General features: G+C 46.2%; 4 protein-coding genes across 4 annotated transcripts; 3 read left to right on the forward strand and 1 right to left on the reverse strand.

The window, feature by feature from the left end:
• Positions 1-42,987: 42,987 nt before the first annotated feature.
• On the forward strand, positions 42,988-73,554 carry LOC116858869 (ectonucleotide pyrophosphatase/phosphodiesterase family member 7-like). Its single transcript, XM_032843804.1, has 6 exons — positions 42,988-43,237; positions 57,952-58,097; positions 65,501-66,127; positions 67,991-68,228; positions 73,231-73,454; positions 73,549-73,554. The coding sequence occupies exons 1-6, from the start codon at positions 42,988-42,990 to the stop codon at positions 73,552-73,554; spliced, it is 1,491 nt and encodes a 496-aa protein (XP_032699695.1).
• A 161-nt stretch (positions 73,555-73,715) lies between these two features.
• Positions 73,716-88,151, forward strand: EEF2KMT (eukaryotic elongation factor 2 lysine methyltransferase). The gene is made up of 8 exons (XM_032843807.1): positions 73,716-73,821; positions 76,054-76,116; positions 78,216-78,296; positions 79,648-79,749; positions 83,614-83,747; positions 83,829-84,124; positions 85,504-85,653; positions 87,885-88,151. The coding sequence occupies exons 1-8, from the start codon at positions 73,726-73,728 to the stop codon at positions 87,983-87,985; spliced, it is 1,023 nt and encodes a 340-aa protein (XP_032699698.1). The 5' UTR covers positions 73,716-73,725; the 3' UTR covers positions 87,986-88,151.
• ALG1 (ALG1 chitobiosyldiphosphodolichol beta-mannosyltransferase) lies at positions 88,030-100,434 on the reverse strand. Its single transcript, XM_032843806.1, has 13 exons — positions 100,224-100,434; positions 99,256-99,333; positions 99,036-99,139; positions 96,957-97,105; positions 95,054-95,143; positions 94,612-94,722; positions 94,043-94,164; positions 93,837-93,875; positions 93,241-93,300; positions 92,321-92,431; positions 90,967-91,081; positions 89,968-90,043; positions 88,030-88,860 (listed from the first exon to the last, which is right to left on the reverse strand). The coding sequence occupies exons 1-13, from the start codon at positions 100,429-100,431 to the stop codon at positions 88,729-88,731; spliced, it is 1,395 nt and encodes a 464-aa protein (XP_032699697.1). The 5' UTR covers positions 100,432-100,434; the 3' UTR covers positions 88,030-88,728.
• Positions 100,435-105,658: 5,224 nt separating this feature from the next.
• Positions 105,659-119,128, forward strand: CUNH16orf89 (chromosome unknown C16orf89 homolog). Its single transcript, XM_032843772.1, has 8 exons — positions 105,659-105,899; positions 110,156-110,305; positions 111,631-111,781; positions 112,796-112,913; positions 114,596-114,731; positions 115,338-115,442; positions 116,521-116,607; positions 118,955-119,128. Exons 1-8 carry the CDS (start codon positions 105,689-105,691, stop codon positions 119,116-119,118), a joined length of 1,122 nt encoding a protein of 373 aa, XP_032699663.1. The 5' UTR covers positions 105,659-105,688; the 3' UTR covers positions 119,119-119,128.
• The last annotated feature ends 2,768 nt before the right edge of the window (positions 119,129-121,896 follow it).

A 121,896-nucleotide genomic window follows, 5' to 3' on the forward strand; every position in this document is an offset into this window, starting at 1 on the left:
CTAAATGTCATTTCCCCAAGAAAGCAATAATAATTTGGTCATCATATGTTGACTTTATTTAACATCCATGTGCCCCACTAGACTATAAGCTCCAGAAGGGAGGAACCAGGGCTATTTTTCTCACGGCTCTCTCCCAGTCCCTATCATGCCCTGGCATATAATACCAAAAATATTTGTGAAGGAATTCACATTCATGGGATAGAATCTCCTATTCAAGTTGTTGTTGTTGTTGAAATTTAACCTTCCTGACATGCACGAAGTAGATGCTGTCATCATCCCTATTTAATAGGTGAGAAATCTGAGAAACAAGGAGAATAAGGAATTTGCTGTAAGTCACCAAGAGGATATAGGATAAAAAGGGGATTCGAACCCAGGCATTTTGACTCCAGAGTCCTCTTAATTGCCTGAGCAGGGACCTCATGCAAAGTAGATGTTCTGATTATCTCTTGTTGCATAACAAACCACCCCAAAATTTAACGGCTTAAAAAAAATACATCATTTGTTCTGCTAACAAATCTGTGATTTGTACAGGGCTCTACAGGAAAGGCTCATTTCTACTCTTCATGCTGTCAGCTGGGGTTTCTTGAGTGAGGTTAGAGGGACGACTCTCAAATAGCTCACTCCATGGCTGGAGAGTTGATGACAGTGTCCTCTAAGAGCTCAACCAGGGCTGTGGGCATGAAGTATCAGTTCCTCCACGTGGGCCTTGCCATGGGCTCCCTGGGCTTTCTTGCAGCATGGTGGCTGGCTTCCAGGAGTGAGCATGTGAACAGAACCAGGAGGAAGCTAGAGAGCCTTTTTTTAACTCAACCAAAGTCAGAGAGGCACTGCCACCACAACCTATTTGTGGAAACAGATTCAAAGAGAGGGGAATTGTACTCCCCTCTGTGGGGATAAGACAAGTTTCTAGAAGAATCCATAATATGGGAGAGAATCATGGCCATCTTCAGAGAATACAATCTGCCACAGCAAACAGCATATTGCATGATTTCACCAGGCTGTCCTAACTTACAAATGTTAAAATAACCCCCTACCCCCAACAACCCACCGCAGGGGACCCTAACTAAGAGTTCAGAAAATGACTACACTCAGAAAAGAAGCTAGAAAAAGTAAAAACTACTCATGGGGCAGGCATGAGGAAGGGAGGCTTCCCCCACAATATTTACATATTTTCACTTCATTTCCTTACAATGCCTGAAGCTCTACTAATTAGAAACTCATTTGAGATAACTAGTAACCAATTTAAAAATGCAAACACCTCAAGGGCTAGCTAGAGTCCTCCAAACAGTCCTGTAAATTGGTTTCATCAAGGATTTCCTCCTACCCACTGCTGAGAGGCCTTTTTGGAAGGAGAGACTGGGGGTAGTGGGTAATTCTGCTGCTTAAAGCAGAGACTGGGGGTAGTGGGTAATTCTGCTGCTTAAAGCACTTCTGGATAGAGAGATGGGGTAAAGAGACAAATGGAATTCACCAGAGGAGTCTGAACAAGAGCCCTGGTTCGGGGCTCTGCAAATATAGCCCCAATCAGGCTACAAGATGTGGCAGCAACATTTACACTCAGTCACTCCTAGCAGGCCCAGCCACTTTTCAAAACACCCTTGCACAGCCACCGTGCAGAGTGGCCGGCTCCATTGGCAGCCGGCAGAGCCATAACTCACGCTGTCACCACTCCCCTCAAACCTCTTCTGTAAGCACTTTTAATCAATGTAACAGGAATAAACATTTGCTGCAGAGTGGCAATATGCAGTGAGGAACATGGTTCTGCTTAGCTCAGAAAGCAAAACCTTCCAGCTGTTTGCACCTATGAGAGCCCACGGGAAAAGCCCCCCATCCCAGTGCTGCTGCTAGACTGGGCATTTTCCCCAGGGAGGTGAGCTTCTCTTTCAGTTAATTTGTGCTCTGAGGTGCCATCTGTCAATGACATTGTTACCCAGTTGACTTTCAAAGCGGCACTTCTCTCTAGATGGTCACCAGCCCCACCCCACAAGCCTCCAGATAATGTTAAACTTCAGTGAGAAAGAAGGTTTCAGGGTGGATTTCCATTGAGCATCCTAGAGTCTCTGCTTGGAGACTCCGCTTTTTTCCCAAACTGTGTGCTAAACCATTGTTTATAATCTGCTTTGGTTGTTGGAAACTTAGAAACTGATTTTGCATGGAATCAGCAAGAGTGATGCTGTGGACTTGGGTCTAGCAATGAGGTTTATGATTAACATTACCTAAGGTTGAAATCTAAGCTGAGCACTAGTTCATTTCATCCTCCTGGGAGCCCCACAAGGGCTCCTTTGCAAGGTGGATACCCCTGCAATGCCCACTTTATAGAAGCAGAAACAGATCTCAGAAAGGTAGAGTAACTAATCCAAAGTCACATAGCTAGTGAGCCAGGATTAGAACCATTCTTCTGAAGCCTCTGTTTGAAACCATTCTGCTCGTGGATACACACAGAAGTCACCCCCTCCGTGTTGGTGGGGGGTTAGGAAAGAAATAGAAGTTGATGGCCTTAAAGGAGAAATAAAGCAGGTGAGAACATAAAAACAGGTGAAGGGGTTGGGAGAGTCATAGCCTGTCCCTGAGAAGCAGCATGGCCTTTCCTCCAAAGACAAACCATGTGTACAGAAACCCAAGGATTCAGATAAAAAGGCAACTTGAGGGAGCAACAGCATAAAAGCAAAAGGGATTCGTGGTATGCCTAAGCTGGCAGTCTTGTTCTCAGGGCACCTGTAAGGCAGTTGGGGGTGGGGGGAGGTGGAGCCCATGATGAGGTACTCAGACTATTTGCATAAGAATCCCTAGGATGGGGATGCCTGGGTGGCTCAGTCGGTTAAGCGGCTGCCTTCTGCTCAGGTCATGATCTCAGGGTCCTGGGATTGAGTCCCACATCAGGCTCCTTGCTCTGCAGGGAGCCTGCTTCTCCCTCTGCCTCTGCCTGCCACTCTGCCTGCCTGTACTCTCTCTACCTCTCTGACAAATAAATAAATAAAATCTTTAAAAAAAAAAAAAAAGAAGAATCCCTAGGAGGGAGGCTTTTTAAAAATGCAGGTTCCAGAGTGCCTGGGTGGCTCAGTGGGTTAATGTCTGCCTTAGGCTCAGGTCATGATCCCAGAGGCCTGGGATCCAGGCTGGTTGCAGGCTCCCTGCTCAGTGGAGAGTCTGTTTTTCCCTCTGCCCCTCCCACTGCTCGCAATCCCTCTCCCTCTCTCTCACCTTCAAATAAATAAATAAAATCTTTTTTAAAAAATGAAGATTCATATATATGGATGAACCTTAAAAACATTTTGCGAAGTGAAAGAAAGCAACAAAAGAGGACACATATTATATGACTCCATCAATACGAAATGTCCAGAACAGGCAAATCCATAGGAACAAAAAGCAGATTAGTGGATGCCAGGTGGTGAATGCCAAGAAATGAGTGTGGGGTTCCTTTTTAGGGGAATGGAAAAGCTCTGAAACCAGATAGTGGTGATGGCTGCACAACATTATGAATGTATCAAATACCACTGAACTCTACACTTTCAAATGGTTATAAAGGTAAATTTTATGTTATGTGCATTTTACCACAATTAAAAATGCAGCTTTCTGAGTTTCATCTTTCATTTAACAAATACTAACAGTAGCTTACTACATGCCAAGCACTGTTCTGGGTGCTGAAGATACAGCAATGACCAAAAAAAGACAAAAATTCTGCTTTCATAGTGTTGACATTCTAGTGGGAGGAAAGGAAAGTAAGTAAGATAAATGCTTTAAATGTTTATGAATTAGAGATGAAAGTGAAGGGGAAACAAAGTAGGGAGGAGGATAGGGATTATTGGAGGAAGTATGGGTATCACGATTTTAGACAGGGAGACCAGGAAAAGCTCCCTGAAAGGTGACATGTGAATAGAGAGCTGAAGGGAGAGATGGAGTGAGTCATGTGGATGTCTGGGAAACAGAAATCCATGCAGAGCACAGCAAGTACAAAGGCTCTGAGGGAGGAGCAGGCCCAGGATAATCGTGGAACAGAGAAGAGGGCCCTGTTGCTGGAGCAGAGAGAGTGATGGTAAGAGTGGTAGCAGATGAGAATGGAGAGGAAGCAATTAGGGGCCAAGTCATACAGGGCCGTGTAGGTCATAGCCAGGACTACAGCTTCAACCCTGAGTGAGATGGGAGGCGCCAGAGGGTTTGAAACAGAGGACTAATATGACCTGACTCCTGTTTTAAAAGAATCATTCCAGCTACTCTGTGGAGAACAGACTCTGGGAGAGCAAAGGCAGAAGCAGGGAGACCAGCAAGGAAATAGAGCTGCGATCCAGGTGGGAATCAGTGATGGCTCAGTTCAGACTGGTCCTGAAGAGGGGGCTGGATCCCCAATATATTTTGAAGATGAAGCAACTCATTGACTCTTTAAAAGACGGCCCCAGGAGTCAACATTTGTAACAAGCTTCCTAGGGGATTCTAATTCAGCCTGAATTTGAAGAACTTCAAGTTTAAGCTAACTTTCCCTTCCATATTTTGGGAAGAACTTTCTGGATTTTCTCCAAGTCAACTCAGAACAGGTTCTAGGACACTCCACAACATCTGAACTTCTGTGCACTACCCTAGAGCAGACTTTATGGCATGTGAGAAAAAACACAAGCTTTTAGTACAATGTCAGGTGCTGGGAGTACAAAGTGAACGACCATGGGTCCTTTCCTCCATGAGCCTTGCTTATGAAGAGGGAAATAAACAATAAAAAAAAATAAATCATTTGCAACTCAGAGTATAAAACGATATGGTAAGAATTCACATGGCAGGAGGCGCCTGGGTGGCTCAGGGGGTTAAAGCCTCTGCCTTCGGTTCAGGTCATGATCCCAGGGTCCTGGGATCAAGCCCCGCGTCGGGCTCTCTGCTCAGCGGGGAGCCTGCTTCCCCCCCCCCTCTCTGCCTGCCTCTGCCTACTGTGATCTCTGTCTGTCAAATAAATAAATAAAATCTTAAAAAAAAAAAAAAAAAAGAATTCACATGGCGGAGGGGCGGCGGTGTGCCTGAGTGGATCAGCGGGTTAAGCCTCTGCCTTCGGCCCAGGTCATGATCCCAGGGTCCTGGGATCAAGCCCTACATCAGGCTCTATGCTCAGCAGGCAGCCTGCTTCCCCCACTCTCTCTGCCTGCCTCTCTGCCTACTTGTGATCTCTCTCTCTCTCTGTGTGTGTGTCAATAAGTAAAATTTTAAAATTAAAAAAAAAAGAATTCACATGGGGAAGTGGGAGCACATGGAAGGGGCACCTAATCTAGTATCAGGTGGTCAGAAATATTTTTCCCATCAGACGATGCTAAGTTGAAGACGAGAAGGTAGTAAGAGTTGTCCAAGTGAATAAGAAGGACAGTGGAAGATTGTTCCAAGCATAGGGACAAACACAGGCAAAGACTGAGAAGTGAAAGAAGTTCATATAATTTTGAGAGTAAAAGCTAAGAATATAGAAGCTGGAGCCAAATCATAACAGCTCTTGCCAGTCGTGTTTATCCTGTGGGCAAAGGGAGCCAAGAGATGTACTTAAGCAGAGGATAACGATCCTTTGTGCTATGAAAAAAGAAGCCTGGATGGAAGATGGATGGGAGGAAAGGAGATCAGGTGAGAGGCTACAAGAACCAAGTAAGACAAGGTGTTGGCTGGGCCAAGCCTGTGGTGATATAGTTGGAGAGGAGAGGATGGATTCACTTGATAGAGGAGTGGGGAAAAATGCAAGATGGCATCTAAGTTTTTGTGGAAGCTTCATGGATGGTGGAGTGAGTTGGAGCAGTGGAACCCAGGCAAAAGAGGAAGTTAGGGTAAGAGAGATAAACTGAGGTCAGTGTAAGAGGGACATCCAAGTGGAGAAGAATACCCAGTGCACAGCCGGATATGCCAGAGCAGAGCCAAGCATAGAATTCTGGACCGTAAATAAAGACTGAAGGGACTTTAGAGTAGGTGATCCCTCCGAAGAAGGTGAAGAGGAGTAAGCATAGAACCTACGGGACAGATGAAGGGGAGAGACTCATGATTAAAGCCAAGAGGGGCGCCTGGGTGGCTCAGTGGGTTAAAGCCTCTGCCTTCAGCTCAGGTCATGATCCCAGGGTCCTGGGATCGAGCCCCGCATCGGGCTCTCTGCTTGGCAGGGAGCCTGCTTCTTCCTCTCTCTCTCTGCCTGCCTCTCTGCCTACTTGTGATCTCTGTCTGTCAAATAAATAAATAAAATCTTTAAAAAAAAACAAACAAACAAACAGAGGCATCTGGCTGGCTCAGTCTTGATCTTGGGTTTGAGTCTGAGCCCCATATTGGGTGTAGAAATTACTTAAAAAATAAAAAACTTGAAGGGGCACCTGGGTGGCTCAGTGGGTTAAAGCCTCTGCCTTCGACTAAGGTCATAATCTCAGAGTCCTGGGATTGAGCCCCGCATTGGGCTCTCTGCTCGGCGGGGAGCCTGCTTCCCCCTCTCTCTCTGCCTACTTGTGATCTCTGTCTCTCTCTCTCTGTGTGTGTGTGTCAAATAAATAAATAAGTAAAAATCTTTAAAAAAAACTTTTTAATAAAAAAAAAACTTGAAAATTTTTTTTTAAAAATCAGACATCTTTCCAGAAAACACAGATTGAGGGTTTCCTCACTATGAGTTATTCAGGACCATATTTAAGATCATATTCAAAATAACTGCTGGAAAGTTCTCAAAACATATAATGCTGCTTAAAAACATTTTTTAAATAAATAAAAAAAAGCAGGAGTTCAGCTATTGCACAGACCTTGAAGCAATTTTCCAGCTAGTGTCTACCAAACAAGAATCTGATCTGACTCAAGAGGGTGTCACATCAAGTGTAAGAATCCAATTCCATTGTCTGTACAAGCCTTTCTGCCAGGTACAAGACCCTAATCCAGCTGAAGTGATTTTCTATTGATTAACAGGCTGGGAATACACAGGTTGTTGGTTTTTGAGATTCCCTTCCCTCAGTCTTGATGCCAGCGGTGAATAATTTTCCCAGAGTCGAAAAGCTCCTGACCATCAAAATAAAAATGACACTCAATCACGAAGGAGGCAGAGTATAGGTCAATCACCTTGATTATTTTTTAACTGTGAGGTGCCATTAATGTTACTGAATAAGCAAATCTGTTTGCATAACCAGATTTTTATAGGCTACTGGGAATAAAGGTTTCCTAAGTGGATGATTTGTACAACGATAGCCTTTGGGTATCTGATGGAACAGCTCTGATGAGGAAATGTTCCTTTAATTATGTGGAAGGCCAATTACCACGTTATAGCCACATTGTTTTGCAGATTGCACATAATTTCGCCATTTCCATAGCTTCAGCACTATAATTCTGGAGAAAACGCAGGCACCAAGAAGACACTTGAGGCACATTATGCTAGAGATGAAGATGTTTTAGCGAATTCAATTTAAGCTACAACATTAAAGTTATTTTGTTGAATAAAACATAACGCAATAATGAGCTTGTGTATGTCAACTCTATAGTGGAGGTAATAATAGCTAGAGAGAGAGCGTCCCCTCTCCCCTTTCTCATGCTCATTAGAGTAATAGATAATGCTATGGAGAGAACCTTTCTCTAATATGTACTTCATCTCAAGTTAAGTGTGTTTCCTGCAACTGTGCTTCATAGGAAAAAAAAAAAAAAAGTAAAGGGACTAATTTGGGAACCATTCACAGAAGTGCTACTACTTGATGTTTTTTATCCACTGAGATTTCTTGTTCCCAATGCCAGCCAGGAAAGGACTATTTGAGAAGCACAAATTAATCACTGTCTTTATGAACTTAACAATGGGAGGTTCGTAGGGGGAAACTGAAGAAATCAGTAGAGCGAGGACAGAAGGAAAACAACATGATGGCAGAAAGCAAAACTATCGCAGTGTTGGTCTCAATTCTTCCACTAATTAGTGAGATGAATGACTTCCCTCTCCAGAACTCAGCTGTTCTTATCTGCAAAATGGAGGAGTAGGAGGGTCTTCAAGCCCCCCCAAAAGTGCTACCATTCCATGACCCCATCTCTCTATAAAATACTTTCCATTCACACTAGTAGGGATCTTGACTACTTTGCCAAGAAGATCCAATAATCATCCAGCTGCAAACACCAAACAACATAGCCTGGAACTACCTAAGCAAAACCTGTGAAAGTTATATGGGAAGACAGACAAATCCCCAGAAAAGAAAGAACTGTTGGGGCACCTGGGTTGCTCAGTTGGTTAAGCGGTTGCCTTTGGCACAGGTCATGATCTAAGGGTCATGAGATCGAGCCCCATACCAGGATCCCTGCTCACAGGGAAGTATCCTTCTCCCTCTCCCTCTGCTGCTCCCCCGGCCTATGTTCTTTCACTTCTGCACATGTGCTCTCTCTCTCTCTCGAGTACATAAATAAAATCTTTTTTTAATATGTTTACCACACTTTCTGTGTGCCAGACACAAAAGTGTGTCCACCATACTGTTCCTCTGACATTTCCCAGTCTCCCTTGTGGTTATGTTTGGGACCATGTGACTGCATTTCCACCAATAGGAATGTGAGAAACCACATGTCACTTCTGGTCCCAGATAATGAAAGGCAAGTGTGGGTTCTCCATGCTTCCTCCCTTTACACATGGCTCTAAGTAGAAAAACTCTGAGATGGCAGAATTACAAAATAGAAACCTCCAAGATCTCTGAAACACTGACTTGCACTGGACTGTGACATGGGTGACAAATAAATGATTGTTGTGTGAAAGCTCTGAGATTTCAGGGCTTATTTGCCAACAACATTGTCCAATGTTACCCTGACTGACATATAAGGTTCTGAGAGATCTAGCAGACAAAGAAAGAAAGGAGACTTCAATTACACTGCTGACCTTGATTATGTATTCAAAAATTAAAACTCTAAGGGCTCCTAGGTGGCTCAGCCGTTAAGCATCTGCCTTCAGCTCAGGTCATGATCCCAGGGTTCTGGGATCCTGGCTCAGCGGGAAACCTGCTTTTCCCCCTCCCACTCCCCCTGCTTGTGTTCCCTCTCTCGCTGTGTCTCTCCCTGTCAAATAAATAAATAAAATCTTTTTTAAAAAAATTAAAATAATAAATAATAAATTAAAATTAAAACTCTCTCCTAAAAAGACAGAATATTCACATGCCTTTGAAGTACACATGACTTATTTGTGAGAAGTTGACCACACATGAGGCCTTAAGAGAAGCCGCAAGAGGGCGCCAGGGTGGCTCAGACATTAAGCGTCTGGCTTGGGCTCAGGTCATGATCCCAGAGTTCTGGGATCAAGTTCCACCTCTGGCTCCCTGCTCAGCGGGGAGCCTGCTTCTCCCTTTCCCCCTGCCGGCCACTCTGCCTACTTCTGATCTTGTTCTCGTGTCAAATAAATAAAATCTTTAAAAAAAAAAAAAAGTCACAACAAAATCCACTACATAACTGATTTACAGGCCACGTTTTCTGACCATAATGCAGCAAAATTAAAAACTGACAGCAAAAGGATAGCTAAACATAAACACACACTTGGAAAATTAAAAATATCCCTATGTATAATCCATGAGTTAAAGGGAAAATCACAATAGAAATTTATATACATACCTCTTTTCTTGTGAATTTGTTCAGCTACCTGACTTTTGCTTTCATCATGTTATTCTAGGGGCAATGGTTGCTCATTACACACCTACTTTTATTGGAACCTGTAATTGATAAGAACATACCTCTTCCAGAGAGCTAAACACTGAGCTGAATTTGCTGCCGTAGCACAACCATGAAAGGAACAACCATGTGTTGTTGGCGGTTAGGGGAGACGAGACGGGATACATGTATACAAACTTGCAAACTTGTACAATGACAGAGACAAACAGTTGCTGGGGCAGCTCTTTTGCTACGCCAAGTATCCAGACAGACACTAAAAGTCAATCCTGAGCCATCTCAATACTTCCATTTTATGGTAACTTTTGGCAGGAGGTTGCAATCAAGAGGAAGAAAATGCACTGAGGAGAGCGGAAGGTAATGTACACACATGTGTAAAAGAAACTAGTGAGACCAGACTGTGTATTTCTCTCTCTTTAGCTCCTCAGGCCATTTGTCTTAGAATACACCAAGGGGCACAAGTACAACTTGCTCCTGCATCTATCCCTTGGTCCTTGCTCATGTGTCCCAAACAGACAAGGCCCTTTCTAGGAGCCACCATGCAGGTCAATCCTATGCGACAAATATGTGCTTGGGAAAGCATGTGCAGGAAAGAACTCTGGAAGGTGGTTTCCTCTGGGAAGGAGGGAAATGAGATGGGGTGGGGTGGTTTAGCTATATCTGTGATGTCATTTCTTAAGAAACAAACATCTAAAGAAAATACTGCAAATTTATGTTGTTAGTGGGGGTCTGTTGTATTATATTTCCTTATCTTTTCTGTATGTTTGAAATATTACATAATTTAAAAGGAAATCAATAAATTACAAGAAAAATGAACTTAGAGAAATACCTAAAGGTCTTTTGGGACAACATCCGAACTGACTTTGAAGCAGACCCAGCTGGGAATGGGACTGAGAATTCGTTTGAAAGCAACTTCAAGGAGGGGCTCCCAAGAAGACACCTTATGTGGCCCTATTCACCCTGCAGCAGGTACACCCAGCGCCCAGAAGTCCTACAACTGGCCAAGAGTTTAATTCTACAATGAAGTTTAATTCTAGAGTATCTGGTTTGAAGTATATTTGTGAACTCCATGGCTGATGTTACAACCACAGATTTTAACAGTGGATAGGAGGGAGATAGAACATGGCTCTGGAAGGAGCAGGTCAGCAGCCTGCTTGCCCTGTTGAGGGCTGCCGGTATGCACCCATGTGCCCTTGAATGCTAGCATCCCAAGGCCCTTTACACTCCTTGACCTACTCCTGCCCCGTCCTGATTTGGGGAGAGCGTGCCATAGCCCCTACCTTGTAGCAAATCTTTCAGCACTCTGGGAATGAGCCTGGAACATTTCTGGATTCATCTTGGGCACCAGAAAGGCCCAGGTGGTAGAGCACTCTCCCTTCCCACATATGAAACACCAAACTTCATCACAAATTTCAACCTGAATTAGAATATTTCTATGCAGGTTTTATAATTCTCGCTTAAAACTGATCATTCACTCCCTCACACTTTTTTTCTTTCTATCTTTTTAGAGCCAGTTGAATTTCTGACGGAGCTTCCTTGCAGTCATGGTGCCCAGTTCAGGGCCAGGCGGGAGGTAGCCAAAGCCTCCCCATGCTGCCTAAGGCTGAAGGGGTGGGAGTAAAAAGTTTAAGGCTGAGGCTGCTGACAGTGCCTTGGATATAACAACCAGGAAAATCATGTTAATCAAGGAAACAAAATTCCCTCTAAACTATGTGATACTACTACTCTGTAATAACTCTTTTTTAAAAGAATCAGATGAACAAAAATAAGTTACCTAAGCTACTGCTCTCAGGGTAAGTGTTGGCCTTGTCCACTCCAATATGTAGGTGCTGTAATCAAAGCTCCTTCATGCAGTTATCACTCAAAAAATTGTTACTGAGAACCTTCTATGCACCAGCTATCCACCTCAGGCACTGAGGATAGAGCAGTGAGCAAGAGAGACAAAATTCATGGGTTTCAAAGGACCTATAGTCTAGTTAAGACAGATAGACAGTAAACAAGTTAATACAGTAACATGTTAACTCACCATGGATGGAATGTATTACTATACAGTCATAGCTAATTAATACATAGGAATATAATAAAAATATAATAAAAATACGGTAATATAATAAAAATTAAAAAATTAAAAATAGGTAATATCATAAAAATATAATAAAAACGTGTAACTATATATTGATATTATATGTGTAGTATATACATTATATACAGTTAGTTTTAAGTGCTAAAGAGGAAAGTAAAGCAAGAAAAGGAATAAAAAGTGTCAGGGGTACATTGCAGCCTCAGCTGTACAGCCAGGGAAAGCTTCCACGAAGTTAAGGATGACCCTGAAGACCGGGGTCAAACCCTGCAGTTCTCCTATGGGAAGAGTACCCCAAGTGGAAGAATAGCAAACTGAGTGTGCTGAAGCTTTGTTTGTTGCACGAATCACTAGGGACAGGGAAGGGAGGGTAGAGCAGCAGGAGGTGGGAGACTTTGCCTTTGGCCCAATGAGATGGAGTCACTGGAGGTCTTGTGAGCACAGGAGTGACACATCCTAGCTGCTGAAGATGAGGGAGGGTGGAAGCAGAAGGCCCAGTCAGAAGTTGCTATAATAACTTGGAGGAGGGATGAAGGAGGCCTAGAGCAGGGTCGTAGCTGTGGAGGTAGGGAGAAGCCCTCGGGAATTGCTGGTTCACTGGTAGGACGGGCAGGGTGACATAAATCTAAGGAGAGACTTTTTTTCTATGTCCTTTCAGATTTCTGTGCCTTCTTTTTCTCTATCTTGAAATTGGGCACAATATCACCTTGCCTGCTCCTTTGGGGTGTTCCATTAGAGTCAGCGACCTAAAAGGCTGCCAAAACTCAGGAGCTGGCTCTCATGATGCTGAAGGGAGGATCACTCACCACCCTGGTCACAATGTCATAAACACCATGCCCTCGGATTTGCTAAGAAAGAGTTTGTCTTCTGTCAAGATATCAGTGGTGGAGAAAACCACCCCTTCCCCACAGAAAGCCAGTCTCCCCAAAACCCTATCCCGGCTTGGATCCTTTTTTATTATTCTTGGGAAAAGTGGTACGAAAATTTGATGAAGCAAGATATCAAAGTTCTGGTATTGTTACAGAAAAGGCTCTCACTTGCTGATAATGTGCAGATATGGCGGGTCAAAAAGTACTTTTTTATAGCTCCAGGGCGCTTGCTCAGTATAAGTTCCAAAGCAGCTATAGCTGAGTGAGCTCATTCCCAGCCACTCAACCTTCCAGAACATCATCTGCACAAATCTGCAGTGCAAAGCTGATTTCTGAGATCATCCTCTGGGTGAAACCAAACCATCTCAGAGGGTGCGGTGGGTCAGCCACTATCTCCACAACGAAAGCGATAATGGTGGCAATTGGCAGACGGATGTCTCCCAGGTGGAGGAGGGTCACTCTCCCAGGAACACAAGTGTTCTGAATGTAACATCTGGGAAGGACTCTCCTCTTGGTTCCATCCTGCCACAACAATCTCATTAACACATCCTACTGTGTTTCAAACTTTTACATCTTTTTTTCAGAGTATGTGATGTCTGGATTTTACTTCTAAGTAACCAAGGCACTGGGGGGAGGAAGCATATGGGAGACAGAGATCAAACAAGATTGGCCATGAGTTCATAATTGTTATTGTTGAAATGGATGATAGTTACACAGTAGGCACTAACTATTCTACTTTTATATATTCAAAATTTTCTATAATGAATTTTTAACCACCCTTAGAGCAATTTGGCAATACCTAATAAAATTAGAGAGGTTCACATCTTTAACTCAGCAATTCCACTTCTTGAAATTCATCAGATATACTAGCAAAGACTCCAGACAGAGTGTTATTCCTTATAGCATGGGTCAGAACAACAAGAGGCTGGAAACAAGCTAAGTGTTCATCAAGAGTGAATTTATCGGGGCGCCTGGGTGGCTCAGTGGGTTAAAGCCTCTGCCTTCGGCTCAGGTCATGATCCCAGTGTCCTGGGATCAAGCCCCACATCAGGCTCTCTGCTCCGCGGGGAGCCTGCTTCCTCCTCTCTCTCTCTGCCTGCCTCTCTCTGCCTACTTGTCATCTCTGTCTGTCAAATGAATAAATAAAATCTTTAAAAAAAAAAAAAAGAGTGAATTGATCAAGAAAATCATGGCATATCCAAACAATGGAAAAGTATCTGTGAGGCTGATACAAGGGAAAGAACACTCTATGCCCTAACATGGGACAATCTCCAAGATCTATTCTGATGGGTGGAATAATGGTCCCCAAAGAAGTACACATTCTTATCCCAGAACCTAAGAATATGTTACCTTACATGGCAAAAAGGGTTTTACAGATGTGATTAAGATAAGGAATCTGAGGTAGGTACACTATTCTGGATTATCCAGATGAGTCCAGTGCAATCACAGGAGTCCTTACAATACAGAAGAAGGAGGATCCGAGTCAGAGAGGGATTTGAAGATATTATGCTGCTGGCTTCAAAGATGGAAGAAGGGGCCATGAGCCAAGGAATGCAGGCAGGCTTTAGAAGCTTTTAAAAAAAAAAAAAAGGCAAGGAAACAACTTTATTTTAGCCCATTGAGACCCATTTGGAATTTCTGGCCTCCAAACTATGCAAAAATAAATTTGTGTTGTTTTAAGCACTAAATTTGTGGCAACTTGTTATAGCAACAATAGGAAACCAACACATAATTTAAAGGGAAAAAGGTGCAAAATAGCATTTACAGCAAGCTATCATTTATAGAAGATGAGTAGGTATAGGTATAGGTATAGATGTAGATGATATAGATTAATGTGGAAGGAAACCAGAAACTGATAACACTGGTTACCTATGGCGGGGGGAGAACCGGTAGCAGGGACAGAGGCATGGAAGGCTGAATTTCAATGCCTTAGTCCATTCAGGCTGCTATAACAAAATACCATAGACTGTGGTGGCTTATAAACAATAAAATTTATTTCTCACAGTTCAGTCAGCTGGGAAGTCCAAGATCAAGGTGCCGGCAGATTCAGTGTCTCTTGGTTCATAAATGGCCATCTTCTCTCTGTGTCCATGGCAGAAAGGGTAAGGGAGCTTTCTGGGGTCTCTTTCAGAAAAGCACTAATCCCATTCATAAGGGCTCCACCCTCATAAACTAATCACCTCCCAAAGGCAACCACCTCCTAATACCATCACATTAGGGGTTAGGATTCAACATGTGAATGCGGGGGAGGGACACAAATATTCAGCCTACAGCAACCCCTTTGTACTTTTTGAATTTTGTACCATTTGAATTTATTGGCTAGTGAAACAATAAAATTTTAATTAAAGTAAACCTCTCTCCATTACCATGAAATACAGATTTTCAAGGTTCAGATTTAAAACATACAAATTCAAGAAGCATGGAAACAAAGTGATCACTACCCAGTGGTTGGGGCTCCTGGGAGACCGGAGTACCTGAGAAGGAGAGATAAAAATGAAAGGAAAATCTTAACCAGATTTCATTAGCTATATGGCATTCTGGCATTCACCAACTCACAAGGAGTTAGCCAGTGGCCCCTTTCAAGACTGATTTAAAGAAATAACTTCTTTTTTTTTTAAGATTTTATTTATTTATTTGACAGACAGAGATCACAAGTAGACAGAGAGGCAGGCAGAGAGAGAGAGGGAAGCAGGCTCCCTCCTAAGCAGAGAGCCCGATGCGGAACTCGATCCCAGGACCCTGAGATCATGACCTGAGCCGAAGGCAGCAGCTTAACCCACTGAGCCACCCAGGCGCCCTAAAGAAATAACTTCTAACCAAATAATACATAAGCCCCTATTATAGACCTTCTCTGGTCTCCTCTGGATGCTGCCTCTCCTACAACGTGCCCTAAAATGTCAGGAAAAACAAGTTCTGATGCCACTTATCCTGGAGCTTGGTCTGTCCTTCCAGGCTCCAAGTAAGTCACAGCTAGACTCTTCAACATCCCTTACTCTACCTAAAAAATCCTCAATTCCTCTGATTTTATATGTCAGCTAGGGAAACAACGGAAGACTATAACAGCCGCAGGCAAAAATGCTTCCAGACCTAAAGTGATTAGCTTTATGGAAGCCATTATGCAAATTTATGGCCATTTCAAAGCTATTCAGCCTTGAGGAGACCTAGCAGAGAATGGGAAGTAGAATTCAAAAGTTTTTGATTATACACATTCACTCAAATTCTAATATGAATATTAAAGTTTCTATGATTACTATGTGGCCCCTGTACCATCAGATAATTTTAAGCTGTACAGATATCACGCTCAAAATCAGGGCTGTAGAGAATTGAAAATAGTAATGACTCAAAGAACAAAGGTTGGTCTGGTATCATCAGTTCCTGGAGGTTTTCTCTCCTCTCACCTTTGTACCTGGACCATATATCATCAGCTGGATCTTAACCACTTAACTCTTGGACAACCAGGATGAGGCAGCTACAGACAGGCCCAAGCAAAGACTTTGAGCTAAGGTCCAGATCAAGGTCCCCAACAACTCAGAAAGAGACAGGAGAAATTTATTGAGCACTTGTTAACAACCACACATACTTCAAAAGGGATCACTTGTATGAATTCATGGACTCCTCCCAGCAACCCTATGAGATCCATACTGGTACTACCAACCACATTTGACAAATGAGGAAACTGAGACACCTGATGAGTGGCAGAGAAGAGATTCCATTCACCAGTCTAATCACTCTGCCCTACTGTCTCCTGTAATAATGTGTTTCCCCCTCTAAAGTAAATAAAACCAGTAATCTGGGATTTCTTGGTATGACATGGACATCCATGGAAATGGAGGGATAAGGATCTGGACAGGATGAGAACCAGGCTTGGGCCTGGAAATAGAAGACCTGAGTTCAACCTCGGCCCTGACAATTCTCCTTGTGCCATCGCGGATGAAGGTCTCTCTTGTTCTTGTTGTTGTTACTAAGATATGACTGATACATCTTAGAGTGCACAGCTCAGTAATCTTCAGTATATTCATAAAATTATGCAACCAGCACTATTATTAGCATTATTAGCATTATTCACCCCAAACAGAAACACTATACCTATTAGTACTCACTCCCCAGTCCCCTTTCCTGCAAGCAACTGCTAATCTACTTTCTATCTCTATGGACTTGCCTATTCTGGACATTTCATATGAATAAAATCATACAACATGTGGCCTTTTGTTCCTGGCTTCTTCCACTTAACATCACATTTTTGAGATTCATGCATATTATAGCATGTGTCCTTTTTCTTTTTTCCCAGTCACCCCAGCATGTGTCTTTTTTACAGCAGAATAATATTCCTTTGTATGAATGGACCACATTTTATTTATCTGATCATCAGTTGATGGACATTTTGGGGTGTTTCTACTTTCTGGCTACTATGAACAAATTTGTTATGAACATTTGTGTATAAGTTTTTGTGTGGCCAATTCTCTTAGGTATATAACTAGAAATGGAATTGCTGGGTCATATAGTAACTCTATGTAAACATTTCGAGAACCTGCCAGTCTGTTTTCCATAGCAGCTGCACTGTTTTACTTTCCCACCAGCAATGCATGAGTGTTCCAATTTCTCCACATCCTCGCCAACACCTGGTATTATATGTCTTTTTTATGATAGCCATCCTCATGGGTGTAAAGTAGCATTCCATTGAGATATAATTCACATATCATGAATTTGCCCTTTTAAAGTGTACAGTTCAGCATTTTGGAGAATATTCACAAAGTTGTGCAACTATCACCACAATAGTTCTGGAATTCCAGAACATTTGCTTCGCCCCCAAAAGAAACCCCATAGAAGTCACTCTCCATTTCCCTCTCCTGAAACTACTGGTCTACCTTCGAAGGGATAAATCTCTTAACCTCACCATCCATACAGGAAGGCAGATAATACCACATGCTTTTTGGACAGTAGTAAGGATAAGATGAGGTCACGTGTATGCATAGAAACCTATAGTACAGAGACTGGGATGTGTATGCTTTCAGATCTAATCTAGATACTGGGCTGATAGACTTCCCTTGTCTCTACTCACCATCCTTAGGGCTGTGTCAAGAGAGAGTCCAGCTCCAAAAAGACAAAACTCAGCAATGCAGGATACTGGTCGGCACTTTTGAATGAATGATCCTCACAATGAATGATCCTCCTGAGAAAAATTTTGTGGAGGTATACAAACCCTGCTTGATGAGTTCTAGACCACACACCCAGCAAAGCACTGGGATATGATCATTTCAAACTGGCCTGATCACAGTATTCCCTTTCTCAAGAACTTTCACTGTCTCCCCATTGCCCAAAGGTGAAAATGCATGAGTGACTCTCTGTAATCTGGCCTCAAACTATCTCCTACAATGATTGCTAATTGTTGAAGAGATTCCAGTTACTCTGGAGAAGTTCCTTTGAACTCAGGCGCATCCAGTTCCTCCTCTTGCTGGCTGCAACCTTGAAAAATGACTACCGCTCTGAGCCTAAAGATCCTCATCTTTAAAGTAGGGGCAATAATGGCTCTCTTGCAGGGTCACTGTAATTACAGAACAGAAATATAACTAAAGAGCACTTAGGACCAACTTCCAGCATACACTAGACCAGGGATCCCCTATTTTTTTTTAAAGGGCCAAATAGTAAATACTTTATGTTTTGGGGGCCATATGGCCTCTGTCATGATTACTCAAGGCTGCAGTCATAATGCCAAAGCAACCATACATCATATATAAAAGAATGGGATTACACTGTTGGTGGGAATGCAAGCTGCTGCAGCCAATTTGGAAAACTGAGTGGAGATTCCTCAAAAAATGAAAAACACAGCTACCCTATGACTCTGCAATTGCACTACTGGGTGTTTACCCCAAAGATACAGATGCAGTGAAAAAAAGAGCCATATGTACGCCAATATTCATAGCAGCCATGTCCACAATAGCCAAACTGTGGAAAGAGCAGAGAGACCCTTCAACAAACGAATGGATAAAGATTATGTGGTCCATATATACAATGGAATATTACTCAGCCATCAGAAAGGATGATTACCCAACTTTTGTATCAACATGGACAGGACTGGAGATTATGCTGAGTGAACTAAGTCAACCAGAGAAAGTTAGTTATATGGTTTCACTTACTTGTGGAACATAAGGAATAACATGGAGGACATTAGGAGAAGGAAAGGAATAGTGAATTGGATCCGAGGGGGAGATGAACCATCTGAGGGGGAGATGAACCAGAGAGACAGTGGACTCTGAGAAATAAACTGAGGGTTTTAGAGGGGAGGGGAGTGAGGGGATGGGTAAGCCTCCTGGTGGGTATTCAGGAGGGCATGGATTGCATGGAGCACTGGGTGTCGTACATAAACAGTGAATTCTGGAACACTGAAAAAATAAAATAATAAATAAATAAATAAATAGAATGGGAGTGGCTGTGTTCCATAAAACTTTATATACAAAAGCAGGTGGTGGGCAAGTTTTGGCCCAAAGGCTATAGTTTACCAATCCCTACACTAGTCAATAAAGATCTCTCAGTTGTCTGTGATGTCTTATTCCTGAGCCACACCAGACTCTTCACAGATCTCTGCACAAATCCCTGCACCCCCCTCCATGCCTCCACTCAAACGAGGCTACCACCCCAAAATGTGCAGTATGAACTTTACCACTTTTATGGAGACTGTCCTGGATTCCCTGTGCTCTGCCCTGCTGGCTCCCAAAGTCCAAACCCTTATCAACACATGTCCACATCATCTCATGGTGTGTAATTTACAATTCTTTCTTCCAAACTGGACAGAGAGCCCCTGTAGTCCTCATAGCCTCAGAGCCTACCACAACACATCACAGGCGATGAGTAAACATTTATGGAAAAAAAATCAGCAGTAATCATCACACACAACACAATGAAGAAATCTCACAGATATGATGCTGAGTGAAAGATGCCGGACACAGAAGAGCTCCTACTGCACGATTTCAGTGACACAAAGTTCAAGAATAGGCAAAACATACCAATGCTGATAGAAATCAGAGCAGATGGTAAGCTCAGGTGGAGAAAGAGGTTATAATCTGGGAAGGGGCCCAAGGGAAACTTCTGGGTGCTCAATAGGTTCTGTATCCACATCTCGGTGGTGATCACATGGGTATATTCGTTTGCTACGCTTCCATAACAAAGGACCAGGAAGTGGGGGGCCTAATATGATAGAAATTTGTTGTTTCACAGTTCTGGAGGCCAGAAGTCTGAGATATGGATGTGTCAGCATGGCCATGCTCTCTGATGGCTCTAGAAGAAAAATCCTTCCCGGCATCTCCCAGTTTCTGGTGGCTGGTAGCAATCCTTGCCTTCCTCGGTTCATAGAGGCATCATTTCAGTCTGTGCCTTCACCTTCACGTGGCCTTCTCACTATGTGTGTGTCTGTGTCCGAAGTTCCCTCTTCTTATAAAGACACCTGTGAGGAGTGCCAGGGTGGCTCAGTTCGTTGTGTCTGCCTTCGGCTCAGGTCCTGATCCCAGGGTTCTGAGATTGAGCCCCACATCGGACTCCCTGCTTGGTGGGGAGTCTGTTTCTCTCTCTACCCCTGCTAATGTGCATGCCTCTCAAATAGATTTTTAAATTTTTTAATTAAAAAAAAAAAGACATATTGGACCAAAAAAAAAAGACTGTCATATTGGACTAAGAGCCCACCCCAATCCAGCATGATCTCATTCTAACTAATTACATCTGCAACAACCCTGTTTCCAAATCAAGTCACATTCTGTGGTCCTGGGGATTAAGACCTTCCACATATCTTTTGTGAGGACACAACTAAACCACAACAAAGTGTGTATAGGTATGTAAAAAATCATCAAATTGCAAATTTAAGATGAGCATGATCTCATTTTAACTAATTACATGTGCAACAACCCTGTTTCCAAATCAAGTCACATTCTGAGGTCCTGGGGATTAAGACCTTCCAGATATCTTTTGTGAGGACACAACTGAACCACAACAAAGGGTGTATAGGTGTGTAAAAAATCATCAAATTGCAAATTTAAGATGAGTACATTTTTATGTATAAATATTGTGTCTCAATAAAACAAAATGGAAGGAAAACAACAAATAAGCAATAACCAACAAACCCCACCTCTCTGTCAGCATCTGAAGCATAAAGCTGGTAATGATACCCCCACTTCTGGAGAAGATGTTTTACTTTTTCCTCTCACTTGTGGCATTAGATATGCTCTCTCCCCCATCAAATCTGCTCAGGCCCCTGGGATCTGCCTCTTCCAGAGGTCAGAGAGAGACTGATGGTGAAGCAACTATCATTTTCAGTGTAAAGCCTCCTCAAAATTAGCAGGACCAGCCAGCTGCTCACTTTCCACCCTCACGTGCCGCCCTTGGCAGACAAGAAGGAATTTTTAAAGACTGATTACACATTCTTTTTTATTGGTGCCATGTTTGTAGTATTTGCTGTCCCCAGCTGGTGCCACAGTAGGTGATATAAAAAGATGTATGAATAATGTATACAACAGCTCCAGAGTCATCAGAGAACCTCACTGCCAAAACAGGCAAGGGACATCGGGTCGAGAAAATGAATTTGAAGAGGAAGAAAAAGAAATGCATATTCCTGCTCAGCTGTCCCTGAAAACTGTGGGCTATGATCGGCTTGAAGATAAGCAAACAAGATCCACATCCAGGCCTGAAGAAAGCTTCCAACAGGATCATACAGGGTATTTGAACACAGCAACCTCACACCCCAAAATACAATCATGGATGTACAAATATTTATGGACAAGCATGTTTGTTTCAGCATTGTCCTATGTGTGAGGAAAATAACTAAAGCTACTGATTTGAGAGTGTTGTCTGTCCATAGGTAGAGATCCCTCCACAGTTCTTTCTTTCTCTCTTGCCTCTGTCTATGGAGGTCAAACAAGAGATGCTTGCTTTCCCACCCTCCCTTGCGGCTAGGGTGGCCATGTGACCCAGTCTTGACCAAGGAGATGTAAAAGGAAGATCTCCTAGGAAAAACATCTCCTCCTTCATAAGAATACCTGTTTCTCTCCCCCCATCACACACACACATACACACACCCCCCACACACACACACACACACGTAACCCTGGCCATCCCCAGCACTCTCTCCCTCACATATATTTCACACCTTCGGATGGAGCTATGTAAAGATTTCCTGCTTGGCTCACAGAAGCCATCTTGTAACCAAGAGAGAAAACCCAAGAGAATTGCAGAAAACCAGCCCAGAGCCCTGATATCACGAAGCTGCTGAACCATGCCCAGAAAGACCAACCTCCGGGCTCCTTGTGGACCTTCTCATTCACCTGCTGAGACTTGCTTGCTGATGAATACCTCCCTAACTGCTCCATACCTCACCTGTGAGTGCCTGGCTGCCACAGTAACACCCGTTCAGCCTCAGAAAAGCCCCAGCCTTTTGCCTAGGGCAACTGCAAGTATACCAGGACACTCCCTGTAGTGAGTTAAATACTATCCCTCTCTCTACCCCCAAATCCTGTCTATGCCAAGCCTTAGAATATGACCATATTTGGAAATAGGGTCTTTGCAAATATAATTAAGGTAAGACGAGGTCATTAGTGCAGGTCCTAATCTGATGAGAGTGTCCCTATAAGAGACAGAAAAAGACACACGGATATTCAGGAGAGAAGGCCATGGGAAGACAGAGGCAGAGGCTGGGGAGAATGCAGCCACAAACCAAAGAACACCAGGAGCCACAAGAAGCTGGAAGAGGCAAGGAAGAATCCTCCCCTTGAGCCTTAGCAGGAAATGTGACACTGCCAGCACCTTGATAGCAGACTTCTGGCTGCCAGAACCGTGAAAGAAGTTTCTGTTGTTCTAAGTCACCAAGGTTGAGGGGATTTGTTGTGGAAAACTTAGGAAACTACAGCATTCGCTTGAGTCTGTTCTGTGTTCTCCTGAGACCCACTGGTGAAACCACTGTGTCTCTCTGACCAGATGGCCTGACTTACACTCCTTGTGGGGCCTCTCAGGCGGTGAGGATGACCACCCCATCCCCACCCCATGGCCAGCAAACTAAACTCCTTACTGCCTGGCTCAGAGACCCCTTTCTACCTCCCCATTAGGTATGGAAGTAGCAGGAGGCAGCCATGAAGCGTACTTTTGTTTTACTCAAGTCTGGGGGGGGGGGTTCATTTAATTCCACAGTTACAACTAGAAAATGTGTCTTTACCTAGATTAAACATAGCTGAAATGCCCATCAATAGAAGATGGGATAAATACACTATGGAGTATTTATCAATGGAATATTATACAGTGGCTAAAAAGGATTGTAGTCTACTGAGAAATTTATAAATGCAGGGATAATAATGTTCGGGATTTTCTTCAAAATAATGTGGGCAGGGGAGGAATTGGATGGGGTCAATCAGATGAAATATGTTTGACTAGAAGTTGATCATTATTAAGGCTGGGTGAAGGGGATTCATTTTATTATTCTCACAACTTTTGTGCATGTTTGAAAGTTTCTTTTTTTTTTTTTAAGATTTTATTTATTTGAGAGAGAGAGAGCTCAAGTGAGTCCACAAGTAGGCAGAATGGCAGGCAGAGGGAGAGGGAGAAGCAGGCTCCTGCCGAGCCGGGAGCCCGATGCGGGGCTCAATCCCAGGACCCTGGGATCACTACCCGAGCTAAAGGCAGACGCCTAGCCGACTGAGCCACCCAGGCGCCCCCATGTTTGAAAGTTTCTATCAATCAACTTTTAAATGAGTCAGTCTTCAACAATTTTAATCTCACATTGTGTGTCAATTATACTTTGATAAGAAATTTTTTTAAATGAAGCAGCCCTTATGTACACTCTTGGAAAGGGGTCCATGATATATTCTAAAGTAAAAAAACAGCTAGCTGGTGAATAATCCCACTTATGATATGAAGTAAGTATGGAGAATAATCTATAATTTTTACTATAAATAATAATTATAAGATCTATAATGTTTTTTTTAACTTTTTTTTTTTAAAGATTTTATTTATTTATTTGACAGACAGAGATCACAAGTAGACAGAGAGGCAGGCAGAGAGAGAGAGGGAAGCAGGCTCCCCGCTGAGCAGAGAGCCCGATGTGGGACTCGATCCCAGGACCCTGAGATCATGACCTGAGCCGAAGGCAGTGGCTTAACCCACTGAGCCACCCAGGCGCCCCCAGATCTATAATGTTTTAATTATAAAATCTACAAATCCTTTAATAATCAATACAACAAACCCAATAATGGTTTTAAAATTTGGCCCACTGTTATTTTCTCTCATATCACTATTTCTTTTCCATAATAAACTTCCTCGTGTTTGTCATTACACATTCACAGGCCTCCATGCATTAATCATTCCATGGATATTTGTTGGGTGAGTGTTTGACTTCACTTCCTCACACCTGTGGAGCCTGAGAATTCAATGAATTCACCAAAAGAACAAGTAAGATACTGGACCTAAGGAGGCTCTGGAAGTTATTACTATTCCAGAGCAGCTTATTATTTATTCTTTTAAAAATAGAAATTCTACTCTTGTCAGAATAGCCTGTAGGCTTCAAGTGCAAAATTATAACATGAAGGCAGACCTTGGGAACAACCCGGGCAGCTGCAAACAAGATCATAGGCTTGAAATTGATCAACACAAAAACCCTGGAAGGGTTTCCCACCAGGAAAAGTCTGTTTTGAAAGAAGCATTTCATCGGGACCCAGGGGTCGGCTCATGGGGGGAGGTGGGGGGCGCTCTACTTAGGCCAGGGGTGGCGAGGATTGGGGAGCGCTCCACAAGAAAGGATCTGTCTTGGCTGAAGTTCACTCTGCCAAGTTCAGTTCAAGTCCCTATCAAAAGGCTAGTACACAAGTTAGCCAGGCCTGAGGTGGGCGCACTGGCTCAACAAGGAGTACGGCAGCCACACCTGAGGTCAGGTTCTCACCTTCTCAACCCATACTGTAAATTTAAAGAGAAGTGCCATGATCCCCCTCTCAGCTAGGAGTGGGAAGCATGGCAAGAACAGATCGAAGCCCAATCCAACACGTGCCACACACTACCCACCAGTTACCCACAAGCTCCACAGTACAAAGTGCAGACTCAGAACCAAACACTGGTGCCAGCAGACCTGGGCTCCAGTCTTGGCTGGAGTGGAGCTCCACTCCTAAGCTTGGCCAAGTGGCTTCCATTCTCCAAGCCTCATTTTCTTCACCTGTAAAATGTGGCTGATCATGGTTCCTACCAAGCAAGGATGGGGCAAAGATTAAATAAGATAATATGCTTAAGGCAGTCTAAGCACATGATGTCCCAGAAGCAGACCCATTGAGATAAGGGTCTGGTTACAAATAGTTGATTTGGGAGGTGATCCTAAAAGAAGCCCTGATAGGGGAGTGGGGACATAAGATGCTGACAGGAAGATGCTGACAGAAGCAGGCCCTGCTGTGGGCAAGTGGGGCTCAGTTGCACTGGGCAATTCAAGGAAACTATATACGGCATGTCTCTGAACCCTGTCTCCTGAAGGGGAAGGAAGCTGGAAGGCTGACAATGCACCCCTGCTTGTGGCTGGCTGAGGACTGCTCCTGGCACGGTAACTTCCAGGTAATCGGCTCTACCCCATGCACTGGCTGAGCAAGCAGAACATGGGTGCAGAAAGAACCTCTGCATACAAAGGGATGTGAGTGCTGAACAAGTAGGCAGGGCCCCCAGCAGTGTCTGTGACACATGCCACAGTGAATAAGACCGCAGACTTTGAAGGCAGGCTGCCTGGGCTTGCATCCCGACAACACTACCTAGCAGCTGTAGGACCTGAGGAGAGTAGAGGAGGCAAGAGTCCCCAGAGGATAACCAGGGCTGTTGATAGAACATGAAGAAATGAAGGTGAGCAGCGAATGTCACAACACTGGGCCACAGTGATCATTTAAAAACTCAGACCAATAATCCCTGAGAAACACAAATACTTTGTAATATAAAATATATCACAAAGCAAGACAACCACCCAAAGATAAGGGGAAAGACCCAGCTGACATGCAGAAAGAACCTTCTAAGTCTCATCTTTGGCAACGATTCTCCATATTCTTGTGCATCATGGTCACTGGGGTAGGTTGATAAAAAGGTAGATTCCTGGGCTCCAGTGCCAGGGAGTCTAATACAGCAGGTCTCTGGTAGGACCCAGGATTCTACATATTAGTGAGCTCTTCAGGTGATTTGACAAAGACGAGCAAAGGACCACATTTTGAGGAACATGGTGCTCACAGAACCCAGGGCACTGGTTTTTCAGATCTCCTGGCAATACCAGGTGGATGAGAGACACCTCCAGGAAGAAGTCACTATTCAGCATTTCAAATGGGTTAGCCCAGTGATGGGTATTGCAATGAACACTGAGTGTTAATATGCAAACAATGAATCATGGAACACTACATCAAAACCAATGAAGTACTGTGTGGTGACTAACATAATATAAACAAATAAACAAACAAATAAATAAATACATTTTTAAATGAGTGCAGGCACATCAACACTCACACAATACACATGTATGCATACATCAACAATACCAACAAATAGGGCTTGGAATGCCAACTATATTTACTCAACAAAATAAAGGACTCTGCTCCCCCAACATATTTCAGGAATTATCAACGAATAATTCATAAGCTCTGTGACCATCAGCACCCCCACCCTCCACCCCCAAAGCCTCTTGAGAACGAGCCAAGGTTAATGAGGCTGGTGGTTATCTGCTGAGTAAGTGCTGGCCATGCAAGTTAAACTGCCTGAAGGTGGATTCAATCTATGGGTCCAATTCTTCCAAGAGTACAAAGAAAAATGTTTGCATGGGAAGAGAGGCCAGATGTTCCAGGCCTGGGTGAGACAGAGACAACAGGGTTCCAACAGGCCAAACTTGGAATTTGGTCCAGGGAAGGCAGCTGGCTCTCCAAATTCCTTTGCTTCCTCACTTTCAGACCTGCTCTTTTACCACTCCATCCACTGAGCCAAAGGCAGCACGAGGAACCTCCCCAAAACCTTTTTTTCTGGCACCTTGAGCAATGTTCCCTACTCCCTGCTTCCAAAAGGTGAAGGTACCCGTGGTTCCCACCTCTCCCACTTAGGTCCCCATCCATCCCCAGATAGTGGGGAGATAGGCTAGGGGCAGTGAGTGTCACAGCTGGGGAACTTCTCTTCTGATGTGCACAGTGGTAGCACAGGTCCTTGAAAACTTCATTGCTCCAAGTGAGGTTCTCAAACCAGTCAGCATTGACATTGACACCAACTCAGTAGTTCGTCAGAAATGCCCAACCTCAGCCCCCCTCCCCAGATCTGCTGAATCAGAATCAGCATTTTATTAAGATCCCTAGGGGCACCTAGATGGCTTAGTTGGTTAGGCGTCCAGCTCTTGGTTTTGACTCAGGTCATGATCTCACAGGTTGTGGGATCCATGCTCAGTGCGGAGTCTGCTTAAAGATTCTCTCTCTGCCCCTCCCCCCCTCAAATAAATAAATAAATAAATCTTTAAAAAGGAAAAAGATCCCTATGTGACTTGTATGTACACATTAAAGTCTAAAGTCCCCAGTGTCTTCTGAATAGGGCCTCAAGTCCTCTCTATGTGTAGGGACATGGACCTCAGAAAGTTTGGGAGAAGGACAATTACAAACCTCAGCTGTCTCTGAGACGGTCATTCTAGGTCTCCTTAGACAACACTCAGAGTCTTTCTTCAGTGTATTTTTTCAATATTAATGGGAAATTGGTCATTTTTATACTGTCCCTAAAAAAAAATAATTGTGTGTGACTACGTAGATGATTTCTCATATTTTAAACTGTCCAGATCAGGGCTGTAGACCTGTTTGGGTTTGTCTGCACAGCATTTTAAAATTTTTATTGATTAGTTGCCAATATTCAAAAGTGAGGACTTTCTGCATTTTTTTTTAATCTCCTTTCTAGGGGCACCTGAGTTATATAGTTGGTTAAGCATCCACTTTTGGGTTCAGTTCAGGTAGTGATCTCAGTGTTACGAGATTAAGCCCCACATCAGGCTCTGTGCTCAGGGTCTACTTGAGATTCTCTCCTTCTGCCTCTGGTCCTCCCCCACCCCAACATTCTCAATCTCTCTTTCTCTCTCTCTCTCTCTCTCTCTCTCTCTAAAATAAATAAAATAAATCTTTAAAAGGTAGTTTCAAGGAATGGGGTACCATTTGGGAAAAAATAAGGGCCTTTTATGGGTGGTCAGGGGGCGGGGTAAGGCTTGGGTTGAGATTGAAAGAAGAGTAGGAATGGGGCAGGGCCAGGAGGAAGAATGCTGAAAAAGCATCCGGCAGGGGTGCCTGGGTGGCTCAGTCTGTTGAGCCTCTGCCTTCAGCTCAGGTCATGATCCCAGGGTCCTGGGATCAAGCACTGCATCAGGCTCCCTAGGAGCCTGCTTCATCCTCTCCCTCTACCTGCCACTCCCCCTGCTTGTGCTCTCTCTCTCTCTCTCTGTCAAATAAATAAATTCTTTAAAAAAAAAAAAAGCATCAGGCAATGGCATGTGGGGCAGAGTGGAATTTCCAAGGGTAGCGTGTAGGAAGTTGGAATGGGAAGGGATTAGAAGGGGAGCTAGAAGTGAGTGGAGTTAACCGTGTAGTGTTCCCTTAAAAAGATACACCCCAGCCCCAGCCCCATCCCCCACTCCCCCATCCTATCCCCCCACCCTCAGCTGTGAATGTGACCTTATTTGGAAATGGGATCTTCCTAGATGCCATTAGGTTAAGATTAGGTCATACTGGATTGGGTGGGGGGAGAGCTAATCCAATGACTTGTGTCTTCACAAGAAAAAGAAGAGGAAGATTCAGACACAGAGACATGAAGGAGGCATGGGAGAAGACCATGTGTGATGGAGGCAGCTGGAGGGGTGCAGCTATAAGCTGAGGGGGACACCAGAAGCTGGGAGAGAGGCAGGAAGGAGGCTTCTCTAGTGCCTTCCAAAGGAGCAGTGCCCTGCCGACACCTTCATTTTGGACTTCTGTCTCCAGAACTATTGAGAGAATAAATTTCTGTGGTCTTAAGCCACCTGGTTTGTGGTACTTTGTTACAGCAGCCATGGTGGAAAGCAAACACAGAAAGGTAGAAAATGTGGGAGGAGCATACCTGCTCCTTCAATATCCAACCCCCCCAGGAGGAAAGCTACATAAACACTAGAACTACCGTGACAACTAGGGTTGTTGAATCAGTTGCCTAAGGGACTAGATGGGGACAAGGGCAAACTGAGTCCCCATATAGAGAACAGCCAGCCCTCAGCTTTGGCTGACTGTGCCACATATTCTGAGCTTTCAGTAGAAGTTAGAAATCAGAATTTTTTTTTTTTTAAAGATTTTACTTATTTATTTGAGAGAGAGAGAGAGAGTGAGAGAGAGCATGAGAGAGTGAGGGAGAGGTCAGAGGGAGAAGCAGACGCCCCGTGGAGCTAGTAGCCTCATGTGGGACTCAATCCCAGGACTCTAGGATCATGATCTGAGCCAAAGACAGTCGCCCAACCAACTGAGCCACCCAGGCGCCCAAAAATCAGAATTTTTTTAAGATTTATTTATTTATTTTAGAGAGAGACAGAGAAGGAGGGGAAGGGCAGAGGGACAGGAAGAGAGAGAATCCTCAAGCAGACTCCTCTCACAACATAAAGTCCAACACAGGGCTCCATCTCCCATCCCTGAAATCATGACCAGAGCCAAAATGAGCTTAACCAACTAAGCCACCCAGCCACCGCCCGCCTTGGAACTGCCTTTTAAAGCATCCCTCTTACCACTGTAGGTAAACTCCAAGGGAAACAACTCTATTTGCCCACCTTTGTAACTCTAGTACCTGGTGCTGTGTGGATATGTGGTAGGGACTCAAATACTTGTTGAATGAATGAATGAGCAACAACGAATGAAACAGAAAGAGTAGGGAAGAAGGGAAGGAGACAACAGCATATATCACACCCCAGATTTACAAGGATGTATGCTATGGCAAGAGATACTTTAAACAAAATGCAGTCATTGACATGCAGATTGTCAAGAACCACTCGGTGCATTTTATTTCCTCTCTTAATCAATACTGACCAATCTCAGTTCTTGCTCCTGTCTCATTAACATTTATCAACAATGCTCAATGATATGTGGTCTTTTGCAATTGTTTTTCAACTCTGAATTTTAGTTCATCTTACAGGCAGCCCATTTAGCATCAGGCGAGGACAAAGGCTTCTTCTAATCTGTATCCCACTGAGCACCACCAGCTTTATCAATGTCATTCCAAACCCAGGCTGGCTGAGGCTCCCCTTCCCCCTTTGGAATTATATCAATTCTAAGAATCCTTCATAATCCAAACTGACACTCCATCTTACTCTATCATGCCACCTTTTTTGTTGACAGAGGAGGGTCCTTCTCCATCTTGCTTGGCAGTGATGTACAAGCAAGCAATTTCCATCCGTTTTGTAGGGCAGATGGTGACAAGTACTAAGAGCAGTTTCAAAGTGCAGACAGAGCTGGATTTGCAGAGGAAGTGAAGGGGCTCTCGGGCCAGCTCAACACTTCCCTGGGTATTCATTTGCTCCCCTGCAGTCTCATTAGGGAAACTGTGGGCCTCTGTCACAGGCCTTCTGAAAGAGGTCTCAGAATGACCCTTTCAGCTCACTCCCAGGGCGTGACCCTGCCATGCTCAAGGCTTTGCCAGGGAACTTAAAGACCTCAGGGTTAGTGGCTTTTTGTTTCTAGCTGACCTTGACTTGTATTTTGCTTGTTATCAAGTGTGCCCCATGGCCCCATGAGCAAAAAGAGACTATTTTCCTGCACAGGTGGCTGGCAGTTTGGTTCTCAGCACATCACATCAGCTCCTGTAGGCCTCCTTCTGCAGAACTGAGACAGCATTTGTTTTATTTCAAAGAGCCTCTGACATCTGGCAGATTTTGAAAAAACATCACCACTTAAAATTCGTTTTCTCTCTGAGGTTTTTTTTTTTTTTTTCCACTTGAGGTTTGTTTTCCTTTGCCTTCAGTCTGCAAAGCCACTGGGAAGACGTCCTGTGGGAATTTCTCTGTCCTGACTCCACCTATTGCTCACCTACATCTCTGATCATGGCACCTGGTGATTCTACCTCATAGCTGAAGGGTCTCAGGTTGGGAGCAGGAGATCTGGGAGAGTACAGGCCATGCGTGGGGAGGAAGGAAGAAAAATCTAAACAACCTGGTCTTAATCTTGGTCTTGGCTTAGGAAGGCACAGCCTCAACAGAAGCAAAAATGGACAAAGTTTTACATACTTCCTCCTGGCCTCCTCCATCTGAACCCAACATCAGGCTTTCTAGACCTCTGGATGTGCTCATCTGTGATAATTCCCCCTCCAACACCTGTTCTTCTTAGAGGAAGGTAAGTGTGGTAGGCAAAACCCTAAGATGGTCCCAAGATCCCCATTCCTTGGTGTCCATGTGCTCTATAACCCCCCATCCTTGAGTGTGATCAGTGTTTGAGTTACATGTGATTACATGTAACATAAGTTACATGACTGTGATTGAGTTACACGGGAAAGGCAAAAAAGGCAAAGAGATCTTCAAATGTGATTAAGGTCCTTAATCAGTTGACCTGGAGTTACTCAAAAGGGAGATCATTCTGGGTGGGCCTAACCTAATCATGTGAGCCCTTTAAAGAGGTGAAGTTTCAGTGAGATTCATTTTTTGGCCTTCAAGAAGAAGCAGACAACCATGCTATGAGTTGTCTGTGGAGAGGGGCAGCACCCAGGAGCTGAGGTCCTCAGCCCAACACCCCCAAGAAACTGAATTCAGTCAACAAACTGGATAAGCTTGGATGAAGACCCCAAGCCTCTGATGAGACTCCAACCCCATTTGACTCCTTGGTTGCAGCCTTGCGAGACCCTGACCAGACTCATGACCCATGGAAAACATGGAATAATAAACTGGTGGTGTTTTAAGCCAGTAATAACTTGTTATAAAGCAATAGAAAGTTAATATAGAAGTAAGCCACCACTTTTGATCACTGAGGGAAGTTTCCATTCTCTCTTACATAATAATCTTTATCACAGTCTGAAAATTTGATGCTATTAATTCCATTTGCTACAGATGAGGTTGAGACCCACAGAAACGATAGAATTTAGTGAAGTCAGTGAACAGAAATGATAGAACTTAGCAAAGGTGCACAAGCTAGAACTCAGCCCCAGGTGCATACAACTGAAGTCCACAATCTAAAACACCCATTAAATTTTGCCCCCTCCCCCAGCCTTGCTCTTCAGAAATCACTTCCTTCAATGATGGATCTCAACCAAATATTCAAAGTTATTGAACTCCTGGTTTTGAGAAAATTTAGTAACTACCTACCAAAATTAATAATAATAAATACTATTTTTGAACCCATATGTTTGAAATACTGAGCTATCTCTATAGGGATAGATTATACAGATATTTTTAATAAAAATATATAAATATATTTAATTAAAAATATATTTAAAATATTTATATAATATATTTTTAAATATATTTAATAAAAATATATAATAATAATATCATAATTATTTTCATTATTTTCTCCATTTTATTCATGAGGAAGCAGAAGCACGAAAAAGTAAAAAAAGTTGCCAGGGATCACACAGCCAAGAAGCAGTAGAAACAGCACCTGATAAATAAGTAAAACCTTAAAAAAGAGAGAGAGAAGAGAAGAAAAGAAATGGCACCTGATCGTATGCAAACTAGCATCAGACGCCTGCATTTAACCATCACACCATACGGTCCTCTAACAAAAGTCTTAAGTCTGACATTCTGAAACCAAACAGTACCGAAGAATAGCTTGGAAATGCACATATCTTCTGAAGGCTAATGGATTTCAATTTCAGGGGAATCACCTTAATAAGGTCTTCTGTGTAAGTGATGGGAGTAGTCAACAAGGCTGTTCACAATTATTTGGTTCATGTTTCAGGCACACGGAAGTTAGGCATGACGATGTGATCTATTTTGTCTAGTGAAACATGAGAAGAAGTAACTTATGTCACCACCAGGTGGAAGAATTAAGAGACTCTGATTCACACATTCCCTTCCCCCTACAATGGATGTTCAGCAGACATATACAGATGGATACAGATCCTCGGCCTAGATCCCTAAGCGACTAGAACAGAGAGACCACCCCACAGTGCCCAGACACACAATGGACATGTACGTGACCAAGAATAAACCTTGTTGCCCCGCACAGCTGAGATTTAGGGATTGTTGTTACAACAGCATAACCCAAACCATCCTGACTAATACACTTCCCTAAATAGGGCTTTTTACTGAAAGCAAAAGCATTTTTTAAGTTAACGACATTATAAATAAAAGATCAAATACCAACATAATCTGCACTTTGTCAGGCAAACAGAACCAAAAAAGCCAACAGCCGTAAGGTAAAAGAAACAAATCATTAGGTTGAAAACAGAACTGTCAAAAGAGGCACAACTAATTTAGTGATTGGTGATGAACATCAGGCAAGACACAGATGTTGTCCCATCATCATTTATTGTATGCCTAATTGCACACAAAATGTCTGACTAAGAAAAGAACAAAGTGTTCAAGCTTATTATGTGTAGTTCAAAGAAGTAACTCTCTGTTTACTTAACTTTTCAAAATGGATTTATTTATTGAGCAGCCCTCATGTGTTGGGACTGTGCTGGGTGTTGGCATCCAATGATGAAGAAGTTAGGCATGGCCCTGCCCTTGAGGAACTCATGGGCTAGTGAAGAGACATCATCATCATCATCATCATCATCATCATAAATATATAAAATGAAAAAACATAAAAATCCATAAAGGGAGAAGCAAGAGGCTGAGGTGGGAGAGTAACAGGAAGTCCACTTCGTAAAGGGGGCCAGAAAAGACCTCTCTGTGAAGACAACATTTAAGCTAAGACATAAAGGACAAGAGGTTAGTTTGGGGAGAAGCTGAGGGAAATCATTCCCAGAGAAGAACAGGTCCTAAGATGGGAAGGGGCTTGCTGGGTTCAAAGACTGAAAGGAGGCTAGGGTGACGGGAGAAGAGGAAGTAAAGGGGAGGAAGGCAGGAAGGAGGTACAGAAGTGGGCAGGAGCCCACTGACTGACTCAATTGACTCAAGGACTCAATTGTATTCTCCACCCAATGAGAAGCCAAAGCAGGAGTCCAAAGATCACTTTAGCTCCTGCCAGGTGGGAAATGGATTGGTGAAGGCTGTAGCAAGAGCAGGAAGACCAGTTAGGAGCTGCCATAACCCAGCTGAGATTTGGTGCTGTCCTGAGCTAAGATAGGAACCGTAAAGATGGAGAGAATAGACAACCTGAGATAAAGTTTAGAATCACAGAACTTAATGATGGGGGTAAAGGGCAAAAGAGGATAATGCCTAGCTTACTGCTTTGAACAGCTGGGTAGGGGCACCTGGGTGGCTCAGTGGGTTGGGCCTCTGTCTCAGGTCATGATCTCGGGGTCCTGGGATCAAGCCCCACAGCAGGCTCTCTGCTCAGCAGGGAGCCTGGTCCCCCCACCCACCCTGCATCTCTGCCTACTTGTGATCTGTCTGTCAAATAAATAAATGAAATATTTTTTTAAAAATCTTTAAAAAAAAATAAACAGCTGGGTAGATGGTGGTTCCACTTAAAGAATGAGAGAGGCTTGGGTTGGGGACAAGGAGGGAAGAGGATGAAAAGCAAGAGTTTGGCTTTGGTGGCTTTGAATGTGTTAAATGTGACATGTCAATTTTGTTGACAAGTGTAAAAAACAAGAAAAAGCACTGGATGTATATAAGTCTGGTGTTCCAAAGAGAAGTCTGAGCCTGAGGTAGACCTTCGGGAGTCATCAGCCCATAAATGTCAGCTAAAGCTATGGGGATAGATGGGCTCACCTAGCGAGCAAGTCTAGAGAGAGCAGAGAAGTGTGTCAGGACTAGGTTATGAGAACAGCCAACATTTAAAAAGTGATATTGCTGGACAAGTGAAGACCTGATTGAATGACATCCCCCACTTCCCAATCCTTCCATTATGCTAAAAGGGGGTTCAGCTTCTGTGTACCTCCAAGGAACACCTATGTGTCTCTCTTTCTTCTGAGACTTTTTCCAAAATCCTCCATCCATATTTAGTGAAAGGGGACTTGCTGCTTCTTCTCCCATCCAGCTTAAGCAAAAACTTTTGACTATAAAAGGGATAAAGAAGCCTTTAGTATCTGTTCTACACTGCTAATTCCATCAAAGATTTCTCATTATTCATGCCTGGCAGTCTAATTTTCTTCTTTCGCCTCTCCCAACACGGTCATAGCCTTAATTATTGACCTTTTCACTCTCCTAACACCACCTCTTCTCCTCCTCTCAGTTCTCAAGGAGTTCTGCTCACAAGATTATCTTCTGGATCCTCATTTGGGCATAGAAGGTATTTTATGTGGACAAGTCTCCCCTTTAAATCTCTATCAGAAAAGTCAGAGATCTCTGTGCATCAAATGTTAAATTCAAGCTGGATAGATCATGCTTCCAGTTTCTCTCCTTTCACCTTATGGATTAACAGTTTTACAACCTTCACTGAGAAGGTCACCATATGTTCACGAGGTTGGAGTTCCCAAGTTCTCTTTGTCCTGCTCAGAATGAGGCATGAGAGAGAATTACATTATAGCTTTTGCAGAATGCTGCATCTTGTTCTAGGGGCCAAATTTTAAGAGACATGGACAAACTAACAGGCATTTAGGAAACAGTTACTACAATAGGGAAGAAAATCAAAGCCACACCAAGTAAGCAATGGTGAAAAGATTTAGAGATGTTCAGGTCAAAGAGAATGGTGCAGGGCTCAGGGAACTATGGCTCGTGGGCAAAATCCAACTTGATGTGTGTTTTTATAAATAAAGTTTTATTGGAACTCAGCCACATCCATTTATTTATGTACTGTCTGGCTGTTTTTCATGTTTTTTATGCTAGTGGCAGAGTTAAGTAGTTGTGACAGCGATTGTCAGGCCTGCAAGGTCTAAAATACTTATTCTCTGGCTCATTACAGAAAAAGTATGCCAACCCAGGTCTGGAAAACGAAGGGAGTGATCGAGGGAGGGAGAAAGAGAGAAAAGAGAATAAGTGGAAATATGGCCACATTCAAACACCTGCTGCAAGAAATAGGAATTCAACTCACTCAATGTGGCCCACAGTGTCAAACAAGAGGCAGGAGATTGAAGGTACAGAATAAGGGACTGACTGAGTATAAGAACAGATTCTCCAACAGGCATAGAATTCACACCAGAATACCTGCCTGGAGTAGTGAAGATGATGTTGGAGGATGTCCATATGTGCTAAGTGGACAGTGCCCCCCAGGGGTATGCAGGTTTAGATGGAGATTTTGTTAAAGGAAGCATGCAAGCTGAAGGTGTTTTGAAAGGCAGAATGAGGTTGGGGAAAGGGCTGTGGCTAGAGACAGTGGAGAGGAGAAATTATGGGGAGGAAGGAGAAAGTGATGTGGCCATATAGCAAGGAGCTTTACAAAAGTTCGGTTCTTCAGTACAATCTTCAATTAAAGTAGTATTTCATCAATGCTTCTGGGATTGTGTTTGTGGAGATTTATAGGAGATTTATGGAGATTCATAGGATTTACAGGAGGTGGCATTGTCTTAAAGAAATAGTACATAAGCCCCCAGAGACGAGGGTCCACTCTAGTTGAACCAACCCTTCCAGGTATGTCACAGATGCTAGGAGGCCATTCTGAAACCTGCTAATCCCGAGACCATGTGAGTCTTTAAGAACATGATCTAGAATAACACTAGCACTTATTTCAACACCTGATGTGAATCTTGCTGAAGTGAAGCCACAAGAATATGCTTGTAAAATTTTTCTTTTATGTCAGAGCCTTCTTAGGAATTCATAAATCTCAACCACATGGGAAGGGGCAAAATAATTTCTGAGCTTTGAGATTTCCCTGAGATGGTCCAAATCTGTGAAAATTTCATGGAAGTTGTCTAAACCCACAGAATGTACAACACCAAGAGTGACCTATAATATAAACTATGAACTTTGGGTGACTATGAGGTGTCCATCAGTTGTAACAAATATCCCACTCTGGTGGGGGATGTTGATGGGGGGGGAGGCGGTGTATGTGTAGGGGCAGGGAATGTATGGGAAATCTCTATACCTTCCTCTCAATTTTGCTGTGAATCTGAAACTGCTCTAAAAATTTAAGTCTCTAAAAATTTTTCATAGAAGTTTCAAACAAGAGGACATTAAGGAAATAAGTCAGCTCTGGACTGAATTCTGTGAACTTACGGATCTTCAGCAGATGGGAAATGCAGAACCCACATGCTCACACCCCCATGGGCTAGTCCTAATGCACCTAAAACTAAGTAGCTTTAAACCACATCAATTTATTATTTCTCATGAATCTATGAGTTGGCTGGTCATTACCTCTGCTGGTTTTACCTGGGCTCACTGTCATGGCTGCCTGCAGCTGGAGGCCCAGCTGCACTAGAAGGTTGAAAATGGCCTCACACACATGCCTGGCAGATGATGCTGGCTATTGGTTAGGGAACTTAGTTTTCCTCTACATGGCCTCTTATCCTCCAGAGGCCCTCTCCACACAGCCTCTTGAGCAGAAGAGCCAGGGCTTCCAAGAGAGCAAAAATAAGGGAAGCTACAGGGACTTTCAAGGCCTAGAACCAAAAGTCAGAGACGATCCCCTCAGCCACATTCTACTGGTCAAAGCAAGTCACAGGCCAGCCCAGGTTCAAGAGGAAGGAAATGACTCCACTTCTTAATGGAATGGCTCCCAATCACACTGCAAAAGAGCATTTGTGGGATGTTGCATTCATATTTGGAAACCACCTACCACACACACACATACACACACCCCTTTTTATGCAACCCTCCTTTGAGGTGCATAACTGCCAGCCAGACCTAAGCAATGGAAGAAAGAAATTAGAATTCCTACATGCCAATTCTCTTCTTACTTAACTTCGGTCCATCATAAGCAGTCCCTACTAGAGTCTACATCACTTGAGAATTCATTGATCTTTGGATCCATCAATAAGGATTTGAATCTATAACAACAACCTGTGCACAGGAAGTGATCAGTTCATCTATGTTTTTCCTTTCTGCTGAATCAACCTGAAAGAACTAAAAGGAAACTTTATATTTAAAAAGTTTCTTTAAGTCCCAATAATTACTAGGTTTAACAGGATGCATTCTAGATCCTTACATCACAGACGTCTGTTGTTTTCTCAACCTACCACCCTTCCCTTCTACTGACTCTTGTACCTCTTCCTACTCCAGCCATGTGGCTCTAGTGAAGGCTTCCATGACTTCTATGACCCTGCCCTCTGGTCACAGTTGATTGGTCCAGAGATCTAAACAGGCCAATCAGAGTTCTTTCCCTGGATTAATTTTCCTAACTGGAACCGGAAAATATAGTCATTCTTTGTGATGACAGGAACTCTGGAATGAGGAAAAACAGGAGCTTTTGTGGTCACGTTCCTCACCTTATGGAGAAAACCAGTCCTGAATGAAAGAAAATTAAGGTGATATGCAAACAAAGGCAGACACAGAAATAGAGAGATCTGGTGGTATGTGAGTCCCTGCTTGTGGAACCCGGCTGCATCCCTGCCTTTCTGCAGAATGATTTCAGTGACATGGGAAATCATGCCCCAAAAAACCTGTAGCAGAGCCATGCCCATAGCCCATAGTACTCATCATTCTAGCACTCCATACACTCAAGACTGAAACATCCGTGTTGGCCTCCTTCCCTTCCTTGAATCACTTCCCCACCCCCCTATTAGTGCTCCCTGGGATCACCTCCCAACAAACTACCTGACCTCCATCCTTGTTTCAGGGTCTGCTTCACGGCAAAACCAGTCTAAAACATGGTCCCTCTTCTTACCCAGACTAATAAGAAATGGTTTTTTTGTCACTAGCAACCAAGAGTTCTACCTATTACCTCATTCTGGGATGATTTGCAAAATCTATTTGTAATTCTTCGTCTCCACTCCAGTGACTATGTCTTAAATATACAGATTTCTCTAAAAAGTTTAATGGTATTCTTTCCTTTTTTTTTTTTAAGAGAGGGAGGAGGAAGGGACAGAGGAAGAGGAAGAGAATCTTAAGCAAGCTCCACACCCAGCAGGGAGCTCAACATGGGGCTCCATCTCACAACTGCGAGACCATGACCTTAGCCAAAATCAAGAGTCAGATGATTAACTAATGGAGCCACCCAGGCACCCCAAAAAGTTTAACGGCATTCTTGAAAATTAACAAAGTTTAATGATATCTTTAAGTTTGACACAACACACTGCAATTCTATAACAGTTTCCATGACTAATATATGAACCACACAAAAGAAGGTAAGAACCACAGATGGGTGGGGGAACCTGGGTGGCTCAGTTGGTTAAACGACTGCCCTCAGGTCAGGTCATGATCCTGGAGTTTCAGGATCGAGTCCTGCATCAGGCTCCCTGCTCATCGGGGAGCCTGCTTCTCCCTCTGACCTTTACCCTCTCATGCGCTCTCTCTCACTCTCTCTCTCTCTCAAATAAATAAATAAAATCTTTAGGAACCAGAGATGGCTGCACTTGCAAGAAAAAATGACAGTCAGGATGGTATGGCTGGAAGATGCTTGTGGAACTGAGACACTCAAGCCTCATGTCCCACAGCTGAGTACTAGACAGCTTAAAAACATAGTGACCGAAAGAGATTTACTCTCTCCTCCATATTTCATCCTCCACTCCATCCACAGTGCTCAATAAATATTTGATAAACAAATGATGGATTTATGCTTTCCAAACCAAAACTTACCAAAAAGAAACCAGGCACACTACAATGCTGTGACCATAAGCACCACAGTGACCATAATGAGAATTTTCTGTAGCCAATCACCTCCACCAAATTCTGCTGATTACACCAAATGTGGCACTTCAGGGATGTTTCAGTGGATGTGGCAGACTGTTGCATGACTGCTAACTATTTTTTTCTGTGTTTCCAAAATATAGAGATATATATAGATTGTCCCAAAAAGGGCCTACCTGATTACAATTACACAATTGTATATAATTCCCAAAGGGCCAAATCACTTAGTACAAGTATTCCAGTCACCTTGGAGAATCTACACACCAGGGACTCAAGATTCTCTCCTTGGACAGTCCCAGTTCTGGGATCAAGAGCAACTCTGCTCCAGGTTTGGCCTTCTCAAGAGTAGTATACATTGTTCATAGCCACCAAGGGTATGCAAGGACACAAACTACAGATAACAATGCTTTATTGCCCCTCAATTATCTGTCCCTCCCATATGGTGGAATGCCAAGGAATACCAAGTCAAATTTGTCCAAGTACAAAATAGTATCATTGGCATCATCAGATCAAATAACAAAACTTTCAGGGGCAATTTATCATCACACTACAAGCAATCAACAACTGTTAAGCACTTATACTGCTAGGGACCAACGTAAATGCTTTACCTGCTGCTTTAGCCAGGATAGACTGGGTTATCCCACAGTAACAAATGAACCCCAAAATCCAAATGGCTCAGCAACAAAGGTTGATTTCCAACACTCCATTCTACCATGGATTGGCTAGAGACTATGCTTCTTGTGGCCAATCAGAGACCCAGAATGATGGAAAGCCTATCATCTTTTTTTTTTCAAGATTTTATTTATTTATTTGACAGAGATCACAAGTAGGCAGAGAGGCAGGCAGAGAGAGAGAGGAGGAAGCAGGCTCTCTGTGGAACAGAGAGCCCGATGTGGGGCTCGATCCCAGGACCCTGAGATCATGACCTGAGCTGAAGGCAGAGGCCTTAACCCCCTGAGCCACCCAGGCGCCCCGGAAAGCCTATCATCTTAACACAAGACTTCCAGTTAATGGGGTGGCAGGGGATGACAGACTGAAATGGTTAGGTACCATCCCTAGACAAATGTAGACTGGAAGTAATGCATGTGGCTTCCACTCACAGCACATAGGCTGTAATTACAAAGGGGCTGGGAAATTAGGGGGAGAACATGGATATCCCATTAGCAGTTAACATTCCTACCAATCAATGTACAATATCTCATCAAAGTTTTACAACCTTCAGAAATATATCATTATTCCTTTTTACAGCAGAGAAAACAGAGACTTAGAGGTTAAGGGACTTACGCCAAGGTGTCATAGATAGTAAGTGGCAGAATCAAGATGTGAACCCAAGCTTCAAAACATGCTCAACCTGGAAAGCTTCAAAACACACTCAACCACAATGATGCATACTCATCACAAAATTCTACGCAAATCACTCAAATAGCAAAACATATGCTAATTAATAGGAGAAGCCAAGGTATACAGATAAAAAATAGAGCTCCCCTGACATACCACTTCTTCACCCCGAAGATTCAACCTAAGCAAAAACCTGAAACAGAACTCCAGGCAATTGCAGCAAGGGGGAAATAGGTTATCCACCTGGGTCTGATATCCAGCCTTCAGTACACCTACGTCAAGACAAAAATCTTCCAAAAACTTCCCCTGAATACCTAAGCAGACCTTCAACTCCTGTCCATTGATGACGTCTTTATACAAGGCACAGATCTTTCTAAAAGTGCAAAGGTAAATGTCACCCATGTATCTGCAGGAAGAGGCCAGAGGCAGATGTTGTCATGTCCAGATCAGTGGCTGAGTGACAGTGCTTCCGAAAGGTTAATTCCTCCCAGCCTACAAAACTCGAGTCTAGCACCACCTCCTCCAAAAAACCCTCCCCTATACCCAGCTTCTCCAGGTTGGGACCCTCTACCTCTGCTCCCACATCACTTCTCACGCACATCCCTAGCAGGTCCCTTCTATTGCATGTAAGACTTTACTTGTCTGCCTGTCCCCTGGACTCTGAGCCACCCAAAGGTAACCTCTTCATTTATATTTCTGTGTCTCTTACACCTAGGACTCAAAAAATGTGGGGTGAATGGGCAGATGCTTAAGAGTATTCAAAGCAGGGGCGCCTGGGTGGCTCAGTGGGTTAGGCCGCTGCCTTCGGCTCAGGTGATGATCTCAGGGTCCCGGGATGGAGCCCCGCATGGGGCTCTCTGCTCAGCAGGGAGTCTGCTTCCCCCTCTCTCTCTGCCTGCCTCTCTGTCTACTTGTGATCTCTCTCTGTCAAATAAATAAATAAAATCTTTTAAAAATAATAATAATAATAATAATAATAACAAATAAATAACTACAGTTCCAGCCTCACATCTGTTCTGCGAACTTGAAGTGGTTCCATAGCCTCTCTGAGCTGTTTACTTAGCTACTAAGTAAACACCACCTCATAGATATGTTGCAAAGATTAAGTGGAAAGCAGAGGGTATTCAAACAAATATTCATAGCAGCACTATTCACAACAGGCAAAAGATGGGAAAAACATATATTGATCAGCTGATGAATGAATATATGAAATGCGGCATATCCACACAGTAGAATATTAACAAGCCATGAAAAGGATGAAATGTCGACACATACCACACAGATAAACCTTGAAAACATTATGCTCGGTGAAAGAGGCCGAACACACAAGACTACATACTTTATGATTCCATGCATATGAAATGTCCAGAGGAGGTAAATCCAAGCAAACAAAACATATTAGTGGTTACCAGAGACTAGGTAAGGGAGGGATGAGGAAGGACTGTTAATGGTCATAGGGCTTCCTTTTGATGGGATGAAAAAGTTCCGGAACTAGATAGAGGTAATAACTGCACAACATTGCAATGCACTAAATGTCACTGAATTTGTTCACATCTGAAAGGTTAAAATGGTAATCTTATCTGCATCTAACCACAGTAACTATTTAAAATTCTTATGGAAAATTTCCAACCAATAACCTACCTTAGATTTTTTTTTTTTAATTAAATGGAATTGAGGCACCTGGGTGGCTCAGAGGGTTAAAGCCTCTGCCTTCGGCTCAGGTCATGATCCTTGGGTCCTGGAATCGAGCCCCGCATCGGGCTCTCTGCTCAGCAGGGAGCCTGCTTTCTCTCTCTCTCTCTGCCTGCCTCTCTGCCTACTTGTGATCTCTGTCAAATAAATAAATAAAATCTTTAAAAAAAAGTAAATGGAATAGATAATGTGTATATAGTTCCTGGCCCTCTCAGGTCCTCAATCCATGGTGGCTGCTTTCAGAGTCAAAATGAAAACAATAATTTGTTCTCCCCACAAAAACAGAATATACTGAGCAAAGGAAAACACCAGTCTTTTTCCTCAAATCTTCACAAGAGTGGAATTGACATAAAAGTCCAAAGTATTTCACATGGTTTGATTTCTATTACCATGGTGAAATATGCACAACATAAAATTTACCATTTTTACCATTTTACAGTGTACAGTTCAGGGGCATTAAACGCATTCACAATGTTGTGCATCCATCACCACCATCCGTTTCCAGAACTTTTCATCACGTAAAACATGACATCTTGTTACACTCCAGGTGTTTTAATCCACAACAGAGCTCAGGCACAATTATCAATTTGGACTTTGTTCAACCACAGATAAAAAAGGGAGAAAATGGGAGCATGCCCATGAACTCTGTGATGTGTGGTGCTCGCGGCATGACAGGGCTTGGGGTCCTCACACTGCTGCTGTCTGTCCTGCTGGGCTGGGCCAGCTGCCACCCTGTCCCTGGGAGGAAGAACTTCAACAAGCTTCTGCTGATCTCCTTCGATGGCTTCCGTTGGAACTATGACCAGGATGTGGACACCCCCAACATGGACCGTCTGGCCCGGGAGGGCGTGAAGGCCAAGTACCTCACGCCACCCTTTGTGACAATGACCTCCCCATCCCACTTCACCACCATCTCTGGTAAGTTTCAATCTGTAGCCAGTCCACCAATGCTGGTGGAAGCCCCAGTATCTGTCATTCCCTGAAACAGAGCCCAATCTCAGTCAGCCCTTGGGACACTGAGGCAATTCATGCAACTGGAAGAAGCACTAGCTTAGAATATTATGGTTTCTAAAACCCTGCTGGCTACAGGGCACCAGCCTGCAGAGAGAATCAGGACCATAGCTGCAGCCTCTCCAGGCCCCCTTCCCTGCTCCCCAGGCCCACCCACCCTCCATCCACAGTGGCTAATGTTCCTTCCCAAAACTAAATCATTAAAAGAACTTTATAAAAATAATAAAAAATTAACTTTAGAGAACTAGATTAGATTAGATGACTCCCTGACTTATTATTGAAGAGTTGGAGCAACACCAGTGTTCTATGGGCCTTTTCTGGGGATTTTTTTGTTTGTTTTTGGTTTTTTTTTTTAAAGATTTTATTTATTTATTTATTTGACAGACAGAGATCACAAGTAGGCAGAGAGGCAGGCAAAGACAGAGAGAGGGGGAAGCAGGCTCCCCGCTAAGCAGAGAGCCCGTCGTGGGGCTCAATCCCAGGATGCTGGGATCATGACCTGAGCTGAAGGCAGAGGCTTTAACCCACTGAGCCACCCAGGCATCCCTTTGTTTTTGTTTTTAAAGATTGTATTTCTTTATTTGAGAGAGAGGGAAAGCATGCATGGGGTGGAGGGGCAGAGAGAAAAGGAGAAGCAGACTCCCTGCTCAGCAGGGAGCCTGACATGGGACTTGATCTTAGGACCCCAGGATCATGACCTGAGCTAAAGGTAGACACAACCAACTGAGCCACCCAGGTGCCCCATCAATGTGATCTTTGAAGAGAATTCAAAATTATCTTTCTGTGGCCCAGAAAGTCCCATGACCTGGCCCCTGACACACTCTCCTTTGGCCGCTCTCATCTCTCTTCCCTTCACTTGGTTCTCTCCAGATCACAAAGGTAATTTGCTTATGTCTCCACCCAGCCCCCAACTGCCTCAGGGCCTCTGCCCTCACCAGTCTCCACAGATCACCTGAAGCATGTAGTCCAAATGGGGGAGCTAGACATTAGACAAGAAGATACACTAACAGATCTCATTGCAACTAGGAGAGGCATTGAGAAGGAAGAGGAGAGTTTCTTCAGAAGACAACAAGGGAAACTGACTTGAAATTGGAGGCAGCAAAGTGCTGAGAAGGAACAGTTGAACTGAGAACTGAAAGAGACCTCAGGAGACAAAGAGAAAGGAAAAGTATTCCAGGCAGAGGGAAGGGCATGTTCAAGGTCTCTGTGAGAGGAAGGATTGTGGTCATTCCAGAATCTCAGTTGCCAAAATGCAATGGATTTCACTAAAGTAAGAATAAGAATAGTTTCTGTTCCTCCAACATGGGCCTGAAGCTGGGCATGTGCTAGGTGCTTTGGCTTCTGTATCTCCAGTACAAAAGTACTGCAAAGCAAGTGTTGTCCCCATTCCACAGATGAGAAAACTAAAGCTCAGGCTGAAAAACTCATCAGTCACTTGGCCAAGAAGTGGGCAAGAGGGAAGCCAGGTCTGGAACGAGTGTGTCCCTAGCCACCCAGAACTAAGTTCTGCCCAGCTATGAGCCTGGGATCCACATGGATACTACCTCTCATGGGGTAGGGAATGGTGCCTGGCAGCGTGAGCCTCACTCCTACCCAGAGAACCACTCCCGTGGGGTCCACCGCATCTCCAGGAGCCTCTGAAATGAGACAAAACTGCTGGTATGTTTTTCAGAAGAGGGTTTTATCACTTCCATCAGACTCTCAAAGGGGCCCTTGAATCAGAAACTTAAAAAATAAAGCTGAACAACCACTCAGAGGAATATTTGCTGAGAGAGATTTTCCTATATGTAAACTCTTTGAGAGGCAAGTCATTTGGGAACTATTAGTGCCAGGAAACAGGAACTAAATAGCCCTTTTCTGGAGAAAGTGAGTGCTACTTCCCAGTGGCATTAACTTCATAATACTTAAAAGATCTCCCATGGGCAGATTCTGGGTCCCTGAACACTGAGAATATGATGGGCACAAAATATTATAAGGCATGCCCACCTTTTATTTATTCCCAAAAGGTTTTCAATGAGAAGATATAAACAGTAGAAGCAAATTTTAAAAATTATAAAATCACTATAACTCCTCTCCTACACTCATTGCCAGTGGGGAATAGAAATGGGTACAGTTGCAATGCAGGGTAATTTGGCAACAACTAATACAATCAGGAACATACAAATTTTCTTATTTGGCAATTTCACTTGTAGGACTTTATCCTACAGATATATATCTGCTGGATAAAAAAATATGTACAGTATGTATACGAAGTTATTCATTGCATTGGCATTCGTAACCACAGCAAAAATAGAAACAAGCTAACTAGCCACCCATAAGCAAATGGCTAAATAAAATACCAGACATCCATGGAATGGCAAAATCTGTTACCTTTAAAAGGGAAAATGAGGTAGTTCTTTGTGCCCTGATAGGAAGCTATCTCCAAAATGGATTAAGTGACAAAAGCAGGAGGCAAAGAATGTGTGTGTTTATATGTGTTCATATAATATAAATGTATACATATGTGCATACAATTACTTATAGATGTATAGGACCTCTGGATAAATAAACAAGAAACTAGATATACTGGTTCCTCCAGGAAGGGCATGGGGTGGGAAACTTTGAACTGTAACCCCTGTGTACTCTTTAGATCTTGGACCATGTGAAATGTATTACCTACAAATAACAAAATGCTATACACCAAACAACCTTTTTAATTTGCCCACTGTGGAAAGAACATGTTCTTTTGAACCCTCTATTTATAAGCAGACTTACCATTTATTGAGCAGGTGAACATTCACTCTGCTTCAACTTCAGAAAAGGTTTTTCAACCCCAGCACTATTGACATTTGGGACCAGATTTTTCTCTCATGGGGTAGGGGGAGTATCATGTGCACTGTGGAATGCCAACCTCATCCCTGGCCTGTAAACCCACTAGAGAGATGACCGGAGCACCCCCCTCTTCCCAATGTGACAACCAAAAATGTCTCTAGATACCGCCCAATGTCTGCTCAGGGAGCAAACTGGCCTCCAGCTGAAAACCCCTGCCTTGAATGGTGGAACCTAATACCTGGGTTATGAAAATGCTGAGCAGGTACCATCATCATCAAATCCTTCAATTCTGATAATCGTGATTTGAAGTCAGGACAGTTACACTCTTTACAGGTGAGATATCTGGGTTCAAAGACATACAAATCTTTTCTGGGACAGAGGTAAGATTCTTACCAACCTCTGGATGGTTACAGATGCTGATTTCTCAATCCCTGCCCTCCAGCATGACTATGACCCACCAGTGTCTTTGATTCTAATTATGTAATCATTCCAAACCCCTCTGAATATTGCCCATCCTCATATCTTCTAGGAAAACAAGTATATATCTTGAGTATGTTGTTAATGAAACAAGAGGCCACCCCAGGCCCAATAAAATCCCCAGCATTTGTCTTCAGGAGCTGGGCTCAAACAGACCTTTGTATGACTCCAGTGTGGGAAAGAATCATCCATAATAGAAAAAATAATGGATAAAATTCATGCTGCCAGCACCCAAAGACCTCATCAGATTCTGTGGTATAGGCCCAACACAAAATATGATAAAGGGGGCTCTCTCAGCTCAACAACTAATTAATTGGTATTCTTGCGAACACCTCCCGGCAGTTTAACAGGAAAGAGAGGTGATGAGGAGGAACCTGTCACACGGCTTCACGTCTCAGCTGCAATACGACACACAGCTCCAGCACAGACTCAGGTCCGAGAAGCCATGTGGCCACTCCTCTGAGCTTCCTAGACAGAGATCAAGGGGCAAGGGCCAGGTGGTCTCAGGCAAGGATCAAGGCCAGGAAAAGCCACGTCCCAGGCACAGGGACCCATGAGCATGCCTCCCTAAGACAACTGACTTAGCTGCCCAGGGTCAGGACTGTGGACCTCCTACAGCATCTGCTGCCTTCATCTGGCAGCCAGACCTCCTCATGGCTGGGTGCTGTCAGGTGTGTGGATATCTCAGCTCCCACCCCACAGCCAAGGTCACATGGCCCTCATCAGTTTTCCCTGAGGCTGGTAAAGAAAGTCTTCCTGGAGAGTTTTTTTAAAGGGTTTCCAACATATTCATTCCTTCATTCAACAATTATTATTTGAGCACCCCCTTTGGGACTGTAAGCTGGTACAGTGGCCAACTACACTAAAGTGTTTCCAAGGTCTTGCCACTTAACAGGGCTTGGCCCACGACACAGGCTCACATCCCCTATGTTCCCAGATCCAACAGATCCCACGGATCTTTTGGCGGGGTGGGGGGGTTTGTTTCCTTTTCTCTGTCGCTCTGCAAGGGAGAAAGATGAAGAGCCCTTTCTTGTGGATCCTTCTGCCTTTTTGTTTCCTTTCTCTGACAGTTCAGGGAATCTGACAGGCAAATGTGTTCTCACTCAGCTGTGTCCCCCCAAAACCTTTTTCTGCACCCCAGCTCCTCTATGGGACAGAGCTTAGGAGAAATACCCACAGTCCATGCTTTCTTCCATGGCTTTCTCTCCTTTAAGCAGAGAGGACAAAAGTCCTCAGCAAAAAACTGAGGGAGGGAGGATTTCTTAAATGTCCTACCTTATCAACTCTCCATGTGGGACAATCTGCATCCTTACAAAGAATGTGCATTTTTCCTCCAATTTCTGCAAGAGGTGGAAGGAAGAAAATTTTTCCTCCATTTTCCTCCAATTCCTGCAAGAGGTGGAAGTGGGGCACCTATCTAGGATCAAAGCTCCCAAGTGCAAAGCAAGCCCTGGCTCTGGGAGAAACATTTTCCCTCCAGCTCCCCAACACTGGGCACTGGGCAGGTCTGCATGTTAATCAACTTTGCTCCCTCCCCCAAGAAATGAGTCATTATAAGATAAGATGTTTTTTTCTTCCCATCTGGCTTCATCACCCCCACCCCCAACACACACACACACACACACACACACACACACACACACAGGGGCTTGGCCACAGCTCCTGGAAGTTTCTTGAAATAGAATGACGTATTAGTTTTCTATGGTTGCAGAACCAATTACCACAAACATAATGGCTTAGAACAACACCCATGTATTATCCCTCAGTTTCCTCAGCCTGATGGGGCTTTTGATGAGGGTGTGCAGTCCAGCAGTCCAGTACTCAGTCCGAACAAATCACACCTTCACCCGTGGGGTGGTTCATAGGGCATGGGCTCCCTGTGGATTCAGTAACCACATGTGCAAACAGCCACCTCCCAGCATGCCCCCCCTCTCTCCCTGAACTGTCCCAATTCCCTTCAGATCTCACCAAAATGAAAAGCCATTCTCTGAGGGTTAGCGGTTCATTCTGCTAGTTTAAATCACCAGATTCCTTCTCCCTCTCCAGAAGCCTGTACTTACTGCTCCATCACTGGTAATGACAGCGAACATTTCTGCAATCTCAGTTTTTATTGCAAAGTGATTGAGGACCAGTGAGAATAACTTATGCTGCTGAAACTAAGGAAATCCCACCAAGCAAGTGGTGGGTGGATAGGAAGTCTTATGGTGGCAGCATATATTTTTCTCCCCCAAGGAACCTAATGACAATAAGAAACTATCACCACCATCATTCAGACAAAGGCTATGGAAAATGTAAGCTGTGATATTATAATTTGACAATCTTAAATCTAGTCAAATAGATATAGATCAGAGGTGAAAAGGGGACTCTGGTAATTGGAGGGTGGTTGAGAATAATAAAAGTGAGGTCCTCTCTGCTCAACATTTTCACCTTTCTTGAAAGGGTACTCAGTGATAGGATCATTTTCCCTACCGGGCAGAAATTAAGTCTCTCCTAATTCCAGAACCCCACTAGGGCAGCCCCAAAACCAGAGCCATCATTTTGTAACTCTATAGACTGTGTACAGCACAATTCTAGGGAAGTTATTTTCATGAATGCTATGTGGGTAGTATCACCTAGAGGTGCACAAGGCACAGTTTACACAAATGATAAGTTGCTTACATTCTATCCCAAAATCAATTTGTAAGAGGTAAAAATTCCTCATAGATGTTAAAACCCATCATGAATCCGTGACTCTCCTTCCACCTGAGACAGGAGCAAAGGAAGCATGGCCAAATGTACTTAGATGATCTTTAAGACTAGGGTCGGGTTCTCAAAGTCTCACCACTGACATTTTGGGCCAAATCATTCTTTGTCTTATGGGGGCTGTCCTATGCTTTATAGAGTGTTTAGCAGCATTCTTGGCCTCTGCTCACTAGATGCCAGCAGCATCCCTTCCTCGGTTGTGACAACCAAGTGTCTCCAGACATAGCCACATGTTCCTTGGGGGGGCAAAATCACCCCCTAGTTGAGAAACCTTGGACTAGATGTATAATATACAAATCACATGTTGTAATCAGAGAGCCAAAGGTCACCCACGTGACTCTAACCAGTAAAAAACACAGAGTTTGAAAGAGGTAAAAGAGATAGGTAAAGGAAATTAAATTCCTGCCGCTGGTAACAATACAAGCCCAGTAGATATTGTTGGAAACCTAGTTAGAAGATGCTATAAACCTTAATCAGCTCCCATCCTGCTTCCCCAGAAATAACTCTCCACTGAAAAATTCCTATAAGTCCCAAAACAGTTCCCCCCAAAACACAGATGAACAAAGCAAAGAAACTCACAGATGGAGACAGAAAAGATGTGCTTCCAACATCAGTCATTTCCACAAGAAGGGAAAAATGGAAATAATAGAAAAAAAAGGAAGGCTGGAAAACTAGGATTATTTCCTAACTTGTCATGATGCTAATTTCCAACACGTAGAATGTAGATGTAGATGTTTCAGGACTATGGATTACAAAGGAGAAAGTGTCAGCTCAAACACCACAGCAACTGAGAAAAAAATCGCGACTGCTCCAAATCCCAAGGCCTTAAGTAAGAGAAGTTGGAAACACCTGAAACTGACAGCATGGGTATATTAGTTTCCCATTGCTGCTGTAACAAAAGTACAATAATCTGGGTGGCTTAAAACAACAGAAAGTCTAGAGGCTAGAAGGCCAAAATCAAGGTATCAGTGGGCCATGCTCCCTCCACAGGTTCTAGGGGAGAATCTTTCCTTGCCTCTTCAGCCTCTGGTAGCTGCCAGCATTCCAATTTGTGGCTGCACCATTCCAGTATCTGCCTCCATGGTCACACTGCTTTCTCCTTTTCTCTCTGTGTCCTCTCCTCTTCTGCCTCTTATAAAGGGGTTTAGAGCCAACATGGATAATCTCTTCATGTAATGATTTTCAGGATGATCTCTTCATGTCAAGATCCTTAACTATATCCATGAAGACCTAGTTTCCAAATAAAGCAACATTCACAGGTTCTGGGAATAAGAATATGGACATATAATTTGGTGGGGCAGGGGGTATCATTCAGCCCACTATAGTGGTAAGAGGAGAAAATGAAGTGAGGAAAAAAATGCAGGGGACAGATTCCATTTCTGTGACAGTGGTCAGTAAGGCAGGACAAGAGTAGAACTGTGTGTTAAAAGAGTTCCCAGGTGGAACTTAAGCGCTGCCCACGGATTCCAGCTACTCAAAGAGATAAAGTTTCTGTTTTTGACAGCAGATTAAAGGAAGAGGTGGAAAGTATGAAAGCCCACTCTCTGTTGGCCTAGTTCCTACAGAATCATGCCTCTGCCTTAGGGCCATTCTCAAGTCTTGTTCAAGGATAAAATGATTTATGGATAGCCATAATTAAAAAGCAATGTCAAAAAGAAGCAACAACAGCATTTTTTATTTGCACTTACACACGAGCAAGAGCAGTTTAGTAAAATGGGCATGCTAGGGTTTAATATTCTCTGTCCAAACAAGGGCTGCCATCATGAGTGCTAGTGTTGGAGACAAGCCAATTCTACAGCAGGAATTGATAAGGTTTTAAATTTTGATTGGCTCACCTGTCCTCATTTCAAGTACTTTTGTTATCAAATGGGTGGCACTCTGGGTGTGTAAACTTGAGTAAGTGTGGTTTTGAGCATCAGTGGGGGCTGTTTCCCATTAGTGTCTTGGCTGTGGTTCTCAATGGGCTTGTCAGCTCAAGAACGAAACATTGGGTTGATTTAAGGTGGTTGGTTGACTTGATTTGGCAACTGTTCTTCCTCACTGATTTCATACTAGCTGGTTAACAAGCTATTTTCTTCTTTGGTTTTGGGAATGTGAAATTAATGAATCACAAATCAGAAGGAAAATGAAGATATGCTTATAGTTTATACGGTAGGTTAATTTAAAGGAATTAGTGAATAACACATAGCAGTTCCTCAAATTATTGTTAAATAAATAGATGCGTTAAAGTATATCTACACCCAAGTGGACAACCTGTAAATATACACTGTTACATCTGAAAATTAGGAACAGAGCAAATGTTTGGAAGAGAGGGGGGGGAATGCCCTTATTAAGTTATTGAGTTATGGCATGGTTTCTTTTAATCCCACTAAAATATCTTTTTTCCCAAAAATGACTTCAGACTAAATCAGGCTCTATCTCCTACTTTCTCAGATCATACCTGAACTGGGGCAGAGGTAAGAGGAAGTTTGTTCAATTAAATTCAACAAACATTGTTGAATGTCTAATAAGGGTAAATCCCTATGCTTTGTGCCAGGGAGATACCAGAATAAATGAGCCATAACCTTACTCTTAGGAAGCTTGTAAACTAATGGAAAAAACATATTTGTAGGCAATCATCTGAAATTCAAGAGGAAATGAGATGGATGCTAAGTGGAAAGTATAAGCAGGATGGAATGGCATGAGTGCCATGTGTGCCCAATTCCAATGACACTCCCTGACAGCCCACATCAATGCTGCACAGGCACCCATTTCTCATATGATCTGAATGCCCATGAAGGTTTGCATCTAGACAGGTCTGATCTAGGTCTACAGTCTAAGTCAGGTCAGTCCTGACCTTAGGATAAGGGAATAAAAGGAGTGGTTTTCATCTATCACAAGCCAGGGAATGACCCAGAACAGTGGCAAAAACTGAAAACTTTGCAAGTTCTAGAGCAGGGCTTCTGGGCCAAGAATCCAGGACGGAGATGATGAGAAAAAGCAAGTCATGCACCATCTCAGCCATTTTTTTCATCATCATAATCAAAAAAGGAAAGACCTTCAGCAGTCTTACTGGGTAGATGTCAAACCCTATTTTTAGTGCAAACTTTGGAACTATCTCTCAAGCCATCTAACAATGGCCAAACTGGTCATTTGTCCACAGCAACATAACTGAACAATATTGTTCACTTATTTCCAAGTGCATATCATGGGAGAAGTTTAGGTCATTAACAAAAAAAGCACTAAGCAATCTCAGGCTACATAATCCTTTCAGCGGCATAACTGACAATGGATACAACTGGGGCAGGTAATTATAAAACAACCTCTATCTACTTCTACCCAAGCAATGAACTGCTTAGTTTTAATAGTTAAAAATCATGGCAGATACAGGTGACATTTGAACAATATGGGGGTTAGTGGTGGTAACACAGTCGAATCCATGTATAACTTTTGACTCCCCAAAATTTAACTACTGATAGCCTATCATTGACCAGAAGCCTTACCGATAACACGGATGATTAACACATATTTTATATATTATATTCTATATTCTTACAATAAAGTAAGCTAGACAAAAGAAAATGTTATTAAGAAAATCATAAGTAAGAGAAAATACACTAACAGTACTATAGTGTATTTATCAAAAACAATCTGTTGTATAAGTGCACCCACACAATTCAAGCCCATGTTGTTCAAGGTTGGACTACATTTGCACTTGCCTTCTAGGAGGCTCCAGTGTCACCTCCTCTGTGAAGCCTTCCCTGATCCCTTCTTTTCTGTGTTCTCACTGCACTTTATTCAGCATTTGAGCACTCATCACCAGCTATGTCAGGGAATAACAACCATAAAACACAGAAATCTTTTCACACTAGCTCAAGGGAAAGGACTGCCTGTAAGGCTCTACCAGGCAAAGTCAAGCAAGGGAACCAAACGAGAGACAATGACAAATGGAGTTAGAGTTACAGAGTTAGAGAAACCAGACCTTATGTTTCTGGCTCTCAGAAGCCCAGTATCTTCCAGTCAGCCCCAGGAACTCTCCTTTCTCTGTTTCACTCGCTCACCACCAGCTTTCTCTTTCTGCTCATGGCCCATCATGGTAGGCTTCTCAGAGCCCACCACCAGATGACTAGTCACTTCAGCTCTTGGTTTAAGTCTTGAGAGAGAGAACTGGGTTTCTCACCAACCAAATGAATGTGGGGAGAAGATGCCACATGGTACAAATATGGTGCCTAGACCTGCCTCTCAGCAAGGCCTACAAGTAGGGGAATCCTAAGAGAAGGTGCCTGCTAGCATTGCAGGTACTCCAGAACATGCTCTCTCTTTTTTTAACTCTCTCTCCCCTCTCCCCTAGGCTGTAAATGCCCTGGGACATCAAGGATAATACTTGGCTTAAACGTTTGAGAAAGAGGATTTGGATCCAACACTAGACTTGATGGTTTCCTAAATTCACCCTGCAAGTATCTGGGAAATAAATAAATGTCAGCCTCTGAGAATCAAGAAAAGGGAGTCAAATCTAGCTGGGTTGGTTCCCACACCTGAAAGGCTCAGTTGGGTGAATTTACCCACACTTTGCCATAAATGGCATGGTGTGTGAGTAGGCATTGTACCCTGATTAAAGCATAATTAGCAAGCAGCAGGAATCACGTTCTCTAGGAGAGCTTATCCTACTTCCTTTTTAACTTCCACATCACAGACATTGAAATGACATGGATGACAGACTCTCTCAGAATGGATAAAGCCGGAAAGGACCTTGGAAATCATTAACTCTCTCATTTTATAGGGAGAAAACTAAGTCCCAGGGAGAGAGCAAGTGCTTACAAGAGCCAAAACCAAACCCGGATGTCCCACCTCTGAGAGCAGTCCCCCTTCTGTAGCACTGTACTGTAGTAAGGACTATGTCATCTGACCCAAGTGAAACCAGTTCCTTTGCAGCTACTGGAACCCCAGTCATGGTCAACAGTGTTGCCTTCACGCAGCTTTCCAGCCTGGTAACTGATTGTCTTCAGGGTTGAAAATGCAGTTTTAGTAAAACTGATTGCCACTCCCTGCAGCTGTTCATTTCTTAGCTTTTCCCCTCTTCTGTCTTATTCTACCCACATTCTAGAACTGGTCCTTAACCAGGATAAACAGCTAGAGCAACAGGAAGATGGAACCAAAGGGGCAGTGGAAATTTCTGCTGGGTCATTAGTGGTCCCCAGCTGCTGGCTGGATTTCGAACATGCCTTTAAGTGTCAGGGTGAAAATAACCCAAACACTATGGAGAGTTTCCTTTGTGCAATTACTGGGACTAACCATGCCACAGAATAGAAGGGTCATGCTCCCTGAACTCGTTTTAGGTTAGGTATTTGAAACCTGGGTAATATCTCTTTGAGTGGAAAATGGATTCTGTGATTGGTTTCCAAGCTAGTCTACTTGACTGATATTATAACTGACATCTGGATCCCAGAACCTGGAAGCCAGAATCATTAAGGTCCAGGAGGGGGGAGTTTCTGTGTCCATGGCATCCTCTGCTTCCTCCAATCCCCCCTCGAAATCCTCCTAGTGGCTTTGCTTCCCCAAGATACTGGAGTACTCCAGGTTTTGACAGCTGCCTCTCCCCACTTTGGTCCCTCAGGCGAACTACTGTCAACCCAGATTTTGGAGTAATGGGCAATCTGCTAGAACTAACCCACATGTATGTGTGAATGACTAACAGTTCCTAAAACGATGGTTCTGACATGTCAGTGGGGTATGTCAGGGGCACTAGAACCACCTGGAGAGCTTATGAAATGTAGGCTCCCAGACCTCAGTCAAGAGGTGTGAATTCAGCAAGGGCTAGAGTGGAGACCAGGGAATTTGTGAGGGTTTGTTTGGTTGCTTTTTGTTTTGTTTTGTTTTTGAGAGAGAGGGAGAGGGAGACCAAGTGCAGGCACGAACAGAGGGGAAGGGCAGAGGGAGAAGCAGACTCCCTGCTGAGCAAGGAGCCCCACTCGACTTAGGACTCAATCCTAGGACTCTGAGATCATGACCTGAGCTGAAGGCAGACACCTAACCAACTGAGCCACTCAGGTTCCCCAGGAATTTGTGTTTTTTAACAAGCAGTTCAGTTGATTCTAATGTTGGTGATATAAAATACCATGGATAAACACTAGAAAAGGTGAAGTGCCAGATGTTTGTAAATTCCAGGGTGATTTGCTCTTTACTAGGCAGGAAGAGTCACAAAGAACAGAATCCAGGATTTGCAGGCAACAAAACAAAACAAAACCAAGGCAAAAGCAAGCTACGCCTAGGTGAATTGTCTCCGTGCTTCCATTTTACCTACTATGATATGGCATGGATCAGCCACGAGAAAGCTCCCGCACTATAACAAGGAAATATGCCACAACATGGAGGAACCTGGAAAACATAAAGCTAAGTGAAAGAAACCAGACACAAAAGGTCACATATTGTGAGATTTCATTTCTATGAAATGTCCAGAACAGGTAAAACTATAGAGACAGAAAGAAGATTAGAGGCTAGTAGGAGACAGGGGAGTGACTGCTTGGGTACAGTCTCCTTTTGGGGTGAAGAACGTGCCCTGGAACTAGAAAGAGATGATCACTGCACAACATTGTGACCATACTAAATGCTACTGAATTGTATACTTTAACATGTTAATGGTGGGGCGCCTGGCTGGCTCAGTGGGTTAAAGCCTCTGCCTTCGGCTCAGGTCATGATCCCGGGGTCTTGGGATCGAGCCCTGTGTCCGGCTCTCTGCTCCGCAGGGAGCCTGCTTCCTCTTCTCTCTCTCTGCCTGCCTCTCTACCTACTTGTGATCTCTGTCTGTCAAATAAATAAAACAAATCTTTAAAAAATAAATAAATAAATAAATAAATAAATAAAATGTTAATAGTGAATTTTATGCTCGGTGAAGTTCACCTATTAAAAAAAAAAAAAAAAAAAAAAAGCATGGGCTGTAACCAAGCCTCCTGGGTTCAAAGGCCAGTTCTGCTACATGATCTTGAGCAAACTCTGTGCCTGTTTCCTTAAACGGGGAAATCTCTAAAAGAGGGGCTATAATAGTAGCCACCTCACAGAGTTGTTGGGAGCATTAGATGAGTTAATCCCCCTATAAATTTAGGAAATGTATTGGTTTATGACATGACAGTAAATATGTGCCATGCTTTCATCACACAAACCCTACCTGCTATTATTCAGGCAACCAAGGCCAGGCAGGTTAGGGGCTTATTTAAGTTCACACAGCATGTTCAAAAGCCAAGCTACGGTTGGCACCCAGCTCTCTCGGGCTCTAAGTCCATGCTCTTCCCCTGCTGACCATCCAATTTGATCCCTGACCAGGAATCTTGACCCCAAAGCCCCAATCCCTGACAGCAGCACAACTTCTTTTCAGTGCCCCTAGCATGATCTACCTACAAGACAGAAACACTAAAGCGACAACTGTTTTTGCTTCTTCCCACCTGAAAGCCGTGGCCATCCTAGAGGGACTTTACCCACCATCAGCCTGGCAATGAGTCTGAGCTAGTGGAGAACTTTCCCTTCTTGGTTCCCGTGACCATCAAGTTCTAGTCACAGAATGTCCTGCATTGATTTAACTTGGAAATAGGAGAAATCGTCACTATCTTATTATAATCAGCAGGGTCACCCAGAGGATTCTGTCCCAGCAGGTAAGGAAGTGTACTCAGCTGTCCCCTTGGATCTTTTGGTTCACTCTTTAGAGTGTCCCCCAACACACACTCCTCTTTTCCCTGGTACAATTTAAGACCACAGGTTTTTTTCTATATTGGTTCAATTCTTATGCTTTCAAGAATAATCTAGCTTAGGGTGCCTGGGTGGCTCAGTGGGTTAAGCCACTGCCTTCGGCCCGGGTCATGATCTCAGGGTCCTGGGATTGAGCCCCGCATCGGGCTCTCTGCTCAGCTGGGAGCCTGCTTCCCCCTCTCTCTCTGTCTGCTGCTCTGCCTACCTGTGATCTCTCTCTCTCTCTCTCTCTCTCTGTCAAATAAATAAATAAATAAATCTTAAAAAAAAAAAGAATAATCTAGCTTAATCACATTCTCCAACATCTGCTTTCCGTAAGTAGAGAGAAGTAAGACTATCGCCATTTATGTCTAGAAATCCTTCCTGATTCCGTTGTTTTCCTCAAACAGTATGGGAGTCCTAGGGAAAACCCTGGGATGTTTGCCAAGAATTAGGTCCACTGGATATTTAATACTGAATCAGATCATCACAAGCAGAAGATAAGGAAAATCATCCCACAGGAAATACCCAAATTCTAGGCTCTTACCTTCTAGACACAGAACAACCCAAGTAACCTGACCTCCCCTTGCCCTGCCTTCCCTCCCATATCAGGTTCCACAGCCAATCCCAGCTTCCTCCAGGACTGTGAGGTCTGTTCCAGGAACAGATCCAATCTGGCAGTTGTGAGATACAATTAGCCCTTCCTTTATGCCTACCAACATTTGCACCTCCAGACAACCAAGTCAGAAGCCCCAGGGTAGCCACCCCGAGCAAAAATCCCCCAGAAGAAGTAGGCCGACCAGAAGGGTATTGAGAGAGGTCTTAAGATCACTTTGATAGCCCTGGCAGTATCCATTCACAGAACTTCTCAGTACCTTCCCTCTTTCATTCCCAAGGTCGCTGGATTGAAGATCACGGAGTCATTCACAACATGATGTTTAATACAGAGACACAATGGAAGTACTCCTTCAAAACTACCCAGAACAAGACTGAGTGGTGGGACAATGGTGTTCTCCCCCTCTGGATCACAGCCCAGAGACAGGTACTATCAGAAACCCTGGGTTGGCTTCCAGGGATATCGCCTCTCATGCCTAAGCATATGGGATGAGGGTTGGAAGCTGTGACCTTGAGAAAGTGACTTAACTTCTCTAAACATGTTTCCCTAAATGTGTAATGGGAATAATGATGACGCGCTTATGTAATAGATTTGATGTAAGTATGAAATGAAATATGCATTTAACCATTATCGATGGATGAGTCTCCATGAGGGCAGAGTCTGGCTGAATCGTGATTGTAGCTCCAAGGTTCACCATAGGGTCTGAACTCAGCAGTCCTTTCGTAAATATCTGTTTATACACTTGCCTCAGACGTAAGCATAAAAGCCCTTAAGAATGAAGCTGACCATTTAATGAAGCTTTAGACCATGAAAAGCTCTGAGAACATTCACTTGAAAGGATCCCAGTGGCCATTTACTATTGCTTCAAAAAGGCAGAAATCAGAGCTGCATGTTTAAGTCCCAGCCCCAAAACTGCTGTCAGCTTTGCATTTTCTTAAACAGCTTCCACAGTCATCGCTTCAGAGTAGAATCTTCTCTCCCCAAGACACCAGCCTTTGCTCCAAAGATCCCCTTGCAGTGGAGCTTCATCTCTGTGCTCCAGCATACGGAGTGTGTCCTGCTGCAAGGTGGTGCGCTGTTGCCACTCAGAAGGCAGGCTGTGGACTTGGACTCCTGGAGAAGGATCTGGCCAGCTCTACCTTTCTCCAGCTGCCTGTCCTTGGGCAAAACCCTCCTCCCTGTGCTTGATTTGCCCCACCCATAAAATGCCCATTACGAGGGTTAACTGAGATAATGCATGTAACGTGCTGAAAACTAAATGTTCAAAAACTATTAGTCATTAAAGGAGGCTGAATCATTTTAGCACTTCAGCTGGTCACTACAGCTCTAAGCCAGAACTATCCAATGGAACTTTCTTTGATGATAGACATGTTCAACTGTGCACTGTCGAACATGGAAGCCACTAGCCACACGTGGTTATTGAGCCCTTGAAATGGGACTAGTGAGACTGAGGAACCAAATTTTTAATTGCATTTAATTTTTATTAATTTCAATTTAAATCTAAATAGCACATGTGGTTAAGGACTACCGTACTGGACAGCATAGCTCTAAATGAATCAAAGGGGGTTGTCAGTGACTCTATCTCAGCTTCATTTTTCCCTTAACTGTTATGCTCTAGATTCCTTCCTCTTCTGTCACATTTTTTCACTTTAAGGCAGAAACCATGCAAATAAATTCTGCCCCCTCAAGAAAATAACACTAATAACACCTTCTATGTGCCTAGTACTGATTTAAGTGCTTTACATTTAATAATTTATAACAGTTCTTAAGTAGGTGTTAGGATCATGCCCACTTAACAGGTGAGCAAACTTTTTTGTAACTTCTAAAGTTACAAAGCTAGCAAGAGGCAAAGCTATGATTTTAACTCACTCAGGGTTCAGCAACTCTTAACTATAACATAGTATTACTTCCTTGGCTGAAACATTCAGCCATGGGTTTTTGTTTTTGTTTTTTAAGATTTTATTTATTTATTTGACAGACAGAGATTACAAGTAGGCAGAGAGGCAGGCAGAGAGAGAGGAGGAAGCAGGATCCCTGCTGAGCAGAGAGCCCAATGTGGGGCTCGATCCCAGGACTCTGAGATCATGACCCGAGCCGAAGGCAGAGGCTTTAACCCACTGAGCCACCCAGGCGCCCCCAGCCATGGGTTTTACAGTGAATCACCTATTTGTCCTGCTCCTAGGGAGGTCTGGGCGGTCTTCATTAATTTAGTGTTCAAAACCCAGGGCCTTTCTAGTCTCCTGCTACACTATTTGTTCATTGGCACGAGGTTTCTGATAGCATTCTTTCCTGTAGTTTTTCTTATTCATGGTTCTTGTCTCATTGCCATTTATTTTCAGGACTCTGTTTCCTTCTGCTCAATTCATAATCAGAGTGTTCTTTCTCTTTGCTGAATTCATAAGTGGTTGTGCAAAAACAGGATCTGGTGCAGGGCCAGATGATTGACAAAACGCCATGGGTTTGGCAAGTGAAAATCAAGCTGGTATATCTCATTCTACCACTGACATCTCCTGCCATGGGAAAGGGCCACTGGCCAGCTCCCCGAGGAGCTGGCAGGAAAGCTGCTGCAATCAGAGCAAACCTGTGGCCCTAGGTCAGCCCCGCAGTAACAGCATACCAAATGGCCCTAAATGTCATTCGGGGTCCATCTATATTACCAGGCAGAACTATAATGGAGTGGCCTAACCTCTAACCATCACTGGGAAAATCTATCCTTCTCCAGCTGGGCTTTGTGGAGATGGATGCATTTAATGCATTGATGTGGAGATTGATGCATTCACCTTTAATAGGATTAAAATGTTTTCCTTTCATGACATTAATGCTGCCAGAGTCTAACAAGATACATAAGAATTGACATGCATTGTGGATGATGCCTAAAAGATGGGATTCCTGGCCACCTTTGAGTCCATTATTCACAGTCCAAGAACATATCCACACTCCAGCAGGACTTCAGCAATGGTCAGGGTATGAACAGAGAGGGTCCATTCAAAGCAAGCTCAGATTTTAAATGAGTATGCCTGATAACGGAATATAATTAATGGCTGAAGTGGTTCACCAAGTTCAGAAGTCCTAATCCTCAGAGAAAGGCAGGCAGCCATGACATTAAGACCCAGAAAAACCATAAAAACCTAGGAGCATGTATCACCTTCCTATGGAGGAGCTATAGAGTGTATTAAGGAGTGAAATGGCAGAGGATAATCTGAGTGAGATCCCCATGGCTTCCAAAAGTCTGTATCAGGACCAGGGTAGGCTACAACCAGAAGGGGATTTGGAGAGAAGGTGGGGAGGGCAGCTATGATTTTCACTGTAAGCCGAGTCTCATAGACAATAGCTTCCAAACCTGGAAGAGCTGTGAGCAGGATGGTGCCAGCTGCTTCTGCCTAGAGCATTAATAACAAGATAATTCATTCCAATATTGGCCCAAACCATGTCTTTATTATGCATCGTAAAGGTTCTAAGAATAATGATCTGACCTGTGAAAGGGTGTGGGAGGGAGAGAAAATAGAATCTTGGCCGTCTGGCTCCTTCTGTTCAGTGACTCCTCTAGAGCCCAGAAAAGCAATGAAAACAACTCAGATCAACCTTGACTTCTGAATTTCACATACATAGAGTCCATGTCTTTCCACCTAATCACTTCCTAGAAGGAGGAACTCCTTTCCCTAAACCATACATACTTCCCACCAAAGCACAACCATGACAAAATGTTCGGAGGCCTTCCTAAAACATGTGTACCTTGTGACTATTCACTCTGTCCTAAAAGAAGAGACAAGACAAAACGCAAAACCAAACTGAAACTTCTGTTCTAATGATTAGTTCTGAGGAGTTTGGTGGACTCTACAAAACCAAAGGATTTTGCCTATAGGAAGTACCAACTCTTGTTTTAAAAAAAGCAACTTAAGAGTAATAGCCACATTGATGCAACACTACACTAAGGGAGAATAATGAACCTAATAAAACCAGCGATTCTCCAATTGCTATTGCTACTGGAAACACTGATTATGCTAATTAAAGGGTAGAATAGTAAATACCCACTCTTTTGCATCCAATTAAATGCTCAGATTATTTCTCAGAAGTATTTGTTGAAAATAACACTTTTGATTATCCCAGGTCCCAAATAGAGTCGTGTGTGTGTGTGTACACACACTCAAACATACATTTCTTTCTGGAGCTTCTTCTTTTTTTTTTTTTTTTTTTAAGATTTTATTTATTTATTTGACAGAGAGATCACAAGTAGTCAGGCAGGCAGAGAGAGGAGGAAGCAGGCTCCCTGTGGAGCAGAGAGCCCGATGCGGGGCTCGATCCCAGGACCCTGAGATCATGACCTGAGCCGAAGGCAGAGGCTTTAACCCACTGAGCCACCCAGGTGCCCCTCTTTCTGGAGCTTCTTTCATGAAACAGTTTAACTCTTAAAATCCCTAGTGGGCAAAGTGAAAAAAAAAATCACAGTTTCCTAAGACTACAGCTTCAGATATCTTTAAAGAAGGTGTGTGTTGAGGGCACCTGGGAGCCTCAGTAGGTTAAGCAACTCCCTTCGGCTCAGGTCATGATCCTGGAGTCCCGGGATGGAGTCCCACATCGGGCTTCCTGCTCAGCAGGGAGTCTGCTTCTCCCTCTGACCCTCCCCTTTCTTATGCTCTCTCTCTCTCTCTCATTCTCTCCATCTCTCAAATAAATAAATAAAATCTTTAAAAAAAAAAAAAAAGAAAGAAAGAAAAGAAGGTGTGTGTTGAGAACACAGCACAAGAAAACAATTTCAAGTTAGGAACTTCTGAGATTTAACATGCAAACATCAAGAAGTCAACTGGATATGCACAGCTGCCTAAGTCCCTCATAATGCCAATGTCAGCTTATTCTAGATAATAAAGTAGCCAGTCAAATTATGTTCTACAAAATGTTGAAAGTTTTATCCTTCCAGTCAATTCCATACTTCAGAGCAACGTCAATTTATATTAAGTTAAACAAAGTACCACCGTTAAAAACTGAGAATTATGAGTAATGCCAATCAGAAATGCAATAAATAAATATTAGAGGATTTGCAAGTTAAAGCAACCATAGAAATTCTATTATCAAAAATGAAAATGTGTTGCCTGAAGAGATTACAAATAAGATGCTAGAACCCAGAAAAGAAAGAGCTTCTGTAACTCTTTACATAAGTTAATCAGGAGTGAGAATAGGATGGGTTTTGCACCCACAAAAGGAGATGTGATTCATGCATTCATTCAAAATCCACTTAACCAGCAATTACCACCTACTCTGAGCCAAGCCCGTTCCACATCCCAGAAAAAGAATGGTCAATAAAATCAACATGGCCCCTGATCTCATGGAACTCACATTCTAAGGGAGGGAAATAGACGGTAAACAAGAAACACACTAAGATAATTTCAGATTGGGTAAAGTATTTTAAAGAAAATAAAATTAAATCACATGAAAGAAAATGAACACTGGAGGCCAGGGGGTCCAATGTTTCACCTATAGCAATGGATAACAGAGCTTCTGGAGCCTTGAAAAGTATTTAGCATTAAAACTTCTATCTTGGGGCACCTAGGTGGCTCAGTCATTAAGCATCTACCTTTGGCTCAGGTCATGATCCCAGGATCCTGGGATCAAGACCCTCATCAGGCTCCCTGCTCAGTGGGAACCCTGCTTCTCCTTCCCCAACTTCCCCTCTTATGTTTTCTCTCCCACCGTGTTTTTCTCTGTCAAATAAATAAATAAAATCTTAAAAAAAAAAAAAAAAACTTCTATCTTGAGGTGCAGCGGCTCCATCAGTTGAGCGTCTGCCTTCAGCTCCATTATGATCCCAGGGTCCTGGGATTGAGTCCACGTCAGACTCCCTGCTCAACAGGAAGTTGGTTTCCCCCTCTTCCTCTGCCCCACTGCTTCCTTGTGCTCACACTCTCTCTCTAATAAATAAATAAAAATCTTTTAAAAATTTTTCTATCTTATTTCAAGCTTCCTAAAAGCAGAGCCTGAGGCAGGGATTTGGTGAATATAAGGCACTAAGGGAGAATTCTCAGGAGATGGGAGTGAGGGAAACTGACAGGGCAGGATTTGAAAGAAGAGAAGGGAGCTGTGGTTGCAGTTAGAGAGCAGCTTCAGCCTAATCCCACAGAGCTCTGGAGCATGAATTGCACCCCCATGCTATCCCATCCTGAGGCAAGGAAGCTGGTCTTTGGTCCTCCTATCAGTCAATCACTGGCCATAGGCAGCTAGGAGTGAAGAAGCAGTATGGAACACCTTACCAGGTGAAGCAAGACTTGGCCACTAGCTGAAGGTAATTTTCCAGAACATGGAACAGCTGAAGTGAATGTGAGTGCACTGGCCCAACAAGGGGATCTGGGTAGAAAACCAAAAGCATCCCTCACAACTTCCAAATTGCTTTCCTGCTTCTCTCTCTCAAACAGTACATTGTAAGTTTTGTCATTACTCGTGGATATAATTTTCTGCTCATTTGTCAACCAAATAGCCACAACCCAGGTGCCATTATCCCAAAAATCTTCCTGGTCATTTATGCTCCATACCAAATCAATATAGTGACACCACCATCACCCTTGGTTCTACTAAAATCAATGAACTTTCGTGTTTTTCAGAACATCCAAATATTGGGTGGTAGAGGAAGTGTCACAGTACAGCCTTCAAGCTAATAGCTTTACTGAGACAAAGGAAAGTACTTGCTCCCCAAATAAGTAGGACATTCATTCATTAAACCAAAATCCACTGAGCCCCTACTATGTGCCATGTCCTGGTCAATGAGCTGCTTTACAACAACAGGACTTAGTGAGATGTGCCCATCTCATTGTTAATTCATTGCTGAGCAAACATAAAATTCTTTTTTTTCCTAACAATTTTACCAAACTTTGTCAAACAATTCTTTTTTTTCCTAACAATTTTACCAAACTTTGTCAAACTTTGTCAACCCCCTTTCTGCTTGGGGAATCACTTAAGAATATTTTCATTACTTTGAGATCATGTGTGTTGTTAAAACAACCTGATTTGTCCAAAGCTTTCCTCTAGCCCTTATTCCTCCTCCTCAGAAGTCCCAAGATCAAATCTCTTTGGCTCTGACTGGGACATGGGCCCAAGGCTGAACCAACTGCTGTGGCCAGTGGAAGTAGTGTCCTCTGATTGGCCAGGCCACAACCAAATCCCACCTCTGGAGCCTGATGTGGAAACAACACATCCCAAATCAGTCATGAAGCAAGGGCAGAGTCTCTAGGGGAAGTCAGGGTTCTCTGAACCATTGGAGGGGGAGTGGGTGCCGGGCTGGCAAACATATTAAGTGTTCACTACACACATCAGGGAAGGCTTTGTGGTGGTTTGCTATACCTGAAGGCAAAGAAAAGAGTGCCTACCACATGCCAAAACACAATCTCTACCACTTTATCTTAAAGTTAGCTGACTTAATCCTCACAAAAATAACATCAACTTTTTGGCATTTTACGTGTGGAAACACGAAGTATAAGAGATTAAAGAATTCACTCACCATCCCCAAAACAGAATGTACCATTTTTCCTCCATTCCAAGGAACTTCTTTTCATTTTGCCATCTCTGAAGCTGGAGTGCATCTTACCATCAGTGGAGTGTCATGGTTTAACTGGCAGCACTTTTTTTCTAGTAGCACATAAAATAATAGCATGTCTTGCAATGGTGTTATAGATTTGATGAGATCCTGGTAAAGCCAGGAATGAAGTCCAACGCCTTCTGATTCCAAGTCTCGCATGTTCTCTATGTCTCTGGACTAGGGCAGGGACATCAACAAGCCAGGCTTTACTTGTTATGAAAAAGATATGAGAAACAGTCCTGATAGAATTTTCTTCTTATCCTTGCAGGGGAGGAAGACGGCATCATTCCACTATCCTGGAGGAGGTGTGAAGTACAAAGGAGAGGCTGTCCAGCGCTCCCTGGTAGAGTCTTACACTCACCCAGACAGCAATGAGACAGAGTGGAGGGAGAACATTGACATTGTCATGAACTGGTTCACTAAGGAAGATTTTGACTTTGTCACTCTGTACTATGGAGAGCCAGATAACGTAGGACACAAATTCGGGCCTGAGACAGAGAACAGAAGGGTGATTATTCAGCAAATCGACAGAACAATCGGGTACCTGGTGGAAGCCATTGAGAGGCACAGCTTGACCAAGAACCTCAATGTCATCATCACATCAGACCACGGCATGACCACAGTGAAAAAGAAGCCCAGCGTCACTGAGATCCTCTTGACTAACTACATCAAGTTCAGGGACTTAGTCAAGTTTGATATTGTGGATTATGGTGGCTTTGGGATGCTCCTGCCCAAACCAGGGCAAGAGGAAGCCGTTTACCAAGCGCTGAAGAATGCACACCCTCATCTCAACGTGTACAAGAAGGAGGAATTCCCAGAACGCTTCCATTTTGCTAAACACCAGCGGGTCCTGCCAATCGTGATGTATGCTGACTCTGGTTATAACATCAATGGGGTGAGTTGATTCTAAAATGAATAAAGTCATCTTGGGTCTTGGAGACAGCCTCTAGAGAGAAACAGGTCTGAAAAAAATGAAAATATAAGTTGTAATCCACTGTTTCCTAAGTGTTCCCCATCCCCAAGCCCACATCCCACCCAACCAACCCTGTCCCATGTTACCACTATGTAATAATAATGACAAACATCCCTTCCTGACCAAGGCCTTGTTCAGCGCTGTACTAAAATTTTAACATGAATTATTTCATTTTTGTTTTCCCAGCCCCTAAAGATACTCTTATCTCCCCCATTTTAATGAAGAATAAACCAAAGCTAGAGAGAAGTGATTTGGGATTAAAAGTAGATCCACCAAAAAACCCACCTGCTGGTTCCCCTTTGCACATATCAAAACTAATAATGAAAATAATAAGCAACTCTGTTCACAAAATTATATACAAATGCTCATAGCAGCATCATTCAAAATGACCAAGAAGTGAAAACAACCCAATTGCCCATCAGTTGATAAGTAGATAAATGAAATATGGTATATCCATACAATGGAATATTATGTTACCATTAAAAGGAACAAAGTACTGATAGATGTTATAACTTGAATGAATTGTGAGAATACTATGATGATGGAAAGAAATTAGATACAAAGGACTACATACTGTATGCTTCTATTTAAATGAAATGTTTAGAATAGGCAAATATATAGAGAGAGATCACAAATTGGTGATTGTCTAGAATAGGGGGTTGATGTCAGGAGAAAATGGGGAGTGACTGCTGAAGGGTACAGGGTTTCTTTTTGGGGTGATGAGTGTTCCAAAATTATTGTGGTGACAGTTCCACACCTCTGAGAAAAATTTAAAAATCTTCAAATTGTACATATGGTATACAAATCATATCTCAACAAAGCTGTTATGAAAAATAAGCAAATCTAAAGAAGAAAATACCAAAATCAAGGCTAATTGTGAGACATAAGTGAGGTGGTCTGGTTTTTGTAAACTACCAACTAATGATTCATGGCAGAACAAAGTTTAGGTGGTATTTAAACATCACATGACAGAAGACCATCCCAGGTATAGCTTGGAGAATGCTTGTCCTAGACTACGGACAGGAGTTAAACATTATAATCATGTCTGCAATCTGTATACTCCCATATTGCTACAAATCCAGAGTATAACAGGTATGAGAAAACTCATAAGGTTATTGTTTAATATGGGTGGAAATAGTCACAGTAAAGTGCAACAATTTATTGATATTTTGCAATCTCTCACACAGCCCAGAACACTGACGATATGTGCCCAAAGCTAAGGTCTTGCCAAAAAGAGATTCTACAGTCACTGGCCTCTTTGTAAGCCTGGTTCATGATATAACAAGCTGAGAGTGAGGTGAAGGGATTTAACGCGATAGTCACATTCCCAACAGAACCAGCCAGGTTTGAGGGAATAGGGAACCTTCTGAACTGGCCGTTAGGCAGAAAATTCTTTGAATCTCAGTGCCTCTCACTGAATACACTTCTCAGATCCCCATCCACCTGCCTGCTTTGGTGTGCACAGTGAAGTAGGTGTTACTCTTCTCTCTCTAGGATTGAGGAGCTTGCAAAACACATGAGGCCATGACCGGAGATACTGTGTTTGAGCTTATTATTGTTATTATTGTCAGTATTATCTTCTTGCTGTGTCTAATGGGTATGCTTTCTTTATTCTCTTTCTTAAAGATCTTTCATTCCTTCCTCTTTTCTTTGGCACTGCAGAGCAGTGTCCTTCCTTGTCATTTAATTTTTCAAAGATCTCATGAATCTGACATGCATGACATAAGGATAGTTTTCTTTCAGGAGACTGGAATCTAAAATGGCTTTTTTGTTATTATTTTTCAGCGACTTATAATATATTTCAACAAGGGAGATCATGGCTTTGATAATGTCCACATGGACATGAAGACCATATTCAGAGCTTTTGGGCCAGATTTCAAAAAGAATCACGTAGCTGAACCTTTTGACAGCATCCACATCTACCCACTCATGTGTAAGCTTCTGGGGGTTACCCCTGAACCCCACAATGGCTCCCTGGACATCACCCAGGAAATGCTTGTGGACTCCTATGACCAACAGCCAGGTGAGATACAAAAACAACCAACAGAAAATTGATGGTGTGCTCTGTCCTGAGGAAAGAATCAAAAGGTTGGGGGAGGGGGGCTTAGTGGCAGAATCAAGCAGAATAATCCTGTTTCCCTGATAGCTTCGGTGCCCCCAGGGCAAGACAGCTGCAGCTCTAAACAGATAGAGGAGGAAGTGGGGAATCCCTCCACATGTTGGTGGCATTTCACATAGTGCCTTTGGGGCAAAAGGAACCCTCTGCATAGAAAATGTCAAGCAATAATCCTTGTCCTCAGAAATTGCATGCAGTCTGTACTCTGACGCCCCTTTTAGATACAGAAAAGCAGCCTTCATTCAGCAACTCAGTCCTTGCTGGTGCCTGAAAGCAAGCTGCTCAAAGGGGAAGAATGAAGCCTTACCGTTTCACTCACTGCTGAAAAAAGGGGGAAGGAGGTGGTTCCTGTAAATAAGGTTGCTAGTTCTTAAGACTTCAAAATCTTAAATGTGAACGATATAAAGGAAGAATGGAATCATCTCTGAGAATTCAGTTGTTTGCAAACACTGGCCAGCTTTTCTCCTGCGGAGAGAAACTTGGGCGCGGCTCAGTGATTTTTCTTTTTTTTTTTTTTTAAGATTTTGTTTATTTATTTGACAGACAGAGATCACAAGTAGGCGAAGAGGCAGGCAGAGAGAGAGGAGGAAGCAGTCTCCCCACCGAGCAGAGAGCCCCATGGGGGGGCCCAATCCTAGGACCCTGGGATCATGACCTGAGCCGAAGGCAGAGGCTTTAACCCACTGAGCCACCCAGGTGCCCCATCGGTGATTTATTATACTTAAAATAACTATGCTCAATTAGAACAGAGTACATAGGACACCCTTTTCACTCTAAGCCACTGCCCATGATCTTCTTGTGAACTTATAGGAAGCAGGCCATTTTGTAGGAATCTAATTAAATGAATGACAATTCACCAAATTATTGAGGATTTTTTCTTTTAAGTTTTAGAGTGTTGCTAGAACTATTTGGCCCCTACCGCTGTCTCATAGCCCACTGGGAGCCCGCGGTAAGGTCTTTGGCTATTGTCGGTTATTGATAAGCAAAATGTCCCACCAACTGATGATTCTCAGCAAATTGGCTTTTAGCAAATTGGTCACTTGGCAAAGTGGTCATTAGGAAAATGGGTCATTTGGTGAATAGGTCGTTTAGTAAATCAGCTTTCAACAACTTGCCCTACAAGGTTTCTTTACAGTGAGCACTTTCTTGGGTTAAATGTACATTTCATTCCCATAATTAATATTCACCAGAGCCTGGATGGAAAACTTCCCACGGATACAGGAGCAGCCAGAACAGCCTCTTAATAATCAGACAATTAAAAACCATCTGATATTTTATCAGGAGCGGAGACACAGAAGACATCGGCTCTCCAAAAGGCAGTGCTTGGTCTCACGATTGTCACAGGAATTCTTGCAGTTCTGTTTGTTGCTAGCGTGACATACACAGCCATTCGTCGGAAAAAGAAGTGAGTGTTCTTTGGGTTTCCTGTGGTTAATCAGGGCACATTGTAATAATCCACTTCAACCACTTCCTGCATGCCAAAGGGGATCCAGCACTTTGAGAATCCAGCAACAAGGCCAGGTTTATGATTTGCGACCTGAGCAATCACTCAAGGCCCAATGCTCAGAAAAGCCCCCAACCCGGTTTAATAATCTACTGTCACCATTTCAGAATTCTTGCTTTTTTTAACAAGGACCCTGCGTTTTCATTTTGTACTGGGCCTCCCAAATGACATACCAGTTGTATTAGGTTTCCACAGCTGCCATAACAAATTACCCCAAACTAGCTGGCTTAAAACAACAGATACTGTCTCACAGACCTGGAGGGTAAAAGGCCAAAATCAAGGTGTCAGCAGGGCCAGGCTCCCTCTAAAATATATAGGGGAGAATCCTTCCTTGCCTCTTCTAGCTTTTGGTGGTTGCTGGCAATCCTTGGTATTCCTCAGTTTAGAGATGAATCATTCCTGTCTCTGCCTCCATCACCACATGGCCATCTTCTCCCTGTGTCTGTCTTTACATGGTGTTCTCTTCTCTTATATGGACACCAGTCATGATATTTAGGGCCCTCTATAGCCAGGATGACCTCATTTAAATTATATCTGCAGACTCTATTTCCAAATAAGGTCACCAGTACCATAAGGTCCTAGGTACCAAGGATTAAGGCTTCCAACATACTTTCTGGGAGAGTGGGGGAACACAATCCAACTTGTAACACTGGTTCTGCCACCAACCAAAGCATTATTGAGCCCTGATGCACCTCTTTCTATATCTCAATAATTACATCATTAGACTGAGCCACCTACATTCCTTATTATACCCAACCCTGACCATTCTTCTGCTTTAACAAAGCTCTTTTGTCAATAGAGCGGGAGCCTCCTGAACACTATAAACAACCTAAGGAAAGTCAGAACTTTACTTAACCTTAACTCCATTACAAAGCCTACATTTAACGTAATTTATATTTGAACTATAAAAATTTCCTATAAGTTGAAACATGACCTATAAAGGTCTCTACACCCTGAAGCAACATTTTAAAAAGAAATCAATTGGTCCTTTTCTACAGAAACCATTAGCTATAGGAGAGATAAAGGAAAAACTTCAAGGTACTGATTAAACTGCCATGCCCACAGCATAATTTCTAAAAAGCAACCATTCCATGCAGCTAAAATGTATTAGAGGGTTGTGGTTGTTGGTGTTGTTGTTATTGTTGTTGTTGTTGTTATTAAAAGCCTCAAATCCAGAAGCCAAATCTGTAATATAGCATGTGTACCTACATATCGCCTCGATGCTGGCAGGACTGTGGGATGTGTCCTAAAGCCTCTCTTCATATAAACACTCCCTAGAATTTGTAGTTTTTGTGTTAAACGGCAATCCTAATCTTCACTTATACCTGAACACACACCTATGAGGTCCCTGGATGTTGAAAATGACTTCAGTGCCTTGATTCTTCTAGATTCAGATCTGAAATTTGTAACTTTATGACCTTTGTCTCTCCTAAGAGCCCACACACCAAAATAAAGGCTTCTTCTGCGTGCAAGTCACTGCTATGGCTCACGTGGGATCCTTTCCCAATCTACCTCCCCTCTATGGCATCAGGAAAGGTTGAACCAGCCTAGATTTATTAATATCTTAGAATAACATCATACAGTATTACTTCTTATGGCATTGACTCTACATGCCCTTTTGCTCCTCAGAAGAAAGGCAATTAATAGCGATTGTATGTGTTAACAGAACAAGCCTAGTATTTATGAGTTTGACCCTTTCCATTGGTTTTCATTGTCTACTGCAGGCAGAGAGATCATCAAAACAGCAGAAGTGGACCAATCCACATGGCCCAGTTCTGAAGCTTCATTCCCCTAGGACCAAGACTCAGCCCTGGTTGAGACACTGTCATATTTCAGGTGATTCTACCTCAGGATATTGTGACTGAGAGGATTTCTGCAACATCAGTCCCAGAAACCATTAATTCTGGGTAAAGACAGCAATAATCACAGTCCACCCTCTTTATTTAAATCAACAGTGTTGGGCGCCTGGGTGGCTCAGTGGTTTAAAACCTCTGCCTTGAGCTTGGGTCATGATCTCGGGGCTCTGGGATCGAGCCCCGCATCGGGCTCTCTGCTCAGCAGGGAGCCTGCTTCCCCTCTTCTCTCTCTGCCTGCCTCTCTGCCGACTTGTGATCTCTGTCTGCCAAATAAATAAATAAAATCTCTAAAAAAAAAAAAAAATCAACAGTGTCAAGGGAATAAAAGACATCATTCTTACGTCGGATCCTGTGCTCACTGGGTGCTGGTGTTAGAACAACAGATAGGAGGGGGCGCCTGGGTGGCTCAGTAGGTTAAAGCCTCTGCCTTCAGCTCAGGTCATGGTCCCAGGGTCCTGGGATGGAGTCCCGCATCCGGCTCTCTGCTCAGCGGGGAGCCTGCTTCCTCCTCTCTCTCTCTCTCTCTCTCTCTCTGTCTGCCTGCCTCTCTGCCTACTTGTGATCTCTGTCTGTCAAATAAATAAATAAAATCTTTAAAAAAAAAAAAAAAAGAACAGATAGGAGAATAAATGCATTCAATTAGAATTAATTCTCCTTTCTTGTTCTCATAGCTGAGCAGGGCTCAGTGTTTTTCATCTGAAAGGGGTAATAAGATTTAATCTGCCCCCTCATCTACCTTCTGCAAGTATATTTAGCAAATTAGCTCTGGACTCTTCCAAATGGAGTTTTATGAGCGATGCGCTAAAGTGAACGTGCTAGGGTTTGAACACAGCTCAGACTTCGCAGGCAGCGCCCGTGGGTTGCTGTCTACCCTGCCTTTCACTCCAGACACAGCAATGCCTAATGGAAATAATTATTTTTTTTTCTTTTCTTCCCCATCCCCACCATCCCCAGCAGCCCTCTTGCTCTCCTTTCACACTCCCTTCCCTACAAAGTCAAACTTCCAGTCTAAGTCCTCCTACTTCCCGGAGCTCACCTGCACGACAGGTATTGCCAAGCCCGTCCACACGCATTCGTGTGGTAGTTGGTGCGGTGCCTACTTCCGCGCGAGCTCCTGAGCCCCTGAAGGGCAGGGACCACTCCCGGTTTTCCTCACGGTTGCATCCCCTGACAGCATTGGGTACGCAGTAGGTGCTTAATAAGTGTCTGGTGACAAGACTGGTTGGGTTAGGGGCAGACCCAAAGGCAGGAGGAGTTGGGGGGGGGCCGGTCCTGCCTGGTGTTGAGGAGGTCATGGAGGGGACGTGACCTCAGGCTGACCTTGCCAAGCTCTTCGCGCCCTCCCGACTCTGGAGAGCACCTCAGCGCATGGCTCCCACCACGGGGGCCGTTCGAGGTCGCCGTGGCGGGAACAGGGCACCGAGCTGTGGAGAGCACGCGGACCGCAGAGAAGACTAAACCCCGCACGGCTTCCAGGGGGAGGTTTAAGACTCGCAGAGGGGCGCACCTCACAGCCCTCCACTCATCTTGCGGCGCCTTGGTGGGTCAGGTCTGAGAACCTACGTTCCCTCGCCCATTAACCGCGCCACCTACCCACCCGGAGCGGCAAACCCGCACCTTGTCTTGAAGGGGCGACGACGGCCTGAGGCCGCCAACCACCGGCCCGAGGACGCAGACTCGGAACGTTTGGGCCGTCAGGCTCCGTCGCTCCCAGTAGCGCAACTAGGAGAGGACTACGCATCCGTCCACTCAGCCAAAAAGACCCTCGTGAAGGCGAGGGAACAGCGAGAATGTTACCTTGCCCTTCGCCGGACTGGAAGCTACCAGAGAGCCGTAGCCTCCCGCCTGCCCTCTCTTGGCGCCAAAGCCCTGACTCCTCCCTTCAAGCCCCAGGCCCCGCCCCGAGCCAGCCGTGGCCCCGCCTCCCCACCGCCCACACTCCCGGCGGCTCCTGGCCCCGCCCCCGGCCCCTGCGCAACGCCTCAGTCCCGCCCCTCTTCCGCCCCGTCTCCCGGGCAACGCCGCGGACCCGCCCCGCCCCGCCATGGCGCCGGAGGAGAGTGCCGAGGCAGCGCGCCTGCTGCCGAGTTTCGAGCGCCGCTTCCTGGCAGCGCGCACACTGCGCTCTTTCCCCTGGCAGGTGGGCGGTGGGGCGCGCGGAGGGAGGGCGAGGGGCGGCAGTGGAGCGGTGAGGACTGGGCGGGCTCCGGCGCCGGACCCGTTCCCCCCGCCACGTGATGTCTCGGCTACCTCTCTGGACCCGGCCGCGCGTCCGCTTCTTGTCCCACCGGCTCCGCCGGGGGCGCGGGCTGGCGGTGGGCAGCAGGAGGCACACCTGCGTGAGTTTGGGGGGCCCAGCCTGGAGCCTTCTGCTCCTTCTTCCCCTGGCCCTTCCCGCCCTTGGCTGCCTTTGCACAGAGTCCACGAATTCAAGAAGTGCGGGGTTTCCTCCCACCTCCCTTTGTCACTCTGGGGTTAGGTCGGACAATTCAAGATAGATTTCATTACTTTTTTTGTTTAGCCAGTTGTTCTAGCCATTGCTGCTGCCCATTTAAACAGTCAACGTCCTCAGGACACCGGGAGACCAGTTGTAATGAGCGCAATGACCAAGTCACAGACGCCACACCTCCCGCCCTTGCCAGGCCTCGGTATTCTCATCTGCACCATCAGCATTGGACAAAACCCTCGCAGAGGCAGTTTGAGGCGCTTATGCTTGTGATGGAAGAGACGGGGCTGTGGGGAGGGGGCTGTTGTTTCAAAACAGGCCAGAAGAGAGACAAAAGAAGTCTCACCTCCCCTGCTCTGGAGACCTGCCCTTCTTGCACATGGAAATGACCATGGTAGCAGCTTCCTTCTGCCAATGCAGGGGCTTTAATGATGCTGCCTCCTTCATAATTCATGTGCAATGAGCTCACTGGGATGATTCAGATTGGGTACATATTCCTCCCCCAGGTCTGCCCCATCTTAAGGGGTGATGGTTAGTTATTTGTGCCTCATTGACCTAACCCATTTAGCATTCTGAGAGATCTTTCAGATCAGAAAGGAATATGTTCTTTTTTTTAACCCAAAATGTAAACCTTCATTACAGCATCTATGGGTCTGGATTCAATATCAACTATAATTATTCACAGGAAATGAGTGCTTACTCTGAATCAGGCCCAGGATAAATGCTTACTTAGACTGGCCCACAACAGTCATGCGGTGGGTACTATTACTACCATTCACATTTGACCAGAAAGATTGCTTGATTAGTAAAGAAGTAGAGTGCAGTAGTGGGAAGCTCGGGCCTGGGATCCAGCCTGCCTGTTTTGAATCCTGGCCAAACCCCATACAAGCTGTGTGACCTTGGGCAAGTGACTTCATTTCTCGTATACCTTAGTTTTCTTATTAAGTGGGAGATACAGTGATGGTGCTGGTGTCAGAATTACAGGAGATTGAAGCACCTGAGTCAATGTCCAGGTCTTGGTGAGGTGGGTATTAGCTAATATTTTTATTCCACCACCAAATATTTACTGAATGCCTTCCGTGAGCCAGGCACCAGGAACCAGCAGTACATATTACAGATGAGGCCCTGCTTGGATGGGAGAGCCAGAGAATAAACAAGTAAATGAATAAGCAAGAAGACACCAGGAGATGACAGTGGCTGTGAAGTCAATAAAACAGGGAAATGTATCATCAAAGTAGGGGGAGTCAGGAAAGCCTCTCCCAAGAGGTGACATTTGAGCCAGAACCTGAACAGTAAAGCAGCCCGCTGTGGAAAGGCACTGCCAGTGAGAACAGGCTGCTGCACTTGAAGAATGGCAAGGAGGCCAGGGCTGGTGGCAGACAAGGTCAGAGAGAGAGCAAGGGCCAGGCTTATAGATCTTTTAGAGCCTAACTCACTCTGGAGAAATGAAGTGATTTGCCTGATGTCACATACCAGCCAGGACCAGTCTGTCTGCTTCTAGAACCTGACCTCACTGCTGGGCTGGAGTTCCCTGTCAGAGAGGACAGCATAAACTGGCCATTGTAACTCAGATGTCAAGTCCAAGGTGAGCCCATCAGGTGTCAATGTCATTGCTCCTCCTGTAATTCCTGGTTGGCCATGTCATCCACGGAGCTGCTCTGTGACCTAAGCGAGCCTAAGCAGCCAGGGCTAATGCAGACCCAAGAGTCTGTCTTCTGATGTTTTTTCTTTGACTCATCCAGGTGTAACCCAGGACTTCTCAAGTTCAGGCTTTCAGCCAGTCTGTGGCTTTCACTTCCAACTGGCCCCCGGTCCCTGGGGAGAGATCACTTAGCACTTTGCTAACATGTCCTATCTCATGTTTAATGTTCCTGTGAAAATGCCCTTGAGATTTCTCTCTCTCCCCTCCACTGTCTCTCCAAATAGAGCCTAGAAGAGAAATTAAGGGACTCATCAGGTCCTGAGCTGCTGCTGAATATTTTGCAAAAGGTAAGAATCAGAATCACCAGCCTCCTGACTTGCCCATGAAGACGTGACAGAAACACAGTGGGTGCACTTGTATCCTTTAAAAAGAAAGACACTGCATTTAGGTGGCAGCACCTCAGGGAGCTCTGGCTCTGTTGTTTTCCTAGATGAAGACATTAGAATATATAAAAATCTGCATGAGAGGAGGGAATTTGGGAGCTGTTTTAGAAATCATCCACAATGAAAACCAAGATGACAGCTATGGGAAGATCTTCTAGCACTTGGTAGCTGCTCAAAGACTTTCTTCTTTACATTTACATTTAAGGAAAAAATAAGGAGGCAAGTCTTGCCCACTCATGTCTCTTCTAGATGTAGTTATGCTCTGCTTTTCCGAGGTAGGGTTTGAATTCTGAGGTACCTCAGGGCAGGGGTACAGGTAAGACCGCCACTCTGCTGGCCTTGCCCCACCCTGACCCTAGCCATGTGGATCAAGTGGAGATCACACTGCATTCTGGCTATGAACTCTCTCTTTTTTTTTTTTTTTTTAAGATTTTATTTATTTATTTGAGAGAGAGACAGTGAGACAGAACATGAGAGGGGAGAAGGTCCATGGAGCAGGGAGCCCGATGCAGGACTCTATCCCAGGACTCTGGTATCATGACCGGAGCCGAAGGCAGTCGCTCAACCAACTGAGCCACCCAGGTGCCTCTGGCTATGAACTCTCTTAAGGATCATGAACCCTTCTGAAAACCCAAAGCTATGGACTCTCCTGTTCTAATCTCACCGCCATAAAAAATAGGACCAGAAGAATACATTTTATGTACAAATTCCTGGGAGTTAGAGACACTCCTCCAACCACCAAGCCCATCCAAGAAGCCTAGGTTAAGAATTCCTGTGTGGAGGGTGAACCAAGATCGTCCAACCACCGTGTGGGGAAGATGTTGCCATGGCTAGGGGAGGCTTGAGAGCAACCCCGTCGTTCAGGACTGTAAGCTCAGAGATTCTGAGGTCCTTGTGGGGCAGCCCACTCTTGATTTTCACCCTGAGGCTAAAACCTAACACCAGCTAACCAGAAAGCCCCTGAAGGGTCATGTGAGTATTTTGTTGCCCATGAGTAAAATCATGTCCCTCCACGTGACCTGGCCCCTACTCTCACCACCCCTGTTGCTCTGCCCTCGTTCCCAAACCATGCCTGCCGCAGAGCCTCCACAAACTATCCCCTCTGCCTGGAACTCACTCATCCCACTCTTTGCTTCTCTAGACATCAGCTGAAGTGTCATCCCTGAGAGCCCCCTTCCCCTCCACCACACCGCAGGCAGAGTCCCCATCTTCCTCTGTCCCAGCCATCATAGCACTCGTCCTCAGCCAGGCATGTTAGCTCCAGGAGAGCAAGTGCCCAGTCTGCCTGTTTCTGTGGTTGCGCTCTCACCTTTTCCACAGAGCCAGACAGTCCCACGTTCATCCCCACTGAAAACTAATTCATGCTGCCTGCGCTGGGCAGGGGTGGCATAGACCATTCAAGCTGCTATAAGAGAACACCATTGACTGGGTGACTTGTAAACAAGAGCAATTTGTTTCTCATGGTTCTAGAGGCTGGGAAGGCCAAGATCAAGGTGCCCAAAGACTTAATGTCTGGTGGGGAACCCACTTCTTCCTTCATAGACAGCTGAGTCCTCACTGTGGAAGGACTGAGGGAACTCTCTGGGATCTCTTATAAGGGCACTAATCCCACTCATGGGAGCTTCACCTTCATGACTTAGTCACTCCCAAAGGCCCTGCCTTCTAATACCATCACATTGGGATTTAAACTTCAGACTATGAACTGGGGGGGGACACAAACATACGGTCTATAGCAGGGTGTTATCTTGGGTCCATGTGCTCCATGTTGTGCCCAGAATGTTCTGTCAGCCTACACCACTGTAGAAATTTTTTTGGAAAGGGAATTGTATCTGAAGACTTAACTGTTTCAGATTCTTGAGGGTCACCTGAACCCAGAACCCTTGTGTCTGTACACATCTTTTCTGAGGGCTTGAGTAATGGGGGTTGCCCTGTATTCACTTGAAGTTCGTGGGAGACTTACAATGGGGTCTGTCTAGCAACTCACATTGTGTCCTTTGTCACAGACTGTGAAACATCCTCTGTGTGTGAAGCATCCGCCATCAGTGAAGTATGCCCGGTGCTTTCTCTCGGAGCTCATCAAAAAGGTCAGTAATGGGCGCTGTCTGGTAGCCAGACAGCTCCTGGGACTTGCCTGATTCTCCAGAAGTGGACTCTGCCTGGCTTTGCCCGTTGGAACTCGTGCCCTTTGCCTGTTCTGCAAACCCCAGTATGTCAGAGGGGCTCCCTGTATAACTGTTCCTAGCTGGGTTTGACCTGTCAGAGGCTATGGGGGGCAGAAGGAAGAGAGGCCAGGGTATCTCTGCCTCTGTGCTTCAAGAGGTCTCCAGCAGCAGCTGCATTTCTTCTGTGGTCCCAGCTCTCCGCTCCTTTCTCCCCCAGGCTGCCAGCCCACAGGTTCTTGACCTATTCCTGCTGTTGCCGAGATCTGGGTTGCCACACTGCCCTCTATTGGGTGTTTTAGGTCCTGCAATATCCTCTTCTCCCCAATGAACTACCTGATGTGGGCTCTTTTCCTGACTGATAAAGGATGTGTTTTGTTTGTTTGTTTGTTTGTTTGTTTGTTTGTTTTGACAAGGAGAGACACAGAGAGAGAGGGAACACAAGCAGGGGGAGTGGGAGAGGGAGAAGCAGGCTCCCCACCGAGGAGGGAGCCCGATGTGGGGCTCCATCCCAGGATTCTGGGATCATGACCTGAGCTGAAGGCAGATGCTTAACAACTGAGCCACCCAGGTGCCCCTACAGGATGTATTTTTAAAATGAGCCCAAAGCTTCTGGGTTTCACGTTAGACTGAACCTCAGAGAGGTGATTCCTTAGTGATCAGCATCAGACCTGCTATCTTCAGCAACTGAATGCATGAGCCGTGTCTCACCCAAGCTTAGCACATGAAACAATCCTGGCTTCTCCGTTGCCTCCCCACCTGATTCTTACCAACATGCGCATCTAGTCGGGGCCCACAGGTCTCCCCAGAACCACCAGAAGCATGGCCGTCCCGCTGCTGCCCCTGTGAGGTACACAACAGAAGCTTGCCCATTGATGAAGCCATCCACGCCATGTAGAGTGCCCATCTTTGTGGCTTTTGCCCAGGCTCATTTAAAAGCACCAGTTGTTTGATCCATCCACAACATCATGATGGAAGGGCAGAGCTCCCTGTCACCATCACATGGCAGCTCATGCAGTCCCATTTCTGCTGCCCTAGACTACACCTCACCCTCACCCTCTCTATACCTGAGATACCGTCCAGCTCCCCCACCACATGAACTTTTCATATGCCAGGTGGCTTGTATTAAGTTAATCCATCCCAAACCTCCCATCCAAATTTGGTAAAAATCCTCCAGTCAGAGAACAGGGAAAAAAGTAAACTCATGGAACCTCTGTTTGATTCATGAGGGTCAACTTAACCTCTTGCCTGAAGCTCTTGCTTTGCCTACCCACAGCACGAGGCTGTCCACACGGAGCCTTTGGACGAGCTGTACGAGGCGTTGGCAGAGGTCCTGATGGCTGAGGAGCCCACCCAGTCCCACCGGAGCTATCTGCTGGTAGGAGATGGGCTCCCTCCCCGAATGATTCACACAAACTCCTGCGCACAGAGTTGAAATTCAGACTCCAGTCAGCGTCAAGTGGGTGCAAATCCTGACGTGTCAGCTCTGAGGTCTTAGAGGAGGTCAGTTAAGCACCCTGAGCCTTGTTTTCCCCGTCAGCAAACCAAGCATTTCAATACATAATAGTACCTATTTTATGGGGTGGCTGGGGGTTAAGTCAGGTCGTGCACATAATTGCATAGTAGAGACCTGGTGCTCAGTCCTCAGTAAATACTTGATGGTGTTACAGGAGAGCAGTCTCTCTCCGCTGCCCACCGGCACCATCGTCACTGGCCTGGCAAAGACCGCAGCCCTTGGACTGGTATTACACCTTCTTGGTCCATAGAAGTCCGTTCTGCACACAACACTTAGAGGGGTCTCAGCTTTTGTTTGGGGCCTTTTATTATAAAATAAAACACAGATGTAGGAAACCACATAAAATAAATGTACAGCTTACCAAATTGTTGCAAGGCAGCCACCATGGTGACCGCTACTCCAGTCAAGGGACAGAACTTTGGCAGCCAGCCCGCAACTCCTCCGTCACTGCAAAGTGACCACCAGGGCCTTTGGAGCAGTCACTCTGTGGTTTCCTCCCACCCACGTGCACCTCTGGACACCAGCCTTTACTCTTGCCCATCAGCTCCGTCTCGTTTGAAGTCTCCCTTCACGTGCAGGTCCCCCTCCAGCTGTTTCTTCCCTGGCAGTGTCTGTGTTGCTTTCCACAGGCTGGATTTACTCACCTGTGCGTGGTGCTGTTCGGCTGGTTCTTCCGTCCTCTGTTTCCCACTAACTGGCTGGTTTCGGAGGCCCGGTCAGACTTACATCTGCTTGATCCCGTTGGCAAGAACACAACATGGGGCTCTAGGAGACACACATCGTATCTGTTATGGTAGCAGTTATGAATGTTCAAAGCTTATTCTTTAATTCATTGGAGAATATGAAAGGGTGGTTTTCTAATTCTGTCACTTTGTTTTCATTCATTGGCTAGAGAAGTTTTACGAGATGTCTCCCTTTATCCGCTGTTTGGTCACCCACTGAGAGAGCCCGTAGAGGAGAGGCAGGATACAGACTTGATTCTTTCTTTGTCAATGCAGTGAATTGGTTTCTTACCATACCCGGAAAGAATACAGCCCATTGCAAACTGTGTCCTTAGTGAAGCTCAAAATGTGCTCTTTTCTCTCTTCTTGAATTTCTTAAATATGTTCCTCCATCTTTCTTGATATGAAGTGTTGCTGTGGAAAAGCCTGGTAATAACCTAATATTCTTTCCTGTGTATGCCCCATGCCCTTCACTCTTAAATGGCCAAAGGACTTTTCCCTTTAAAGTCCAGAATTTTAGTAGAATATATCTTGAGGTTGGTTGTTCTGGCCCAGTGATCTTGGATGCGTTGTGGACTCCTTCAGTGTTTATCTTTTGTTTTTTAGGAATGTTTTCTTGAATTAAAATTTTTAGTATTTGTTCTTTGCTTTCATTTTCTGGGACAAAGTACCCAAAAATGGGTATCTTAAACAACAGAAATTTATTGTCTCACAGTTCAGGAGGCCAAAAGTCTAAGATCAAGCTATTGGCAGGGTTGGTTCCTTCTGAGGGCCGTGAGGAAAGGATGTACTCCCAGTCTCTCTCCTTGGCCTGCCAACGGCTGTCTTCTCATCATCTTCCCTCTATGCCTTCTGTTTCCTAATATCTTCTTATAGGGACACCAGTCTTATTGGGTTAGGGCCCACCTGATGACCTCATCTTAACTTCAGAGAGAGAATCCCCTCTGAAGAGACCCTGTCTCCAAATAAGGTCCCAGTCCTGAAGTGCTGGGGATTAGGACTTTAACATACGAGTTTGTGAGGAGGGCACATTCAGCTCCTAATAATCTCTTTCTTAATTTCTTTTTGATGTTTAAAATTTCACTACTTTCACCTTCCATTTCTCTAATGGGCCGATCTGTTTTTATGTTTTGTTTTCTTTCTCACCTTCTTCTCATGTACCTTGATGTCTGAAGTGTTTTCTGTTCTTCTCACACATTTCTCAGTGTTTGTAGTTGCCATTAGGCCTCACCCTCAGTCCCTCATACCCCCGATGACTAGAGCAGCAAGTTCTCTTCTCCATGGGCTGTTGTTCACAGCTGGCACCTGCATTTCCAGTGAACACTTGGCTACTGGGCTTCTGTCCTCAGGCCTATTGTGCGCGCCATTGCTCACACACACACGCGTGCGAACACACACACACACACACACGTCTTATGTCTGTTGGTGGTTTGCCCCCACTTGTTGATACTTTGGCTTCACCTAGTTTTGTTGAATGTTGTCCATATCTCACTACTCTGTTCGTATGTGGGGATTCAGGAAGATTCAGAACCACACTCCCAGAACCCCCAGAGTGCTCCCCTTGATTTAAGACGTAAATCAGAGCATGTCGCTCAACCACCCAGAGCCTGCCAGCAGCTGCCCTCCATACTCAGATTCAAATCCTAGTTTCTCACGTGGCCTGCCAAGCCCTGCATGCTCTGCTGCAGCCTTCCTTCTCCTCTAGTTCCTCCTGCTCTCCCTCTGCTCCAGACCCCTGGCATTCTTTGCTTTCCTTGAACTCGCCAACTAAAATGCTGCCTCAGGGCCTTTGCACCTCCTCTGTCTGGAATGCTCTCCTCCTAGAAGCTCACATGCCTCACTTCTCCTTTGTACTCACATCCCAGGTCACATGACACATCCTCAAAGAGGCCGTTTCTGACCAATCTATCTGAAATAGACCCCTCCCCCAGTCTCTGTTATCATGTAGTCCTTTTTGTCTTCTTCATAGCACTGAAAACCTGAGAAATTACTTTGTTTATTATGGTTTTAACCCCCATTGGCATGGAAGTTCCATAAGAACAGGGAATGACTTCATCTTGTCACATGTGAATCCCTAGCACCGTAATAGATGCTCAGGAAAAATGCGCAGATGGATGAATGAACAAATAAGTGCTCACAGTACTGCAGAGACCGGAGTCTCCTATATGAGTTTGTGAGCTCAGAGATAGCCAGAAGCTGCCCCCAGGTGACTGTGTGTCGGAAGTGCCATGCTCAGACGCCCCACTTTGGAGAACACAGTTCAGGACTGCCTGTTCCAGGAAACACTTGCTTTCAGGGTGACAGAAAAGTTCAAGGGCCGGAGAATTCCCAGGCCCCAGATGTTGGGTTGAATTGAGGAAGGCCCCGCACACTAAGACTTTTCACGCGTAGCTCAGGATGCCAGAGAGTTGTGACTTTTTGTTGTTGTTAATAATGACAGATTCATAGACATTGCAAGAACAGTAAAGGTGCCCTTTCCCCAGATTCCCCTGTTGGAAACACAGGCCCTAACTTATACGGCTTCACTACCAGGACCCTGACGTACACACCATGCATGTGTAGGTGTACCTCATTTACCACACGTGCAGGTCCATGTGGGCACCCCTACAATCAAGATACCGACCTACTGTCACCACAAAGACCTCCTTTGGGCCCCCCCTGTCCCCAGTCCCCACCAGCTCCACCCTGGCGGCCACTGATCCGTTCTCCGTTTCCACAGTCCTGTCATTCTGAGAAGGTGAGAGGGACGGAATCCCACAACGTGTGACCTTCCAAGACTGGCTTTCTTTGTGCACCATTAACGTCCTCAAGACCCATGCAGGTGACACGTACAGTGATAACCTGTTCCTCTCCATTGCTGTATAGTATTCTGTGGCAGAATGTTCCACAGTCTTATCTACCATGCACCTGTTGTGATGTTTTTCTTTTTAAAATCAGGTAATTAATAGCTGGATTAATCCAGCTAATTAATAGCTGGTTTAATCCTTTCCCTGTCTTGGCCCAGCCTTCCGGAGACTCAGTCACACTCTCTGAGAGCACAGCCATCGTTTCCCATGGCACCACCGGCCTGGTCACGTGGGACGCCGCACTCTACCTTGCAGAATGGGCCATAGAAAACCCGGCTGCCTTTGCTCACAGGTGACCTTGGGGTGCCGGGCAGGGCAGGAAGGCCAGTTTTCTCAGCACAGTCTCAGACACAGGTCCCCTTCTCCCACCCAGGATTGTCTTAGAGCTCGGCAGTGGAGCTGGCCTCACGGGCCTGGCCATTTGCAAGACATGCTGTCCCAGCACGTACATCTTCAGCGACTGTCACACCTGTGTCCTTGAGCAGCTCCGAGGAAACATCCTTCTCAATGGCCTCTCATTGGAACCAAATACCACTGATCCTGCAAGGCACCCAGAACATAATGCCTACAACTCAGAGAGCCCCAGGGTGACGGTGGCCCATTTGGACTGGGACGTTGTGACGGCCCCTGAGCTCGCTGCCTTCCAGCCAGACATAATCATAGCAGCAGGTACTGCTTCCTGCCCCGCAGCAACTGGAGCGGCTCTACCCAGCACTCAGCTCTGGGAAGGGGACAGTGTACTCTGCCAGGCAGAGGAATGATGAGACCTGCAGAAGTGCCACTGTGGGCCTTCAGGGAGACATCAAACTACAGGGCATGGCTCTTGGATGCCCTAAAGCCACAGTCCTCCCACTTGACACAGTGGTCACATGTATTCCTGTTAAAATGGTTCCTTCAGATAAATGAACACAGCTTTTCTCAGCAAAGCCTGAGATGGAGTGCACAGGCCCCAGGGCACCAAAGCCATCTGACCTATTAGCCAGGATGCAGCTGAGCAGAGAGATTTTTATGTCTCTCCCTAGAATCTGAATGAAATGGCCAGAGCAGCCCCATGAAGCAGGGGAGCTGAACAGCAGCCCTGCCTCCGCCACCCCCCAGTCTTCAGATGTGGGGCCAAAATGGCCATGGCAGCCCTATCTTTTCAGGGCTGCAAGGGACAAGCATGATTCTCCCAGGACCACGTCTGATTCCTATACATGTCATAGACACCCAGCCCTGGGGCAGACCTAGGGTCGAACCACAGTGGTTTCAGAGTCAGGGAAGGAGCTCTGAGTGCCCCACCCTGGTAAGCGCTTGCTTCTGTCTCTACACAGCTCTGTTGCCTGATATTTGCACATCTGACCCCAAGGGCTCTGCCTGCACGTCTCTGTCCCAGATCAGGCCCCCATGTCTTTCAGAGACAAGCCCTACATCTCATCTCTGAGGGGATGAGTGGGGGAAGGAAGGGCCCAGCCACTTCAGGCTCAAGGACAGGGTCCTTGACACAAGGGGTGTTTGGCCAACAGCCCCCTTGTCCTCCACTGAGTTCACCCAGTCCCCAGTCCAGCTGACAGTGCTGTGGCTCTGATCCTGGCCTACAGCCCTGAGACATCCAGGCCCACAGTGGCCAGAACACAGAGCCTGAGCAGCACCTTCCCAAGTAAGGGTGCTGATAGGGAGTGAGTTTACCCCCTGCCCCTCAGTGCAGCCAACAAAACAGCAGATCCCTGCAAACAAGAAGTCTGAGACAGAGAACTGCTTGGGGGGGGTTTTCATTAAGCATCTTCTAAATAGGCCATAGTCAAAGAACTGATTTTTTTTAAAGGAACACCAGTGAGTCCTGGATATTTTCCATTTCATGCAGGGTTTTTCAGCAGCTTTTTTTCTCTCCGAAGAGTTTTCCTTTTTAACCATGTCATCTTCTTTGGTCCAATGTCATGATTCTAATAAAGCTGCTGGTTTCCAGGCCCCAGGCCTGCTGCTGATGTCAGCACAATCAGGCACCCTCTTTTCTGCATCCTGAATCCTAAAGTGAGCCCCTTTCAGTAACCTGAGTTTTTTCATTACAGATGTGCTGTATTGCCCAGAAACTGTCCTCTCCCTGGTCAGAGTCCTACAGAGGCTCTCTGCTTGCCTGAAGAACCAGCAGGCTCCTGAGGCCTACATTGCCTTCACCATCCGCAACCCAGAGACCTGCCAGCTGTTCACGAGTGAGCTGGGTGAGCCCTGGGCCCTGGGAGGGGCTGCTGTCTCTAAGAAGCCACCTGGGCCCCCACACAGGACTCCAGCGAGGCAGAAATCAGCAGAGTAAAAGAATGGGGCCCTGAAAACAGACAGACAGGCTGGGCCATTGGCCCACTACCCCCACCCCAACCCCGCCCCCGGGTGCTCAGTGGAGCAGCAGAGGAGGCAGGCTGGGGAGCTGTGCTCTGAAGGGGAAGAGACAGTTTATGCAGCAGTCCTAGAGGTCAGACCGGCAGTCCTACTATGCGTTTAGAGCAGGTTTCAAGGGTCTTCAGGCCCGTTTCCTGATCTGTGGAACGGAGAAGAGAGGATGGTGAATGCCAGTGGGTGTCAGGGTAGATGAGTTCTGGCCACACAGCAGTAGGGTGCAGGCTCTGGAACTGCGCCTGGTGAACCTGGGCTGCCACTCACCTCCCTGTCTTCATCTGTGTGGTAGGAACATCCACCTGGGAGGTGACACAGGACCTGGCATTGGGGAGCACTTGGGAACATGGTAGCTGCTGCTATCACTGTATTAAGCACCCAGTAAATGGAAGAAAAGCAGGGAGGACTCTGGAGGAGGGGGGCCTCTGCCATTTACACCCCAATCTGGCCCTGCTGTGGCCAGGTACTGTCCTCAGACCGGTCAGCTCCCCAGCATCACGGAGGGGTGTGCTGTCATCCTCGTCTCACCCATGGAAATTCTGGGGTGCATGGGGGCTAGTGACTGCCTGAGCCCCCGAGTGGAGCCAGGCAGCTGACTCCCACCAGGCAGCTGACTCCCACCTTCCACTCTCCCACCCCACAACCACGGGCCACTGTCCTGCAATCCCTGTCACGTGCCAGGCCCAACCGGGGCTTTCTTCACACAGCTTGGCTGCAGTGTGGTACCACGTGTGCCCCAACCCACCCCTCCCCAGCACAGCCCCCACAACAGCTGCCTCTATAGGCAAACACCCCTACGTGTGCCCGTGTCCCATGGACAGAGTGCCCTGTAGCTTTGAAAAAGAATGAAGTCCTCCTTCAGACACTATATGAAAAATCTCTATACTATAGTTTAAGTGAAGAAAGCAAAGTACCAAACACCATTTATATATATATATGTGTGTGTATATATATATGTATATATATATACACACACATATATATATATATATGCCCATTTTTTTTTAAAGATTTTATTTATTTATTTGACAGACAGAGACCACAAGTAGGCAGAGAGGCAGGCAGAGAGAGACGGAGAAGCAGGCTCTCCGCTGAGCAGAGAGCCCGATGCGGGGCTTGATCCCAGGACCCTGGGATCATGCCCTGAGCCAAAGGCAGAGGCTTAAACCCACTGAGCCACCCAGGCGCCCCAATAAGCCCATTTTTTTTAAGAGAGGAAGAGGGAGAACCTTTTTTCTTTTGTTTTTGTTTTTGAGGGGGAGAATCTTAAGCAGGCTCCATGCCCAGTGGGGAGCCAAACATGCAGCTTGATCTCACAACCCCGAGATCATGACCTGAGCTGAAATCAAGAGTCGGATACTTAACGAACTGAGTGACCCAGGTGCCCCAACTTCTTCTATTTTTAAAAATAATCCTCTCCATGTTCATATGTATATAGGGAAAAACCTGAAAGAACATAGACCAATTAACAGTTGTGATACTTGGTGGCAGGAGTATAGATAGACACACACACACACACACACACACACACACACGTATATTTTTTTTAAATAAGCTCTAGGCCTGGTGTGGCCCTTGAACTCATGAACCCAAGATCAAGAGTCCCAAGTTCCACCGACCGAGCCAGCTGGGAACGCGAACACTTGTGTACTTTTAATATTTCATTTTTATAATTACTTTCATTCATAAAAAACTGATGACAAAATGATCCTTGCCAAAGGCTCTTCAGGCATCTGTGCTTATGAGGAGGAGGTAAGCCCTTCTGGTGTATATCTAGCCTCTGCCAACAGGCACCAGGCTGAGTGGTCAGGAAACCCAGACAGGTCTGTGACCTTCTAGGGAAGGTATGGCCCAGAAGACAGGGGCGGCAAATGTGGCTGCCATGCACCGTTTAAAAACTCAATTCTTGGTCCTATCTCTGAAGGCTGATTCTAGGTGTCTGGATGGGGCCCAGATGTCTGTGGTTTGTGTATACCCCCCGGCCTGTCCTGCAGCCCCACATTATATAGGTGGTGTCATGTCCCCAGACCCCACCATCCTGAGACACATGTTTTATTTCCAGGCCGGGCTAGGATCCCATGGGAAGCAGTGCCTCATCACAACCAGAAGCTGTTTCCCTACGAAGAGCACTCAGACATGAAAATTTTGAAATTAATGCTGTAGGTTTACAAACATTTTTAAAGATTAACATGAAAATTAAATCACCATCCTGGAAAGAATTTTCATGTGGCAAAGCTGATAAAATTTTCACTGGACTTGAATGCTTGAAGAATGTTAAATTCAGAATCAGGACTGCAAACTGTGTTCTAATAAAATATAAACTATTCAAGTGGGTGCCTCTTTCTGTCACTAGTTCTAGTTCTTAAGTAAATCTCTATAAATCAAAAATGAAAAATTTTGCTCAGAAATAAGCATTTCATTTATGCAAATAAAAACATGTATCAAGTATGTCTCCCCATCCCACCCCCAACCCTGCACCCACGTCCCTCATGAAGCCAAGCTGCTTCAAACCCATTGTAGATGTTACAGAGCAGCAGGCTGTGGTACCTGTCCTTACAGCAGGAATGAAATACTAGGGACACAACGGGACAGATGCTGGGAGAGGCAGACACCGTAAGACAAAAACAGGTCAAAGAGATGTTGAAGGTACCACAGGCAAATAACAGAAAAGTAACACAGTGGGGAGAAAGAAACACTCGGGTCATGAGTCTCTCAGAATCAGAGCCTCCAGGGAGGAAACCAGGCTGAACCAGCTTCCTGGTCCACAAATTCCCAAGCAATTAAAAAATTTCACTCTACAGCTGTCCTTCCAGCTGCTGTCCACAGGGAGGCGCTGTTCTAAAGCGTTTGCCCAGGGCTAAGAGGAACTGGGCCACACTCAGGAGCACTGTCTTTGGCTCAAGCAGTCACCGGTCCATAAGCAAAGGCAGCACCGTCTGCTTCCAGCTCTCATCCCAACGAAGCTGCTCTGACTCCCGGAGGTTCTTCCGGAACTGGTTTAGTTTGCCAGCAGGATCAGGAAACTTTGAGAAAAGCATCTAGAAGAATAACGACCAGAACTTACTCATCACTGCTTCCCACCCCTGTCCCAGGTCCCACCCTAGAGCTGTCCCTCCTTCCCAGCAGCCTAGACTCCTGTCCGCTTCCAAACACAGGCTCCCAGACCGGTGATCCTACCGAAACCCTCTGTCACTGCACTTCAAGAACCACTACCAGTGTCCTGGAGCCCCCAGAGCTCCCGCTCTGGCCAAGTTTTCACAGCAACCTTGGCTAAGCTTGACATAGCTCTGACCCCGATATCCCAGACTCAGCAAGCCCCTTCCTCACGGGGCATAGGAGACCCCTCAAGTCCCAGCCATGCTCCATCCCCTACTCTGCTCCTCCTTGACAGTGCGGCCCAGACTGCAGCGTTTTCCATCCACGCCATCTACACACCATGCCCTGGGGCAGCCCTTGGCCACTGCTGTTCTGTCCACCCACAGCACCCACCCTCAGCCTCTGCCCACCACTGTCCAGCCCACGTGCTAGAACTCGGCATCTGTGTTCTTTCCAGCTAAACTACATGTTGCTAAACTACATCAGGTGTTTGCAAAGTAAGCCCAGGGGCCAACTTCAGCCCCCACCTGTCTCTGCAAGTAGTTTTACTGGAACACAGCCCCATCCTTATGAGCCCCCACTCACAGACTGGTTGCTTTCATGTTACGGCAGAGCTGAGGACTTCTGAGACTATGGCAAAGCAAAAACATTTTCTATCTGGGCCTTTCCAGAAAGTTTGCTGTCCCTGGTCTCAACTGCCAAGAATGATGAACCCATCTTTTGTAATAAGTGTAAGCACCATTTGAAGACTCCCACCCCCACCCCCACCCCTGCAAAACTGCTTCATGAAGCTCCCTTCACTCACTCCCTAGTGGCTCACTCCCTAGACAGAGCACATGGTCCACCAGCTCCAGCATCACTGAGTGGTATAAGCTCCACAAACCCAGAGGGCAGTCAGGGCCGCACCCACACAGAGCGCAGGGAGGCCCAGCCTCTGAGACCACTGCTCCCTGCCTCAGCTGTCACCCAGACGCAGCACAGGCCTGCCCAGACACAGGAGCAAACAATCAGGGCAGAGTTCAGCCTGGCGTGGTGGCAGACATGGCTACCTGCAGCTGGGCTGCCAGCTCCTCAGAGTCCTCGAAGATCAGGCCGTTTTCCTCATGTTTCACAAGCTCGTGTAAGCTGCAGAGAGAATCACAGACCTGAGAGCCTGGAAAATCCCCGCAGTGCCCGCAGTGCCCACCCGGACTCCCACCCCACCCCTCCCATGGTCAGTCTGCTTGCAGCGAGTCTGTTCTTAGATTTGGCATCTGAATAGGAAAAAAAAAGGCCTCAAGGGACAAATACACATTAAAAATCCAAACTGAAAAAAAGAAAAAATCCAAACTGATTCCAAGAAGGAGGAACAGTGAGCACACACTTTGACCTTTTCTGCTACAGGCTCTTTTCTCTGAGAACGTGCTCAATGAGCTCTCCATTTTTTTTTTTCTTAATTGCACAGCAGAGAAACAAGGTAAAAGGCAACCGCACTAGAGGGAGACTTGGCACATTAAGGATGACTTTTCTGGGTCAACAGGGAGTTAATCCCAATGTGCCCGGAGCTCAGGGTCGAACATCCTGTATTTCCCATTCAGAGGCTGGCTCCTGAGCCAGTGGTGCGACTACTATTTCTAGAACCTCTCCTAACACCGCCCTCTCCAAACACCCATCTTTGCCAGGAACAGTGGAGACAGAATCACACTCATTTAACTGATTCCAATTCAACTCTTATGAGCCCAGACAAAAGGGACACAGAAATAAAACCATGTCAGCTGCGCAGGCAATTCCATCCACCACTCTATCCATGAGCACAGGCTCCCTAAATGGAATATTTAAGACTCATATTTTTTATTCAACATCAGCTCTAAGTGGAAGCCCACTCCTTCAACAGGGTACAGCCCACCCACAGAAAGCCCACGGGCCCTACTCCCAAGGACCACCTGGCAATGCTGCATGATTTTCTGGGAGAACTCCATGAGCAATTCCGACCTCACTGACAAACCACCCCCCGCCACCACAGCTGATCTGAGAACCTAACTCCGTGAACACTCGGTTTCTGCTCCTACCACTGGAAGTTCACAGCGCACACGGGCAGACAGCACCCGAACATGTCCACCACCTTCATGGGCAGGTCCAGGCCACTGGAGGACTTGTGCAGGCACACACCCAGGTCTGCCGAGCCTGCAGGGTTGGGGCGAGGGGGGGCAGTCAGAGCGCAGGCCCATGCACCCCTAGAACACAAATCCTGAAAGGACTGTGGATCGTCACCTCAGCATAGGGAATGGAAAGCAGGGTAACAATGCCCCCAGCCCCACATACTACTGGCTAAGTTGGCCAAGCAGCCTGGAGAAGGGCAGACACACAGCGGTGCTCCCCAACAGCCATCCCAGGCCACTCGGCCCTGTTTGAAAATGACCTGCCCATCACGGCTAGTTTCAGTTGAACAGACTCCCTTTGTCTACTTAACCATGATGTATTTTGAAAGAACCAGTAGTAGTTATTGTTAAAGGGGTTCAGAATTTCTGCTTGGGGTGATGAAAATGTTTTGGAAATAGACAGGGGTGACGACTGTATAACACTTTGTATGTAAATAATGCTACTGAGTTGTACATATACTTAAAAATGGAAAAATCATTAAAATAGCAAATTTTTACTGTATGTTTTACCACAGTATTAGGGAAAAAAAAAAAAACCCATAGCACATCCAACAGAAAGCCAGCTGTCACTGTGGAAATAAAGCCAAATAAACAACTTCACATCACTAAATACTGCCTGGGAACTCCTGCCAACCAAAGGCTTTCCACTTGACACTGCCGGAAGATGAGGCCTTTCAAGACATGTCAGCACGAGGCCAGCACCCCCTCCCGGAGAAAGGAAGATGAAGGAGACTGGAGGGACCTAGGGGAGTCAATGGTGCTTAACACATTATTTCTGCATCTCCCAAGCCACTACCCTCCCAGACTTGGGGAATGGGGAACCCCAACCCAAGGCCAGGCCCAGCCCTTCTGCCCAGATGGAAGAGCAGGACTGAATGGAGGGCTTGGAGGTTGAGAAGACAGAACCCTGATAAACAGGTCTAGGGCCCTGCAGGTGGGAGAAGCCGGCACATCAGGAAGCAGCCTGGTCTCCTGGAGGACAGCCAAGAGCTCCTCTGACAGGTTCCTGGCAGGTGGCATCTCCCAGCCCCACGCAGCCCCTAAGCAGGGCCCAATCCAGCCTGAGGCCTGTGTGTCTATGGCCCTGGAGCTAAGAATGGCTTTTAATTTTTTAAGGATTACAAAACAAAGACTATGCAATAGAAGCAAATGAGACATTCACTATCTGACCCTTTCCAGAAAAACTCTGTCCCCACCGTGTCCTAGAATATTCCCTTTTAAACCCCAGCTCTCTCCCTGTAGGCTGCCGGCTGGATGCCCTTACCTAGAAGCAGGGGATAGTCCTCAGCCTCCAGCCACGGCGTACAGACTTGGATGTGCTGGAAACGCTTCTGACTGATGAGGCCGCCGTAATACTCCTTCAGAGGCCCTTTGCCTTGCAAAGAAGATCTCAGTCACTGCACTGGACCCATCTCTGGCCCCATCCCACGGCCTCAAGCCTCAGAACCCTGCAGAGGTGTGAGCGGAAGGCCCACACTCTGAAGATGTGATCAGGTCCCCATCTGGCCCCTTCCAGACCGCCAAGGGGAATGCACCCGGACCACTGAAGCCATGGTCCTTCCCCCCGAGCAACCTGCATTAAGAGGGCCTCAGGCTGGGAAGGTGGCCAGGATAAACTCTGGCCAGGCACCAGAGTGCCAACTGGATACAACTTCTCACCCAGACTGGTCTATGTCTGGGTGATGCCCCAGGTGGCACAGTGTATACAGTGGGCTCCCAGCTGCCCGTGGGAACTGTGGCCAGGAGGAGGGGAGAACAAGGTGGGGCAGCTCGCCAGGACTCTGCTCCAACCACAGCTCTCTGCTTCTCTCTCTCCCCGTTGGCCTACTCAGGAAGTAATTTTATGTTGAGCTCTTTAAAGTGGACTCTTTCGTTGAAAAAAAAAAAAAAATGCCTGGAAACCGCTGCACACAAATAAAACTCAGTATCTATGAGGCTATGCTATCCAAGATTCAACCAGAAGCCACAATCCTGCTGTCAGGCCCCTCTGAGCCTCAGTTTCCTCCTCTGTCAAGCCAGTATAGAAAACCCTACATCAGAGAGCTGTGGTCAGGATTGACAAGACAACCAACACCACATGCCTGGTGTGAGGAAGGAACCTTATAATAAAGGCAGATGCCTTCTGCACACCCTCCCCGCAACCGCCCCCTTTCATACGGGAACATGGACGGTCCCTGGCAGTACCTGTTATCACACAGACCAGAGAAGGAAGGCTCTCTCCATCTAGGACCAGCTGTTCAAACTCTATGTTTAAAAAAATAAAATGATAACCAGGATTACTATCTAATCAGGTGAGTGCAGGCTGTGGGGACAGGACGGTGCGGGGGAGGTAGCCTCTCCCAACCACAAGATCACTCTCCCAGAGGTGGCATTTCAGATCTAGGGCCTGGTTAGTCAGTGACCCAAATGGGGACTCAAGAGTCACCACCTCCACCACCCATGTCCTTAAGCTGACCCACTCAGTGGCCCTGGGGGCAGGAACATGCTGCAGGAGACACCATGCAAGGCCAGGTGAGCACCTCACGGCTCAACAGCCCCTGACAATCTCCTGCTCACAGCCACACACCTACTTTTTTTTTTTTTTTTTTAGATTTTATTTATTTATTTAACAGAGATCACAAGTAGGCACAGAGGCAAGCAGAGAGAGGGAGGAGGAAGCAGGCTTCCTGCTGAGCAGAGAGCCCAATGTGGGGCTCGAACCCAGGACCCTGGGATCATGACCCGAGCCGAAGACAGTGGCTTCAACCCACTGAGCCACCCAGGCACCCCCACACACCTACTTTCTAATGCCGCCAGCAAGATGGAGAAGTCTTCATCCTCTATAAGAAAAGAGACCAAAGTGTCATTGGCTAATTTCTAGATGCTTCCCATCCCAGCTCAAGACCACCCCCCTTCTCATCGGGTCCCCAGTGTCCTCAAATACACATGGGGTGCAGGCTCAGCCAGGCACTCATACAAGCCCCAAGTGCCTGGAGGGGTCCTAGACCTGTCCAGCTGGTGCTGCTGATCAACAGGGCCGGCCGCCCATGAAGATACGTGACCACCCCACTCTGAGAGTCCCGCTCTGTGAAGGCCGACCTCTCTGTTGCTGGGTCCAGGCGTTCAGAGCTGAAGAAACAAAAACAGAGCCCATGAGATGTCACAGAGCAAGGCCTCGGGCCCCAGGACGGCGATCTCCTGCCAGAGTGAGGAGTGAGGCCCGCAGACTCCCAACAGTCAGGATGTGGCCATGTCAGCCCCGCCCTCCAGTCTCTGTTGCAAAACTCAGCTCTATTGTTGCTGAACAAAAGCGGCCATGCACGGTGCATTACTCGGTGAGTGTACTGTAGAGCCATAAAACTTTATTTACCAAAAGAGGGGCAGGCCTATGGTCACAGTCTGCCAACCCCTGGATTAGGGGATTAACAGGTCTGCAGCCAGAGACAAGAGAGGCCACAGCAGCAGTGAGAAGTCAGGGTCAGGGGAGAGACAGGACAGCTATGAGGAGGTGGGGGAGAGGTGGGACAGCAGGAAGCACAAGAGAAGACAGATAAAGACTGAAGATGGGACACCTACCGGGCCTTAAATGCAGAGTAGGTGCAGCCCAGCTTCATAAACAGCTGGTGTTGCAGGTCCAAGGGTGTCTCTTTAAAGAAAGAGGCTGGCTTGTCATAGACGGTCACAGCTCTGCAATGAGATCACTGGCGGCTCTAGAGAGAGCCAGAGAAAGGGCTAAGGCATACAAGATTCAGGGGGATCCAAAAAATAAGGGCATTCAGAGGATCCAAGTCTCAGACAAGGACATTAAGAAGCTTCAGAATTACCTGGGAAGCTCAGAGACATGTTCTAAGACCAAAACCGCATGGGCAGTCTGGTCTCCTCCCGTCTCGGCTTCCCAAAACCAGTAATCATCTCCCCAGAACCCTAGGCATTTGTGGCTGCCTCGCCAACATGACACAGCAGGCACTACAGCTGGGACCAACCATGCTTGGGACCCCTCGCCTCCCCAGGCCCCTACTTGATGCCCCAGTTCTCTGCCAGATCTTCCCGCATCGAGTTGGTCACACACAGGTTCAGGTGGGACAGGCGCCCGCAGAGCTTCTCGTACCTGAAAAGATGTATCACCCTTCAGCCAGGAGCCCTGGGACCCACCACTACTGCCACCACCCCTACATGACTTGATACCTTCTGGTACACAAGAGCACAGGGCTGGGGGTTTCCCAAATCGAGTTGCTGGTGAGGTGCCTCCCCAGAGTCTGCGCTGAGTTCTGTCTGTACTATTTCTTTTTTTGTTTGTTTTTTTAAGATTTTATTTATTTATTTGACAGACAGAGATCACAAGTAGGCAGAGAGGCAGGCAGAGAGACAGAGAGAGGAGGCAGCAGGCTCCCAGGACCCTAGGATCATGACCTGAGCTGAAGGCAGAGGCTTTAACCCACTGAGCCACCCAGGCACCCCTGTACTATTTCTTTTACACTTTTAAGTCATATCGCTTTTCAGCTTAAATACAGTTAGAAACATTATCTCAGTGTGCCTGCGCAGCTTAGTAGTTAAGCATCTGCCTTCGGCACAGGTCATGATCCCAGGGCCCTGGGATGGAGCTCCACATCAGGCTCCCTGCTCAGCAGGAAGCCCACTTCTCCCTCTCCCACTCCCCCTGCCTGTGTTCCCTCTCCTGCTATCTCTCTCTGTGACAAATAAATAAAATCTTTAAAAAAAAAAAGAAAGAAAGAAAGAACCTTATCTCTACAGAAGGGAAAATCCAGGCTCTCCTGCCACCAAAGGAAGAAATGTAATAAAGGCTTCATTATTAAATCTTACCCACACTGTACTCTTGCTGCAGAGGCTGTGGGGCTGGGCTTGTGGGTTACCAAGGGATGGTTTTAAAAATCTGAGAGAGATGTTAGCAGCAGATTAGCCCCCAGTGGAGACCTGAGACCTGAGCCCTGATCCCGCGGCAGAAGCGAAAGAGGACCAGAAAGGGGAGGAAGCACTCAAGGTTGCTGAATGCCACTGTTGTACCACAGCCCATTCCTCACTCAGGATGCGGAGAAGGCAAGAGAGCTGGACAGCTTGGGACTGAACTGTGGTCCTCACACTTACTACCTGTGTGGCAAGCAGCAAAGTGGTGCTGGACCTTGGTTTCCTGGTTTGTAAAAGGAGAGTGACCAGAGGACATCCCCACCAGGGGCAGCGTAGACTGAATGGGATAAAGGGCCTGGCATGCAGCAAGTACTCCACGATCACTTGCTGCTGCTGCTGCCACAGCTATTACCCTCGGTGAATGACCCATTAGGGTCAGATACTGCCCACTCGGGCTCAGAGCATGACTCTTCCTGCTCTGCATCCAATCTGCTCCCGCAGGCCCTTCTTTCTTGCTGTCTCACTGGTTGCAGCAGACTGTGGCCTGTGTCCCCATCCCCCAACAGCACCCCCAGTTTTTATTTGGGGCTCTAATCTGGGGGCACCTGGGACCCCAGGTCTGACAACAGAGCACTTCCCCTAAGCCTGAGGCATCGGGGTACTGCAGCACCCCCACCCCAGTGGGATGTCAGAGCCTGACGATCAGAGAGGTTCCCTTTCTCTAATGAGCCTGTCAGGGTGGGGACGAGTGCCAGGAGAGCCCCCAGCACATGAGAAACACCTCCAGGAGGGAGTGCGGAGAAATGAGAGCAGGTCCTGATGACACTTTTTGAGTCAAAGTCAGCCTTGTCTCTGGACTTTGCAGTTTCAGGACCAACAAAAAAGTCTGCCTTGGCTTAGGTCCATCTCTGTTACTTGTAACCAGAGTCAGCCTAATCCCCCAGCCTTGCCCTTACTCCACAGAGCACATGGGGGACCAGCTTCACCAGGTCTCTGTACTGGCCCTTCTTCCTACCCAGTTCAGGGAAGGTGTCTGTACCCTCTTCCCAGACACTCACCACTTGGCCAGCAGGACAAGGCAGTGACTGGGGCCATGCACCAGCCCCATAATGGAGTAGCCATAGTTGTGCCAGTCGATGACAAGCTTGCTCCCACAGAGGCAGCCCACAAACCAGCAGACAGCGATGGCAGGTAAACCCGGGGGGTTCTGGGAAAGAGATATTTGAATGAAGAGAAGGAAACCCAGACCACGGTCAACAATAAACTGACTGAAAACAGTGGCAACATACGTGGCAAAGAGTCAATGATCTTTACAAAGCTCTTGGTAATTAATAAGCAGAAGAAAGACCCTCTTCCTCACCAAAAAAGGTGTAAAAACTCATAAAGGAGGGACGCCTGGGTGGCTCAGTGGGTTGAGCCTCTGCCTTCAGCTCAGGTCATGATCTTGGGGTCCTGGGATCGAGGCCCACATCAGGCTCTCTGCTCGGCGGGGAGCCTGCTTCCCCCTCTCTCTCTACCTGCCTCTCTGCCTACTTGTCGCCCCCCACCCTTTTTTTTTTTTAAAGACTTTATTATTTATCTGAAAGAGAGAGAGAGCACAGGTGGGAAGGAGGGGCACAGGGAGGGGGGCTCTGCTCTCCCCACTGAGCAGGGAGCCCAAAACGGGGCTCAATCCCAGGACCCCAAGATCATGACCTGAGCAAAAGTCAGACACTTAACTGACTGAGTCACCCAGGCACCCCAGAGCATTTGACTCTTAATCTCAGGGTTATGAGTTCAAGCCCCATGTTGTGCATGAAGCCTACTTTAAAAAAAAAAAAGGAAAAAAAGTTTAAAAAGAGCATGAACTCTGATTAAGCACAGGAATTTACCCCATGAAGAAACTGCAAAAAAAAACATATGGTCACTCATGCTCTTTGCTGTGCTATTTGTAAAAGTGAAAAATCTAGAAGTATCTGAATGTCTGTTAAAATGAAATAAGTATGTTAAGAGCATATCATATATTGGAATCCAGTGCAGCTAGTTAAAAGAAGGTGTTTTTATATGTTAAAAAGCAGTGAATGGAAGAGTCTGAGAGCCTAATTCCAGAACCAGACTAACTACTTGGTTCAAATCTTTACTCCAGTATTTCCTAGATGTGTGATGACAGGGCTATTTACAGAACCTCTCTAGACCTAAGTTTCTTCATCTCTAAAAGATAGGTCATACAGGGGCGCCTGGGTGGCTCAGTGGGTTGGAGCCTCTGCCTTTGGCTCAGGTCATGGTCCCAGGGTCCTGGGATCGAGCCCCGCATCGGGCTCTCTGCTCCGCAGAGGGCCTGCTTCCTCCTCTCTCTCTGCCTGCCTCCCTGCCTGCTTGTGATCTCTCTCTCTGTCAAATGAATAAATAAAATCTTTATTTAAAAAAAAAAAAAAAGATAGGTCATACAAGACCCTACTTATTCGAATTGTGAGGAATTGGATGAATTAATACAGACATATAGATAGGTAGTAAGCACAGTCTAAGACTCTGTCTATAATGACAGAATAACAGAATGAATGAGTACCATTAATACAATGGACACACACTGTAAGCTCCTACTCATGTTTTTATAAGTCTATACACACAAAAATATGCAATTTATTCACCAATTTGCATTTTTTTTCAAAAATTTAATTTATTTATATGACAGAGAAAGAGAGAGAGACAGAGAGTACACACAGAGGCACCTGGGTGGCTCACTGGGTTGAGCCTCTGCCTTCAGCTCAGGTCATGACCTCAGGGTCCTGGGATCGAGTCCCACATCAGGCTCTCTGCTCAGCGGGGAGCCTACTTCCCCCTTTTTCTCTGCCTGCCTCTCTGCCTACTTGTGATCTCTGTCAAATAAATAAATAAAATCTTAAATTAAAAAAAAAAAAAAAGAGTGCACACACAAGCAGGGAAAGTGGCAAAGGGACAGAGAGAAGCAGGCTCCCCGCTGAGCAGGGAGCCCCATGTGAGGCTCGATCCCAGGACCCTGAGATCATGGCCTGAGCTGAAGGCAGATGCTCAAACGACTAAGCCAACCAGGTGCTCCACAGTTTGCACATTTTAAAAGGCTGGGAAGTAAAGGAAGCTTAACAGTGGTTCTCATAGGACCACTCAAGGCTGATGTTTACCTGGAGAAAGATGTAGGCTGCTGGCTCCCTGCATATCAACTTCCACAGCAAGTGCACGGACTGAAATACAACTTTGACTCCATACTGGAAAATGTAGGGCCCAACTACAAGTCAAAAAACAGTTGTTACTCCCAAAGGGAATTCTTGGCAATGTGTAGATCCTCCCACCCACCCAACACAGGCACAGATTCAGAGGAACCTGGAGTTCACTGCATCCTACCTGGAAGTTTCTGAAGTTCTGTCAAACTCACAATCTGAATTCTGTTGTTCTGCAAGAGCTCATCATAGGGTCTGGAGTCTGAAAAGAATGTCCCCTTTAATGCGGTGGACAGGGCAATATAAAGTCAGATGATCCAGCAGCTCAGGATGAATAGTGAAGAATGTTTTGGAAAATAAGAAATTTTCTCTCTGTTCCCCATAGCCAGAATAGAGCATTGAGGACACTTCCTGTTCAGTCTCTCCCCACAGAGGGAGGGCCTGAATCTTACCCACTTTTATTTACTTAACACAATGCCTGGCACACAGTAGGTACTCCAGACAATCTAGAGCTCTCTGGATGGTGGAATTACCCCACAACAGGCAGACCCCTAGGAAGCTCCACTCCACTCCACTTTCTGATGACACCTTCAAAACAGGGCCAGAGGCAACCAGTGCTACTCCCCCTTTTCCCTGATACACGACTGAGGTACCCTCTAAAGATGTCATCCTGCTTCTGCATACTGAGAGTAAAAGCTGGACGTGCAGCACAAATGAAACCTCTCCTGCCTGCAGACTCTGCACTGAGGGTGTGAAATGGAGAGGAGACAATTCCTCTGAGACACAGACTGACAAAGTAGCCACAAGGAAGTATGGTTATCGTCACTGGCCCTGGAGTCACACACACCTGGGTTCCAATCCGTATTTCCATTCACTTAGGAAGATAATGTGAGACTATGCAATGAGTTAACTTAACACAATCCTGACATATGGCAGTCACTCCGTTAACGCTGGCTCTTCCTAGATACCCATCCAGCAAAGGCTGGGCAGAAACCTGGCCGACTGGGCCACTACCGAGGACATCCAATTTCAGAGAGCTGCCCGAGGTAGGAGGGAGGAAGGGGCGTCCCCGCCCCAGATCCCCTGCGTAGGTCAAAGCCGCTGGTTAAAGGCTGAGAGTGCAGCCTCCCTCCCAGTCTCCCGGGCACTCACTGCAAAAGCCCAGAAGGGTCACGGAGAAGCCGCTCTTGGCAAACGACAGCGCGTGGTACTGCATGCGGGGACTGCGACCCACGTCCCCCAGCACCACAATGATCACGTGCCATTTCGCGCGCCCCTGACGCCAGCGCTTCCACGAGACCAGCAGCAGTAGCAGCAGAGACGTGGCCACCGCTAGCAGGGCCATACAAGAAGCCGCCATTTTGGCGGGACGATAGCAGTCACGTGACCGCCCTCCCCCCGCCAGCGACGCAGTGCGCAGCCTCAGACACAGCCTCTCGGAGATGGGCGGAGAGAAAGGAGGTGAGGAGGTGGTTCCCTAAGCGGAGGCCCGCGGCACTTGGAAGGAGCCACTGCTGGCCAAAAATTGGTGATGCTATGGTAAAGATCCTTCTAAGGATCTAGGAACGCTTTTTCTCAAAATTCTAAGATAACTTAAAATACAGTGAAACAGGGGCGCCTGGGTGGCTCAGTGGGTTAAAGCTTCTGCCTTCGGCTCAGGTCATGATCTTAGGGTCCTGGGATCGCGCGTCGGGCTCTCTGCTGGGCTGGGAGCCTGCTTCCCCCTCTCTCTCTGCCTGCCTCTCTGCCTACTTGTGATCTCTGTCAAGTAAATAAAAATCTTAAAAAAAAACAAAACACAGAAACAATTCATATATATAAAATCAAAACTACCCTTTAGGGGCGCTTGGATGACATAGTCCAGGCCCTTAAGGGTGGACTCTTGATTTCGGGTGAGGTCATGATCTCAGGGTGGGGAGGTGGGGCCGGGGGGGGGGGGGGGGCCAAACTCAGCGGGGAGTCTGCTTGAGATTGTCTCTCTCCCTGTCCCTCTGCCTGTCTTCCCACTTGGTGCATTCATTCTCTCTCTATCTAATAAATAAATCTTAAAAAACAAAAAAAACTCCCCTTTACTATTAGAAGTCAGGAGAAAGACCTGCCTTGGAGGACGGGGTGTGAGGGCTCCTCAAGTTGTCTTTCTGGATCTGGGTAGGTGTGGTCCTTCAGAAAAAATTCTTTTAGCAGCAAACTTGTTCATTTTTCCGGTTGTATGTTGTACTTGAATAAAACGTTTATAAAGAGAAAGGGAAAAGGACAAAGAAGGAAGTAAAACACAATGATTTCAAGTGTATGTGGTTAAGAAGGAAAGATTTTCCCACTGACAGTCTCATTTTACCCCCTAAAGTAGTCACACTAAAGAGTTTAGTGTGTGTACATGTGATAGCCTTTTAACTTTGGATGGGATCCTCTTGCTGAGAAACACTGAGAGCATTTTGGTAAAGCCCCCCTCACTGCCCTCAAGCTTCTTCTCTCACTCATGCACTGGACCAAAAAAAAAAAAAAAAAATTAAAAAAAAAACTCCTTTGATAAGAGCCTAGACAGGGCAGCACCTTGCAGATGTGGTTCCAGTGTCCCTAGAGCCCAGCTCAAGACTTAGCATGTGTGTCTCATTTGCTTCTCACAATAGCCTTGTGACTCCTTTTTTACCAAAAAGGATGTTGAAGATCACACCATTAGTGAGTAAGTGACAGAGATAGGGCTTAAAAATTAAGCTAAAGAGGGAAAGGAAAGATTAGTAAATATGTAGAGATAGAAGGGATAGGCAGACAGACATGGAGGGCAGCCTCCTTAGTCCCTCAGTTGCAGGTGCGGGGGCTGTAAGGCTGGAGGACACACCCTGCCCACTCTGTCCACCCCCTTGTGGTGGGATGTGGCTGGAATCTGGAGACCTCAGCCTGGTGGGTTTCATTATCTTGGGCAAGTCACTCTCCATCGGTTGGCTTTCCTGACCTGTAATTTAAGGAGGGTACTTCCCGTCTCAAACGGGCCCTTCTGCCCTGATGATCTGATAGGAGTCTAAGGACCAGGTCCCATGGTTATGACAAACCAAGAGTAATTGCCATTCTCTAGAGGATGAAACCCTGACTGGCAAAGGAGTCAGGATTGCTTCTCTAGGGAGAAAGGAGCAAGATGCATCACCAGTCAGAGGTGTTTCAGAGCTCAGCCAGCTCTGCTTGTCCTGCCTGCCCATTTGTTATACATCACATATGAAATTCAGTCCTTCCAAAGGTCAGGAGGGTTAGTTTCCCCTTTAGAGACTGGAGATTGAACCCCAGCAGGATCACCTGATTCTTAAGATGTGGACTCAGGCGTTGGATTTCCTGCACCACCTCATACTAGCTGTGAGACAGTAAGTCACAAGAAATCACTTACCTTGTCCCCTAGAGCCTCAGATTTTAAGTTATAAAAGGGAATAAGAATAGGACCCACTTGGGTGCCTGGGTGGCTCGTCGGTAAAGCATCTGCCTTCAGCTCAGCTCATGATCAAGAATCCTAGGACCAAGTCCCACATTGGGCTCCCTGCTCATCGGGGAATCTGGTACTTCCTCTCCCCCTCCCTCTGTGCTCTCTCTCTCCCTTGCTTTCTCTCAAGTAAATAAATAAAATATTTTTTTTAAAAAGAATAGGACCCACTTCAGAGGCTGTTGTCAGGATTAACTGAAGTGACAATAGTGACGAGCTTCTCCTAGAACATTAATTCTCAATGGCACACCCAAGGGAATAAAAAAATGGTTGTTGGGGAGGAAAAAGAAAACTTAACTCTCCCTATATGTAAGGCACAGATATAGACACAGTACACAAACAAATATATGGTATAACTGCAATATTAAAATGTCATGGTGTGGGGCGCCTGGGTGGCTCAGTGGGTTAAGCCTTTGCCTTCGGCTCAGGTCATGATCTCAGGGTCCTGGGATCGAGCCCCACATCAGGCTCTCTGCTTGGCAGGGAGCCTGCTTCCCTCTCTCTCTCTGCCTGCCTCTCTGCCTGCTTGTGATCTCTGTCTCTCTGTCAAATAAATGAATAAAATCTTAAAAATAAATAAATAAATAAAATTTCATGGGGTCAGCAAACAAAAACGTATGCATGAGGAACCCTCATATATCACTGGTAGGAATGTAAGATGATGCAGCCCCTGTGGAAAATATTTTGATACTTCCTCATGGAAACATAGACTCACCACAGGATCCAACACCTGCCTCATAGGTATATGGCTAAGAAAAGTGAAGACAGGTTTTGAAACAAAAACTTGTAAGCAATATTTATTTCAGCATTATTCACAGTAGCAGAAAGGTGGAAATAACTCATATGTCCATCAATAGTTGAATGGCTAGGATATAATGGGATCTAGCTGCACAGCGGGATGTTATTCAGCCATAGAAAGGAATCAAGTCCTGGGGTGCCTGGGTGGCTCAGTGCATTAAGCCTCTGCCTTTGGCTCAAGTCATGATCCCAGAGTCCTGGGATCAAGCCCCGCATCGGGTTCTGTAATCAGCAGGGAGCCTGCTTCCCCCCTCTCTCTCTGCCTGCCTCTCTGCCTACTTGTGATCTCTTTCTCTCTGTCAAATAAATAAATAAAATATTTTTTTAAAAAGGAATCAAGTCCTGATTCATGCTACAACATGGATGAACCTGGAAAACGTCACGCTGAAGGAAAGCAGTCAGGCACAAAAGGTCACATACTGAAGAGTTCCCCCAATTTTAAGAAATGTCTAGAATGGGCAAATCCATGGACATTGAAAGTAGATTCATGGTTGTTAGGGGCTGGGCAGTTGAGGAGGCAGGGGTGGGAGTGGGGAGTGACTGGTAATGGGGACGGGTTTCTTTTGTGGGAAACGAAAATGTTTCAGAATCAGATAGTGGTCGTAGTTGAGCAACCTTGTGAATCTACTTTAAAAGACACTGCTGAATTGTACACTTTAAAAGGGCGAATTTTATGGTATGTGAATTATATCTCAATAAAGCTGTCATTCTTAAATGTTTGGGAAAAAATGTATAAAAAGGTTGGCAGGGGTGGGGGAGGGAGGGACAAGAATGAAATTAAATGGTTGACCTACAGCATGCCCACAAGGACCGTCAGGATGAAAGTTTTGGTGGCGGTATTTTTATTATTTTTTTTACAGATCTAAAATCTGTTAACTGAAGCCCTGGGAGCCAGGTATGTTTCTGCATTCAGAACTTTTTGGATTTTAGAAAGACAATATGGGGCATGTGCATGTAACCATCCAGCAAGGTTCAGGACAGGACCCAGTAAACCAACGTTAAAAAATTTCTGCAGGGGGCGCACCTGGGAGGCTGAGTTGGTTGAGCATCCAGTTCTTGGTTTGGGCTGAGGTTGTGATCTGGGGGTCATGGAATCAAGCCCTACGTAGGACTCTCCACTCACTGGAGAGTCTGCTTCTTTCTCACTCTCTCGCTCTCTCTCACTCTCTCTCTCTCTCCTCCTCTCCCTCTGTCCCAACCCTACCTGTGTTCTCTCTAAAATAAAGACATAAATGTTTTCTAAAAATTTCTGCAGGGAAACATATGCGTTCACACTGAACAAGCCAAAGCAGGGCTCTAAGTCTTTAGTGTACAATACAGCAGCCACATGTGATTGATGGGCTCTTGAAATGAGCCCAGCCTGTGTTGAAATGCACCTCAAGTATAAAATGCCACATTTCAAAGACCTCATTTGAGAAAACTGATATTTAAAAAGTTACAAAGTTCATCGTTTTATATTGATTCCATGTTGAAATGTTTTGGATCCATTGGTTCAAGTAAGGTAGATCATTAAAATTCATTTCGCCTGGGTGCAGGGGTGACTCACTCGATAAGGCATCTGACTCACGATTTCAGCTCAGGCCTTGACCTCAGGATTGTGAGTTGGGCTCCATGCTGGGTGTGGAGCCTACTTTTAAAAAAATTAATTTCACTTGCTTTTCTTCACTTTTTAAAATGTGGGGGCGCCTGGGTGGCTCAGTGGGTTAAGCCTCTGCCTTCGGCTCAGGTCATAATCCCAGAATCCTGGGATGGAGCCCCGCATGGGGCTCTCTGCTCCACAGGGCGCCTGCTTCCCTTCCTCTCTCTCTGCCTGCCTCTCTGCCTACTTGTGATCTCTGTTTGTGAAATAAATAAATAAAATCTTTTTAAAAAATAAAATAAAATGTGGCCACTGGATGATTTTTAAGTGCCCACGTGTCCCGCCTTTACAGTTAATATCCTGTTTCAAACAAGTTTGTTCCAAACTTATTTCAAACAACAGAAAAGGAAAAACCTTTATGTTTCCATGTTTTTAGATCTGGAGTATAACTGCAATTGGTAGGTCCAAGACTTAGCCCATGGGCCTGGAGAATCAAGAATGAGAAGGAAAGGCTGGGAGCTTGCAGCCAGCTGGCTCCAGTCCTGGATCGGCCTGACTGCCACCCACCCCACCCCCCGCCTGCGGTAAGCAGACCCCTCCAGCTGCCCTTCCCTTGGCCCTCTGCCCAGGCTACCCCAGGCTGCTGGGTCAGCCCTGCCCGCCAATTGTCTCCAGCTCTGCAGGGGAGGAGCAAGGAGGAAGGGACAGGAGGAGTGTATATGGGGGCAGGCTGCCTGGGACTGAAACACTCCTCCAGCCTCAAGCAGAGGGCCAGCCATGTCCAGACCACGGCTCCTGCTCCTGCTCTTGCTGCTGGTACCACCAGCCCCTCTGCAGCCCTCCTCACTGGCACCACCGGACACCCCAGCAGGCAAGGCCACCATCATGGGCCTTATCCTCTCGGCGCTGGAGAGAGCCGCCTCCTTCCTGAAGAAGAGGCTGCCTGAAATCAACCTGGACGGCGTGGTGGGGTTCCGGGTGCTGGAAGGTGGGTGCACTCTTGTTCCCCTGGACGGGCGACCAGAAAAACAGTTCTCAGCCAGTTACCTCCCTACTCTGCTAGAAGGCTTGCTCCTTTTGGAGCCCTCTTGGGGCCCTGCTGTAATCAATTATTTTAGGAGCAAAAAGGATTCAGACACTACGTGGGAAAATATTTGGAAATTATTCTTTTCCTGGGAGGAAATGATTCATTTGATAGGGCTGGTCCTGATATGTCACGAACAAGATGGACAGAGGGTGTATGCCCTCTCAAGGGGCCTTAATGGGAGCGTGGCTATGGAAAAACCAGAAACCCTTAAGATCAGGCTGCAGTGCACTCCCTCCACTTCTAGCCTAAGCCACCTGAAGGCTCCAAGATAAGAGCCAAGTGTTTGTTTAGCTTTCAGGGATATAAGATCCTCTAGAAGGAGCTGACAATAGGCCAAGGCAAACAAGGAACCACCCCCCACACACACTTCCAGTTACAGGAGCCCCTTTCCAAAGGCCACCTTGACCTAAGTGACAAAGAGCTGACTTAGTCTCAGCCTGGGGCTCTGGCCAGGTCCCCCTTCCCCATCACCCCCTCTGGGGGTGGCCAATGCAGCTTGCCACCTCCACCCACCTGGACTCCAGGTCCCAGCAAGAGGAGGGGCCCTGGGACAGGTCTGCTTCCATGCCTGGCCTCCCAGTGTCCTTCCCGCACTCCTGAGCCCCCAGGTGCCATCCTGGAGACCCCCAAGATCCAAGATCCTCTCAGGCTAGGACCAGGGTCTCCATTTAATCCCAGCCCTGTCCTATAATGAATGCCTCTAGAAATGAATAATAGTAATAAACCACAGGGCTGGCTTCCGCATGAGGCACAAGATACTTTCAGAGGCCCGTGAAAATGTTTTGATTTCTCTCTCTCTTTTAAAATTTCATTTATTTGAGAGAGAGTGTGCGCATGAGAGAGAACATGAGCAGGAGAGAGGGGCAGAGGGAGAGGGAGAAGCAGACCCCCCACTGAGCAGGGAGCCTGATGCAGGACTCAATCCCAGGACCTTGGGATCATGACCTGAGCCGAAGGCAGACACTTGACTGACTAACCCACCCAGGCACCCTGTTTTGATTTCTGTTAAAGTCAGAAAGAATAAAAATAAACTTTTAAGTCAAAGAGAATGCTCTAATATATAATGTCAACATACCCATATTTACACTTATACAGTCTTAAGACATCCTCTTTGATCTATTTTTTTAATAAAGAAAGGGCCCCACAAAGCCACAGCATGTGGCCTGGCAAATGTACCTTTAGATGCTAGTAATCTCCAAGCAGCCCAGAGGGGGAAGTGTTCTGTTTTGCTCTCCCTGCAAGTGGGCACCCTGAGGCACAGAGAGGTCCAGTAACCTCCCTATGCTTCACAGCTGATCATATTCAAATCGACCCCCAACAGCCCTTGAGGGGAGGGTGGACATTGCATTGACTTTTCTGACCACCCTAGATGTCAGGCACAGCACTGGGCTCCATCTAAGCAGCTGTTGTTGTTCCTGGAACAAGACAACAGGTTTTGTCAGCAGCCGTCCTGTGGGCGTGTCATTTCCTTACCGAAAGAGAAGGAACCGCAGGTGGTTCCCTTGGCCGTGTGCTTTGTGGGGTCCATGAGATAATAAAACATAAAGTTTGCTAAGTACCCACTAAGTGCTGGCACAAGGTTAACGCTCGTATGGGGTATTTTGCTGACTTCTCCCCACAATCCTTGAAGTAAGTTCATTATGATTATCCCCTTTTACCAATGCAGGGACAGGCTTTAGAGAATGTCCAGGGTCACATAGCAAGCAAGTGTAGGCAGTGGGCTTAGAACCCTGCTCTGTCTGACTCCGCGCCCACTGTCTGAATCATCACAGGGTTGGGGTGGCTGGGAAGGAGGGAAATGGAGGCCCAATAGAATACCACACAACAGCCTCAGACCAGGGCCAGCCCCTCCTCTCCCCTCCTCTCCCTTCCTCTCCTCTCCTCTCCTCTCCTCTCCTCTCCTCTCCTCTCCTCTCCTCTCTACAGCTCTCCCCTATCCCTTTGCCATAACCTATAGATGTGTAACAAAGTATCCCCAAACAGGTGCATAAAACAGCAACACAGTTACCATCTCACCATGACTGTTTGTCAGGAATCTAGGAAGAGTTGGGCAAGGGTTCTGGCTCAGGGTCTCACATGAGATTGGAGTCAAGATGTCAGCCAGGCTGTGATCATCCGAAGGCTTGACTGGAGCTGGAGGAGCCACCCCATTCACTCCCAGGCCTGCCAAGTTAGTGCTGGCAGGAGCCTCACCATGTGACCTCGCCATATGGCTACTTGTGTGCCCTGGCAACATAGCAGCCGGCTTTCCCAGAGTAAGTGACCTCAGAGAAGCAAGGCAGGAGCCTCAGTGTCTTTTACAACCAAGCCTTGGAGGTCACACACCATCATTTCCCCAATTTCTTATTGGTTTCAAGGGCCAGCTCCATATGATGCAGGAAGGCCTTGAAAGGGTGTGGAAACTGGCGGGTTGCCACAGCACTCTTTGTGAAGATCCTATCTTCATTCTCAGCCTCCCAGGACAGAGAGAATGGGTTCACATTCTGGGGGTGGGGGGGTCCAGTTACAACAAGATACCCATTGGTCTCCCAAATCCTTTCTGCTTGGGGCTAGACAAGTGGACATTGACCCTCCCTAAGAGAGAAAAGGGTCCCTCCATTTGCCTCTCCCAGCCAGGACAGTGATCCAAAAGGTGGCAGCAGCAGCCACCCAGGCAGGGAGAAATACCATCATGAAGCCAGGTTGGGTGCACCTCATTGCTAACTTGGCTACCCCTTCTGGGTGCCAGGACAGTACCCTCCAGCTGCAATAGAGCCAGGCAGTCTGGAACAAGGCTTCAGAAGCAGACAGCCTAGGTTCAAGTGCAGGGAGAGAGCCAAAACTGGAGAAGAGTGTTATAGAGCCCATCACCCCCGACAAGACTTGCTTAATACACTCTTTTTTTTTTTTTTAAAGATTTTATTTATTTATTTGTCAGAGAGAGAGAGAGAGAGAGGGAGGGAGAACACAAGCAGGCAGAGAGGCAGGCAGAGGCAGAGAGAGAAGCAGGCTCCCCGCTGAGCAAGGAGCCCCATGTAGGACTCGATCCCAGGACCCTGGGATCACGACCTGAGCCGAAGGCAGCGGCTTAACCAACTGAGCCACCCAGGCGTCCCGTGCTTAATACACTCTTAAACCACATCCTCCCTCCCCATCAAAGTTCTTATCTGGACTCAGGCCATCTCTCATCCTCCCAGCCCTGTGCTGAGGCTTTCCCTTACATCTCCTCTCTCGACCACCTCTTAATCTCCCCACCATCACCATTTTCTCCCACCCCTGCAGAACCACTGCTAGTGGTGTGAATTGTAATGTGAAAATTAGAAAAAAAGGTGTCTCTTTCCTCAAGTTGCTTGCCTGCCATCTGCTGGAAAATTGTCTTAATACAAATACAAACCCATGAGGCGCCTGGGTGACTCAGTGGGTTAAAGCCTCTGCCTTCGGCTCAGGTCATGATCCCAGGCTCCTGGGATCGAGCCCCACATTGGACTCTCTGCTCAGCGGAGAGCCTGCTTCCTCCTCTCTCTGACTGCCTCTCTGCCTACTTGTAATCTCTCTCTGTCAAATAAATAAATAAAATCTTTAATAAAAAAAAAAAAACACAAACCCATGATAGGAATATATGCTGCCCTTGTGCAGTATACAACCTGCTCAACTGTACACTGCAGCTCTCCACCCAGCATCCGAATCCCTTCCTCATTCTTCTACAGCAAACCTTAGATCTCCCTAATTAATACTTACAACTAAACTTTATTAAGTGCCTACTTTGCACCGTGGACAATGCTAAGTCCTCTCTATGCATTAGTTCATTTAATCCTTACAACTCCCCACTCTAAGAAGTAAGGACCATCATTTCCCCCATTTTATAGATGAAGAAAGTAAAATGGAAAGAAATTAAATATCTTTCTCTGGTCATCCAACAAGAAAGAATTAGAGTCAGGATCTAAACTCAGGCCCAGCTCCCGAAACCAAATTCTTAACTGCCAACGTCCAGCACACTGGCCCCACCCCCATCACCCAGCTGAGCCCCACAGGCCTAATTTCCAGTAAGCTCAGCCAATTCTTTCCTCTCAGGAACTGGAGGGAAAAGGGAGGTTCAATAAGTATCATAAGTTTGGGTAATCTTTTCTATTCAAATTGCTTGTCAAATGATGGAATGAATGAAGTCTTTTCCTTTCCAGTGCAGCTAAAAGGTGTTCAGGAAAAGTGGGCCCGGGACCCCCAGATGCAGCAGCTGAGCCTGCGTGTGGGGAAGCTGGTGGAAAAGCTAGAACCTCTCCTTCAAAGATCCATCTCCTACCTCAAGCTGAGTGATCCCAAGTACCTAAGAGGTAATAGCAGGGGCTAGAGTCCCATTACTTCAGGAACACAGCATCTGGGGCACTCCTCCTGGTGTAACAGAGAATCTGGGACAATCTTTAACCAACTGATTCCTGTGGGCCAAGCACACAGGCTGAACCTGGGGAATGTTTGGCCATCCCTGGCCAACGTGTGATGACCTCTCCCACCCATACAGGGAGTGATGAGACGGGGAGGGGTTGAATGGTAGGGCAGAGTGGCTGGGAATATGGAACTGCCTCCCCTTGTTCAGCTCACCCAAGGCTTGGGAGCCTGCCTCCTAGACAAGAGGGGAGGGTCTGATCTGTCCCAGAGAGTAAGAAATCTCAAAAATAATTCAGCCCTTTGCACACCAAATATTAGCATTCTGCTAGTATCTCTCTGATCCACCCTGTAAGCCTGGTGTGAATCATTCCGGAGGTGAGAGAGGGGGCTGATGTATAAAACCAGCCCCTCACGCTTGTTGGGCCGCCTAGACTCCCAGCTCCCAGTCAGGTGTGTGGGAATGAACAAGGAGATGGTTAGCCGGTACACCCTTCCTTCTCACACAACAGCCCAGCTGCACACCACCACATCCCCGCCCTCCCTACCTCTGATCTCCATGTGCCCCATCCTGGCCCTTAAGACCATCCCAACCTGTGTTACCCTAAAGAAGTCCCTCAGCATCTTTCTTTCTTTTTTTTTTTTTTTTAAGACTATTTCTTGGGGCTCCTGGGTGGCCCAGTGGGTTAAAGCCTCAGCCTTCAGCTCAGGTCATGATGTCGGGGTCCTAGGATCGAGCCCCATATCAGGCTCTCTGCTCGGCAGGGAGCCTGCTTCCCCCTCTGTCTCTCTGCCTGCCTCTCTGCCTACTTGTGATCTCTGTCTATCAAATAAATGGATGAAATATTTAAAAAAAAAAGATTTTATCTATTTATTTATTTGAGAGAGAGCACAAGCTGTGGGGAGGGGCAGAGGCAGAGGGAGAAGCAGTCTCCCTGCTGAGCAGGGAGCCTCCTGACTTGGGGCTTGATCCCCAGACCTGAGATCATGACCTGAGCTGAAAGCAGAAGATTAACTGACTGAGCCACCCAGGCACCCCAATTCCTATTGATTTAAAAAAACATTTTTTTTTAGAGGAGGAGCTTCCTGAATGTTTCAAACATAATGTGCAAGCAGCAGGCAAGGCTCAGAGCCTTGGGCAGGCTTGTGTGTGGTCAGGGCTACCTGGGCAGGGACACCCAATTCCTGGGCTTGGGCTGTAGGAGCCTGGGTGCAATTAGGCAAGGCATGGTGCACTGCCCCTGGGTGTTTTCTCCTCGCCCTGCCTTTCTGCCAGAGTTCCAGCCGACCATCCAGCCTGGGTTTTGGAAGCTTCCACGTGCCTGGACCAGCACAGATGCCTCCATGGTCTACCCCACGTTTGAGCCACAGGACTCCTTCTCCGAGGAACGCAGTGACTCCTGTCTGGTGCAGCTGCTGGGAACAGGGTGGGCCCCTACACCTGCTCTCACTTTCCAAAAACCCAGATCACTTGCTCTCGGCTAGTCCTCCTGTCTCCACCGTCCAAGGATCTGTGAAGAACCAGGCACAGCCTCCCCACCTCCCAGCCACCCTGATACCAACCTTTCTCACCCCTGTTGCACCTAAGCTGCCTCCCCCGCCGCCCCGCTCTCCACTGGAGACTTCCAGCTGGGTCCAAACATCCACCCCAAGCCCTGAACGCCCCCCCACCCCCCACCCGACTGGTCTCTCACACCAGAGGGATCCTTTCGAAAACCACATCTGAACATTCCGCCCCCAGTATGAAGCTTCCTGTTGTTCTCAGAACAAAGCCCCAGCTCCTGCTGCCTTTACAGGTCTCCAGGCCCCTCTAGTCCAGCCCCTGGGGCTCTTGTCAGGCCCTCAAAAGGACCTACTCTGTCCACTTCTAAACCTTTGCCTTTGCCCCGCTGGCATCTGTGGTCCTCCTCCCACCTGCCCCACCCCACCCCCCTGCCTGAGTAACCCTGCTTACACCTCAGAGCCACTCTAGCATCCTTCTTCCAGAACCTTCCCTGACCTCCCAGAGTAGTAGACTGACTCTCCTAGCACCACTGGTAGCCATAGATAGAATTTACATTTGTCTAGGGTTCTGGCCCCCTCACTGGGCTGTAGGTCTCTGCAAGCAGGAGTAGAGCCTAGTGAAGTTCACAATTTCATCCTGCTGTGCAGGGGGCTTAGAACCAGCCCTGAATCAGCCCTAGGTTCATAGAATTGCTGGGGAGGGTAGTGGGTGGTCCCCCAAGGACTGTACTTGGGGGTCCCACAGAGCAAGTCGCAGCCCCTTGGAGCTTGCCCAATCCAGGATAACTCCAGGGTCGCCTCCCCTTGCTGGGGTAGCACAGCTGGGTCCCTGGAACATACTGGGATTCTAATAACCAGTGGGGGGCTGAGGACCAGGACCGGAACAGGCTTCATGTCCTCAGGCTTCCTTCAGGGCACCTGAACCACTTCTTCCGCAGGACAGACAGCAGCCAGCCCTGCAGGCTCTCAGACTTGTGCAGGACCCTCATGACCAAGCCCGGCTGCTCGGGCTACGGCCTCTCCCACCAGCTGCTGTTCTTCCTCTCAGCCAGAATGGTAAGTGCCCCGCATGGGCCAGCCACACGCACAGAGGAGAGCCAAAGATTAGAAGGGGCCTGTGGCAGTGCGGTTTTGCATGCTACACACCAGGAAAATAAGCGGGGTTTGGGGCTTGTGCTAGAGTAGCCTGCCATCTGTCAGCTATAATATTGAACCAGACTAGGGGTGGGGGTGGGGAGGCAGGATTTGGGATTCTAGTTGGACAGATCGCACTGCATGCAAAACTGGATTGTAGGCATCGGGAAAACAAAGACAAAGAGTTAAAGAGAAGCAGCAGAAAGAACTCAGTAAACGATAACAAATGGAAAAGGATTTCGAATATTTGGTGCATAGCAGCTTTCAGAAAAACAAACCAATACAAACCAGCCCCACCCCGACCTCTGCAGCCCCCAATGCTCTTCCAAGCCCAGGAGCTCAAACTTCACTAAATAATGATAATAATTTTAGTTTTATAAAATTATTTTTATAATTTTATTTTTTAAACATTTTATTTATCTGAGAGAGAGAGACAGACATCACAAGTATGGGGAGGGGTAGAGAGAAGCAGCCCCCCCGCCCCACTGAGTAGGGAGCCCAATGCGGGACCGATACCAGGACCCTGGGATCATGACCTGAGCCGAAAGCAGACACTTAACCAACTGAGCCACCCAGGAGCCCTAAATAAGGATAATAATTTTTAAGCATATATACTTCCCCATATAGAAAGATAAGGCTCATTATCTCCATTGAAAGAGGTTATTTCTTGTGCAGAAATTCTTAGCTGAGGGGCGCCTGGGTGGCTCAGTGGGTTAAAGCCTCTGCCTTAGGCTCAGGTCATGATCTCAGGGTCCTGGGATCGAGCCCCATATCAGGCTCGCTGCTCAGCAGGGAGCCTGCTTCCTCCTCTCTCTGCCTGCCTCTCTGCCTACTTGTGATCTCTGTCTGTCAAATTAATAAATAAATAAATCTTTAAAAAAAAAAGAAAGATATTCTTAGTTGAGCAGGTACACTTAATGTTTTAGTTAGGCAGGTTTAAAAAAAAAATTGTTTGTTTGCAAGCTGTCCCTATCCAGTATTTCTGTAAATACAATAACAATCAAACTACAAGGAAAATTATTTTGCTTACTAGATTGGACAGGTAGAAAGCTACTCTGATACAGTGTTACAGAAATTGGCAAATCCACCTCTCGTCTCCTGTCCCGTCCCCAAGACCAGTCCGTGGCCCACACTTCGAGCAGCATTGAAGCTAGCCAGCTGGGTTAGCCCGAAATCGGAATGCAACGGCAGTGAATGGTTATATCGCTCCAGTATCAGGCTGTGTCGGGTACTTCCCGACTATGGGACCACCCATCCAAGCGAGCGCCTCTGGTGCAGTCCCAGACACATCGCCCTTCCCCTGTGGCTGAGACCCTCGAGGTTCAGAAAGGTTAACGTGGCCGGCTAAGGTCACACCACTCCTGAGTGGCAGAGCTGGGACTCAAACCCAGCTCTTTCTGATCCGCGTCCCACCCCCCCTGCCACTCCACCCGGAGATGGATCCCCCAGCAGTCCAGGGGTATAGACGGGGAAGGAATTCTGGGAAAAGAGGAAAGACCTGCCTCAAAGGCAACCTCCTTCCAGACCATCTCAGAACTACAAGCCTTCCCCTGTAGCAGAGTGTGGGTGTGTAATCCATCCTTCTGGCTGTTTCTTCCCGTCAGAAGGGATGCACAGAGGGGCTGTTCCGCCAGAGCCAACACTACATGAATCTCTTTTGTGCCAACATGATGGAACTGAACCGGAGAGCTGAGGCCATTGGATATGCCTACCCGACCCGGGACATCTTCATGGAGAACAGTGAGCCCTGGCACTCCTCTCTACTGAGAGCAGAGGGGTGTGCCTGATCCGGGGGCACACGCGCACACACACACACACGCACAAACTCACGTGCTGCCAGATTTAGCAAAAGAAATACAGATGCCCCAAGTAACTTTGAACTTCAGATAAACTGAATATATTTTTAGTACAAGTATATCCTGAACATTCCCTGGGATACTCTTGTGCTTTAAAATTAGCGTTTGTGTTTATTGGACGCTCGACTTTAACTGGGTGTCCTGTATTTTACCTGCCACCACGTGACTGCTTCCTGCCCCCCAAGGCTGACACGGTGATGGAACTCTGGACTGACTGACCAGCTCAGAGATGAGGCAGGAAAGGCATCTCTTAGTGGTTGCTCCTTGCCGGGGGGGTCTGGATCCCTCTACTGACACTAACTCTTGAGTGACTCCCATCAAGGCCCTCAGTGGAGGGCAGGACCTACTCTGCGAGTCGCCTTCTTCCAATCACTGCACTGAGCCCCTACCTGCTGGCGGGAGGAGGCCTGTGGCACTGTGCAGCCTTGGGCAGTGGAAGCCGGTGGGCCTGAGGCCAGGCCTGTAGAGGATCTTCTGTCTTTGCTTCCAGTCATGTTCTGTGGAATCAGTGGCTTCTTGGACTTCTACAAGCTCCAGTGGCTGGAGGCCATTCTCAACTGGCAGAAGCCACACGAAGGATGCTTCGGGAGGCCCGGTGAGGTGCATGTCCACTCTGGCTGAAAGCGGGAGGCCGGTGGGGGGCTAGGTTTCTAGGCCAAGTGAAGAAAGGTGATACAGCGATCCTAGTGGCTCAGAGAGAGATTTGCAACACATATATACATGCGAACACATGGGCAAACACACACACATGTGAAAATGGGCTTGGATCTTTGGAAGCCAAAACTTTGCGGGATGGGAGACAGTCTCGTTGGAAGGTGTTGGCCCCCTGCACCTGCAGGAACAAATGCATTGCTTCAGTGACTATTTCCTAAGCACCTGCTTTGGGCGAGACCCTTTCTAGGCTCCAGGGAATACTTTGACCCTGAAGAAAAGAGGCAGAAGCCACCTAAATTAACCAATAAGTGAATTAATTGTGAGTTCTGATAAGGGCTGTGAAGAAGAAACAGGCTGAGAAAGAAAAGAATGCGGAAGAAGTTTCTTTGGGCGGGAATATTCAGGGATATGTCTGCAGTAAGTGACCTAGAAGAGGAGGCAGAGAGGACACAGCCCCTTTCCAACTGTGTGACACTGGGAAGCTGGTCCTCTTTACCTCGCTGAGCCTTGACTTCCTTATCTGTAGATAAATGGGTATAATAATTTCCTTCCTGAGCTATGAGGAGTAGACATAATACATGGGAAACCATTTGTCCTGTGTGTGGCACAGAGGAGGTTCCCAGTACAGGCTGAAGCCTGGGATGCTCAAGGAGGCAAAGCTTTTGAAATAAGATAGTCTATTTTTAGAATAGAACAGGTGATAAAATGAAGATTCTGAGGCCCCCAGACCTTCCGACTGAGCAGACAGAAGGTGGGCCTGTGGAACGTGCATATTTAAGAAGGTCCTCCGCATCAGCTGTCCTGATATGGGTGGTTGGGGGGACCACAGCGGGAGAAACATCAGCAGAGGACAAATTAAGGCAGTGTATAAGGATCTGCAGACAGGTGCTCCAGGAACCTTCTGGAAGAACCTCCAGAGGCAAGTCCTGAGTTTCTTGAGGTATTGTGAGGGGGGGGCGGTTGGTGAGTAAGGTGTGAAAATCCGTCTTGGGAAGGTCACCTTTCAATTCTTCTCCCAGCTGCTGAAGATGAAGAATTATCGAAAGCTGTTCAAAGCCAACAGCCTGTTTTGAGGAGAGTGAAGAGGCGAGAAAAACAATTTACAGGTAATGAAAATAACCCAGGGGCTTCTGGGCATGAAACCAAGACACACCCCAGAAAGTCTGCACACAGATTGACCTCAGTGGAAATGTGCTTTATTCCCTCAGGGCAGGGTAGGAAGTGGGAGTCCAGAGATCTTGTCTCCAGGAAGGGACCATAAAAGAAGTTTCAGCGTGTTACTGAAAATCACAACAGAGAGCACCCCCCTCTCTGTCTAGGTCAAGTCAGGAAAACGGAACCAGCACCGGGAACTTGAGGCAGGGGGAATTTAATGCAGGGAACTCTTCTCAGAGGTGTTGCAAGAGATGAACCCAGAAAAGTGAGAAAACCCAGAGACTAACCACTGCAAGAAGCCACGACCCTCACCAGAAACAGAGCTGGAGGGACTGTGGAGCCAGGCGGGGTTAGGAGAGCCTGCAGGGGCTGGCCGTGAAGGAGGCAAAGATGGAGAGGAGTACCCCATCTTCTCCCTCTTTCAGCTTCTGTCTCCTATTGCTCAAACCTAGACAGAAGCTGATGGGCAAGGCATCCTGGGAAATGTAATTTGGAAGGGTCAGTGCACTGTGGTTTGGAGCCAAAAAAGGGCAGGAGGGAATCTTTGAGCCAACAGGCAAGTGAGCAATGCAATCCCCATGGCCACATGTCCAGATGTCCCCAGCTTACACCTCTTGTCCTGGAGCCATTATGAATAGTACCCCCTTTCCTCCCCGAAGTATCCCTGGTTGAGATGATAAATTGCATGGTCAGTCCACTGGTGGAGAAACCGAGAATCAGATATAGTTATATTGGGAATGGAAGAAAGGCAAGAATTAATATGGGAGGCAGGGAGGAAGAAGGAAGAGAAGAACTGATTCCTTTTTTACTTTTTTAAATTTTTTTCCTTTTTTTATTATTATTAAAAAATAAATATCCGCAAAACACAAGCAGGAAAAGAGATGTGATAGCCAGCCCTCAGAGCAGATGCCCAGCATAGGTTGGTGGATGATTCCAGTAACTAAATGTCTCCCCATGAGCCCCACTGTAGCCTCATCATCTGCCTGCAGGTAGGCAAGGGAAGGAAGTGGAAGCACAAACCCAAAGGCTGGGCAGGGGGAGGGAGAGAAGTTCTCTGGAGACTTCAAGAGGACCCTGACACAGGGGGCTGTGGCTACCCATGGCCAGGTGGTAGGGGTTCTGCTGTGCACACACTGGAGAGCTGGCTGCTGCCCAGAGGCACACAGCTGGACCGTAGGACTGAGCTGGGGCTGGAGAGGGAGGTGCAGAAAGGTCCTTCTGGGGTCCCTACAGATTGATGGCAGTGGAGGGAACTGCCCAGGAGGGAGCAGTGCTTCCGTTCCTTCTGGAGCACACCCCCTGCACACCCGTGGAGCAGGGGGCAGCCAGCGTGGAGATTTAGGGCACAGGATTTGAAATCATGCTGTCAGAGCTGGAATCTGCTTCTGCTTCTTCCTTGCTGTGGGGATCACTCAACCCTCTGAGCCTCCGTTTCTTTATAAAATCAGGACCTACCAGCACCTCCTTCATAGAGCTGCTGGGGATTAGTATCAGATCACCAAGCAGAGCACTCCCCATGGTATTTGGCATATGACAGTGTGAGCTGCTGGCATGCATAATTAGGCTCCTTGGAACCTGCATTCTCCCTCCAAAGGCCCTAGCTGGAGTTCTTCCCATCTCCAAGACCGTGAGGGGCGAGGAAAATCCTGGCTCCTTCCCAACCTGCTCGGAAACAGAGGTGGGTGGCCCACTTGGGGGTTAGAGAACAAAGAAACCTCTAAGGGGTTCTTGCTCTGGCAGGTGTCAGGCAGGTGCTCAGGGTCACCTGGGACCGGACAAGATTAAGGCAGGAATGAGAGAGGCTATCAAGGTCAAGAAATGAGCCCTGGGGACTCCAGGGCTGGGGAGCTCAGCCCTGCTACCGAGTTTTGGTTTCCCTATCTGCAAAAATGGGCAATAGGATGTTATCTTAGAAGGTCTCATGCAGGCCCTAAGAGCAAGGGGAGGTGGGAAGGAGCTGGACAAGGGTGTGGCCTCAGGTCAGATCCCAGGGGAGGGGGCTCTGGAGTGGAAATTGCACCTGAGTCACCCCTGCCCCCCCGAGATGGAAGGCTGGTCTTTTGTGTCCCGTATTAGTAAGTAACTGGGAGGAGGCATAACCTTCTTGATGAGGAGGCTCCAACTGGCCGGGGTCATTTATCTGGAGAAGGGAGCCATTAGTGGCCAGCACTCATGGCAGCTGGTGGATGGGTGGCTGGCCCAGGACCTGGCTGGCTGGGGAAGTATCTGAAAAGCACTCATGACAGAACTGTGGCCAGTATTCACATAGGATTCACAGGGAGGGCTCTCTCTCCCCAGACGGCTGTTCCTCCCACAACACAGCCATGGCTGTGGCCGCCCTGGGGGGCTTCCTCTACGTCCTGGCGGAACACCTCCAGGCAGGTGGAGAGCTGTGGCAGTCCTCACTGGCACCAGCCGTAGTCGCTGAGACAAATGTCTCCACGTCTGCCACTGGAAGATGAAAATGGATGCCATTCGTCAGTCCTTCCTCCCTTAAATCCCGGTTTTCAAATCTGTTCCCGAGGAGGCAGCAGAAGAAACAACCAGCAAAGCAGCCCAGCTTCGTCCCCTCGGGGAGCAGGGCCAGGGAAGGTGATGTGGGGCTGGAGCCAGGCGTGGGAGCAGATGAATAAATTTAGAGTGCAGTCGAGTCGTGTTTCTCAGCCGTGGGGACCACTTCTAGGGCTCTGTTTCAAGTCACGACACAAATTCCAAGGAGACCCATAACGTGAGCATTAAAGGCAGTTCGTTCAGGTGTCAACTGTTGCATCTTTCCCAGTGGGAGAAACAAGGGTCTCTGAACTTAACAGTTCGAGTCATGACCGAACTTGAGATATGGTCACAAAAGGCAGAACATAAAATGTTTATACCCGTGCAAGGAACTCTACAGTGCCATGTCGTGTCCTGCCACAGCTGTGTCATTTGACAAAAGGCAGTGTGGCATCGTGGTTAATGGTGCGGCTGTGCCCAGGCTGCGTGCGTCCAAATCCCAGCTGTCCCGCTGATGAGCTGTGTGTCCTCGGCAGGGTCAGTTAGCGTCTCTGTGACTTTGTTTCCTCATCAGTACAACTGGGATAATTATAGCACCTGCCTGAAGATTACTTGCAGTGCTGTGACCATCATCTTTGTAGGGTACCGAGAACCATTCCTATAACACAGTAGGTGCCAGGTGAGTGTTACCTCCTGCAGCAGCAGGGATGATGTCACATTACCTGGGGAGCTTGTCCTGAAGCAGTGGGCATGGAGAGCTGACTTGTCAGCCCTTTTCTTATTCCCAGCACATGCTTCCTCCCTGGTGTTCTGCTTCAGTGTGAGTATATCTGAGCATGTCAGCTACAGTTCTCTTTGTTTTGTTTTCCTGAAGTACAGCTGACATACAATTCCTCGGAACTTTGACACTAATCTAGTGTTGAAGAAAAGACCTTCTGGAATGTTATCATGGGTCCAGCCACTGTCTGTGGTACAGATACCACGCTATGTACACAGGCATGTCAAGAGAAGACTGGGGTCGAAAAATCATCTAAAAATCCAGTCCTTTGGACTCGAAGGTTCTTTTTTTTTTTTCTTCAAAGATTTTATTTATTTATTTATTTGGCAGACAGAGATCATAAGTAGGCAGAGAGGCAGGCAGAGAGGCAGGCAGAGGGGGGGGGGGGGAAGCAGGCTCCCTACTGAGCAGAGAGCCCGACATGGGGCTCAATCCCAGGACCCTGGGATCACCACCCGAGCTGAAGGTAGAGGCTCTAACCCACTGAGCCACCCAGGTGCCCCTGGACTTGAAGGTTCTTTAAGTCCATCACCTTCCTTTGCTTCGGAGTGAAAAACAGCTGCTGATTATCCCTGTGTGAGTACGGAGTTGTACTGGAGAATCTGAATTCAAACACCCGTGCTCCTTCTGTGCTCAGCTGAATAATCCTGCGGGGGCCAGTGGTTCTTCTAAATCTTTCTCTTGGGAGTTAGTCTCCTCTGTCTAATCCTCTTCTGGTGCCCCTGAATGCTTTCCTGAAAGTGCTCTTAAGTTGTCAGGCACAGAGAAATGGTCCTGGATTTCGCTGACAAGTTTGACTTGCTTCTGGGTTGCTAGTTTTCTTGAGGAACCAAGGGCCGGAATTTAATACCTACTTGGCACTCCATAGGCTTCAAGGATTTCTTCCACACACTGCATCACAAAGCAAAGTTTACCAAGACAGGCACACAGCCTAGAGAGGGTGGGCAGCCCATAACCGGATTAGGGGTGATTATGTCTCACCCCGTGTCCTTCCTGCATTCTAGATGGATTAGTCACTGGAGCCTGACATTGATACATTTTTAGAAGGCTTAATTAACCCAACAAGGGTGGGAATGAGGGGGGCAATGACTCTAGCGGAAATCTGGGTTTATAAGTCACTTTCAGGAAAAGGGAATCCTAAAGCTAACTAGAACATGGGAAGAAAAATTTGCAAGATGAACCCCACTTGAACTGTCATGTCTTTGGGTTATGAGGGCTGTAGGGCACTGAGAAGAGGTAAAAACACCAATGTGTTTTTACAGAGTCTCCTTACCACTACCCCACCCCAGACCTCAGCCTCTCACTGGAGATGAATCCCACGGGCATTTAACATAATGTGGAGGTGGGCCTTCGCTTCCCATATTCTAAACACCCAGCACTGGCTCTCTACCTTCCTAGAGGGGTTTCTCCATGTGTGGCCTGTGGCCACTGGCATTAGGACCAGCTTGGGGAAATCTTGTTAAACATGTCGACTTCTCAGGTGCTTGGGTGACTCAGTTAAGCGTCTGCCTTCAGCTCAAGTCATGATCCCAGGAGTTCCAGGATCCAGATTGAGTCTCAGACTCCCTGCTCAGTGGGGAGTCGGCTTCTCCGTCTGACCCTCCCCCCTCTTGTGCTCTCTCTTTCTTAAATACATAAAATCTTTAAAAAAACAAACAAACATGCAGACTTTCTAGCTCTGTCCCTAGAGATTCTCATACAGCCACCAGGAGGGGTCCTGGGGACATGTCTCCTTGGCAAACTCCCAAGGGATGCTGATGCTCACCAAGGCTGAGGACTGTGGGGTCGCCAAGGCCTGGACCTGTATGACATCAGGTGGTAGATAAAGGGAACATCTATGTTTGACACTGGGGCAGTGACCTCAGTACGTATATCCAGAGGTATAAGTAAGGTTCCTCCCCTCCTACCCTGCAAGATTCTTTAGGCTGGTCTGGAAATTAAGTTGACATGAGACAAATTAATAGGAGAAAAA

Source organism: Lontra canadensis, unplaced genomic scaffold, assembly GCF_010015895.1.
Source record: "Lontra canadensis isolate GAN:19392208 unplaced genomic scaffold, GSC_riverotter_1.0 scaffold143, whole genome shotgun sequence".
Lineage (NCBI taxonomy): Eukaryota > Metazoa > Chordata > Mammalia > Carnivora > Mustelidae > Lontra > Lontra canadensis.

What these genes read in the sequence shown, in the direction of transcription:
- LOC116858869 (XM_032843804.1), top strand. Translation starts at nt 42,988, where the DNA reads ATGACAGGGCTTGGGGTCCTCACACTGCTGCTGTCTGTCCTGCTGGGC. An exon ending in GGATCACAGCCCAGAGACAG is followed by an intron (nt 58,098 to 65,500) that starts GTACTATCAGAA and finishes TTATCCTTGCAG; the next exon opens with GGGAGGAAGACGGCATCATT. An exon ending in CTCCTATGACCAACAGCCAG is followed by an intron (nt 68,229 to 73,230) that starts GTGAGATACAAA and finishes TTGGTGGGTCAG; the next exon opens with GTCTGAGAACCTACGTTCCC.
- EEF2KMT (XM_032843807.1), top strand. Translation starts at nt 73,726, where the DNA reads ATGGCGCCGGAGGAGAGTGCCGAGGCAGCGCGCCTGCTGCCGAGTTTC. An exon ending in TGCGCTCTTTCCCCTGGCAG is followed by an intron (nt 73,822 to 76,053) that starts GTGGGCGGTGGG and finishes CTCTCCAAATAG; the next exon opens with AGCCTAGAAGAGAAATTAAG. An exon ending in TGCTGAATATTTTGCAAAAG is followed by an intron (nt 76,117 to 78,215) that starts GTAAGAATCAGA and finishes CCTTTGTCACAG; the next exon opens with ACTGTGAAACATCCTCTGTG.
- ALG1 (XM_032843806.1), bottom strand. Translation starts at nt 100,431, where the DNA reads ATGGCGGCTTCTTGTATGGCCCTGCTAGCGGTGGCCACGTCTCTGCTG. An exon ending in CTTGTCCTGCTGGCCAAGTG is followed by an intron (nt 95,144 to 96,956) that starts GTGAGTGTCTGG and finishes ACATCTTTTCAG; the next exon opens with GTACGAGAAGCTCTGCGGGC. An exon ending in TCTGGTCTGTGTGATAACAG is followed by an intron (nt 92,432 to 93,240) that starts GTACTGCCAGGG and finishes CTTCTTTGCAAG; the next exon opens with GCAAAGGGCCTCTGAAGGAG.
- CUNH16orf89 (XM_032843772.1), top strand. Translation starts at nt 105,689, where the DNA reads ATGTCCAGACCACGGCTCCTGCTCCTGCTCTTGCTGCTGGTACCACCA. An exon ending in GGGGTTCCGGGTGCTGGAAG is followed by an intron (nt 105,900 to 110,155) that starts GTGGGTGCACTC and finishes TTTCCTTTCCAG; the next exon opens with TGCAGCTAAAAGGTGTTCAG. An exon ending in GTGCAGCTGCTGGGAACAGG is followed by an intron (nt 111,782 to 112,795) that starts GTGGGCCCCTAC and finishes CTTCTTCCGCAG; the next exon opens with GACAGACAGCAGCCAGCCCT.